Source organism: Pelodiscus sinensis, chromosome 2, assembly GCF_052426305.1.
Source record: "Pelodiscus sinensis isolate ZL-2025 chromosome 2, ASM5242630v1, whole genome shotgun sequence".
Taxonomy (NCBI): Eukaryota; Metazoa; Chordata; order Testudines; family Trionychidae; genus Pelodiscus; species Pelodiscus sinensis.
In genome coordinates, this window is record NC_143053.1 from 228,863,774 (window position 1) to 229,007,338 (window position 143,565).

Here is a 143,565-nt window from a genome sequence, read left to right on the forward strand (position 1 = left end):
CAAGCAGCTGCTGCACGCACTTCACGCAGCTACACGCCAACTGCGGAAATGGTTCGGCCCTAGGCCCTCCCCGGCTGCCGGAAGGAATGGTTTGCTCCTGAGCGCAAGAGCGTCGTAGGAAGAGGCTGGTGTGCGCGCGTGAGACACACAGGTTGCTAAGGTTGTTTGGTTGCTGTGGGGGAGTAACGGGGGCTGGCCGGGCAGGAAGGACCGGAGTATGACCCGGAAGCGGTATGCCGCGCCGTCCGTTTCCGGCACAGTTCTAGTTGGCTTAGTCGTTGCCGGCCGCAAGAGGCGGCCATTTTCCAGGGGAGTGGAGCCGCTGAGCGCTGCTTCTCCTGGCGGCCGCGGCCAGAAGAAGTGAGCGGTGAAGGCCGCCGGGCGCGTAGGTCGCCGCTCCCAGCGCGGGAAGAGGGGGAGTCGCCGGCGCCGCCCTCGCAGAGGGGAGGATGTTTTCCTTCTCTACCACCGTGCAGCCCCAGGTGAGAGTGCTGGCGCGCTGCGAGGGAGCTGGGGGCGCCCCGTCGAGTACTATTGCGAGGGAATTCCGGGTCGGCCGGGCAGCTCCCGTGTGTTGTGTGGGAGCCGCGGAGCTGAGCGACTCGGAACCAGAAGATCTTCCGGGGGCGCGAGTGGAGCGGGGTGGGTTGTAACTTGCCACAGAGGCCAGTCGCGGCTGGGGGCAGGGATTCAGAGAGGTTGATCTGAGAAGAGCCCTCTTCTCACTCGAGTCTGCCCACCCTACCTGGTGGCTCGACTAAGGCGTTACTTTCTCAGCTGACGAAGGAAATCGAGGCCCTTCCGGGGCTCTGTCACTTCATGTATCACTAGTGGGAGTTATGAGGTGTATAATATTCTAGCTCAGTGATTCGTGTGCTATCTTGGAAAAGTTGTAGCCAAATCTCTGCTTGGTTACAAGCTTTTGAGCAATCTCAGGCATGTCAGTTTCTCTGCACCTCTATTTTCCTATCTGTAAAATGGGGGTGTTAGCATTGCCCTGCCTTACATGGATGTTGTATATTAAAAATTGTGAGGTGCTTAAATGCCCCAATCACTGTGGCAATATAAATAGCTAAAAGAGAGACCTAGATAATGCACATAGTCATTCTTGAGTGGAGGTAGGTTTTGACTACACTTAAGCTTCTGATAAGTATGTAACTTACTGCCTTTTGCTTTCCAAATTCAGATTCAGAATAATGCAGTCTACATATGTCTTGCCCCTTAGCATACCTTATTCCCTTCTTGATTAGGCCCAATTATTTACCCTGGTTAGATGCACGGATGTTACACTTGACTATTGGTTATTTTTCTTGTGTAGGGTACAATATAGATTATTAATGTAGTTATATAATTTCCTTCAGTCTTTATAAGGAAGAAGTACTTTTATAAGAAATGCTAAGAACATAACATAAGAATGGCCATACTGGGTTAGATCAAAGATCCATGTAGCACAGTATCTTCTTAAAGTGGCCAATGCCAGGTGCCCCAGAGGGAAAGAACATAATAGGTAATCCTCAAGTGATCCCTCCTCTGTCACCCATTCCCAGCTTCTGACTAACCGATCATTCCTAACCTTCCTGGTCAATAGCCATTGATGGACCTATCCTCCGTGAATTTATCTAGTTCTTTTTTGAACTCTGTTTATGTTCTGGTCTTTACAACATCTTCTGGCAAGGAATTCCACAGGTTGATTCTACATTATGTGGTGAAATACTTCCTTTTGTTTGTTTTTAAACCTGTTACGTATTAATTTCATTTGGTGACCCGCTAGATCTTGTGTTATCGGAACAAGTAAATAACTTATTTTTCCCACACTAGTCATGATTTTATAAATATCTATCATATCCTAATAACCAGTAATACTGGCTTGATTATTTGTCCATCTTACATAGAGCATAAGAGTAGAGATTTTAACATAAACCAAACAGAAAATGTCAGTTGTGTTAAAAGTACACCATACTAGGAATGTAAGTAGCTAGTCGACTATCTGATAAAGAAATGCTTATTGGATAGTCGACTCGACCAGTCGCTTCCCACCCCTTGCTGCCTCTATCAGAGAGGCAGCAAGGGGAAGGAGCAGGAGCTGGTGCTGGCCAGTAAACCCAGCACGGTCTCTGCAGGGGGCACAGGAGGCAGAGGCACAGCAGGAAATGGCACCAGTTCCCACTGCAGGTACTTCTGCTTTTGAAATGTACAAGAGCCCCAGAATCGCTTCTATGAACAGCAGCAAGGGGGGGGGGGGACAGGAGCTAGTTCTGGGGGGATTCGGCTTAAAAACCATTTCCCTACAGCACCATCTCCGAGGTGCAGCCTGCCTTCTCTGCTGCCTTAATCAGAGGCAGTGGGGGGATAGGGAATGCTACTGTGAAGCAGCCCGTGTCTGCAGCGTCCTAACAGAGAGTTGGACCCTCCAGTGGATAGGGGCTGTTGCTGCCAAACAGCCCCTGTTCTTGGTGGCCAGGGCTAGCCATGGACAGGGGCTGCTGCCTGAGAAGCCCCTGCCCGCAGCCAGCCCTGGCCGCCACGAACAGGGGCTGCTCCGGCACCAGTCCCTGTCTACAGTGGAGAGGGGCTGTTGGATTCAGCATGAGCAAGGACCGAGCATCCCCGGCTCACGTTGATCACTGCGCTTCTGCATTTTAAAGTTTTACTACATTTAAAATGCAGAGCCTCAAGCATGGGTGGCTGTGGAGCTGGCACGAGCCAGGACTGCTCAATTGGGGCTTAATTCAGCTCCTCTGGAGCTATCCCTGCTGCGGCTCTGCAGAGGTGCTTATCCACTAATCGTATACAGGCAGTCCCCGGGTTACGTGGATCCGACTTACGTCGGATCCCTACATACGAACAGGGCTTTTCTCGCTGCGGAGGACACGGGCGGCGGGACCGCCCAGACGTGCCGCGGTCCCACCACCCGCATTCTCTGCGGCGAGAAAAGCCGCTCCGCATCTCCCTGGTCTGCTGGGGGGGGGGGGGGGGGCCCAGCAGACCAGGGAGATGTGGAGCAAAGCCGTGGAGGATGCGGGTGGCGGGACCGCGGCGCGTCTCGGCGGTCCCGCCGCCCGCATCCTCCGCGGTGAGAAAAGCCTGGTCTGCTGGGGGGGGGGGAGGGTGCACTAGCTGCACCCCCTCTCCCCCCCCCCCCCCAGAAGACCAGGGAGACGTGGGCGGCGGGACCGCCGAGACGCGCCGCGGTACCGCCGCCTGCGTCCTCCGCTCCCCCATCCCAGCAGACCAGGCTTTTCTCGCCGACGCCTGGGGTAGAGCAGCTCGGCGCTACTGGACCAACCTGGTAGTACCTCAGCTGCTCTGCCTCGGGCTTCCTGTAGTCAGCCGCTGGTCAGTTTCAACAGTGGCTGTATCTGGATGCCAGTTCCAACTTACATACAAATTCAACTTAAGAACAAACCTACAGTCCCTATCTTGTACGTAACCCGGGGACTGCCTGTAGTCGATAGAAATTGTATCAACTATACAATTATCCAAATAATTGCATTTTAACATCCTTAACACCATACTGATACTTCTCTAGTAGCCTGTTTGGTTTCTTCAGGATTTAAAATATTCTTCCCCCAAATGTGTTGTTTAACTGGCCTGAGATTTTACCAGTATCCTCTCTCATAGCCTTTACTTTGCTGATTTTAGGTATACTAGTTTCCAGTTTTAACGATCCTGAGAGCTATCAAAGCATCACTTGATAGAGCTCACCTTTGTGGGAAAACACTAACTAAAAAGATTAGATTAGAGCAGTGCAATATAAAGAAATAAAACTTTACATTTAAAATATTTCAAGTGCATCTGGAAAAATGTTGAACATGCATGATTCTGGCCAAATTTCTGCAGAAAAAACAAATGGGAAGGGAGTCGTCATTATATAGTTCATCAGTTTTATACAGATTACAGTAATGCTTTTAAACCAGTCAGTTGATACACAGTTGTATTGCACAGATTTAGTCCACTTACAAGCAAGCTGCCTAAGCAGGATCTCTTGGACAAATAATATCTGAAAGAGAAATTGAAGGTATAGAACAGGGGTGGCCAACCCATTTAAGAAAGAGAGCTGAAACAGCAGTGGAAAAAATGTGAAGAGCCACACTAGAATTGTCAAGCGCTCCCCCCCCCCCCCCAAAAAAAAAAATAAAGGGGAGAGAGAGGCTGCCCCTTTAAGGAGCAAGCTTAGGCTTTTTGGCCATATCAGGCGCCCATTGATGGCCACCATTTTGAATTGCCGACCAGTGAGCACAGGGAAGCCGGGGGGTGGGGGTGGCGCGCAGGAGCAGCTTTGTGAGCTGCACTTTTGGGGAGGAAGAGCTGCGGGTTTGCCACGGCTGGTATAGAACCTTAGTGTAATCTAAAACTCTAGTGAATTTTGAGATAAATGCCTATATTTGTTAAGCAATGTTGAATTTTCTCTATGCAAATAAAATATTTAAATTAGGGCTGTCAAGCGATTACAAAAAATTAATTTTGCGATTAATCACATTTCCTGCCCCTTTGAAACGCTGCGGCAGCATTTCAAAGGGGCAGCACTGCAGGAGCCCAGGATCAGTTGGAGTCCAAGGAGGCACTTCAAAGGGGCAGCACAGCATTAATGCTTGCAATTAACGTGTTAAAAAATTAACGTGTTAATCCTGCCTTGTGTTAATCGCAGGCGTTAATGCACATCAATTGACAGCCCTAATTTAGATTATCTTCCATGACACACACATCACTGTTTTTATCCTCCATATATTGTATTTGAAGAGTAATACATAGTGGCAAACTGTTGTGCTCTGGGATTCATCCAAATCCTGATTTAATAGACCTCTGTTCTAGAGCAGTGGTTCTTGGAGTGGTCCACAGACCACTAGTGGTCTGCCATTGTCTTACAGGTGAGCTGCAGGGCTTGGAGCTCACCCCCACCCTGCAGTAGGGAGCCTTCTCTGATGCTGCAGTCCTGCTCTCCCATCCCCTGCATTGTTGGAGCGCCAATGCTGGCTTCCCACTGCAGAGGCTGTGGGGGAGCCCCAAGCCTCATGGGCCAGATTGAAATGTTTTAGAATACTCAAAGAACTGATAGAGGAGATATCTGAGGCTTTAGCTGTCATCTTTGAAAAGTGATGGAAGTCGGGAGAGATTGCAGAAGACTGGAAAAGGGCAAATATAGTGTCCATCCATAAAAAGGGAAATAAGAACAACCCAGGAAACTACAGACCAATCAGCTTAACTTCTGTGTCAGGGAAGATAATGGAGCAAGTAAGGAATTCATCTGCAAACATCTGGAAGATAAATAAGGTGATATGTAACAGCCAGCATGGATTTATAAAGAACAAATCATGTCAAACCAATCTGATAGCTTTCTTTCATAGGATAATAAGTCTTGTGGAAAAGGGAGGAGCCGTGGATGTGGTATACCTACACTTTAGTAAAGCATTTGATATGGTTTTGCATGACTTCCTTATCAATAAACTAGGGAAAATACAACTTAGATGGGGCTACTATAAGTTGGGTGCATAACTGGCTGGATAATAGTTCTCATAGAGTAGTTATTAAGGGTTCACAGTAATGCTGGAAGAGATTTGGTCATAAGTACGAACGGTCATAAGTCGACTGTTCATAACTTGCAAACTGGCTGTATCTTTGCACTGTTGCTATATGAAAGACTTTCAAACAGGAAATTGACTATGGACAGAATGAAATTTACTTTATACCAAGCAGTGTTTAATGAAACTGAAGAATATTTTTTCTCCACTCTTTTAGTTACACTAATCTTAATTGGTATAGTAATACTGGAAAAAATCAGAAGTATTATTTTTAAACTGGCAGTTGCTTCTTCATCTGACAATCTACTGTGAGCTACTTATTTCCTGGGGCACTGTCACCTGTGTATGGCAGCAGTTGGCCTATTCTATCCCAGTTCTTTTAACCATGCTCTGCAGTCATATTTAACTGTGAGGGCACAGCATGGATCCTCAGGTAGGGTGGGACCAATAATGGATTAGGCCACTGAGACTATTCTAGCTTAGGAACAGAGATACCTATGTGTATATTAGTCCCAGTAATCAATGCCATTAATTGGTTGTGCCTTGCCTAGGTATCATACTGGCGGACTATGCACATTTACAAGAAACCACATAACAATTCTGAACAACCAAGTTCGTAGTAGGGATACATCAAACATCGAATGTACAAACTATCACATTTTGGCTGTGCTCTGTGACCATAAGTGGTGAGGTACAATCGTCTAGATTAGTCTCAAAGTGTGTTCCAAAAATAATGAAGTTAAAGAATTTAACAGCATACGTTAAATTACAGTAGGTCTTCAGGGAAACTGATTTGTGCAGCTGAAAACCAAAAAAGCTTTGCAATTGCTCTCACTTCATTGGGGGCAGAATTAGACAGAATCTTGCAAAATTAGATCTTTAAGAAAGAGGATTGTGTGCCTTACTAGGAGATGTTTTCACTTTCCTGTGTCATCTTTATGGTGTTTTCTAAATCCAAGACTTCTAAATATACAAGTATATACAAGTAGATTTAAAATGAGTTTCTAAAGAGATACCTACTCTAATTAGGGATATTAAGTAGTGGTTAATAAGCTAACTGAGTAGTTAGGAATTTCCATTGAATACTTGATTAGTCGATAAGGAGGATAGCTCCCTGGGGTGGCACAAGCTGGGACTGAGCAGGAGGGACTCAGTGCGAGCTGGGACAGCTGATTCCCGGCTCGCATCCAGTCCCCTGCTGCACTTGAGCCTTTTAAATGTATTAAATGTATTAATGTATTCCAGCTCTTAATACATTTAAAAGGCTAAAACACATCGAGGCGAGGGGCACACTACATGAACGGGACAGCTGATGCCCGGCTGTGCACCATCCTTTTAAATGTATTAAGCGCCAATAGTCTCTTAATACATTTAAAAGACAGAGCCGCAGCAGGTTAGTTCCTGGGCCAGAAGCTAACCCTGCTGCAGCTCCCCTGCTTATCAGCTAGTCAATGGAAAATCCATTGACTAGTCCATTAGTTGATTAAGCTAAATTTGACATCCCTATCCTATATACCCATTGAGCAAAGTTCAAAAAGCATTATAAGAACTTAACTTGGAAGGCAGTGCAGAAGACTATATAATTTTATACAGTATCTGTGATTAGGATATTTTTAGATATTTGAGAGACATGAATTTTCTCTTCAGTATTTAATTTTGTGGCATTACTTTAAATTAATGTGATTACATTAATCTTTAATTTCTGCCAGGTTACAGTTCCTCTGAGTCACCTCATCAATGCCTTCCATTCACCAAAAACCTCAGCTACTTCTGTCAGTACAGCATCTATTCAGCCTCTACAGAGGGATACAGCCCCAGAACATGATGTTCAAAGCAGTGAGGTAATAAGAATTTTGGAAAGACTAAGGATTATATGTATATTTAAATAAGGCCTGATGATGTATCATTTAAAATATTGTAAGATTTGCTATCTTACAGCTAGTGTGATATGTTTGATGTAAATATTCTGTGGATTCCATGTATTAGAATAAGAGACCATACTTTAAAGAAATTATTTTTAAATGCCACCATGTTTTTGTATAATGAAAAATGTGTAGTTTATTTTTATATATGGCCATTGAGGTTATGCTTATTACTGTTCTAGCTAGGTGCTGTAATTAGAAGTAGGGACTTAACTTGATAACTGTTTGAATGGTTAACCAATAAGCTTGGGCTTACTGATTACCATGAATAGTTATATGCAGGCTCCCGCCCAACTCCTGGGAAGCCAGATACCGCTTTGTGCTGCTAGCTCTGTAGCAGAGCCAGCAGCACGTAGTGGCAGTTGGCTCCCTTGGAGTAGCACAGGAGCAAGCTAAGGATGTAAAAGACTAGTCGACTATCTGATAAGCATTTACTTATTGGATAGTATTTTGACTAGTTGATATCTCCCCTCTCCCCCTCTTTGCTGCTTCTATGGATCAGCTGTGCAGCGGCTGCCCCTTTAAAATGCTGCCTGTGCGCCTTTCAAAGGAGCAGCCGTGTAGCCTGGGGTCAGCTGATCAGCTGTGTGGCAGCTTCCCCCTTGAAACTGCCTCCTCTGCCCGTTTTAAAGGGGAACTGGGGACTCCCCAGCTGACCCCGGTTCTGCGCAGCACTTCCCAGGAACCCAGGGTCAGCTGGGGACTCCCCAACTGATCCTAGGTTCAGGAGAAATGCCATGGGGAGCCTGGGGTCAGCTGGGGAGTCCCCAGTTGACCCCGGGCTCCTAGCGGCGTGCTGTGTAACATGGAGCCCGGGGTCAGCAGGGGACTGAGTCCTCCACTGTTCCTGGTCTCCATGGCTTTGAAACACACAAGAACTCCTGCTGGAGACTCTTGTGCATTTCAAAGCAGGCACTCTGCGTGCAGCCAGGAGTCAGCAGGACTTCCCGCTGGCCTCGGGCTGTACACAGAGTTCCACATTCCTCCTTCAAAATGTACAAGAGCCCAATCAGAGGCTCTTGTACATTTCAAAGGATGAATGCGGAAGTGCCTATTAACTAGTCAATTAACCACATTTTAACATCCTTAGAGCAGGTCTGGGAACCATATGTGTCAGGAGCCGACTTGAAAGCCGGCTTCAGGTGCACAACAGCTCCTGGGGAGCTGGCTGCTACGTTGTGCTGTTGCCTATGATACAGAGGCAGCAGTGCAGGATGGCAGTTGGCTGCCTGGGAACGGGACTGCAGGCAGGAGCCAGTGTGCTTTAAGAGCTGGCTTAAAAGCTGGCTTCCAGCATGCACGGGTCCTGGGAGCTGGCTGCTGTGCTGTGGGAGTATATAACCACTGAAATTTCCAGTAGTTACATGGTTACCCAGTTACCTGCTTTTTTAACGTCCCTAAAAGCAGACAAATTTTAATAAGTGATCAGCATTTAAAAAATGTGAAATGGATAAACATTCTTATCTGGAACCTCCTTCCTGTTCTTGTCCACTGTGCTTTCTCTCTTCTCTATTAAGTCATTATAACACTTTCTGTGATGCCTGCAAACCTCTAGTCCTCTCTTCAAAGTAATATTGACAAAATCTAGAATAAGAACATAGAATCAGCAATACAGATATCACAAAGGGTAAAACTCTGAAAAGTGGCAAAGTCTCATTGTTCATAACATCTTGTCCATGTACCATAGTATAAATTTAGGACTATGTACATTGTACAATGCCCATCATCAGGGCTCGACAAACAATGTAATCTACTCACCTGGAAGAGCCAGCGCAGAGTGATCTGCGCATGCACAGAATGCAGAACTGCGCGGCTGGCGAGCAGGGCCCACCGCCGTTTGGCGAGCCTTGCCCATCATGGTGCCCACTTATGTCAGTAGGAAGCTTGTAAGGAAACAATGTAATCTGAATGGAGTAACTAAACATTGACTTGTTTATCTTTTGTTCGATGCATCGTTCCCATCTGTCACTCAGATATCTACTCTTTTTTAATCCCACTCTTATTTTTGTCCCTTTTCTCTTCTTTCTTCCTCCTCTGTTTCTTTCCTGCTTTCCCTCTTGTGAGTTTCCTGTGTTCTCTACATTCATTTCCTTGCAGCAACTCCTACTTCTCCATGTAATGGGTTTCAGTCCTGCTCCCTTTCTGCTTACTAAAACTATCAATGATTAAATAGTTAACATGAACACTAAAATAGGCTTTAGAGTTGATGGCCCAATTGAAAGAGAAAGAGTTCTTACTACTTTAAAAATCTGATAGTTGAAGCTCTACCGTTTCTTAGCAGAGGTTTTTTTCCTGGGTGATCTGATGTTGCTAAATATTTGATTACTTCTGTTATTGCTTTACAGCCTGTGCTGAATCTGAGAGACCTGGGATTTTCTGACTTGAAAGCTAGCCAGCTCGATGAACTAATGAACAGGTTGCTTCCTGGCTATTCTACAGAAAACAAAATCTCTTCTCAGTGGCATACATCCTATATCTCTGCACAGTCCTTCTTTGAAAATAAACATGGTATGTTTCGAGGTGATATGTGTGACGGCGCGTTGGGGTCCCCCGTCTCCTGCACCCCAAAATGGCACAAACAGACTGCACCAGCCGGTGGAATAGAGGAAGTTTATTGCCTCTCTAGGATACAGCACAGATGTAATCTGGTCACAGAGCTGGGCTAGGATGCCTCAGGCCCCCTTGAGATGGGGGAGACTGGGCCCCTAAACTCCAGCCCCTTTCCCTAGGCTGTCTCCTCCATGCTCCCAGACAGCCAGCAACTAACTAACTCTCTTCCAGCCCTGCCCCCCAGCCAGGGCAGCATTCCACCTTCCTTTGTTCCTCTCCATGGGGGGTGTCTGGCCACTGGTTTGCATAGTGACTCATCCTGTTTTGCTGGGTCGTGGTACCCACGGCAGCCAGTGGGGGTTACCCCAGAGCCAGCAGCATAGAAACCAGCCAGGTACCCCCACTACGTCACAATATGCCAATATTATCACCCCCCAAAAAATAAAAACAGGATTAGTGAAACCTATCACACTTAAATTTTCAATTTGAAACAATAGCTAATTATTTTATACAATTCCTTACATTGTGGTTTGAAACAAACTGTTGGAGTTGCCCATTAGAAGAGAACAATAAGAATATCTGTATCATATTTGCTGTACAGACCATTTGTAGAGTTTTCTTTTGAATTTGTTGTACATTTTGTAGTGTATTTCCAGTCATACTCAGTGTTCCAATCAGATTGTGAGACTTAGTATCCGATTTTATGAACTTGATACTGATGGAAATACAGCCCTCTTATCTGATGCCTGGTCTGAGCTGCTAGTTTGTTACCAGTTATTTTCTCCTTCCAGTCACGAATCTAAGTGTAACTACCAGTGTATCTGTCTTTGAATTTGATGTCAGTCTAGATCAGGGATGGGCAATAATTTTTAATGTGGGGGGGGACACACTCCCAAGATCTTGGCAAGTGGTCAAGGGCCATACTTATTTGGAGGGAGTATGGGGTTCTTGGACAGAGGTTGGGTACAGAAGGGAGCTAGGGTAGGAGCCTGGGGTGCAGGAGAGGATTCTGGCTGGGTGAGGGGCTCTAGGTGGGAGTTGTGACCTAGGAGAAGGGGGTGCAGATGGTTTGGGTGGTGGCCTAGGACAGGTACTTGAGGAAAGGGGGTGAGATGCCAGAGAGGGGATCTGGCTGGGAAGCACTTATTTAGGTGGCTCCCAGCCAGGAGTCCTGCAGGAACTTGAGGCAGTCTGTTTGCTATAGGCCCAGGCTGGTCAGTGAGGGAAGGGGAGGCGAGGGAGGGAGGGAAGTTTCACATGTTGCCCCTGACCCCAGCAATGTTTCTGTGTTCCTGTTGGTTAGAAATTGCCAATGAGAGCAGAGATTTTGTTGGGGGCGGGGCAGGTTGCAGAGCCTCTCTTCTTTGTTCCCAGTGTCCAGAGCAGCCAGCTTCTTAAAGCATGAGCTGTTCTGTGCATTAGGATTCTGACAAGGTGGCTGTGGGCCGGATTCATGGCTTGGCAGGTTGGATCCGGCCCACTAGCCACTTCTTGCCCACGTCTGGTCTAGATAAAGGCCCTCCCTTTTAGTCTGAAGGACTTTTCAGCATTTAAAATATAGCAGATAAGGATTTAAAAGGTTTTTTAAAAGTAACAGTATAACTGTTAAAAAACCCGAGTGATTACAGCTCGCAGTGCAGCTGGCTCTGGGAGCTGGCCAATATTTAATTCATTTAAATATTTTTTCTGTAATGCCTACAAACCTGTAGCCCTGTCTTCAAAGTAATGTTATCAAAAATGGAAATCATGCTTATGATGTTGGACTGTTTTTTCTAGGCTTCATGGATGTATTTAGTGCTTTGCGCTCCTCTTACTTGTATAGACAACATCCTAGTCCCCTCCAGAGTTTGTGCTCAGACCTTCAGCGCTGGCCAGGTAAGAATCAAGGAATTGTACTTGTTTTTAACTTATATAATGTGTTTTTCCTCTGGGAAATTCTACAGTAAAGGGGGTATTCAGCACATTTTGGCAGACTTACTGGAATTTAGTTCTTTGCATTTTAAAAAGTCATCTTAAGTGCCCTACAGTCTTGAAAGATTTTGGGCTAGTAAATCTGAAGAGATCTGTAGGCAATCAACATGGTTTCTTGGTAATGTCAGTAAGTTATCATTAGTAGATCTTGCTTTAAGGTGTGAAATTAAGTGAGGTTGGTGAAGGAGTATGTTTGTCCCTTCATCTTTTGAGTCAAATAAGTAAATTCAATCTGACATCCGTACTAGTGAGCTTTAAAGTGAGAATAGCATCACTCTCCTTTGATTTTATATAAGATTGTTGTCCATTTTAATATGCATGTGGAGGGGATTCAGAAGAACTTCAGTACTAAATGGGAAACTTGAGATGCAAGAGTTTTTGTTGAAGTGAGTTTAATAATTTAAAGGCTCAAATGAAACCTTAAGACTAATTGAAATCACTGGTGTTTTACTCTTGTCACCTAGCATTTTTTAGTATAGTTGCCTATATATATTATTGTATAAATATTAATAAAGTGTCATTTATAAGACACTTTGGAGAAATAAGATGGAGGAAGACTCTACAAAAATTATGAAATCTTGATTTGATAAACCTTATTCCTTCTCTTCTCTAAGGAAACATACAGTAATTCCTCATTTAACACATGCCCACTTAACATGTTTTCATGATAGCACGATTTCTTTTTTAGGGAACTTTTTTTTTGAATTACATGACTGTCGTCCCCGGAATAACACGATTTCCCCAGCCGGCCTGTTGCCAGCAGCTGCACAGGGCTTCCCCCACCTCCCTGCAAAGCAGCGGAAGGTTTGCTGCTGGCCGCGCTGTTCCCCGGCGACCCTCCTTTGTCAGACACAGCGCGGGTCCCGGCAGACCAGTCACAGGGGCATACTCCCAACCCAATCTCCCTCCCCTTCCACAGAGCCAAACACCTCCCCTCTCTGCTGTAACCCAGTCTCCTTTCTCCCCCAACCTTATGTCCTGGTCCCAGCAGACACCACCACTTGAAAAGCAACCCCCACCTTTTCTGTTACTTTCAATGGGAAAATTGACCCCGCATAACACATTTTCACTTAACATGATAATTTTCTGAAACATATCTATAGTGTTAAATGAGGAATTACTGTATTAAAGGAAAGTGCGTTTGTTTAAGTTTTCATACAGTCTCGGGGTTTTAAGACTTTGAAATCAAGAGCAAGACGTCTGCAGTCAACATCTGAACGATTTGCAGAAACAGAAAATGTATCCCCTTCATTTGTAAAGGCAAGTAAAAAGAGCTACATTTTGAGGTCATGATTACTGTGAAGAAATTTAATACTTAAGTCATGACACTACATTACTGAATAATCAATAATGTTCTCAATTTTTGATCGGAGAATCTTCTTAGATCTTAAATTAAAGGGATTCTACCTGAAAGGATTCTATTTCCCCCTCCTTAATCCTGCACCCAGGAGTTGATTTATTTATTGCTGTTATTAGGATTCCAAAATCACTAATTCTTGTAAAGATATAAGGTGGAAAACCTAAAAGAGTACATTTTTAATTTTAAAAAATCATTCTTCTAACTTACTTTTGTAAGTTATTTCAAAAGTAATTTTGGAGACCAGTGAAGCACTTATAAACAGAACTTCAGTGAGTGGTTTAACTTCTAACATGACTGCTATTTTAAGAATAGCTGCTTTGGTGACTGATGTTCTTTTAATGTTGTAGCATATTGATATGAACCGGAGGTAGCTTTGACCCAGAAAGACAACTTGCAGAAATCTAATGCAGTAAATCCAATGACCTAGATCTTGGAGTAGCCAGAAAATGTTATTGGAATAGCTATTCGGTCATGTATGCCCTATACAATAGAACCTCAGTTACAAATACGAGAGTTACAAAATGACAGGTCAACCTCATTTGGAATGAGAAGTATACAGTCAGGCAGCAGACTCACACAAAACAAAACAAAAGTATCCCTCCTCCCCACAATGCTGTGTTAAATGTAAACTGCTGAAACAACAAAGAAAGGAAAATAGATTTGGCAAGGTATGGAAACTTTGCTTGTTTCATTTTTCTTCTGCATAGTTAAGTTTCAAAGCTGTGTTGCTAATGTTCAATTGTAAACTTTTGAAAGAAGAACAATAACCTTTTTCACAGTAACATTCCCAAGATGTTTGTAACTTTGAGGTTCTATTTTATAACATTGTATACACTGAAAACAATATTACTAGTGTTCGGACAGTTTCTTCCTGAAAAACTTACAGATAGGTCAGGAACCCAATTCACTATTATTCTTGCTCGGCATAAAAATTGGTTCGATATAAAAATGAATACGAAGTAATATGAGTATGCAATGTATGTTTAGGGACTCCTTTTGAGAGACAGAGGATCTGATGTTGAAAGCTTAGAAAAGCTAATGAAAACAAAAAATGTACCTGAAGCTCATCAAGATGCATTTAAAACTGGTTTTGCTGAGGGCTTTTTGAAAGCACAGGCTCTTACGCAAAGAACAAATGGTAAGTTGCTTTAACTTAATACCATCACATTTTGTTGTTTGGAAAGTAGTTTATTTCATCATCTTTAAAATATTTTTGTTTCTTTTACAGATTCCTTAAGACGAACACGTCTTTTTCTCCTTGTGTTATTACTGCTTGGTATTTATGGCTTGTCAAAAACCCCATTTTTATCTGGTAAAGGCTCCTTTTCTGATACTGGTTTGTTAACTTTTCATTCCTTTTAACCTTTCACTTTATTCACTTTCTTTTTATGCAACCTGAACATTAAGTAGAATGTGTATTGTAGTTGTGACTATTTAAAGGTAAAGTTTCACAATATCAAAGAAATTTAGGTAATACAGGCAACCCCTGACTTACGACTGCCCGACTCACGATCCCCCACATTTACAACCATTTTTTTCATGCAAGATAGCTCCTAAAAAACCCCCAATATATGTAGCAGCTCGCATTTACTAGGGCGTATGACAGACTCTACGCATCATGGAAATGCCAAAACAGGAAATGCACAAGGTCAGTCAGACTTGCCAGTCTGCAGCTGCTGCTTGAACTGCATCTCTACCACATCAGTCTTCACTTTTTAGTTATTTTTGTGCATTATTTGAACTATTTAGTTTAGTTTTTCTCCATTTCCGTAGTCAATTTTGGTATTTTTAGGATATGAAATGGGTTTCCAGGAATAGAAACACCATTTATAACATTACGCCTATGGGAAATAAGTGTTCGACTTACTACGGCTCGACTTATGACTGTTCTCCAGGAACTAATTAGGTTGTAAATGCAGGGGTTGCCTGTATTACCCAGGGTACAGTATGGACCAACAAACAGCTGTGTAAGTGCAGGGGTCGCCTGTATTTATTGCTTTTGCACTTACCGTGTGAAAAGGTAATAGTGCAAATTTGTGAAATAATTGTTTTTCTTATTATGATACTTTGTCAGTTCTTGGCTTTCTTGATTTAAAAACTATTGAAAATAAGGGTGCAGGAAGGAGAATTAACCAGATTGTTTACAGAACGAGTAAATGTGACCCAGAATTTAAGTAATCTGTTCTCATTCAGGTCAGTAGTGAGAAAAGGACTTCTTACCATTTGGTGGCTCTCATGTCATCTCACCTAGAGTCTAGTGATCAGGAGCTTATATGTCCAAAAGCACCCTCAAATTTACACTTGTTGGCTATCTCATATGAATAGCCAAAGGCTGAATATGTTGATATTGGACTACAGTTCTATGCTTAAGGGTGGTCCTCTGGGACATAGGTGAGATTGTTGAGGCACTGTGGAGAAGTCTGTACAGCCGTGGTCACCAACAGGTCGATCGCGAGCTACTGGTCGATCTCGAGGCCTCGACCAGTAGCTCGTGAGGCGTCCTGTCCGCCTTGCCCCCATTTCCCTCCGACCCCCCAGAAGCCCCACTACTTACCTCAAGAGGTAGTGTCAGATTTAGAAGTCCCGCGGCTTAGCGCCACTTCTGGCAATGCCAGAAGTGCGCTAGCTGCTCTGCCGGAAGTGAGGAGGCGCGCAGAGGGTTTCCGGCAGGCGCGGGGGGTTGGCCCTGGGGCAGGTTTTTCGCGCGGGGCTTTCCTGCACGGGGGTGGGGCGGCGGTGCTGGCTGCGGGGCAGGCGCATGCGCGGCTTCCCTGCGTGGGTGGGAGGGTTGGCTCCCTGGGCAGGCGCGCGCGCAGGGCTTCCCTTCGGGGGGGGGGGGGCTGCCCCTGGGCAGGCACGCGCACGCGCGGGGCTTCCCTGTGTGCGGGGGGGGCGGGAGTAGGGGTTGGCCTCGGGGCATGCGCTGGTTTCCCTGGGGTGGGGGTGGGAGTATGCTGGGAGAAGGGAGATGCAGGGGACTCTCTGCGTCCACTGGCACCCCACTCCCCAGCCCCCACTCCCGAGTCACAGAATGCTGTCCCCACTAGCACCCTGTCCTCTACCCTCCCCGTTCCCTCTCCCCTGCCCCCAGCCGCAGTACTCTGTCCCCACAAAATGTATAATTATAAATGCTTCATTTTAGATTTAAATAGCATGAATACAAAACAGACCATTTATTTCATAACTATAATCACGTGATTTTAATTGTATGTATCGCATAATTTAAAAATAAACTGTTGATCAGAGTGTGTAAGTGAGGGCTGGGGATAGCAAGTGATGGACAGGAGAATAGAGAGGGCGGGGCTTCAAGGAAGGGGCGGGGGGGTAGATCTTCGCCTGTTCTGAGATTTAAAAAGTGATCTTGGGTGTAAAAAGGTTGGAGACCACTGCTGTACAGTTATCCGTGTGTCTGTGTGTTTGATCCAAAATATAATTGGTTAATCTCTCATATTGAATTCACTTCATATAGCTAGTAAATATATGTGGGGAAAAAACTAAACCTTAATTGGTCTACAAAATGAATCTATTAAAATATTCTATCTGGACACTTGAAAATTGAAACATTGCTTTTAATAAAAGTTATATGGATGACACAACACAACAAAGACAGATTAAATGCATATCCATTAAAATATATGTAGTCTTGATATTAAATGGCATCTTGTAAACATAAACTGAAACACTCCCCACTTCTGATTTGCCTGTAGTACGCTTTCGGACAACGTCTGGGCTAGATGCAGCAGTCGATCCTATTCAGATGAAAAATGTCACCTTTGAACACGTTAAAGGAGTAAGTTCAAAAAATTAGCTTTGCGTGGATTACTTGTTACCAAACTGAAAACATGAAAATCTATGGTTTATAGAATAATAAAATTGTTTTGCACTGAGGATAAATGATAAACCTAGAAAAGCAAGGAATTGAAGACCAGCATGGCATTTTTAAATTGTCCTATAGTTAGTAGAAAGTCAACAAGGTTTTAGAGGCCTAAGTAGCTGCCAACTGATTTTTGTTTTCTATAGGCAGAGTGATTGAGGGGAGGAGGCAGTCCATGAAATGTGTTCTATCTTCCTGGTACAAAGTAGCCAAGCATAAGTATACGATGAGTGACAGGTCTGCACCCACAAGCTATAAGAGTGCTTAAGTGACACGCAGTCACTACCCAAAGCTACTGCTAAGAAGTCAGAATCGGAATGCATTTGTTTCTGATTTCCCTAACGACTTAATAGGAAGCATTTTCAATGGCTCATTATTTACCTGTGCTAGAAATTCCTATTGCATCTCTACTGCAAAAGTAATTTTTGATAGTCTCATTAGAGAGAACTTTGGCATTGTCTTCAGTAATACTTTGCTTTGTCATGGGATATGGTGGTTTTAATTTTTTGTATGGTAAGAACATTATAAAATATTTAACTTGCTTCTTGAAGCATTGACTACACTCCATTTAATGCATTTTTCCGATCCATTGTTTTGCTTCATTTTTATGTGAGCTGTTGCTGCAATCTGAACATACCTGCTCAGTGCCTAGCATAGATTACTTCCACAATTTTTGTCCACAGTTATGTGTAACTGTATCAAAATAACTGCAGTCGTTTATAACTATCACATTTCCTTGCATATTTTAATGTGTAGGTGGAAGAAGCTAAGCAGGAATTGCAGGAAGTTGTAGAATTCTTGAAAAACCCTCAGAAATTTACTGTCCTAGGAGGCAAACTTCCAAAAGGTCAGAACTTCATCTAAAATATATAATATTTTAAGAATGTTACTTCAGTAGTAAAAATTGGAACTTAACATGGGTAGATGTGTTTTGTCTGTCACTTGTAACTCTGAAATTTTTTTTGATCATATCAGACATTTGTGCTCATTGAGGCGTAAATCTGTAGTATGTTTTATAGCTTACTAGAAGGAAGACTTATTCAGCATTGCCTGGGAGTATTGGGGATCTTGCTGTCCTGCTGCCAGCTTCTGTCTGGGGCACAGGCCTCTCACCCACTTCTGCCTGGGCCAAAAGCCTCATCTACATGCCTCTGTCGCCAGAGGCACGTAGTCTAGACGTAGCCATATACTGATGAATGACCGGGGGGAGGGACGGGCGGGAAGAGCCGCAAAAGCGCCAGCTCTTGTGAGCAGCCAGAGGCATATAGATGTCGTCAGAGGCATATAGATGAGGCTACCAGGCATAGGAAAATGAAGCGGCGATTTAAATAATCGCCGCTTCAAACAGCTGATCAGCTGTTTGTCGGCTCAGCGCTGTAGTCTGGACACGCGGGTGTCGACATCAAAGGCATTTGTCGACCACCCAGGTATGCCTCTTGGGATGAGGTTTACCTGGGTGGTCGACAGATGCCTTTGATGTCGACACCCGTGCGTCCAGACTACAGCGCTGAGCCGACAAACAGCTGATCAGCTGTTTGTCGGCTCAGCGCGGCAGCCATGTAAATTTAAACGAAGCAGCGATTATTTAAATCGCCGCTTCATTTTCCTATGCCTGGTAGCCTCATCTACATGCCTCTGTCGCCAGAGGCATGTAGTCTAGACGTAGCCTATGTCTCCTCCGTGCTTGCTGCTCCCCTGTGGTTATTTGTGAGTCTAACTGTCCCTGCTAATATACCCTCTCACTTTCCATGTGATGTGAAACAGATACATTCCATCCACATCCCATTGTCCTGGCACAACCAAATCCTGGCCTTTCTTTAATTTATGCTAAGAGGAAGCTGCATATCAAATCTGATGGGCCTAGCTCTTACTGTTTAGGAGGAGTTCTTGAACAAATGGGCTCACAGATGGACAGACACACAGATGTACAAACTCTAAAATATATTGTAGAAAAATCCACCTGAGTTAATACAAGAAACTTAATATGTTTAAAAAAGAGGCAATGTTTATGCTATTCTAACTTCAAAAGGTCTCTGCCACATTTACTGAAACTCCCCCAGAACTCTTATATTTTCTCTCAGTCCAAATTTGGGAAACAAGAAATTTGGTGAGGTTAGGCTGTCTGATTTAAAAAAAAAAAAAAAAAAAAAGTTCAGAAAATGAGTGGGCTAGAATGGAATGGTTCTTTACATCTTAAAATCTAGTCTTTTACAAAATTGAACAGTTGTTGAAAATGGCTGGCTTCTTGTTCATGACAACAGAAAATGTTTTAGACTGGACACAGTGGTTACCACCATTTCCGTAAGTACGATTAATACTTGATGGAACTTGTCTAGAGTTAGACTACTACTAAATCTTAATGCTATAAAATGGTCTTGCCATGTCTGTGCTACCACTCAAACTGTTTTCAGTAACAGTTTAGGAGGACTTATAACTGAAACCCACTTGCAACTATGGTTCAATTGTCTAATGTACATTGTCCTTCAGTTTATGGAATTTTTCTCTCTTACACAGAGCAAGACTCTGTTTAGGTCAAATTATTTTCATCTAACTTTTGAAATGGTTATAATTATACATTTTAAACAATTATATTTGTTTTTCTCTTTAATTCTTTTAGACAGGCTTTGAATCATCTGTGAAGTTTAAATGAGTCATCAGTGTTTCCTCTGTTTTCCATTCTTGATCAGAATAAATTTTCTTCTGTTCACCAATGTGAAAGTGATATGCAACACATCATCTTCTTATTGGTGCACATAACAAAATTCATGTGGTGTGAGTGGGGCCAAGGAGTCTGGGGCAGTGTGTTGGAGGGTACTCAGTGTTGGGTGCTGGAGTGGGAGGGCTCTGTCTAGGGGAGTGAGCTCTAGGATGGAGGTCTCAGCTGGGCAGAGGGTTGGGGTGCAAGGGTTCTGACTGGGGCTCTGGGGTGGAGTTGGGGACGAGGGATTTGGGGTGCAGGAGGAGGTACAAACTCTGGGCTGGGAGTATGGGCTTTGGGGTGGAGCTGGGATGAGGGCTTTGGAGTGCAGGAGGGGGCTCAAAGCTGGGGGGAGGGCTCAAAATGGGGTAGGGGGTTAGGGCTTGGGCTTATCAGGGCAGCTTCCTGTTGGGGTCAGCAGGGAGTGGCACAACTCTGCCCATTGCAGCAGTTTTGTGCTGGGGCCAGCAGGGAGGGGTTCCTGTTCACCGGCTCTGGCAGCTTCAGGGCTTGGGAGAAGAGCTCTTTTCCCCATTGCAGCCCTGTCCCCTTTATGGGGCTTATTGGGAAGCTGTGTGGCTGCATACCCTAGAGGGAACTCAGTCTCATTGATGCACACTACTTTATAGAGAGCATATCATTGATTATCTAACTATATATTTTAGAAATGTGATTCTGTCTGTCCATCTGTGTGTGAGCTTGTTTGTTCAAGAGCTTCTGCTAAACGGTAAGAGGTAGGGCCACCAAATTTGGTGTGAAGCCTCCTCTTACCATAACTACAAGCAAAGTCAGGGTTTGCTTATACCAGAACAACGGGATGTGCACGGAATGTGGGTTTTTTTTCCTTATAAAACAGAAGGGGAGTAATATGATAGTAGGGACAGTATACTCACACATGACCTGGGCAACAAGCAGAGAGATAGGAATGATCACAGGGAGGGCAGCAAGCACCCAGTGAGCAGCTGCTGGCTGGTAGAACCTACGACTCCAGCCAGCTCTGGGGAGCACCACCGCAACCTTGGGATTGCCCCGGACCAGCAGGTGGCCTGCACGACTCTCCTCCTCGGACCCATGCTGGCTCCTGCAACCTCCTGGAGGCCAGGGTGTGTGCCTCTCCCTTCCCAGGACAGCCCTGGGAGGAAGCAAGTGACCATAGTGCACCTGAAGAGAAGCTGGAGGGTAGGGTGCACAGTCCCCTCCCTGCCCGCCCAGAGCTGGCTTCCGGGAGAAACTGGCGGGTAGGATGTGCTTATTTCCTTCTCCCTCTGCCCCAAGCTGGCTCTGGGAGAAGCTGGCAGACAGGGTGCACAGCCCTAGGGAGAAGCCAGCAGCCACTCCACCCTCCATCCCTTCCTTGACCTTGCCTTCCTTTCAACCCCTTGTCCAGACGCCTGCAATCTCTATCTCCTGCCCTGAGTCCCTCTGTACCTCCTCAACCCTGTCTCCCACACTGCCCCACATCCCGTTAATAATTTAACCAATCACAGTACCATGATATTAACCTAGATTGTTATAAACTGGGTATATTCCCACATGTAAGGAAAGGAAGCACTGTTGAAGGAATCTAACATAGCTATTTAGAAAAAATTGGAATTATCAAAAAGTTGACATTGGTAGAATTTCAGTAATAGTAGTGTATATGGTAGTATCTAGATTTTATTTGGCAATATGCTTCTTTTAAAATTTAAGGATCTGTTGTTTCCATGCTTCAAATATGGATCAAATAATAAACCTCATCTGTAAATCTAAGTCCTGCTATGCTGCAATTATGTCAAAATCTTGGTTGAGCAGTGTTTGAAATTGAATAGTAAGATATCATTGAAGCTAGTTGTAAAGTTTTTATAAAAACTTGGAAGGTAAGAGTTACCATATGGCAGAGTTTTGTTTATGGTAATATGCATCTTTCTTCTGTCAGGTATTTTGTTAGTTGGACCACCTGGTACAGGCAAGACCCTTCTTGCCCGAGCTGTGGCTGGTGAAGCCGATGTTCCATTCTATTATGCATCTGGGTCAGAGTTTGATGAAATGTTCGTTGGTGTTGGAGCCAGTCGAATCCGAAATCTGTTCAGTAAGTTAATTTTTGAGTTGAGTTGTTTTCTGTTCCATTAACACTTAAAGTTGACTGTTTGCTAGTGCTATTTAAAAGTGTCAGGAGTACATACGTTAATTGCATTAAATACTGTCTGCTGAAAAGTAGCAGTGTCTAATGGCAAGAAATATACTTCCACTCTGGGCCAGTTTTCCAAAACTAGCAGGATTCGTGAGTGGCCACTAACTAGAAGAACTCCTATCTTTAATTGTCAACATTAATTTATACTATTTCCACCACATTGAATAACTTATCAAAACGTATTTCCACATCTCAGCCTTTCATAGACAAAGGGATACTGTCCACTTAAAATCATAAGTGTTGTCTAGAATATCATTTAGCTGTTGTCACAAGTAGGTCCCAGCATTACTAAACATGACTAGGGCTCCATATCTGTCACAGATTTTGTCACTTTCTGCAACAGTCAGTATGGATGATCATTGGTCCAGCCAAGCGGATGGCCCCTGGGGGTGCCTCTTTCCCCCAGCAGCGATGCCTACACCTATTAGGGATATTAGAGTTTAAATGGTTAACCAATAAGCTGATGCTTATCTGTTTCTGTTACCATTTAAGCTCGGCTAAGGAGCATGGGTGGGAAGCCTGCAGGGCTGGAGTCTGCAGAATTTCCACTGGTTACAGAGTTAATATTTTTTGGACATTTTTTTACTTAGTCATGGGTATTTTTTGTAAAAATCATGGACCAGGTCATGGGGTGTGAATTTTTGTTTATTGCCCATGACCTGTCCGTGACTTTTGCAAAAAATACCCATGACTAAGTATAATACTTAGTAATGAGTAAGGAAGAACTTTTTTTAGTTACTTATAATGTTTTATTTATATTCAAACAAAATGTCAGTCTTCACTTTTGAAAAAACCATGAGGAGTCCTATTGCACCTTAAAGACTAACAGATTTATTTGGGCATACGCTTTGATGGGTAAAAAACACTTTTTTTTTTTTTTTTTCAGATGGATGGAGTGGAATAGGGAGTTACTTAACAAGTGTAAGATCAGTGTTAACAAGGCCAATTTAGCCAGCTCTGATGGGGCTCACTCCTAGCAGTTGATGGGGAGTGTTGAATACCTAGAGAGAGAAAATTGCCTTTATAGTAAGAACCATTCGGAATTATTATTCAGTCTTATTTTGATCATGTTAAATTTGCAACTCAGCAGCTCTGCTGTTTCTCTTTGCAGTCTGATTTGAAGTTTTTGGTGTTTTTTGTAGAAAGATGGTTACTTTTAAATCCATTATTGAGTGTCCAGGGAGGTTAAATTGTTTCCTAGTGGTTTTTGTGCATTGCCTTCTTTGGTCTGATTTGTGTCCATTTATCCTTTGACACAGAGGATTGGTTGGCTTGGCCAATATACATTGCTGGCACATGACATATATTACATTTGTAGATGTGTGACTAGATGAACACCTGCTGGTGCGGTTAGGTCCAGTGATGGTGTTGCTTCTATAGATATGTAGAGTTGGCAACAGGGCTTGTTGCAGGGATAGGTTCTGAGGTTAGTGTTTTTGTGGTGTGGTGTGGTGTGGTGTGGTGGCTTCTGATGACTCCTGCTTTATTTTTGCAGATATTAATTTAACACAGCTACCCCTCTGAGACTAGTCTTCATGTTGACACTTTCCTTATATTTTGTATTACCTTCCTTTTTCTTTTCTCCCTAAAATGAAAGTGCTGTGGTGCAGGTTATGTCTTCCTAAAGGTGTACACAATGCTTAGCACACTGTGGATACTATTGTGCTATAATAAACAATAATTTGACACGAGTTTGTGTGTAGCCAGTTTAATTGTTTTCACAGTATAGTAATGTTCTCCTTTTTGTAACTTACAAAGCAAGAGAAAAAACATGTAGTTTTACCATTTTCTCCACTTTTTAAACAAAGTAGTAAGCAGCTCAGGCACAAGTATAGTATTTGAAATTAAATTCTTTCTTTAACCATTGTGTCTTTAAAAAAGTGAGTAAAATGTGCATAATGGAGAGAGCACTGAACTGGGGCTCAAAAGAGCTAGTTTCTTTTCCCGGCTCTGTCACTGGCCTGCTGGATGATCTTGGTTGAGTCACTTGACCTCTCAGCCCCAGTTTTCCAGTCAGTAAAATGGGGAGAATGAGCCTTCCTTCCCTTGTAAAGTGCTTTGAGATTTGTTGTTGGAAAAATGCTGTGTAAGAGGAAAGTGGCATTACATTTATTAAATTAAGCAGATGTCAACTTGATTGTCCCTTTCGTTACAAAATGTAATTGAAGGTAGAATCTATTTATATACTATTTAATATCTGAATAATCAATTTAATTTAGTTTAATATATTTTTGTCTATCATGAGAGTGGGCTAATTTTGGGAAAATACAAGGCTTTATAAAATTTAAGTTTAATAGAAATGTTCCTCTGTGGTGATTGCCTCAGAGACTAAAAATGAACGGTTGACTTAAGGTGTGCCCTTTTTTCATCTCCATATGTCTGTAGAATTGAAGTAAATATTTTGATAGGCAATATTTTATGGGATTCTTTATTTCTCTCGCTCATCATCAAATTAAGGTCAATACAGTTAATATCTCAACATCCCCTTTCTTATTCACAACAACAGCCTCTGAAAGTGAATTTTATAGAGGCACTAGGAAAATTGGTAAGGCCAAATATTGACTTTTTGCCTTGACAGTTGTCACTTTATTGTAATCACTTTCTGATCTGTAGATGCAAGTTTTCCTGAACAGATGGTATTTAAAAGGAAAATCTAATCTAAAATGCTTAGTACACGTGCACCTGTTTGTGGTCTGAATATTAGATTAGTGGGGAATTTTCTAAGGCAACTATTGCTTTTGAGTGGACAGTATTAATTAATACCTATAATTTTGAAGGTGAAACTTTTGTTATGAGAGCTGTATTATACCTTAAGTTCCTTGATCTTGACAATGTTTTCTGTGTTAATGGGTCACAATTTTATATCTATTTATTAGAATTGTTCATTACTTGATATTTGTGTAAATATGTAACCACTTGAGCACTGGCTCCCACCTGCCACCTCCCCTGCTGCCTTTGAGAGTTGGGGAGGGGCAGACAGGTCTGCAGAGCTGGAATGTGCTGAGAGCTGGCTCTCCACGCATTACAATTGCCTCACTGCCTGATACAGAAGCACCAAGGGGGGAGGTGTGTGTAGTTGATAGGATTAACCAATAACCCCAGGCTTAATCGTGTAGTCAACTACATGTTGACATCCCAACTACTACTTATACTGGAAAAATGCATTTGATATCAAATATGAATTTGTTAATCTGTGTTGATGTGTTTCCCCCAAAGATATTGGTTCATTGACTGAAATAAGTGTAATTCTGGTCACAGTTGGCAAAAATTAAGAATCCTAAAACAGTGGAATAATAGAATAGAAATAATAGAATCCTAAAATAATAGGGAAAAAGTTGGATATAGTTTTTAGATATGGAATACTTTGATTTCAAATGTTCTTAAGCTTGTTTTATTTGGTAGGGGAAGCAAAAGCAAATGCTCCCTGTGTTATATTTATTGATGAGTTGGATTCTGTTGGTGGGAAGAGAATTGAATCTCCAATGCATCCTTACTCAAGACAGACTATCAATCAACTTCTTGCTGAAATGGATGGGTAAATATTTTTTCGTTCTTTTTTGATAAGCCAACCTTTTCTATCTAGATAGTTTTAAAATATAGACTGAGATATTGCTTCTCTTAAAGTTGAGATTCGAGACTCTTCAAAATTGAGACTCAGTTAAAAGTTAGATAATTTAAATAATACATATCAATTTTATCAACTCTTTATGCCATCAGGAATAGTAGAGCAGTGATTCTGATGGAAAAAAATGAGGGGCCAGGTTGAAGTAGCAACATAAATGAAATTGCACTTACTTTGGGAGGAAGGAGCTGGATGGAAGGTGTGCTATCTTTAAAATGAAAAAAGAATTAGAGAGAAGGTAGGGGAATTAAGGAGGAGGGGAATAAATCTGAATTGGAGCATTAGCTGGTTTAGTGCCTGTAGAGCACCAACAGAATTTAAAATTACTAGTGAAAGCTTTAGGGGAACTAGTGAGGGAAATGCTACTTTCCCTTTTCAGGGATGAATACTTCCTTCCCCTGTAGCCCCAGGATATACAGGATGTCTCCGCTATAAGTCATCCCAGTATACATCCATTCTGCACTAAAGTTATTGATGCTTGTAGAAACTGATGTGTTATAAGTCCTCCCATTTCTCTGCTCTTAAGTCATGCTCAAAAAACTCCAGTTTGTGCAAATGGGAGTCAGCTGTGGGGGCAAAAAATCCACGCTTTAAGTTGTTTCCCTGTTAAGTCCAAGTTTTTTGCACTTATAGCAAGGACAGCTTATAGTGGCTTAGTAAGTGCCAGAAAGGCTATGTTCATCAGCTTTGCTTAACTTTGTCTTGTTCCTCTGATTCAAACAGATGCATTTGGAAGGTGTTTTCATTGGGATACAGACCTTGAGAAGCAGAACAGTATTTATAGGGTTTAAACCAAATAAAATCCAGGGTGGATTGATTTAAATCCAGACAATTTACATTATTGATTTAAATCACATCTTATATCACCAAGATAAAAAAAATCATTTGATTTAAATCAAGTTTTCCATGGATACCTTTACACATATTTCTTAAAAAATGGTGCAAATCTGATCACTAAACCATGTTAATTTACAACTCAGCACAGCTTTTTACACTATCTAGGAGGGCATACTTTGTGTAATTTTTTTAGATAGCTTGATTAATTTAGAAAATAGTACACAATACTCTACTTGTGATAACCTGCAGATGCAGCAGCAGTACATTAGGAAAGAGAACTAAATCACATACACACAAACACAATAGCACTTATATTTTATCAGCTCTATTGTAGCTATTACATAAATGTTTCATATTTACAATTGCAGTAGTCTGCTGAGTTGCTGGCAGATGGTTGTCATTTTTTTGTAATTTTCAAATTTTATTAAATCTAACAGATAAGTCCTTAGAACACTAAATGTATGGTGTTATTAAAACTTATACAACTAGCTCTCATCTTTCCCACTCTGATTGTCACTTTGATTCAGAGACTAAAACAGAAATAGAAGTTTTCCTGCTTTTTCAACTCTTAGTTGATTTCTTAGCTTTGAGTGAATAATATCCAATAGGGATGTAAGCGACTAGTTGACTATCTGTTAAGCATTTGCTTATTCGATAGTCAACTAGTGATTCGACTACTTGCTTTCCCCCACCTTGCTGTTTCTATCAGAGAGAGGCAGCAAGGGAGGAAGGAGCAGAATCCGGTGCTGGGGGGAGCCGGTTTAAAAGCCAGTTCCCCCCCAGCACTGTTTCCGTGGGGCAAAGGGGCAGGAGTGCAATGGGGAACTGGCAGTGCTTCCGCCTTTGAAATGTAGCAAGAGCAGGGCTCTTGTACATTTCACAAACAGAAGCACTGCGGAGAGCTGGGGACTCAATCTCCTGCTGGCCCCATGCTCCTGGTGGCGCTTAAATTAAATTCATGGGGATTGCCTATCTCCTAGAACTGGAAGGGACCTTGAAAGGTCATCGAGTCCAGTCCCCTGTCTTCACAGCAGGACCAAGTACCATCCCTGACAAATTTTTGCCCAAATCCCTAAATGGCCTCTGCAAGGATTGAACTCACAACCCTGGGTTTAGCAGGCCAATGCTCAAACCATTGAGTTATCCCTCCCTCCCAGTGCTCTTATATATTTCAAAAGCAAGGAGAACGGGACCAGTGCGGAATCCTTGAGTCCCCCGCTATCCGCGCTCTTTGCTGCACTTCCGCCGTTGAAATGTAGCAAGAGTCGACAGGGCTCTTGCTACAATTCAAAGGCGGAGACCCCCTTATCGACTATGCACATTACATCGAATGTGCATTGAATAGTCTATGCACATTACATCGACTATTTTATTACTTGATTAATCTACATTTAACATCCTTGAAACCAAACAATGAAAATATTCTCTGTGCCTGCAGAGGACGCTACTGTTGTGTAAAGTTAGCAACTGAAGGAACAGTTTCAAGGTGCTTTGCTAATGATTTTCCCCAATTCAAGGAAGTGACTTTGTTCACAACATCATCAGTAAATGTACTGATTTAAAGTTTCACTCCAGCTCTGAGTTTTATTATGACTGGCATAACTGAGCAGTGATTTTGAGATGCCCATCCCATGGGTGCAGCAGCATCTTCAGAAGTTAGGCGTCTACCTTTATATCTAGGGTTGGTAATGCCTGCAAGAAAATGAGATGGAGTTAGTGCTTGGTCCAAATTTGCTAGCTTATTGCCTGTAGTTTACGTTCTGGTGAGGTATTTCTTCCATCAATATCTCTTGAAGTGCCTTCCAAATTTTGAGAGCATTAGCAATGCAGCAGCAATTTCTTCTTTGAATGACGTCCCCATAGGTGCTCCACTCCGGTGCGGATTTGAAGGTTTGGTCAAGAACCAGAAAGACATCTCCATTGCTGTCACACCACCAACCAGACAGCTACAGTTCAACCACCGCCTCCAGCCCTTTTTACACTAATGGGTACAAAGCTACACACTGATCCATCCCAAGCTGCATGGCATCCCAAGCTGCATGGCATACCTGCATGGCATACCCTCAACATCCACAGAGCACTCGTGTTCTACATAGATCGAACAAAATTATGGAGCATATCCCCCAGACTCTTCTTATCCTTTGCCGAGCATTTCAGTGGCCAAGCAGTCTCCTGCCAGAGGATTTCTAAGTGGATCTCATCATGTATCCCCACATATTACATCATTCATAACAAACAACCACCAGGCACTATCACTGTCCACTCAACCCAGGCCATGGCCTCAATTACTGCCTTTCTAAAAAATGTACCTCAGAAGGACATTTGCAAAGCAGCCACCTGGTCATCTGACCACACATTTGCAAAACACTATACGCTTACCTTGGCCATTACTTCATCTATGGCAGTTGGACAAGCGGTCTTATCTTCAGTGGCAGGGCTCCAACCCTGCCTCCACAACTCGACTACTGCTTTGTAGTCACCCAGAGTTTAGCACCTATGAAGAAATGAGAGTTACTCACCCTGTGCAGTAAGGGGGGTTCTTTGAAATGTGTGTTCCTGTGGGTGCTCCACTACCCTCCCTCCCTCCTCCAGCTTTGAAGCCTTTTGGCCTACTGGTAAGGGTAGAGAAGGAACGGAGCGGGCGGCGCTATGTACGCACCTAACAGACACCAGTGGCACGAGGAGGCACCAGAGCTCATGCACGGCGGGGTACTGCTGGAATAATCTCCAGTCGCTGGCATGAGGACGCACTAGTGCCCAGAGTGGAGCACTCACGGGGACAAACATCTCGAAGAACACACATCGCTGAAATGTAAGGTTATGGATATATTGGTATCTATATTCAGTATATTGGACATATCCTTTATATTTTTTTCATCTGGTGTTGGATACTTTGGATGAGATACTTCCATCTGTTTTATCATAAGTCTCTTATGCTTAAATGGGATCCTGAAACAAAATTCAGACATGATTTTGAATAGTTATTCTTCTCAGTTCTTCTCACTCTATTATTCAGTTTCATTTACATTTTTTTCAGCAATATTGCAAATTCAATTTCAAATTACTAAAAAGGCTAAGACCTAGTGCACTTAAAGTGCACTTAATTTTGGAGTAAGCCACATTGAACTCATTGGCACATCTGTTTTTTGAGAAAACAAGTGTAGGATGGAGTTCCCTTGGAAAAGCTGAGTTATGCTGAAGTAAAATAGGGAATAAACATGGCATCATCATTATTGTTTGTGGCCATGATGTTCCAAAATAAGGGGCATGTGTTATGTAATATAAAAACAAAAAAATGACACCCATTGGCAATTGACAACTCTAGAGTTCTCTTACTGCAGCTTTCTATACTGTATACTTGGGTGGTAGTGTCTAAATCTAGTAACTAATCAAAAAAACCCATAAGGATTAATGAAGACTTTTTTTCTAGCAATATCCAACATAGCAAATAACTTGAGTTGATTTGTTAAATCACACTTATACTAAAGGCATAGAGAGAGTCTTGAAGAATGATGCATTACAAATTTAATTATTTGAGTTAATCTCTGTTCGTCTTCTACATCCACATCTTCATCCTCAATTTTCTCTCAATAAGCAGTTTTACTTATGATGTTTCATTCTTGCAACTTGGCCCTACATCATCTTCATACAGTGCTTACACCTGACAGGTTTTCCTTTTTTACTCAGTGAAGGAATCTCTTTAAAATATTCCCAGATAGAATCTCTTAACACCCAGAAGCTGTGACAGTTTTTCTGTGGCAAAAGTGGGGAAAATAGGAAGCTGTATGTGCACTGAATAATGTTGTGCCTTTTTCTTTCCAATCTATTTCACTGTTCATTTATATTCTGCCTCCAGCCTTTCTTATATATTGTGTCTCTGTCTTAAAGACTGTCTTAATTAACTCCTCTTCCTTGCGTGACCCAGCTCCACCACTACATAAGCACAAAACAACAGTCCTATCCATTCTATGTCTGTCTTTTTATATGTGACTTTTATCTGCTGAGAAACAGAAATTGAAAGTCCAGAACTTGCAAGAAGCAAGAACTGTTAGATTGGATACATAGAGCCATTGAGTCATCTTTGTGAGTCTGTAATTGTAGGTTTTGCATGTTTATGATGAGATTTTATGTTTTATCAATTAAACATATTAAAATCTGTTTTTTTTAATAATGGATTTTTGTATTCAGTTGATTTTTGTATTCAATTGTTACAATCTAAATTCACCCCATCCCTCTTAACAAAGATTTTACCCTGAAAAGTGCTTACTTATCTGCATATTGTCCTTAAGGATAAGCTATAAAAGTTGTTTACCTACTTGGCCTAGGGAACTTGGCTTCTTCTTGTCACTTTGGCAAGCACTGCAGGTTTGGAATGTTCCTTCATCATTCTTCATGTAATAGTGCTTAACTCATGGTCAGTATGAAAATGCACCTGATAAAGAGGACAATCCTTCATTGTTCTTTTTTAGTGACATTTCATGATGCTTAGGGTCTAACTTTGTAAACTTACATCCTTTTACATATTTTTTAAAGCTTTAAGCCTAACGAAGGAGTAATCATTATTGGTGCCACAAACTTCCCTGAAGCATTAGATAAGTAAGTATAAAGTTTACATACCAGTTTCACAAATATGAATTAAAACTCCAATTCTGTAGTGTCGGGGCCTGTCTAACTAGATGCAATTATGATGATCTTCAGATTTTGAAAATGGTGTTAGTTATTTTTCCATCAAAAACTGTAGAAGCTGGCATTTTTAACATTTAAAGGCCACTGATTTAGAGGAAATCGGTAATATTAAGGGTTTTAGCGTGTACTAGTAAGGGTTGTAAAAATGAGATTGCCAAACAACCACCACTTTGCAATCTGCCATGATGCATTGACAACTTGGTAAAGAGTCACACTGTAGTTGCATATACGTTTTTAGCAGTAATTCTATATATCAAAAATATGACTGCATCTCTTTGATAGATGGAGAAATTGATTTCTGCAAAAGTTAACCAGCAACACAATTAAATCAGCTTTGTACGTGGTGTACAGATCGGTAGAGAGAGAAATGTGTTTCTAAGAGTCTTCACAAAATATCCATGTTAAGAAAATTAGATACGTTTGCTGTAACACTGTTCTTCAGATGTTAAAGCATACTTATTTACCATGTTTCTTTTTTCCTTAGTGCTCTAATACGTCCTGGTCGCTTTGACATGCAAGTTACAGTTCCAAGGCCAGACGTGAGAGGTCGAACAGAAATTCTGAAATGGTACCTTAATAAAATAAAGTATGATCAGGGTAAGTATAAACATTTAGCTGCGTGGGCTGGCATCTTTTGCAATCAGACTCTTGGTCCATCTAGTCCATTATGTCAGCAGTACTGACCTGAACCAGAGGTTTATCTAAATTTAGAGGCATGAGGAAAGTCTCAGGGGTAGCCGTGTTGATCTGTATCTGCAAACACAAAAAGGAATCATGTGGCACCATAGAGACAAACAGACATTAGGACATAAGCTTTGTGGGAAAAACCCACTTCATCAGATGAAGAGGCATGAGAGTTTGCCTTCTAAATCTTGTCTATTTTAATAATTACTATTGTTACCATGCATTCTCATTCATATAAATGACTAAGCCCTTTTGATGTTGTTTTGATAAACAGGAAACAATTCAAGGAGATAAGTGGTATCAATATCTATTCTTTTTTCATACAGCTATTGATCCAGAAATAATTGCACGAGGTACAGTAGGATTTTCTGGAGCAGAGCTAGAAAATCTTGTGAACCAAGCTGCATTAAAGGCAGCTGTTGATGGGAAAGATATGGTATCCATGAAGGAATTGGAATTCTCAAAGGACAAAATTCTCATGGGTAGGATTTTATGTATGCAAAATTAACCTTTTTAAGTGTATAGTGTTTTGTATTTGAGTGGGTTTATTGCATTTTGTTATCATTTTCAACTACCTGCTTCTCAATTAGATAGATGTTTTTAGGTGAGTGCCTACCAGCTATAGTGATGGGCACATTTGAAAGACCTGAGAGAGGGCTTTCAAATGCAAGGCTAAAAGATGTTCTAATAATGTAATATATCAAGTACAGTAATGATAGCTACAGGCTGAACCTCTGTTGTCCAGGACTCTCTGGTCCAGTAACATCCGTGGTCCTTCAGCAGCTGGGAGCTCAACTGGCAGGGAGCATGGAGGGCCAGTGCCCTGGCGGCAGGGAATCCAGCCAGTGGCTGGAAGTCCAAGGAGGGCTGGGTGGGGAGCCCCGGTGGCCGGGAGCAGAGCTCTGCTGCCCAGGGGCTGGGTGAGGAGCCCCACTGGTTTGGGGTACAGAACCACTGATGGCTGGAGCGGGTGGCAGCTGGGAGTCTGGAGCCCCACCAATGGGCCGGGGACAGTGCATTGGCTCGGTTGGTGACCAGGAGGGGAGTCCCAGGAGAGCCCAAGGTCTGACCTTCTCTGGTCCAGCAAACTCTCTCCTTAGGGATCACTCGGGTCTTGAGGTAGTGGACCAGGGATGTCCAACCTGTAGTTATGTCAAAGCTTGTAATAGTTGCCATGGTAGTTCTATACAAATTTTGTTAGCAGTGTCTGTAGTGTGCTACATTGGGAAATCTAGAGTCTTGTCATAAAGACTGCTGGCTTTTAGGGACAGTTAGTTGAATCGTATCCAACATGCTTGGCATTTCAAAACCTCTGAAGCTAGGAAGTTAGGAAGAAATTAACATATTTCCAACCTTTCACAAATTGTAATAACCTTTCACAAATTGAAATGGTTTCCAAAGTGTACAATGACACTGGCTGTTGTTTATTCAGAAAGATTATACAAAAATACAGTTATGAGAATTTTTCAATTGAGATACAGCATGCTGTTGTACAGATTTCAGTCAGAACCTCAGTCCTGTCACAAGAGCCTTCTGCTGTTCATTCCAACTTCGGGTAGGACCCATGTCGCCCAGAGAATTTGCAGTATGTTAACAGCAGTCTCAAACAGGTTCTTTTAAATTTGTTAAAATTGTAAGTTTCATGTAGTAAGAATTGTCTTAGTGCCTATATGGTAATAAACCTGCTGTTAGCACTTTAAAGATAAATGGGAGGCAGAGGATCAATTAAAGGAGATGTGCTTCTTCCTTGTAAAGAAAGGAGATAAATTATCAGAACTGTGGAGCAAATTTTGGTCTGAGTTTTATATAGTGAGATAAAACTTAGATGCCTGAGGTGCATATTATTCTGAAAACATTTTCTGATCCATTTATACTTTGTAGATTGAGTGAGATTTTTAAAAGCAATTGGGGTAGCCTTGCATTACTCCCATTAAAGTTAATTAGACTTCAGTAGAAGCAGAGTTTGGCCAATGCTGAGTCTTTCAGAAAATCCCTACTAGTAACAAATATACTGACAATAATTTGATTCTTATTTCACTATAATTCTTTATTAATCTTTTCCTTTTCATGTGTTTTAAGGACCTGAACGTAGAAGTGTAGAAATTGATGATAAAAACAAGACAATCACTGCATATCATGAATCTGGACATGCTATCATTGCATATTATACGAAAGATGCAATGCCGATCAACAAAGCTACAATCATGCCCCGAGGACCAACACTTGGACATGTGAGGCTTTTTAAAAATAAGTAACCTGTATAGAATTTACCTTTTTGCATTGTCAAGGAATTTCCCAACAACACTGTGACATAACAGGCATGTCATGATGTTGTAAAATTACTGTAATAAACTAATATACATATGATATAAAAACAAGCTATTTAAAGAGAAAAAATCTTCTGAATTGCTTTTTCCACTTTTTCTTTTTCCTACAGCTGGGTTAGAGAAAAAGAGAAACTTCTCCTTAGATTCAAACTTGCTAGCCATGAATAACAGTTCAAACAACCAGGGAGGAAATATTATGTTTTAATGTGATTCTGAGCTAATACTGGTCTGTTTCTCTTCTAAAGCAACCAGAAAATCTCAGAGCTTAAAAACAGAGCTGCCTTCTGTAGAAACTTTCTTGGAAAAACATTGGTTGATACAAAGATATTTTGTCTAAAATCACTTGCTCGCTCCTTTTAGGACAGACCTTGCTCCTTCAGCATTTCTGTCCTGTCCTTTGAATTCTAAACTGGGCTATAGTTGAACAGAAAGGGATGTGTTCCGTATTCTGTATATTTGTCTTTTAATAGCCAACCAAACTAGCATAACATATCGATCCAGAAGCATATTGGCCATTGTCCAAACTGGTAGAGAACAAGATGGGGTGTCAATTGGTGTCTGCTATAGGCCACCAAATCAGTTTATGGAACAAGACAACCACTTCCTTATGCACCTATTTGTAATAAGCAAGGAAAAAAAGTTGAGATTGGGGAACTTCAATTTGAGTGACATACACTGGTGGTCCGTTGTATGCTGCTAGTCCTAAATCATATTCAAGTGTTGCAGCCAGCAGGTCGGAATTCTGTATTAGGATAAGGTGTAACAGCAACTGACAAGAGAAGTAAAAATTAATGGTAGTTTAGGTAAAAGTGATCATGATTTCAATTATGTTGTTATGTTTGTAATGGGAAAGCAAAATAAAGTCCAGTAAAAAATAAATACGCATGCACACATGTATGCATGCGGGCCAGTTTCACAAAGCTGAAAACAATTATGAGCCCAATCACTTGAAAGGAAGAATTTAATTGGAAAAATGTGAGTGATAATTGGGAATAATTTAAGAACACCTTACTATATGTCCAAAAAGCCCCAATTGAAGAAGACTGGACTAGTTAGAAGACTGACCTGGTTGAAGAGGGAAGTGAAAGCAGCTGTAAAAACAAAATAAAGAACAGGTAAGTTGCCAGTAATGAATATAAATCAGAACTTAAGAATTAAAATTAATAAGTGGCACAAGGAGAAATCTATGACCACAGTTATGGACCGTAAGGATTTTCAGATATGTTGGGGTATGTCTACACTGCAAAGTTAATTCGAACTAACAGCCGTTAGTTCGAATTAACTTTAATAGGGGCTACACATACAAACCACTAGTTCGAATTTAACTCAAACTAGCGGAGCGCTTAATTCGAACGAGGTAAATCTCATTCTACGAGGATTAACGCCTAGTTCGAATTAAGTAGTTCGAATTAAGGCCTGCCTCTCTCCCCCATCTTACCCAGTGGCCTGGCTGTTCTGTCAGCAGCCCTGCCTGAACCCTTACTACTTTTGCCTCTGTAGCCTGCATCCAGGTCTGGATCTGCAACTAGGAGAGACAGGGTCGGGCTTTCAACACCCCACTATTAAAAATGTTCTAGTGCCATTGGTGTTAAACCTATTGGGGAATGGGTGGTCCAGATCATGGCCCCCACAGCCCAACCTGTAGCTACTTCTCTGCTCTTTCAGACATTTTCAATCTGCCTAAAAATCGTCCGTTTTTTAGCAATAATGAAGTGATACTATGAGTCTGGCAATCAAAAACACAAAAAAATGAAGTCAAGGCAAAAAGACAATTTGTCATCCTTATTATAAAAATCTTGAAGTATTGAACAGAGGACATTCATCAAAAAGTATGGACGAGGAAACATCTCAATTATCTGATCATTTGCCGAGTTGAGGATACCGCAACAACTGCAAAAGTTTAACAAGTGGGCTCTGAAGTGGCAATGGAACCATAAAACACTGGTAATTTTATCGAAGTAAGGGAAGAAACCTACCCTCAAGACATTGCATGATAGTGAAAATCTATTTCATTGGAAGTGATAGACTTTTTCTTAGTAAATAAACTGAAAAACATAGGTAATATTGAAAATTAAGAGAAAAGTCTGAGGTTGGGGGCCGAAAGCAATTTAGAGGTCTTCATGAGTCCCATTTTCTGAGGATGAAGAAAAATGGGACCACAGAAATGAGAAATTGGTTGTTTTTTGGAAACCACCAAGGCAGTTTGCTGTCATGTTTGCAAATTATTCCCTGACCATAGTAAAGGAAATAAAACATTTGTCAACGGGCACTTGAATTGGAGAAATATTGCAAGAGATAATGCTAATCATGAGACTTCCAAAGCTCATATGAATGCTATGTGTAAATATGATGAAATATGTAAATTATCTGGAAGAATTGATTCTGCCTTATTGTCTCAGTTTAAGGGATGTTCTTATTGGAGGAAAGTGTTGAGATGTGTTGTTGCCACGGTGAAACTGCTGTCGTCTTTGGGACTACCTCTAACAGGATGTGCTGAGTCATCAGTGTCAAATCAAAAAGTTAATTTTTAAACCTGCCTTGAATATCTTAGTGAATTTGATGATTTTTCTCAATGAATGTGGCTCAGGGAAAATCAACTTTTTAATGCACCCAGACCGTCAATGAATTAATTAGTATAATGGCAAAGCAGCTCAGAAACCAATTCACTGGTGAAGTAAAAGATGCCAGTATTATTCCATAATGGTTGATTCAATACCTGATGTGGAGTCATGTAGATCAATTAACATTTCAATATATGTGACCGGCCGCAATGATGAAGTTGTAGAGCGATTTCTTTTTGTCCCACTAAAATCCCACACTTCTGAATGTCTAGAGACAACTTGTTTGGAAACCATTGCAAATTTATGATTGGACATCAACAATTGTCATACGCAGAGCTTTGATAATACTGCAAATATGGCCGGAAAATATTCAGGTCTACAGGCAAAACTTAATACAAATGCTTCCTCTTTATTCATACGATTTTCCAGTCATTCCTTAAATTTAATATACAACGCTAGAGCTGCATCTTGTGAGGGAGTAAACTTTTTTTTTTTACTTTGTTCAAAACACGTATGGGTTTGTTTTGTTTTGTTTTTGCATATTGGTGGAGTATGTTACAATCACATTTGGAGCAGGCAAATGGAATATATTTGACAGTCAAAACATTTGTAACACTAGGTGGTCTGCTCGTGTAGATGCTTTTTTGACTTTGAACATGAAATATGGTGCTTTAAAGAGAACTTTTAGATATAGCCACATCAAGTTCTGGAAAACCACATTCAAAAACTGAAGCAAAATCCTTAGCAAAAAAGTTCAAAAAGTATGATATTGCTGTTTTTACTATTTTCTGGAACTTCAAAGAATTAATGCCATCAGCAAATCACTGCAAAAAGTTGATACGCATTTATTGAATGCTGCACAATTGTTAGCCTCAGTTACAGGTTCTGTCATAGAAGTTGGAAATGACTGTAAGTCTGTAGCAGCAGAAGTGCTAACATGAACAGAAAATATAGGTTTTACTGGTATATCTGATGAGAAGCATAAAAACCCACGAATTTATTTTTCGATGCAACTAGAGCAATGAAATCAATTAAAAATGGAATGAGAAGATCATCATTGAGACTGTCAGCGTTATTTGTGACACAATAATAGTGCAATTGCAGAGTAGAGGTGAATCTCTAAAGAAAAGCGTTGATTTATTTTGCATGTTTTTTGACAGAAGTATGGATGAAGATGCTAAAAGTCACTACCGTAAGAAATTAAGTGAATTCTACCAAGAGGACCTAGACAGAAATCTTTTTGAAGATGCAGTGAAACATTTAATTCATTTTATCAAAAATGATGAGGTCTGTGCTTTGAGATCACCAGTTGATTTGTATAGACTTGTACATGACGGTTTGCAGTCAACCTTTCCAAATGTAGAAAACAATTTGAAAATATTTTAAACAATATCTGTTAGAAATGCTTCTGGTGAATGTTCTTTTTCTGTATTGAAAGGAATTGAAAATTATTTGTGAAATATGTCAGCAAGATTTGACAAGTTCAGCAATATTGACAATTGACAGTTTCTTCAGTGGAAGATTACTTTTATTTTTCCATTCATGCATCATGGTGCATTTTAGTTTTACATATTTTTCACATTAGCTTAATGCAAATAAAAGCCTTCATCTAGATCAGAAGTTCTCAAACTATGTGCTGGGAACTCCATTCATGTGGACTGTGTGTGGTTGTGGGTTTTTTTTTTTTTTTTTTTTTTTTTTAAATAAAGCGCTCTTATCCAAAGCATATTACAATAGTTAGCTAATGGTACAAACAATATTTGGAAAGATCATTAAGTGATCCACTGAGACCCTCAGCAATTTTCAAGTTGTCTGTGAGGGGAGAAAAAAGTTAGACTACAAAAACAATCAAGGTACCTCACTTTATTTTCACTTACTTCTGATTACTTATAATATAGGAGGAGGATGAAGAAAAAAGAATGAGAGCGGGAAGAGTGAATGCTCTTTCTTTGTTGGCTTCCCAGGGGGCCCTCCCAAAATGAAGATGAGCACAGGGCCTCACGAACTCTGAATTTCAATGTTGTAACTGTTGGGCTCCTGACAAGGACCCCAGTTTGAGAAACCCTTCTCTCTCTCCCACTCCCCCTTAAAATAACTAGGTGGCCCCCCAACTCCATTACTCCTTTTTGGGACAAGGACCCCAGTTTGAGAAACCCTTCTCTCTCCCCTGAAATCTGTATAGTATACGGCAATGCTTCTCAAACTTCTTTGCACTGCGATCCCCTTCTGACAACAAAAAATTACTATATGACCCCAGAAAACCTAAGTCCTGCTGCCTTATGTTTGGGGACCAATGTTGAAGCCCAAGGATCCCAGGAAGTCTTAACACAGCCCCATTAAAATGTATTCTGACACTCAGTTTGAGAACCGATAGGGTAAAAGTACACCGAAGACCAGATTTCAGTGGGGTGACCAGATTTTATGATTATTGATGGGTTTTTTTATGTCCATGAATTACATAGTACAATAATAATAATAATGCAGAAGGGTGTGTGTGTGTGTGTGTGTGTGTGTGTGTGTGTGTGTGTGTGTGTGTGTGTGTGTGTGTGTGTGTGTGTGTAAGTAAAAATAGGTTATATTGTCTCCTCATATGGTGATAACTTTCTTCCATTCCACTAACATCTTAGAAGTTACTGAAGTTATTTTCAGATCATCAGGTACAGATAATGTTGCATTATAGTTTTTTTAAATAGTTGGCATGAGGAAGTGGTTGGACCATTAATGTTGATTTTTCAATAAGTCTTGGAATACTGAGATGGTTCCAGAAAACTGAAATAAAGTTAATATAACCATTTTTTTAAAAGGGCAAATGGAATGAGGTGGGTAATTATGGGTGTCTCCGCTTTATGGTGATCTTGGGCAAGATTATGGAGTAGATGATGCAGGACTCAATTACATTACCCTCCCTTAAGGAAGAATTAATGTAAATAGATTGTCAATCTAATTTGATATTTTTGATGAGATTACTAGTTCTGACAATAAAGGTTATAGTATTGATGCAACAGCCTTAGACTTTTTAAGCATTTGATTTTGGTATTGCATGACATTTTGATTTTAAAAAACTTAGACTGATGTAAAATCAACATGGCACACATTAAATTGATTTAAAAGTTGGCCAACCGATAAGTCTCAAAATGGGGTGGAGTCATTGAGCAGATGTTCCCAATGGGATCATGCCAGTTCTTGTATCTCTACTGTTTATTGTTTTTTATTAGTGATATGGAAAAAATATAAAGCTTGCAGATAACTCAGTCTGGGGGAATGGTAAATGTTGAAATGGAGAGGTAACTGAATCGTTTGGGTGTAAGCAAATAGTATGAGTTTTAGTATGTCTAATGTATACATTTGGGAAAAAAGAAGGTAGGCCATACATATAGGATGAAAGATTCCATGTTGGGAAGCAGACAATCTGAAAGATTTTTTTTCATGTGGTGAATAATTAGCTAAACATGAGATTCCAGTGTGATGCTGAAGCCAAAAGAAATAATGTGATCCTGGGATGCATAAATGGGTGGACTCTTAAGTAGAAGTAGAGAGGTTATTTCAGCAGAGCAACCACTGCTGAAATCTGTCCAGTTCTGGTGCCCATAATTTAAGAAGGGTGTTGGTAAATCCGAGAGACTAGCCATGAGAATTACAGCATTAGAAGACATACCTTCTGGTGATGGGTTCAAAGAGGTCCGTGTATTTAGTTTAACAGAGAAGATTAATGGGTAACTTGATAACAGTGTGTAAGGGGAACAGGTATTTAACAATGGCTCTTCAGTCTAGTGTCAAAGTCCAGTGGCTGGAAGGTGAGGAACAGTGAGGAATTATCCTCACTAACAATTTTTAAATCAAGGTTGAATATTCTTAAGCAATGCTGTAGGAGTGTGAGAATTATTATGGAAGTTTTATGGCCTATGTTATACAGGTGGTCAGAGTAGATGATCACAATGGTTCCTTCTGGCCTGGGAATCTATGGGTGCATCTACATAGCATCCGAAACACGAAATAAGCTATGCAATTTGCACTACACAGATTGCGTAGCTTATTTAGAGTCTCTTTCGAAGTAGCTTATTTCATCATTTGGTACACTCTACACAGCACCAAATTCCGAAATAAAGTGCTATATATATATATATATGCACTAAAGGTTCCCTAGTATGCTTTAAGATACTGCAGTTTGAAACAGGATTATGTTAAACTGTACTAAGGAAGATTAGAAAGAGATTACGCATTACTCTATATACTAATGAGCCCTGAAAACCCTTGATTTATGGACATCTATATAAAACTTAAATTGCTAAAAATAACCCTGAAAAATAAAATTAATAATAATAAAAAATAGAAGTGTGAACACTGCTGCATTTGATGTTCCATTTTATTCTAATCTAACTAATTCTACATTTTGTAGGTATCTTTGCTACCAGAAAATGACAGGTGGAGTGAAACTAGGTCCCAGCTGCTTGCACAGATGGACGTTAGTATGGGAGGGAGAGTAGCAGAAGAACTCATATTTGGAAGTGATCACATCACTACAGGTCAATTGAGATGCATGGTTAAAGAATCTTCTATCCATGGATATTAAGTTTTTATGTAAACTTCAAGTTAGCTGACTAACTTACATTTTGTTTTTAATATCTAGGTGCTTCCAGTGACTTTGACAATGCTACTAAAATAGCAAAGATGATGGTGACTAGATTTGGAATGAGTGAGAAGGTAAGATCATATTAGTTTTAATAGACCTACAGAATCATAGCAATTTCAGTGATTCCACACCTTTTATGTGCACACAGCTGTCAAAGATCAAGCTGTACAGAGATCAAGAAATGTTGTTGACTAGTGATAACCTAGTGATTTGGCTAATTTGAAATATATGCTGTCTTGTAATCTTCATACAATTGATTTTCTTTTTGAGTTCTGTACACTTGACACATCAACTTATTGCTTATGCTTGCTCAAAGATTTTTTTCTATTGCAAAAATTAATGTTCTAAAAAAATTGAAGATAATCTTAAGGATTCATTCTTTGGAAGCAAATCTCAGCTGACGTGGAAAGGGGATGGAGAGAAATGAGTTTTGCAGATTTTTAGACACACAGTATTATATGGGAGATTTTGAAAAAACAAACATTTCAGAGCATAAGAACATAAGAATGGCCAATGCCAGGTGCCCAAGAGGGAATAACCAAACAGGTAATGATCAAGCCATCTCTCTCCTGCTATCCTTCTCCATCCTCTGACAAACAGAGGCTAGGGACACCATCCTGGATAATACCATTAATGGACTTAACCTCTATGAATTTATCTAGTTCTCTTTTAAACCCTGTTATAGTCCTAGCCTTCACAGCCCCCTCAGGCAAGGAGTTCCAACTGGCTGACTGACTGCGCTGTGTTAAGAACTTTCTTTTATTTGTTTTAAACCTGCTGTCCATTAATTTCATTTGGTGGCCCCTAGTTCTTATATTATGGGAACAAGTGAGTAACTTTTCCTTAATCACTTTCTCCACACCACTCACGATTTTATATACCTCTATCATATCCCCCCTTAGTCTTCTCTTTTCAAGCTGAAAAGTCCTAGTCTCTTCTCTCCTCATATGGGACCCATTCCAAACTCCTAATCATTTTAGTTGCCACACTCTGAACCTTTTCTAATGTCAGTATATCTTTTTTGAGATGAGACCACCATATCTGTACGCAGTATTCAGTATGTGGGCATACCATGGATTTATATAAGGGCAATAAGATAGTCTCTATCCCTTGTTTAATGATTCCTAACATCCTGTTTGCTTTTTTAACTGCCGCTACACACTGCATAGATGTCTTCAGAGAACTATCCATGATAACTCGAAGACCTCTTTCCTGATTAGTTGTAGTTAAATTAGCCCCCATCGTATTGTATGAATAGTTGGGGTTATTTTTTCCAATGTGCATTACTTTACATTTATTCACATTACATTTCATTTGCCACTTTGTTGCCCAATCACTTAGTTTGGTGAGATCTTTTTGAAGTTCCTCACAATCTGCTTTGATCTTAACTTATCTTCAGCAGTTTAGTATGGTCTACAAACTTTGCCACCTCACTGTTTACCACTTTCTCCAAATTATTTATTAATAAGTTGAACAGGATTGGTCCCAGGACTGATGCTTGGGGAACACCATTACTGACCCCTCTCCATTCTCAAAATTTACCATTTATTCCTACCCTTTGTTTCCTGTCTTCTAACCAGTTCTCAGTCCATAAAAGGCTCTTCCTTCTTATCCTATGACAACTTAATTTATGTAAGAGCCTTTGGTGAAGGACCGTGTCGAAGACTTTCTGGAAATCCTAAGTACACTGTATCTACTGGATTCTCCTTGTCCATGTGTTTGTTGATACCTTCAAAGAACTCTAATAGATTAGTAAGACATGATTTCCCTTTACAGAAACCATTTTGACTTTTGCCCAACAAATTATGTTCTTCTATGAGTCTGACAATGTTATTCTTTACTATTGTTTCAAGTAATTTTCCCAGTAATGACATTAGACTTACCGGTCTGTAATTGCCAGGATCGCCGCTAGAGCCCTCTTTAAATATTGGCGTTACATTAGCTATCTTCAAGTCATTGGGTACAGAAGCTGATTTAAAGGATAGGTTACAAACCATAGTTAATAGTTCTGCAATTTCACATTTGAGTTCTTTCTCAACTCTTGGGTGAATGCCATCTGGTGCCAGAGACTTATTACTATTAAGTTTATCAATTAATTCCAAAACCACCTCTAATGACACTTCAATCTGTGACAATTCCTCAGATTTCTCACCTACAAAAAACAGGTCAAGTATGGGAATCTCCCCAATATCCTCAGCTCTGAAGACTGGAGTAAAGAATTCATTTAGTTTCTCCATAATTACTTTATTGTCTTAAGTGCTCCTTTTGTACCTCAATCATCCAGGGTCCCCACTGGTTGTTTAACAGGCTTCCTCCTTCTGATGTACTGAAAAAATGTTTGATTACCTTTTGAGTTTGAGACTAGCTGTTCTTCACATTCCTTTTTGGCTTATTACATTTTTACACTTAATTTGGCAGTGTTTATGCTCCTTTCTATTTACCTCACTAGGATTTGATTTCCACTCTTTAAAAGATGCCTTTTTATCTATCATTGCTTCTTTTACTTGGTTGTTAAGCCACGGGGCTGTTTTTTAGTTCTTTTACTGTGTTTTTAAATTTGGGGTATACATTTAAATTAAATTTCAAAGGGTTCTTTGTATTTACCTTATGAAAATATAGCCCTGCAGTGGTGTTATAGTTTGTTTTGGCTTGTGACTCTTTGCCATATTTATTACTATAGATGTATGTATTATCTAGCAGTTTTGTTTGCTGATCTGTATGGTAGATAAGCAAGTGGGTGATGCATCTCTCTCATACAAAAATAGCAAGAGTATCAGTGTTTTATACAAATGATTTTTCTTGTCTTGTTGTTCTTTCTTTAGCTTGGTGTCATGACGTACTCAGATACAGCAAAACTCAGTCCGGAAACCCAGTCTGCAATTGAACAGGAAATAAGAACGCTTCTAAGGGTAAGATTTGTTGCCTGTTATTGTTCAGCCCATCTCTTAAATAGGATAAGTAAAGATAATGAATTACTGATTATAGTGGTTTCTTTGCAATACACAGTATTGTGTTTGACCTTGTGGATGGAAATGTTCTTAAAAATGCAGCCAAGTCCAATTTAAATAAAATCCAGTCTTTTCAGATTTAATCCATTTGAGGAGTGAGCTTTGTATTTAGTCAGTCTAAACAGTGTGGCATAGACAGGGTAGATTTTGATATCCAAGTATACTGGATGCATTCCACGTTAATACACACCTCTGTCTTCAGAGTGATACAATGCTTTAACTGAGTACCTTCAAATTAATTAATGGGGAAGTTCTACTAAATACCTTCTAGTTATCTTTATTAGAATAGATTGTGATTTTGTGTTATTTTCACACTATCTTATAACATTCACTCAAGTAATTTAATAGAATTCTTTTCAGTCTGTGACTTCCAGACCAGAGTTCTAGTTTAGAGTATCTACTACCATTTTTTCAAATTTTTACTACTTGGTGAGCATTTGAGGGAGGCTTGGTGGTTAAATTATGAATATAAGTGATTATTCTAACTCTTAATAGCACTAGTATAATTGAGATTCAGATCTATTATATTTAAAATAGTATATGGGGATTTTCAGAATACATATTATGTAGGGATGTTAGCAAATAGTAGACTGTATGACTAACTGATTCGCCTAGGCTTGGTTGATCTTGTCGACTACACACATTCCCCTCTCCCTTCTTCCCCTGGCTCCCCTCCTCCCCCCCTCCGCCGACTGGCTGCCTCTGAATGAGAAACAGCAAGGGAGAGGGTAGGAGCAGGAGCCGGTGCTGGGGGGAGCGGGCATAAGAGTCATCTTAAAAGCCTCTGAGGCAGCAGCATAGGAGGATGGGGAGGCTGCCGTGATGAGCCTGGGAGGCCAAGCATTCTCTCTCTACAGGGAAGCTCTCCCCTTTCCCCGTTAATGAATGGGGAAGGTGCCATCCCACGCTGCTGCCACTTTATCGGAGGCAGCAGCGTGCGGCAGTAGGTAGCTGGTCTGTGTGGGGAGCTGACTTTTAAACTGGCTCCCCTCAAGGACCAGCTCCCACCTGGCAACCCTCACTGCTGCCTTTCAGGGGGCTCCCCAGAAGTGGGGCCAGAGTGCACTGGCTGCTGGCCCCATACCCAGGGACTATCAAGTAGTCATGTAACTGATAAAAATTCATGCAGTTACTCAACTATTCAGTTATCTGATCTCTAACGTCTATAGTATTAGTATGATAGTCTTGCTATATTTTTCTAATCCTCTATTTTCAATGGCTAATCATTTAGAATTTTTGTGAGTAATTAAAAAATTGTCTAAAAGTAAATTGAGGTTGTTTAAAAGGTATATTAAAGTAAAAGAAAAATCAATGAACAGAAAAAAAACTTTAGATTGTAACTTCTTTGGGGCTTGGGCACATTTTGAAAGAGACAACTACATTTGTAATTGTATTGTATAAGTATTTTAAAAAGTTAAACCCCTTTATTGTGCTCTGATAACTCTCAGTGCTTCATTTTAAAACTTGATATGTATAGTAGTAATCTTGGAGGAATCTTAGTCATTTGGTTTCCAAATTTACTAAAAACACAATGTAATTGCAAAATGTAGGTCTGCCAGGTTGCTTCGTAATCCTACACATAGACACTGGTTTTGTAAAGACTTAACATAGGTGTAAAATTATATACACGAGAGAACCATTGGAGTCTGTGGGATTCTAATCATAAGCATAAAATACTGCAAGTGCTCAAGTTTTTGCACAATCAAAGCTGTACTTCAGAGTGAACTGAAAGGACATTTCTCACAGGTGTTGTGCACCCTTTCTTAGCAATGTATTTGAACTGAAGGAGGAAAACAAAATGTACTTGTATCATTTTCTTAATTTTTTCTGTTCTGAATTTTTTTAAATTTCTTTTTATATTAGGACTCATATGAACGAGCAAAGAACATCTTGAAGATCCATGCAAAAGAACACAAGAATTTAGCAGAAGCTTTATTGACATATGAGACTTTGGATGCCAAAGAAATCCAGATAGTTCTAGAGGGGAAAAAACTAGAAGTGAGATAACAACTTCCTTTATGGAGTCTAGCTGATAATTTGAAGAATGTACATCTAGCAATGCAATTGTCTGAGTGCAGCATAGCTTTTTTCCCCAATGTGTGTATATTATTAATGACATTTCTTAGTGTTATGCATTGTCTTGACCTTCTGTTACAATTGTCTAATTTTTGTCTTTGTTCAGAAAGAAAGACAAGAAATAAACTAAGTTCTCACAGGGAAAAAAATCAAATACAGAAACTCAGGGTTGAACCCACCTTGTTTGGAGACCTCAGTCAAATGTTAAAATTGGAAGAAGAAAAAGTGAACTCTCGACCGTGTTCAAGCATATTTTCCTTGATTATGCTGCTGTGGATTTGAAGTGGTGCCACCTTAATATGTACAGTATAAAATTTGTAGAAACTGAGTCCTTAACTGCTAACGTTACCGAACTAGTGATTTTATGTTTACTAATAAAGTACAGTTTAAAAAACCACTGTTCCTGCTCCAGAAATACAACAAACTCAGCTGTTAAATGGATGGATACACAATGCATCCCTAGTACAAGAAATTATGGGGGTCCCTACATAGATGAACTGTTAATTGAGAATTCATTGCTCTTAAGATATACACATGTATATTAGTGACTCAACATTTTCAACAGATTACTTGGGCAATGATGGGATACACCTGTTTAAAATACTTTGGACCATGCTATAAAAAGTAGTGTTCATGTTGACAAAACTATGCCAGGGATGGGAAACAGAAATGCCGGGCTGTTCACACCTGGTGTACTGCTGACAAGGTTATCTTACAAACTTCATAAAGGCAATACATGAGTGTGATTTAATAGCTATGCTTTTAAACTGTTGGAGATATTATTGAATTAGTTTTTACTAATTGTGTATGGGCTTTTTGATAAACACATAAAAGATTTCTTCCAAGAGGAGACTAAGTGTTACTCAACGAAAAGAGTACTTCAGAAGCAAGAGGCTTATTTAAAAAAAAATCGTTACTTGTTCCGTAAACAGTGAGACTTTTTGCTTGAAATTCTACAAATTTTAATTCATATAAATACACTCAGACATTTTAGTGCCAGAAGAAAGTCTAAAAGATACTGCTAGCAACAAGGTTACAATCAAGCACAAATTCTTGCAAGCAGCATCTTGCTCCAGCCAGGTCCAAGGAATAATTTTTAGGAAAATTAACACTTGCCGAATAGAAGTGTATCTCTGTACAATTATAAAAAAATTATACATTAGACACTTTTCTGTCCAAGAGAAAAGGCTTTTATTAGAATACTAACATTTAAGGTTAAATAGGGGTAAAAAATAGTGCCAATAAACATGAAAAGCACTGAAATAAGTTGGTAACTAATGTAAAATTAACATTAACACAGAATTTTATTGTAAGTAGAACATTGGGCTTGATCAGTTATTTTTATTAGAAAATGCATTTTCCTTTCCTTTCAAAGCCAGTGCTGCAATACCACTTATTTCTATTTTCTATGTTGCTTTCATTCAGTCAGCATAATACCATGGCATCCCTAATGCCGTATGGAGGAACCTGAAGACATTTACTCTAAAAAGTATATCAAGCTATTAGAGAGATAGGTTACAGATGTATATGCATTTTAAGAACGTGTTCAGAAACATGCAAAAATGACGTGGTCGGCATCCTTTTTTGGAATAATAAAGGTTCATATTATGCACTTTGCTTTTTTTCATTTATTCTTTCACTGTATATTGCTCTAAAGTGTAATATTTCCCACTTATGTAAATCGAGGTATATAAAACATGCTTAAATTTGTAAATAAATGTAACCATTATGGCAAACTTGTACTTTCTTCAGTTATACAATTAAAAAGTGCTTTTTTCTGAAACACTCAAACTTTAATTCCTTACATTGTTACTTTTAGTAATGAGTTGACGTAGAGGGACATTTCTTTTTGTTTGGTGAATTATATGAATTGTTTAAAAAACAATTTTGTGGGTTTATATGATCAAAAGTTACTATTTGGTAAATTCTCCCATTTTAAATCCCTTTTACAAAAGCCCATGTTGTATTAAGCTGTATTAATGAAGTATGGATGAACATGGTTTCCTCTGAAATCTCAAATGCTACTCCATGCACTCACGAGAGAAAATTTGAAAACTGATGGTCATTCTGTCTTTTTAATAACACTGTAAAAAATCCGAGATACTCAAATGTTCTTGTTTTATTTCATTTGTAACAACTGAGTTCCTGTTTTGTGTGTGTGATATTTGTAGTTTGTCTCAGTAATTTAGTTCCTGGGGGAGGAGAGGAGAAATGATCTGTCCATGTACTGATGAATCTTGGAGAAACATGGAGAAACCTGTTTCACAGTGTAGTATTTGTGATTGTGGAAAACTCACACAGTATTGAAAGCACTTAATTGTTAAAAAAGAACAGATTGGGTAGAAGGGTGCCTTTATTACAGGTACTTGTTCTGTCTTGGACTGCCCCAACCCGGGTTGCGAGTGAGTAACAAATCCCAATCACACCTTTTTATCTTAGTATGTGTATATATAGCTAATTTACTAATGTGAAATCCATATAATGCATAATCATAACCATGTGATGAATTATACCTGTTCCTATTTACTGTTTACAGCTTTTTAGTTGATGTAAGCAGCTTTCACATTAGGAAACTCCTGCAATCAGCAACTTACAAGGGGGAAAGAATATGTGACCCTCATTTACTTCAGAACAAATGAGAACAGATAAGCGGGTAAGGAGGATAGCATGGTTATATTATGAGTACAGCTGTAGCTTTTCTATCCTGAGCAAGCAGAGAAGGAGGAATCAAAACAAGTCTGTAACTCCATATTAGCAGGGTCTGCCTACACGGTTCCTCATTCCCATGGTCACATTTACCAAAAGCCCTTATTTAACCCGTATGCCAACATGAGGGCTCTCCTCCATTTTTCAGTTTTACTCTCTCTGTAAAAACTTGTGTTGGTGGTGGTTGAACCTCCAGACAAAGAAGGTGGGGGAGGCAGAAATGATGGGACGTTTTGTCCATTTTTAAGAGTTTGGACACCTACAGCAGGGCTTAAATACAGGACTGTCCCTTTAAAAATAGGATATCGAGTTATTCTGGCTCTCACTCGTTTCTGCTTCCTACTTTAGGTGCTCACACTTCCCTATCACACTGAGCGGGAAAGGAATCCAGGAGACTGGATCACATGTCAGATTTTACTTCAATATGACAGTACCAAAGTTTATAGTCAAAGAAAAAGTTTAATAAAACCCATAGATGTAAGTTCTACTGAACAAGAGAAAAAAGACAGGTCTGGTTAAACAAAACACACCACCTACGCTCTAAAATTTAATTTAGCAAATTATAATCTGCATATATAGCCCCCCAAGTCAGAGGATTCAACATTCACAGAATTAGAGGGTGCTCTCTCCTTTGTTCCCTGGGTTGGATAGCTAGAATGTCTTTTTGCTCGCTTTATATTTTCCAGAGTCCATGGTCTGTGTCTCAATAGTCAGGAATACTCTTTCAGAGAGCAGACTCATACCTGTGTAGTGACACGTTTCTCCCACAGCTTGCTAGCTTCTATGCTTTCCTTTACCAAAGGCGGGCTTGATTTTTCAACTGCCTCCAAAATATATTTTAAGGACTTAACCCCAGCAGAAGAATATAACTGTTGATATACAACCCACACATTTATCACACAATGATATGCCTGACCTACACACTACAATTTTAGATAGAACACCACATAAGATACCGTTTAGATATATATTATGGCTATGGTGTACTGGGAGTAGTGAGTGTGTCTGGCCCGATATGAGTTATAATATAGTGTGCCCTCTGCTACTAGGTATACTGCCAGGACAGACAGGTCTCCACAGTATGGTTAATAGTTTGTGTTTGCCCTCTAATATTAATGCATTGTTAGTATTCATCCATAGCCTCCCAAATTCACAGAAACAACACATCCTCTCTCAAGGGTCATGGTCTTTCAGGAGACATCCACCCAAATACCCATGTGTTGTAGCCTGATCTAAAGATTCCTAGTTATCACTTTGACAAGTTCTTGTGCAAAGTTCAGGCCCAGTCAGATTATTATTACAATAATATTATAATGGAAGCCCCAACCTATCTTTTATGGAGCAGGTTCCCCATAATGTGCTGCACAGCATGGTCTCAAAAAGAGCATTCCCTTGTGAGTGGACTCAACTGTCACAGGGACCAGTGATGACCTCTCCCCAGCCTCTTTCAACCTAACACAGAACATCACTTAGCCTACAACTTTAGCTCTACATCCTGAAAGAGGGATTTTTCCCAACATTTGGCCCTGTGTAGACAGGCCAAATGTCAGAGTAGCCTCTTTTGGAAGAAAAGTGGGAAAAATATGCAAATTGTGGTTTGTGATTTGCGTATCTTTTTCAGACTTTTCTTTGTGGTGTAGATAAACTGACATTTTCTACAATGCTTATGTAAGTCTATAGATCAATGTTGTGAAACATTCAACATGGTCTTTTTGGTTGATATGCTGTATTTTAAATTGTATATACATTTATGGACAATCTGGATTTATTTTACCTTCCTCATGTAGCTGTTCCATTTTTTTGGGGGGGGAGGGGTAAACTATCACGGTATTATTCTGAAATATTCAGGAACTGATGTCACGATTTTGAGAACCTGGACTGAAATTGGAGTAGAGGTAGTCACTGTTTGGTTTTTCCATTCCAATATCATTACGTAGTCTAATATCATTGGCTCCTTCACTACAAGTCTGGTTTTCATAACACCCAACATTCTGTGTGTTACTAAAGGCGTTCCTAATTTCTCCTGTTATTTTTTTAATTTACTCTTTTGTTTGATCTGCTACAAATGTCAACAAATGTTAAAAATACTGGAATAAAAACAAGACCATGAAGAGCTCCAAAGAAGATAACGAGAAACATAATCTTAAAAAATGTTCTGAAGATGTAAGCTTTTGATGCAGCTAGTGCAAGTACTCCTAATACAGTGGAGATAGCACCTTGTATCACAGGGTAACCAAGAAGATGCAGTGCATCAACTGCCTTCTCATTCGCAGTTGACTTTTCACTTGAAACAAATGCATTGGATATATGAGCAGAAAAATCTACTGAAAACCCTATGCAAATGACAAGGTTGATCATAGATATGGAATCAAGATTAACATCCCAATATGCCATGAAACCAGCAACACCAACAATAACAGAAGCAATAGCAAAAGTTACCCACAAGGAGCACAGCGGATTGGGAATAAGCAGCAAGGAAACACACAACATAACTCCAGCAGCAATTCCAATATTCTGAATGGTGTTAGGCACTATTACAATATACTGATCATAGTATATAAATGCTGGGTGATATACCATTAATGGCATCTCACAGTTTTTGGCTATGTCTCTTAATTGGTTTAAAAGGTTTTTCTCATCAACTGCAGTAGTAACATTGACTGTTTGAATGAAGAAGCGTGAGGCTGCTATTTCCCGATAGCTAATATCAATGTCCCATTCAAACTCTGGAAATAATGTAAATAGTCGAGATAAATTACCCATGAAAAAAGCCTTACTATCTATATTCAGGGAATTATTTCTAGCAGCATTTTCATACGCTCTTAGCCATGACTCTGAGAGACTCTTGTCCACATAGGAGTTATTTTCTAAAGACTGCATACAATTCTCAATGTCATTACGAACGGATGCATTCCAATAAAGTACCTTTTTTGTGATGATGACCATAACCCTGGGCCCGTACTCTGAGAAATATTTATTTTCCCAGTCATAGTACTGAATGACATAAGAATCATCACTAGCCAGATTGCGCAGGTCTATACCTTCTTTCATTTTAGTACATCCATAAATACTACTTGCCAGGAACGCTCCATACAGCAAAACCACAAACATTTTGGTCCAGGTCTTTGTAAGGAAAGGACCATAATATTTTCTAAAGAATTTGTTCACTGGATGTTCGCCACCTGTCCCAGAAGATTTATCAGAAAAGCCTCCTACACAGCACATGTTATACAAGCGAGAGCGATTAGGCTGAACAGTGTCCTTCACTTTTGTGCAAATTAGCCAGTGTCTGTTGCCTTCTTCCCTTTTCCCATTTAAAGCAAGAACAGCTCCTAAGAATGTGATGTTGTATACATAGCAGAAAATGAAAGCAGTTCCTGTGTAGAGACAAAAGGACTTCACAGACTGAAAGGAAGTCATGATCCCTATGTAGAAGGCTAAAACATCAGTGAGCGTGGTGATTGTGATAGACACTGCTGCCTCTGCATACGTTTCAGCCATTCTCTTTTCAACTTTGTTTTTAGTATTTGTCAGTTGCCAGCAGGAGACCATAATAAACATGTCATCAACACCAACCCCTACAAAAGGGAAAGGGTTAATAGCTTATTGTACAGACCATCCACCTTAGTTTCTAATAGAAAATTGCAAAATGCTAATTAAGAAAGTGAAGTCAGTAAATGCAATGAAGAAAGCTGAGCAATAAGCACTGTATTGACAAGAAGTGAAGTTAGAAAATAAACATGCCTCTCCACATCCACATATGACCTAATGTATTATATTTCCCCACGTGCCTTGCCTTTAGGTGAGATTTCTCTCTCAGCAAATTTTTCTGAAAGAGGAGCATGACTGAGACAATAAGATATATCCCTCATTCATGCTATGGAAAATACAGAACAGCATTCAGGAGCATGGATCCACTTCCAATCTCACAATGAACTGAATGGCTTTCTTGTGCTGTATCTTCCTCTATGACCAGAGAGAACTGAGTCCTCATTTTGGACATTTTGCACAGCTGACCACCAAAATGGGTGAACCCCGTGAAAATGATCCATTTACTCAGTGGTCTTATCTTTTAATTGTGCTGATTCCTGATTCATGCCATGCAAAAATGGTCTTTTGGCTGGCACATTTTGCATTTCACTTTTTCATCATGCCCTTTTTTCCCCTAACTTACCCAGTATAAGAAATGGTGCATTTGCTACAGTCACAACAAATGGGACCCCACAGAACAGCAACAGTCCAAAGCTGCTTAGCACAGCTAACCCCGAAGACAGCACTCCAAATGCCGCAACCCACACCATATTTCGTACACAGTCAATCCTGTAAAATCAAGCAAAAAGCATCTTATTTAGCTTTTCCATGCCATGTAATAGCATTCAAAATCCTTCTAATATAATCAATTATAAGTATCACGTTTTATGACACTAACTTTGAAATCACGATTCTCATTAATATTTTCCTAAGAGCATCAGGAACAAACATTTTAAAATCTCACCATGTGCCAAATCGGTCCTCAATTTAACCTGCACAATCATGATGTGGTTGCATGAGTTGAACTGATAGCAGAATTGTTGTACCTCTCTCTTCTACTATTGCACAACAATGGGTAAAAGGCCAAAGTATTACGAAGCCACCTACTGAGATACAAAGATTGTCAAACTATTGCTGATTATGTAAATCTCAACCAGATCCTCTTCTTTCAGCTTTCTTTGCCTCTTTGCCTAGAAATGTGGAATCCTTTCTCCTACTTCTCTTTCCTTCTATCTTGCAAGGATAATAAGGAAAAAAGAGAAGAAAGAAAAAAGAAATGAAGAGAAGCAAGAAATCTCAGGGCTCTGATTTACTCTGGAGGGAAAGAGTGAAAGGCTCTGAGCTCTGCCACTTAGTTCCTGCCTTTTGAAGGGACAGGAAGGCTCATCTGGGGTAGTGGTTCAATTGGACATTTTGTCTCCCACTTCTGAGGTAGTTGCCAGGATGTCTAGTCTTTGAATCTCTTGTGCGTATACAGCGCTGCAATAGCTTCTCTACACCCGCTCCAGAGAGTCCAGGGGTCTCCCAGCTGGTTCTAATGCTGGTGAGTCCATATTTGATGAACATTATAAGGAGCCAATAACTTTTTATTGCCCTATTGTTTAACACATTGCTTGGAAAAGACAACTGTGCAGGTAATGTTGGGAATGTATGTCAGTTTGGTGTGAAATATTTTTTTGAATACCATAACTGGAAGGCATCTTGAGAGGTTATCAAGTCCAAGGTCCTATGCCCATGGCAGGACCAAGCACCATCTAGAATGTTCATCCCTGATAGATGTTGTCTAACCTGCTCTTAAATATCTCCAGCGATTCCACAATCTCCCTAGGTTACTTATTCCAGTGTTTAACCACCCTGACAGTTAGGAAGTTTTTCCTATTGTCCAACATTTTAGTGCAGGGGATGGCAACCTACGGTCGCGAAGCAAACATCACCCACTAGGCTAGGGTTCCCAGATGGTTTCAACAAATATATCAGATACACTTGACATTACATCACAATCTATACTACATCTTATTTAGAAAATACCGGACATTTATATTTTCTCATTTTCTTTCCCGAACAGAAAGCTCAAATACTGGACTGTCTGGTTTTGAACCAGACACCTGGCAACCCTACACTAGGCAGCCAGCTATGGCTCTTTTGAAGTTCGAGTCCAGCACTCTCTTGCTCCCCCCACAGCAGGGAGCCTGCACTGGTGCTGCAGCAGGCCTGGACAAAGCAATCCAGCCTGCAGATGCAGCAGGGAGGCTCAGGTAGACTCCCCTGCTTACCCCACCTCTCCCCCCCCCCCCCAAAAAAAAGCAGCTGCGGGGCCCTTTGTTTTTCCCAAATTGTGAGCCAGGGAGGAAGGGGGGAGTGGTGCCTCATGGCTGCTCCTGCCCTCAGCACAATACTGTTGGCTGTTTCTGGCCAATGGGAGCTGCCTGTTTCAAGAACAGGTAGTTGGCAAAACACCAATCCTCCCTCCCCTCAGGCTCTTAGTCACTGAGCACATGGCCATGCAGTTTGGGCGGGGAGGGGAAGGGGCAGGCTCCTGCTGGAGAAATGGGTGAGCTGCTGGCCTGAAGTGTTACTGGTAAGTGTCTCGGTCACAGCCTGCCTTTCGCACCCCAGCCTCTCCCTCCCCCCAGCTCTCTGCCACCTCACTTCTACCCCACATAACCCAAACCCTCTGCCCCCCCCAGCACATCCATTCTCCCTCTCACACACTGCGCCCCAATCTCCTGCCCCAGATCACAGTCCCCTCCTGCCTTAGGTCATAACACAAGCCCCTGCACTGTTATCCCCTGCTCTAGTTCACTACCCAAACTCTTGTACTGTAATCCCCTGCCCTAGATCACAACTGCACCCCAATCCTGTGCCTCAGATCAGAACTGCCTCCTTCACCCAAACTCAGTTCTTCACTCCTGCCATAATGAAAGACAATGTTGAAACCTTTTGTGTTGGACATAACATTTCACTTTATTTAAAAATGTAAGCCTGGCCAACAAGGCCCCAATTGGGGCCCAACCCCCATACAGCCACAGCATCACTCCTGCACTCCCTTGTATACCAATCCTGAGACCATCATACAACTGAACCCCCTGCCCTGAGTCCCTCATACCCCAGATCTCCAGTCCCCCGCCATAACATTCCTGCACCCCACACATATCCCAAGCTTGTGCCCTGAGCCTGTCATACGCCGAAACCCCCTGCCCTGAGCCCCTCAAACCCCAACCCAAACTCCTGACCCCACACAGCACCAGCCCCCTTCCATAAGATTGAGAGAAGAGAGCTTGAATACGTGCATGAAGCTGGATTTGATCAGTTAAGATATAAACTTCAAAGAAATATGAGAAAAGATGCAGCAGCAACCAAGTTCCATTAAATAATTTGTGTGTGTTTTGTTTATGCTATTATTAATCTTTATGTCAATTATCAATAATATTAAGTTGTATATCTTCAGTCATGCAAATGGCCATTCGAGTATGGTTCTTTGTTGACCACTTGTTCTGAATTTTCATGTAGTTTGGCTCTTTGGTTTGAAAAAGTCGCCAACCCCTGTTTTAGTGCATCTTAGTCCTTCCTAAATGAAAACACGGCTTGGTCTGGCAAGATCCTCAGAGCTATCATTCACTGCTGATGCCAACAGGAGTAAAAAGGACTCATAATTCCTTTATTTGATGCCCATCAAGGTAGTAACTAGGCATTGTGCAAGAGTTGCTGTTTGTCTCTCAGAATTCCTCTTTAGCAGCTACTATAAAAATTTCCTGCTGGTCAAAAAAGGAGCACATCACAAGATTCTGATGCAAAAGGAAGGTTACCACAAGGAAGAGCAATGCCCAGGGATGTTCACTAGGAATGAAACTAATTATTTATAAATGAATCAAAAACTGGCTAATTGACTAGCTTCAAATTAGTACTCATCATCCAGCAGGTGGGGTCCCACTGCGAACAACTCTTGGTTGTGCACTATTTATGAATGGCATGGAAGGAAACGTAAGACTAAGATTCTACATGGTTACTTTTAGTAAAAGTCACTATAGATCATGGGCAAAAAACAAAAATTCAAGGTAGCCCGAGACCTGTCACTTACTTTTGCTAAAGTGACAAAATGGGGCAGGAGGGGAGAGCCCACTGCTGCTGCGGGTCTGGGATTTCCCAGCTGCCTATGGTGGCTTGTAGATCGAGGATCCCACCTATGTCAGCTGGGAGCTGCTAGGGTCCACCCCTCTGCTCCCATGAATGGGAACTACAGGGGTCAACCCACACTATCTGGGAGCTGTGGGGTGATCCTCCTGCTGTGGTGGCTAGGATTCCTCTCTTCCCCCACTGCCCGTAATGCTTGTAGGCATTTACTTGTGGATAATGCTTGATATGTGGGGTCCCTTGCATTCATGGTGGCTGAGAGCTCCAAACTCCCTCCTGCCACTTGTGGTGGCTGGGAGCTGTGGGGTACCTCTGCTTTTTGGAGGCTGGGAGTTGCAGAGGGAGAGCTCACCCTGCTGGCTAACAGCTCCAGCCCTGCTGCCTTGGTCTGAAGCTAAACCATTACAAAAGGTCTCTAAGAGTCACAGATTCCATGACTTCTGTGACATCTGTGACATAAACTTTGCCTTAATTATCACTAATAAAGTTTACCGATAACACAAAGACTGGGGAATGGTATATAATGAAACGTATGGTGTCCCTAGCCTCTGTCAGAGGCTGGGAATGGGTGACGGGAAAGGGATTGCTTGAAGATTCCCTGTTCTGTGCACTCCCTGTGGAGCATCTCGCACTGGCCACTGTCAGCAGACAGGATCTTTGGTCTGATCCAGCATGGCTGTTCTTATGAACAGTTGATTGGTACAGAGATCTGGATCTGTTGGTAAGCTGGGTGCAAGTAAATAATGTGTTTTAATACACCAAAAGTTAAGGTTAAAGGTATAAAGTCAAAACCAAAAGTAAAGTTACACATCTAGGAACAAAGCCTGCAGCCCATCCTTACAGGATGTGGGACTCTACTCAAGGAAGCAGTGACTATGGAAATTACTTTGGGTCATGGTGGACAATAAGCTGAACATGAGCTGCCAATGCAATGTTTTGGCCAATAACAGTAGTGGACTTCTAGGATGTACAAATGGGATTATCAAGTAGAAGTGGGGAGGTTTTATTACCTCAATATTTGGCACTGGCGTGATTGCTGTTAGAATATTCTGTCGAGTTCTGGGGTCCACAGTTCAGGAAGGATGCTGATAAACTGGGAAGAATTCAGAGAACATCCACAAGAATGATTAAAGGATTGGGAAACGTGTTATAGAAACAGGCCGAAAGGCTGAGGTGTGAACTGATTGGTATGTCGTATGTACAAACTCAGGGAACAAAAAGATGATAATGGTCTCTCTGTATTAGCAGAGAAAGGTATAACAAGATTCAATGGCTGGAAGTTGAAACTAGACAAATTCTCAGTAGAAATAAGGCACACATTTTTAACAGTGAAGGTAATTAAGCATTGGAACAACATACCAGGGCTGTGATGGATTCCTTAACAGTGGTAATTTTAAAATAAGGAAGGATGTTTTCTAAAGGACATGCTCTATGCAAACAGGAATTGATGCAGGGAAGTTCTGTGGATTATTATATAGAAAATCAGGCTAGACAATCCCAAGGGTTCCTTCTGGCCTTGTAATTCAATCTATTATTTGACTTTACTGAGAAAAGAGATAAGAATTACAACATAATTCTTAAAAAGACTGATGAACATTCAGTTAAAAAAAGAACAGATTTTACATAAATGGGCATGCTCTGACCAGGGAGAAAGCATGGAAATCTTCCTGAGGGCCGTATATGACTAAACGAGAACTGTGACTTCGGTGTCACGAAGGAAGAACACGTAAGAAATCATTTAGCAGTTTGCATTTTAGACCAGAAGCTTTCACAAATATAGTTAATGTCTATCTCTGGAACAAATTTTTCAAGTGTCATTAAATGTTAACCTAGGAAAAATAAAAATCATTCAGCAAAAGAGTGGTAGAAGTGCAAGTAGTAGTAAAGGAATGATTTCCATTGGGTGCATCTACATTGCACCGTGGTCTAAATAAGGGTATGTCTACACTACAAAGTTAATTCGAACTAACAGCCATTAGTTCGAATTAACTTTCATAGGCGCTACACAGGCAAACCGCTAGTTCAAACTTAATTCGAACTAAAGGAGCGCTTAATACGAACTAGGTAAACCTCATTCTACGAGGACTAACGCCTAGTTCGAATTAAATAGTTCGAATTAAGGGCTGTGTAGCCACTTAATTCGAACTAGTGGGAGGCTAGCCCTCCCCAGCTTGCCCTGGTGGCCACACTGGGCACACCCAGGGAAACTCGTCTGCCCCCCTCCCGGCCCCAGACCCCTTAAAGGGGCAAGGTCTGGCTACGGTGCCCATGCCAGGTGCAAGCCTGCCAGCACCCAGCCAGCAGACCCAGCACCTGGCATGGCACGAGCCAGCCACCCGCTGCCACCCAGCCCTCCGACTCTTCCTGGGACCAGGCTGGCGGCTCCCAGGAGCCTGCCCGGGGCCGCAAGAGGCGGGCGCCCACCTGGTCTAATGCAGACATCGTGGACCTCATCGAGGTTTGGGGGAAAGCCTCCAATGTCCACGACCTCCGCACTAGGCACAGGAAAGTGGCAGTCTAGGGCAGGATAGCTGCTAGCCTGGCCACCCAGGAGTAGGTTTGCATGAAAATCAAGGTGGTCGAGTGAGACCCCGACTCTGAGACCTGAGCTTAGAACATAAAAACATAAGAATGGCCATACTGGGTCAGACCAAAGGTCCATCTAGCCCAGTAGCCTGTCTGCCGACAGTGGCCAACACTAGGTACCCTGGAGGGGATGGACCAAAGACAATGACCAAGCCATTTGTCTTGTGCCATCCATCTCCAGCCTTCCACAAACAGAGACTAAGGACACCATTTCTACCCCCTGGCTAATACCACTCCATGGACCCAACCTCCATGACTTTATCTCACTTCTCTTTAAACTCTGTTCTAGTTCTAGCCTTCACAGCCTCCTGCAGCAAGGAGTTCCACAGGCTGACTATTTGCTTTGTGAAGAACTTTCTGTTATTAGTTTGAAACCTGCTACCCATGCATTTCATTTGGTGTTCTCTAGTACTTCTATTATGGGAACTAATGAAGAACTTTTCCCCCTCTCCACACCACTCATGCTTTATAGACCTCTATCATATCCCCCCTCAGTCTCCTCTTCTCTAAGCTGAAAAGTCCCAGTCTCTTTAGCCTCCCTTCATATGGGACCTGTTGCAACCCCCTGATCATTTTAGTTTCCCTTTTCTGAACCTTTTCCAAGGCCAAAATGTTGTACTTAAAAGAAGTACTCGGGATCTTTTTCAGGGGGGATAAGGCAACATGCCACATTTATTGATCACACATAGAATAATCAACACTTATCATATGCATATTATATATATATACATATATAAGTCACTCATGCACTCACACACACACACACACAAGCACACTCTGTCTTGCTGTTGTTACCAACAAGTTGCTCCCCTTAACTGCACTGGCCAGGTGAGTTAGATGGGGGAGGGGTGGAGCCGGGCTTTTGCTGATCCGGATCGATGCTCTGATGGTGATAAGACGAAACCCGGGGTCCTCTGCAAGACACCTCACTTTTATAGCATCCCTCTCATATGCAAATATATCCCAGATTCAAACTCTGGGTCTGTGTCCCTTGGTCCCTTTGTGCTGCAGAGAGGGTGTTTTCCAGAGAAGGTGCCTGCTTCTAATCCCCAAGGCAGTCAATATGTCTGCTCTTCTGTCTTCAGCCCACTTGACACCTTGGGTCTGGTTTCCACCCCCTCTTTAACTGGTGTAGCTGTCTGGAGGTGCTTGGCTCCCAAGTCTTACTCATTCACACCTCATTCATTCAACAGGGCAATTGATTACAGAGTGGGGGAAAGAGAGTGGGGGGAAAATCTCATTCTTCTAAAAGCTTTCTATATAGGGTTCTAATACAAAGTTACAAGGTTATATGATTTAGGTGTTACAAGGTTATATGGATTAATACAAGGTTATATATTTTTTTTTAGTTTGGAAAAAAGAAGATTAAGGGGGGACATGATAGCGGTTTTCAAATATCTAAAAGGGTGTCACAAGGAGGAAGGAGAAAATTTGTTCCTCTTGGTTTCTGAGGACAGGACAAGGAGTAATGGGCTTAAAGTGCAGCAGGGGAGGTTTAGATTGGACATTAGGAAAAAATTCCTAACTGTCAGGGTGGTCAAATATTGGAATAAATTGCCAAGGGAGGTGGTGGAATCTCCCTCTCTGGAGATATTTAAGAACAGGTTAGATAGACATCTGTCAGGGATGGTGTAGGTGGAGCTTGGTCCTGCCTTGAGGGTGGGGGGCTGGACTCGATGACCTCTTGAGGTCCCTTCCAGTCCTATTATTCTATGATTCTATGATATGGAGAGGCACAATGTCAAGTCATATGAAGCAATATATAATACATAGATTTATCTACAAAAATATCTTTTCTGGGGTGAGGAGATCACATCTGTACACAGTACTGAAGATATGGCGTACCGTAGTTTGATACTTCCCCTCCTCCTTCTTCCCCTGGCTTCCCACTTCCAGCTCCCTCCTCCCAGGTTTCCTCCTCCCCTCTCCCACCCTCTCTCTTCCCTCTCCCACCTCCTTTTCCCAGTCTCCCCGAGTTTTGTTCAATAAAGAGAGTTTCTATTTTTGAGCACGTGTCCTTTATTTTGTACATCAGAAAGGGGTAAGTGGAAGGAGGTAAGGGTGGAATGGGGTACGAACCCCCGATGGGGAGGCCTGGGGTGGCTCTGCGGGATTCTCGGGGTGGAAGCTCTCCTGCAGCCCCCTGATTGACCCCCCCCGGATGGCAGCCTGCCGCAAGTGCAGCCGGGCTGATGGCCGAGTGCTGTAATGTGCCAAGTGTGGGCATTTAGGGCACTCCAAGCCAGGTCTGCTTTGCTGTCCCTCATCGAGTTAGACAAGCAAGCGTGGAACCCCTGAGAACTGTCTGTTCGGGGTGGGGGTTGGGTCCCTTTAAGCACAGCCCTCGGCTAGCCTGAGACAGCAGCTCCACACGCTAAGTCCTAATCTGATGCCCTGCCAGCACTGCTTCAGGCCATCCTTAACCTCGGTTCAGAGTCCACTCAATGTGGACATGCTAGTTCGAATTAGCAAAATGCTAATTCGAACCAGTTTTTAGGTCTAGATGCACTAGTTCGAATTAACTAATTCAAATTAAGTTAGTTCAAATTAGTGCTGTAGTGTAGACATACCCTAAGCTAGGCAATTTGAGGTATGCAAATTGCATATCTTATTTCGAAATAGCGTATTTCTAAATAACCTGCTATTCCAAAATGTCCCTTACTCCTCATGGGCTACGTCTACACTGGCATGATTTTCCGGAAATGCTTTTAACGCAAAAGTTTTCCGTTAAAAGCATTTTTGGAAAAGCGCTTCTAGATTGGCAGGACACTTTTCCGGAAAAGCACTTTTTCCGGAAAAGTGTCCGGGGCCAATCTAGACGCGCTTTTCTGCAAAAAAGCCCCGACTGTCATTTTTGCGATTGGGGCTTTTTTTGCGGAAAACACTACTGGCTGTCTACACTGGCCCTTTTCCGGAACAGTTTTCCGGAAAAAGACTTTTGCCCGAACAAGAGCAGCATAGTTTGTCTGGAAAAGCACTGTTGATTTTACATTAGATCTTCAGTGCTTTTCCGGAAATTCAAACGGACAGTGTAGACAGCTGGCAAGCTTTTCCGGAAAAGCGTCTGATTTTCCAGAATAACTTGCCATTGTAGACACAGCCATGGAGTGAGGTTTACAGAGATGTCGGAATCGCGAACCCCTTATATTTAGAAATAACAGGCTTGCTGTTAAGACGCGGGATAGCTATTTCAGGATACCGAAATAGCACCACAGTATAGATGAAGCAATAGCAAAAAGAGAAGAACCATTTAAATTCTTTGACTTGACCTGTAGTAAATGTCACAATAGAACACTGAACAGACGTTGCCAGCCCACGCAGTAGAAGCACGTAGAAAAAGTGATAACATGGGAACATGGTCATGGAAACAAAGAGATCAAAGAAATATCCCAAGGAAGGATGAGTACATATTTTCTGGGATCTGTATTCCAAGAAGCATTCATGTGCAGGCTTGGATTTCAACATTTAAATATTATTGTTAAATTTAATATTGATTTAGGAGCAGAAACAATCTTGATTTGTAAAGAGACCGTTAAAAAGCCAAGCCTTACTCCAAAGTTGAACCAGCAGAAAGTAGAGTGCTCAATAGCCCAGGGTGAAAAATAAGTTAGTGGGTCAGTTCAGAGTGTGCACTAACTACAAGATCAGGAGCATATGTTTGATCTGTTCTCTCATTAGTGGATTTACCCGTCACAGACCAAACCATAATCTGTGGAGAGAGGTCTCAGAAAATGCTAAGAATATCAGTGTGGTGGCCCAACATAGAGCAGGACATAAAATACAAGGTGGAATCATGTTAGTCATTCAGAAAAACACTATTAGCTGTTGTCATCAGGACCTTACATAGTTGAGACTGTTCAAGGTACTCATTAAGAAGTAAGAGGGGCATCCTTAGCTGATTCCAAACTCAAGTGAGGTGTTAAGTGATTGCAAAAATAGTACTCACACCACAGCTCTAGTGCAGGAAAAATGTCATAATCCTATTGTGTTGGAATCTATTCTGCTGACATTTAATAATTCAAGTAAATCAACCGGGAAAAACCCTTAAATGTAGAAAATGACAAAATCTGGATAAGTAGTGAACTTAGTGACTCATCTGAATCTTTAATTTCTTCTTAAATATTAATTTCCGTTAAAGATTGTTTATACAGAAAAAGTGAGTTTGTGCTGATGTCTCGCATGTGAAGACAAGTGTGTCATTTCCTTGAAGTTTTGTAAGAGACAAAGCAGGATAGGGCAAGAAAGGGTCCTGGGCAGAAGCTCTGCAGTGAAGGAAAGAGAGAGAGGCACTATAGGCTGTAGCTTTAGCACTAATACTGTTTTCTTTATTCTAATAAAATTCCTTCTTCAGTGTTAAAGAAAGTGACTGTTTCTTTGACTCTATTATTATCACATAAGACATCCAGGGAGTGTATTTTATTCAATAAGAAATGGCAAGGCCTCAGATATATTGAAGACTAATGCTGATAAATAAGTTGCATTTTTTTGTGATTGTACATTTGAGGAGTATAAATGGACATGGAGTATTCCTTTTGTGCTTTCAAAAGGCCTGATCACATGGTAGATTTCTGCAATGTGTATCTGTTCCAAAAATTTTCAAATAAAAAAGGCTATGCTAAAAAAAACTTTTTTATTCATTTAGGGTATGTCTACACTACAGTGCTAGTTCGAACTAACTTAGTTCGAATTAGTTAATTCGAACTAAGCTAATTCCAACTAACGCATCTAGAACTAAAAACTAGTTCGAATTAGCGTTTTGCTAATTCGAACTAGCGCGTCCACACTGATTGGACGCAGGGGGGCATTTAAGGGCAGCTGAAACCGGTTCTGGCAGGGCATCAGGTCAGTAGTTGCTTTGTGTGGCTGCTGTCTGAGGCTTTATGAGGCTCGAGCTTAAAGGGACCCCCCCTGGACAGCCGGTTCTCAGCTTTTCCTGCTTGCTTGCCAACCTCGCCGAGGGACAGCAAAGTGTTGGTCTCTGTGCCCATCTGTGTCGGTGCTTCCCTTCGGGGGGGCCGCCGCAGGTGGCAACATGGAGCCACGGCTCGCCCTGCACCTTCTGGTGCACGTTCTGGACTTGCTGCTGCAAGCCTGCCAGCAATGGCTCGAGGCTGCCTGGCACCACCTGGTGAACGTCAGCCCCCTGCCTCTCCGCCTGGCTGCCCTGGGGGCCGTGGAGGAGCCGCGGCGGCGCCCCGGCACTGGCGTACCCCGCCGCGTCTGGCGTCTGGACACCAGCACTGACTGGTGGGACCGCATCGTCCTGGAGCGCTGGGAGGACCGACAGTGGACCCAGAACTTCAGGATGAGGAGGGACACCTTCCCGGAGCTCTGCGAGTGGCTTGCCCCTGCCCTGCAAAGAAGGGACACTCGCATGAGACCCGCCATCCCCCTCCAGAAGCAGGTGGCCATCGCCCTCTGGAAGCTCTCCACGCCGGACAGCTACCGATCAGTCGGGAACCAGTTCGGTGTGGGGAGATCCACCGTCGGAGCGGTGCTCATGCAGGTATGGCACTCGTCGGCCACCGAGCCGGGGCAGAGGGGGGCTGCAAGGAGGGGATGGGCCGCGCCAGGGACAAAGGGGGGGCGGGAGGAGGCAAAAGCTCCCCGCACTGGAGGGGTCGGGCTGTCCCGGCCGTACTACACGCTGCCAGAGGGGTTGCTTCCGGGAGTGGGGCGCGGGGCACTGCCAGGGCACGCACGCTCCCAGCCACCCGGGCGCTCCACTGATTGGCGCTTTGCTGTGTCTCTCTCCGCAGGTGGTCAAGGCCATCAACCGGGTGCTGCTCCGCAGGGTGGTCCGCCTCGCCGACTCGGACGCCGTCATCCGGGGATTCGGCGCCCTCGGCTTCCCCAACTGCGGGGGTGCTATCGACGGGACACACATCCCCATTCGTGCCCCAGAACACCAGGCGTCCCGGTATGTCAACAGAAAGGGTTACTTCTCCGTGATCCTGCAGGCCGTGTGTGACCACCGGGGACAGTTCACGGACATTAATGTGGGCTGGTCCGGCAAAGCACACGACGCCCGGGTGTACCGCAACTCCTCCGTGTGCCAGCGGCTGCAGGACGGGACCTTCTTCCCCGACCGCCACATCAGGGTCGGGGACGTGGACATGCCCGTGTGCCTGGTGGGGGATGCCGCCTACCCACTGCAGCCCTGGCTCATGAAGCCCTACACGGGGTACCTCAATCCCTCCCGCCAGGCCTTCAATGCCAGGCTGACCAGGGCCCGCATCATGGTGGAGGGGGCCTTCGGGTGACTGAAAGCCCGCTTTCGATGCCTCCTCCCCCGTCTGGACCTGGCCGAGCACAACATCCCTCCTGTGGTGGCGGCATGTTGTGTGCTCCACAATTTGTGTGAGCGAAAGGGGGAGGCTTTCCTTCCAGCCTGGATGGCTGAGGCTGACCGCATGGCTGGACACTACGGTCAGCCCCGCACCACCGCCATCCGGGAAGCCCAGCGGGGGGCTGACCTCTCCCTGCATGCCCCACTGGGGCCTTCTTCCACCCTACCCTCCTTCCCCTTTCCCCTCCCTATCTACTGTACAATAAAGACACCTGTTTTTGAAACAAAAACGTCTGTTTATTGAACATAACTGGGTGCGGGAAGGGAGGAATGAGGGTGCGAGAGGGGAGGGGGAAACCTGGGACGAGGGAGCTGGAAGGGGAGGGAAGGGAGGAAGGGAAAGGAAAGCTCAGGGGTGGGAGTCCGGCTGCCTCTCCCGTCTCGCCACACTGCGGGTCCGGGGGCATCGGTGGGAAATGGTTGTGGGGGGGGGGGGCAGGAGGGACAGGGGGTGTGGAGGAAGCAGGAGCGGAAGCAGGAGCGGGAGCAGGGGGAGCAAGAGGGGGAGCAGGGGGAGGAGGAAATGGGAAGCGGTCCAGCAGGCTCTGGAGGTGGCCTTGCAGAGCACGGCCCTGCTCCTCCAGGGCCTCCAGACTCCTCCGGCGCAGCTTGAGGTCCTCCTGGACCCAGTGGTCCTGGAGACGGAGCTGTCGATCCAGGAACCGGAGGTGCCGTCTCTGGTAGTCCTCCTGGTTCCTGGCTGTCCTGCTTGCCCGGGCGCGGGCGGCTGCTGCAGGCGGGATGGTGCGCCCTGCAGGCCCAGGTGCTGCGGCTGTGGTGCAAGAAGACCAGCGGTCAATTACCCCAGGGGCCCAGGTGTGTGAAACCCAGCTCCCCTCTGCAAGGCCAGGGCCCCTGCAGGATCCCCAGCTGCTGCTCCGTGGTGGGCAAGGCCCAGGCGCACGGTTCCGGGGCTCCCTCTCGCCCCAGCCCCCCGTACACATAAGGGGAACACGAGGGTACTCACAGGTGGACACCTCCCCGGCCTCAGACGACGCAGGCGAGCGGCTCTGTGGCGTGCCTTGGGGGTCCCGGGCCCTGGGCAGGCTGGCGGCAGGCTCCTGGCTCTCAGAGCCCTCTTCCTCCTCCTCCGTGTCCAGGAGCGGTCCCTCTGCTCCGGGGTCAATCACGTCCCGGGGGGCAGGGACAGCATGAGCCCCCAGGATGCGGTCCAGGGCATGGAAGTGGGGGCAGGCCTCCAGGTCGGCCCCTGGCAGGTAGGCCCGGGAGTAGGACTGCCGCAAGTCCTTTATTTTGCAGCGCACCTGCTCCCGGCTGCGCTGGTGGCCCCTGGCGGCCAGGCTGGCAGCCATGTGGCCGTAGACGGCCGCGTTCCGGTGGCTAGTGCGGAGATCGTGGACATTGGAGGCTTTCCCCCAAACCTCGATGAGGTCCACGATCTCCGCACTTGACCAGGCGGGCGCCCGCCTTTTGCGCTCCCGGGCAGGGTCCTGGGAGCCGCCAGGCTTGTCCTGGGGAGCAGTAGAGGGCTGGGAGCCTTCGAATGGCTGGCTCATAGTGTGGCAGGTGCAGGCTGTGCAGGCACGGGTGCTTGCAGCCTTGCAACTGGCACAAAGTGTGTAGCCAGCCCGTGGCCCTTTAAGGGCTCCGGGGCCGGGAGGGGGGCAATAGAGTTTCCCTGGTGTTGGCCAGAGTGGCCACCAGGGAAACCTGGGAAGCCTTAGCCTCCCACTAGTTCGAATTAAGGGTCTACACAGCCCTTAATTCGAACTAGCTAGTTCAAACTAGGCTTAATCCTCGTAAAATGAGGTTTACCTAGTTCGAACTAAGCGCTCCGTTAGTTCGAATTAAGTTCGAACTAACGGAGCGCTAGTGTAGCGCCTAGGAAAGTTAGTTCGAACTAACGGACATTAGTTCGAACTAACTTTGCAGTGTAGACATACCCTTAGATACAAGATATAATGAATTTTTTTGTTGTAAAACATTAAGTATTTAACTAGTGTAAATACACCAAAGTCAATTAGGGTAAACACATTAGTTCTATGATAGTTTCTAGAGCCTGAAATGGAAGTTATGAATTGGGGACAGAGGCCTAATAGTCCTAATTGTCTCTGATTATTAATCTGTTTAAGATAAGATTGCTTTTTTTAAAGGTTGTACAGATAGTTATTATCGTATAGAATTAAATTTGGTTAAGAAAATAATATATGTTCTTTATGATTTTAGGCTGACAATGAAAAGGCCCCAGTCCACAAATAAAAGGCTTTTGGAATGATTAGTCAGAAGACTGGAATGTAATAGGGGAAGCATGTATGGTTACAAACGTAACTATAAAATAAAGAGAGATAATACCAAGAGGAAAAAAAACCCTAAGGTATCTTAAAAGAAAAAACACAAATCTTTTCATTGTTCCTCTTATCTTAATTTAAAGCAAGGTAAGAATTTGATTGTGCCAGAACAATGGGATGTGCCTAGAATTCAATTGTTTCTCATAAAATGAAAAGGGAGGAGTCTGGAATGACCACAGTGGAGGCAGCCAACTCCTAAGCAAGAAGCTGCTGGCCAACAGCTCCTGACACCCTGGCCTGGCTTGGGAAGCAGCTGCCAGCCGCTGCGCAGCCTCCACAGCCTTTGGGCTTGCCCCGGGGCTTCCTCCATCCCAGTTCGGTCCTGGGGAGCATTAGTAGGAGGCCTGTGCAGACCCCTCCTCTGCTCCTGCACTGGGAGTGCTGTCAGGCAGCCTCCGTGTCTTCCCCCCACTTATTCAGCCCCTGGTGCTGTGCTGCTGCGGATGGTTGATGTTCTCTGTAGCTCCAGCCCTAGCATTGCTGTGGGGCCCCAGCTAAGCTGCTGGCCCTCCTGCTATTAGGCTCCTGAGCTCTCTGGTCCTGCTGAACCATGAATGCTGCCAGACCAGAGAGTGCCTGCACACCTTTTACCTTGAACATTTCTTAAATAATTGTCTTTGTTTCAAAATGTTTTCTTCAAGGATAACATAATGAAATGTTGATCTTATATGGAAGAAAACTACAACCGGATGCATAGGTGCAGGAAGGGAAGCTTTTCACCTTGGAACCTGGTCATTTTTGTCACCGTGAACTGGCTTAAATCCATATTTTCAGGCTGTCCAGCAATGTAGCAGGAGTAACTAGACATAGGAAATGTTACCTGCACACCATTGGTGGAGGATGGGATCAGCTGCAAGGAGGTTTATAAATTGCCCCCTATTTATTTTCCACCTTCATTTTTTTGCTCCATTTTGTGTCAGTGTGGAAACTTTGGCACCATAGAAAGTAGGAATATGATAGTGTAAATGTGTAAATGCCACACAGGAAGCCAGCTTTTAGGATAGCTCCCCAGAAGCACTGGCTCCCATGGAGCCGCCACCCCTACTATCCGCACTGGGGACAGATAACAGAGGCAGCAACATGGTGGAGGACGGGGGAGGTGGTTGTGCAGGAGCTGCTTCCTCCCTTGCATGTAAACGTGTAACTGCTGACGTTTTAAGCGGTTATACATTTACCTGAATAAACGATTTTTAACATTCCTATTAGAAAGTACTCATAGTTTACACACCTATCATGGATACTTACACACCTGCTGTGATAGTGAAGGCCCTGTATACTCTGTGGCTGTGTCTACATTGGCACCCTTTTCCGGAAAAGAGATGCTAATGAAACCAGTCAGAAATGCAAAAGCCCCAGGGATTTAAATTTTCCCCGCGGCATTTGCATGAACATGGCTGCCGCTTTTTTCCGGCTCGGGGCTTTGCCGGAAAAAAGCGCCAGTCTAGACAGGGATCTTGCGGAAAATAAACCCTTTTCCGGAAGATCTCTTATTCCTACTTAAAATCAGGAATTTGAAAAAAGACAAAGAAATCTGTTTGGCATATTTTAAAATTTAGTATTAGAGCAGTGTTTCTCAAAGTGGTCTGCGGACCTACTCTGGAAAAGCTACTACCAGGCCACTCAGGTTTATTTACTTACTAGCTCCGCAGCCACAGAGCTTCATGGCTCCCATTGGCTGCAGTTGGCTGTTTGTAGCGAAAGGGAGCGGTGAGGCTCTGTGGCTGCGGAGCAGTAAGTAAACAAACCTGAGTGGCCTGGTTGCAGCTTTCTCAGAGTGGGTTCACGTTCATAGGCCACTTTGAGAAACACTGTATTGGAGGGAACTTGTGACTGCTTGGCTAATGTAATCGGGTTTTTTTTCTAACGCAGATACAGGTCGTTAGCCATATATAATTTACTAAAACATAAAACATCTGTACAGGCAGTCCCCGACTTCCGGGGCGAGAAAGCCCCGTTCGTAAGCTGCTCCGGTGCCCCTGGTCTGCTGGAGACCGTCTCCAGCAGACCAGGGGCACCGGGCGGGTTCCCGCGCTTCTGAGGCTTTGCCAGAGCAAAGCCTCAGAGGCGCGGGGAACCGCCGCTGCTGCCGCTTCAATCTGGGTGCCTGTGGTCTGCTGGGAACCGTCCCCAGCAGACCACAGGCTCCCGGACTGAAGCCGCAGCCGTGGGGGGGTCCCTCGCCTCTGAGGCTTTGCCAGAGCAAAGCCTCAGAGGCTCTGCTCCCCGTGTCCCTGGTCTGCTGGGGAGGGGAGGGGCAGCTAGTGTGCTCCCCCCCCCCCCAGCAGATCAGGCTTTTGTTTTGGACTCTGGGGCAGAGCAGCTGGGGCGCTGCCGATTGGTCCTGCAGCGCCCGCTCTGGGCACTACTGGACCAACCCGGCAGCACCCCAGCTGCTCTGCCCCAGGTCCTGATTCAGCCGCTGCTGGTCAGTTTCAGCAGCGGCTGAATCAGGACGCCTGGGGCAGAGCAGATGGGGTGCTGCTAGATTGGTCCAGTAGCACCCAGGAGCGGCGCTACTGGAGCAACCCAGCAGCACCCCAGCTGCTCTGCCCCAGGCGTCCCCAAGTCAGCTTCTGCTGAAACTGACCAGCGCTGACTTCAGGAAGCCCCAGGCAGAGTTGCTCTGCCCCGGGCTTCCTGGAATCAGCTGCTGATCAGTTTCAGCAGCAGCTGACTTGGGGACGCCTGGGGTTCTTAAGTTGATTCTGTATGTAAGTCAGAACTGGCGGTCAGTTTCAGCAGTGTCTGAATCTGGACGCCAGTGCCGACTTACATACAGTTTCAACTTAAGAACAAACCTACAGTCCCTATCTTGTACGTAACCCGGGGACTGCCTGTATAACTCTAAGATCTTTCCTGTAGGAAGGGTTAGACTAGATGACCCTTGACATAACTTCTAACAGTTAGATTCTATATATGCTTTGATTCTTTTCAACAAAATAGGAAATATATAAAAGATATTGAAGAGTGTAAGTACAAATGAAAACAGAAGAAAAAATCTTACCTTAAACAAGACATAATGGAAAAGGTTATAGTTATAAAGTATGTTATGGAAAACAGGGAGATCACATCTTTAATATTGCCTTCAAACTCTTTCTGTCTGGATATTGAGGTAAAGTAAGCCACCTGTAAAGAAAAAAATATAGCAGGTTAAATAACATTTTCTTTAGCCTTTTACTTTATAAATATAATTAAAATAAAAATATTATGGGTCTAGGATACACACTGTTATTTTAGGCTCTTTCATTGTAATATTTTAATTATTATTTTAGCTATAATGATCTACAGTAAGCCACAGCTAAAATAACATATTCAGAATACAAAGAAATTAGCCCACAGGTAAGAATTAATTAAAATTAAGCATACGGCCCAAGAGAATATGAATGAACCTAAGGAGAGCATTTGGTTAAAACATAGTGGCTATGTCTAGACTGGCATGATTTTCTGGAAATGCTTTTAACGGAAAAATTTTCCGTTAAAAGCATTTTTGGAATAGAGCGTCTAGATTGGCACGGACACTTTTCCACAAAAGCACTTTTTGCGGAAAAGCGTCCGTAGCCAATCTAGACGCCCTTTTCTGCAAAAAAGCCCCGATTGCCATTTTCGCGATCACGGCTTTTTTGCGCAAAACAAATCTCAGCTGTCTACACTGGCCCTTTTGCGCAAAAGTTTTGTGCAAAAGAGACTTTTGCCCAAACCGGAGCAGCATAATATTTCTGCAAAAAGCACTGATTTCAGACAGTAGGAAGTCAGTGTTCTTGCGGAAATTCAAGAGGCCAGTGTAGACATCTGGCAAGTTTTTCCGCAAAAGCAGCTGCTTTTGTGGAAAAACTGGCCAGTCTAGACATAGCCTCTGGGACTACGCCTGCAGTCTATATTCAGGCAAAATTCCCATTGAGTCAGTGGTTGTTTTAATTTCCGGCTTTACACTCATTAGAAAGAAAAGAGCGATATAAAGCCTGTAAAATTTTCCATTTTGTTTCTCACAATGTGCAGGGAGATATTGTTCTGGGTCCAGTGGAACATCCTTGAACATACTGAAATGTAGAGAAGTATTAGGGGGCACAAGGAATGCAGGATCAGGTTAGCAGATGTAATGGTCGTTTCTTAGGTTATGTCTTTGTTAGCTTCTTAAGGATAAAAAATATGACTGGACTGAGCTCTTCCTCACAGATAGGACAGGTCACAAGGGTCCATCCTCACAGCGTTCCAGAGCTGGGGCTCCAGCCCCAGCCAAAATCTCTGCCTAGGGATAGAGTAGTCAAATAGTTGACTACCCGATAAACCTAGGCTACTCACATTTCTCCTCCCCCCCACCTTGCTGCCTCTGTTACATTTCGATTAATCAGCTAATTGAATCATTGATGGAATTTCCATCGACTACTCAATTAGTTGATAAAGGTAGGGAGGGTCCCAACTCCTGTGCCTCTGCCTTTTAAAAGTAAAAAGAGCTGCCTGCCTCTTACTACATTTAAAAGACAGAGACACAGCAGGGAATCCAGTGTAAGCAGGGACTGCTGTATTAGAGGCAGCAAGAGGATGAACAGAGCTGGCCTTACCATGAGACAAACTGAGGCAGCTGCCTCGGGTGCCAGACTGTGTGTGGGGGGGGGGGATGCCGCTAGGACCCAGAGTGTAGAAAATTGTGTCTGCTGCTGGTGCATATGTATTCTCTCTGCTCTAGATGCACAGAGATGGTGCAGTGCTGTGCTGGAGGAAGGAGGGCACAAGAAACATAACAGACAGGCAGGAGAAAAGGTGGAATGGGGGCGTTATTTGAGCTCCCCACCTCAGGTGCCAAAATGTTGTGGGCCGGCCCTGGGGTGGAAGCAGGAGTCGGTGCTGGGGGGAGCCAGCTTAAAAGCCGGTTCCCTCAGCACTGTCTCCGCAGTGCATGATAGGGGTGAGAGGAGGCAGAGGCATGGAGTGGAACCTGGCGTCAGTAGGGACAGCTTCAGTCTCCAATTGCCCCAGGTCCTGACTGCTACAGTTCTGCCTTTTAAATGTAGTAAGAGCCTTCCTACATTTAAAAGACAGAGGCACAGCAATCGCACTGAAGCTGTCCCCACTCACGCCATGCTGCACCATATTGCACCTCTGCCTTTTAAATGTAGACATTTAATAGGCAAAGGCACAGCAATCAGGACCCAGAGCTTTCCCACTGTGCCTCTCCCCCTTATTGACTACTTGATTAGCTGATTAACAGAAATTTAACACCCCTACCTCTGCTATGGCAATAGTTCATTCACAGTTCCATGCTGGACTGAATCAACTGGCTTTTAGAAACAACAGTTCAGGTTGTGCCTGCTCCACTGTTCCAAGGGCCTTATCCTGCCAGCTAAGCACACTCAGTTTCTCTGGCCTCAGTGAGAACTGAAGCTGCTTAGCATGTTTCAGGAGAAAGCCTTAAATGACAGGATTGAGAGAAGAAGGCAGCATCTCTCCTCACCAAGAACCTCACAATGTCAGGAGCCTGATCCTACATTTCTTGAAGTTTTTCGGAAAAACTCCCTTCAACTTCAGTAGGAGTCATAAGTATTGGAACTAGAGATGCTAGGGAAACTACTGCATCTGCTGGCTTGAAATGGCTTCCATCATACACAGCACCCCTATTATACAAATTGTTCCAGCACCTCAAGTGTTAAGTACGTTAGGTCTAGGTCGGGGTGGGTAATAAGTGGCCTGTGTAGGGCTGGCCTTAGGGAAAATGGCACCCTGGGCGAACTTGTATGTTGGCACCCATGTGGCATAGTGCCCCCCCATTTCCCTTCGCCCCTTACGCTCCCCAGCCTCTGCCCCCCTCTTGTACTCCTTTTGCCATTAATCCAGGGATGGGCAATAATTTTCACAGAAGGCCTCTTCATTAATTTTGGTACGTGGTCTTGGGCCGGCTCCAGGCACCTCCAGAAGGGACAAGGCCTCAGGCGGAAGGGGTAAAGCTGGAGGCTACAAAGGGAGAGAAAGAGAATTTGAGTAAAAGAGACATTCTGTGTGTGAGAGACAGACTTTGTGACACAGACTGAGTGTGTGTGGCACAGAGATAGACAAGTGTGTGTTTCAGTGTGTAGTGACAGTGACTCTGTGTGTGTGGCACAGAGACAGTATGGTACAGACTGGATATGTGTGTGACAGTGACGCAGAGTCCATGTGCCAGCAGTCTGAGACAAGCCAAGTGCTTTCTGTTTAAGACAGGGAAAGCTGTCATGTTCTGTTGTCTCCACTCCCCTCTCCCTGTGTGTGAGAGAGGCAGAGAGACAGAAAGCAGGAACACTGAAATCTTAGAAACAGTGCACTGTCTTTTAAGACGGGCATTTCTCTGAATCATAGGGATGTCATTGACTAGTCGAATTAATGCTTTTTGGATAGTGGACACATTAGTCCACTAGTCGCTTTCCCCCTCTTGCTGCCTCTATCAGAAAGAGGCAGCAAGGGAGAGAGAAAAAAAGATGGGGGGTGTTTCAAAGTGGCAGCGCTGTGTGGAGCCCGGGGCCAGACCCTGGGTTTCACACGCTGCCACCTTGAAACGCCGTGTGCAGTCCAGGGCTGGCATTTCAAAGCAGCAGCACCATGTAGAGCCCAGAGTCTAACTCTCTGAAATGCCATGCACATCCTGGAGTCCCCAGCTAGCCCAGGGCTGCACGTGGTGTTACAAAAAGCAGTGACAGGTGGAACCTAGGGTCAGCTGAGGAATCCCCTGCTGACCCCGGGCTCCATGCAGCACTGCCCCTTTGAAACACCCTGTCTGACACAGGGCTCCCCTGGCAGTTCAAACCAGCAGCACTGCATGGAACCAGGGGTGTATTGGGAGTAGTTGCTTACATCCCTATTATGTACAGACAAGCAGGTAAACAAAACAGCCAGGGAGCAACTGGGTAGCCACCCTGGAGCAGCTGGGCAGCTATGTGGCCTTGATTCCACTCCTAGGGTTTCCAGGTGTGTGATTTTGAGCCGGACAACCCAGTATTTGTGCTTTCTGTCAGGGAAACAAATTGATAAAATACCATACATATACATATCCAGTATTTTCTAATTAAATAATTGGTGGTGGCTGGAGTCTGCAGGAGAGGCCCGGGAAGCATCATCTCCCCCAGCCCAGGTACCCCAGCTCTGTAAGGCGGAGGCAGAGAACGCCATGCTCTCGTCTCCCTGCCGCTCCCGGGCCTGAGACCCCGCAGTCAAGCCCACTGCCACAGGACACCACCTGCCTCTCCGCACTGCTCAGGCTGTTCCTGCCGCGCGAGTCTAGTGGGCCTCCAGCGAGGCAACCATTAGAACCAGCAGCCTCCCCCTCGGCTTCTCAGTCCCTCCCTGCTCCACACACGCCCCACTCGCAGCCGAGAAGCCGCAGAGCCAGGCTGGCAGGGCTCTGCTCTCCTCCCTGCCCCCTCTCTCCCGGCCCCCCGCTGCTGGGGACCTGGCAGGTCTGGGATGCCTGGTTACTAAGGCAACCTCCAGGCCTGGCTGCAGCTACCACAAGGCTGCACTGACTGTCCCACAGCAAGAGAGTGAGGGGGGCTCCCTTCTTCCCCCAGGTAGGTACCTCCTGCCCACAGGAGGGGGAGGCAGACACCTAGCTGGGGGAAGGCGCTGAGAGGATCCCTGCCTGAAATCCCAGCCCTCCGAGGAGGATTCCCTGGGATTGTCCTCAATACACTTCCCATATCGTGTATATTTTTGGTAGACAATTTTGTATCAAGTGTGTCCAGTAGTTTTGTTGAAACCATCCACAACCCGACCCCACAGCAGTTGGGCAGCTACAGGGCCCTGGCTCCGCTCCCATCCCTGGAGCACCCAGGCACAGGCGCTGCAGCCTCAGCCTTGCTGGTTGACTGGAGCATGGGCAGGATCACCCAGTGTTTCAGGAAGGCGATGTCTTCCCTTGCCCAGTACCCAAGACCCCTGTCCCTACCCCAGAGGCGGCCGGACGCTGTACCTGGGTAGAGGTGAGATTTAAAGCCTTCAGCTCATTCGGGATGCGCTCGAGGAAGTTTTCCAGCCACCGCAAACTGCTCTTTTGATCTGCGGCATCATCTTCTCTCAGGTAATAAACCAGCCTCAGCGCTTTGGCCGCCTGCACGTGGGAGCCGCCCGGCCCGGGAGCCACCTGAACGCCTCCCAAGAAGGTGCCCATGAAAAAGCGGCTCTGGAACATGGGGTACGTGAGGCTGGGGAGGAGGCTCTCGATCTGTTCCGGGCTGCCACGCACTGCAGACAGGAGCGGGTTGGGGCTGCTGCAGGACCCGTGGCTCCGGGCGCACAGGTCCGGGTAGGAGAGCCGGCGGGCTGAGCTCTCGGGAACAGCGAGCCCCTGCACTGCCTTGTCCAGCCGCAGGAGCTCCTCGAAGGCTCCCGCCGTCAGGATGTTGCTAGAGGTGGAGACCGCGATAAGGGCGGCGAAGGCGCCCTCTGTGAGCAGCCTCTGGCCGGAGAAGCGCTCGGAGTCGCTGGTCGGGAAATGCCCCGTGGCCACGAGCCTCTCGCCCTTGGCGGGCCCCTGGAGCGGCGTGAACTGCCCCTCGATGTCGTTGTCTCGCCTCTGCGGCAGGAAGGCGAAGCCGGCGCCCAGGCCGCCCGAGAGCAGCAGCGGGAGCAGCAGGAAGGGCCACGGGTGGGCGCCGATCAGTTCCCCGAGCCGCCTGAAACTGCGGCCGAGAAACAGGGCGAAGTTGTCAGGCGCCGGGGTGGCGGGGCCGGGGTCTGGTTCCCAAGCTGAGCTCCCGGCCGTGGCCCCCTCCTGCTCTGGCCCCATCTCCCTGCTCTGCCCGGCGAACGAGCGTTGCCCGCTGTGGAACCGGACATTAAATAACGGTAAAGAAATCCCGGCGCTCGACGCGGGCGGCGGTTGGCGGGGAGCGGGCCCGGCTACTAGAGTGGCCAGGACTGTGTTTAGGCGGCCTGGCGGGGCTTTTTTGCTCAACAAAAATGTTCCCGCTCGTTTGGTTTTGTTTTTTGTTCAACAAAAGTCTGGCTGGTGTCTCTGGACTGCTATGGACAGTGCTGCTGCGGTAGTCCCGCCTTTCCAGTTTTCCTCATTAGATGACTGCCTAAGCTGGGTAGGATTTGTGCCATAAAGAAGTTCCCTTGAATAACCATTAATAATGATTTATCCACACGGTCTGGTGATTTCTGGAAATATACTTCCTCCTGATCTTGCTGATAACATTGTATTGGACTGTTCCCTTCCTGCTAAATATAGTTTTGATGCATTTGATGGATGGTCTGCCAAAAAGCCTTATCTGTTTGGAAATGAACAATCACCCCTTTGAGCACTTCCATCCATCTGAACTGTGCTGTGTGTCCCCTATGGGCAAGAGAGAAACTCTCTTTCATACTTTTGGTTCTAAGCATTGAGAGAACTGTCGAAGCAAAAACACGCTCCTCTCTGTTTAGGCGGCAAACAACTGATTGCTTTACTGATCAGTAATGCAAAGTGAGCCAGCAAAGTCGGGCCCAGTAAAGCTGCTAATACAATCAATCCTAGTATCTTTATACCCTTAGCCAAACAGTCTGACGTCAGGGCATCCAATTACAGAAATCCTCAATTAAATTTGGAAAAACAAAGCCTTATCAACAAGATGACGGACAGGTACGAGGGAGTACATCTCCTGTCCCAACCAGCCCAATTAACACATACCAATAGCCCATCCTGTAGGCGTCTTCTCACGGGGTGACAGAAAGTTCACTCTGGTCTACGTGCTTGAGAGAAAAGCTGAAATGGTTTCTGATATACAAGATGGCTTCTAGCTAAATATGAAAATGGTTTCTACAGAACCTTCTGCAAATACAGCTAAGGCCAGGCCCATAACTAGCAAAGCAAAGGCTTTTAGTCTTTCCTGGTGAGGCAGTAAAGATTTAAATGGTACTGCAAAGATCGTTTTCATGTCTCAGCCTTTTGAATGTGTCACCCCTCTCATCACTTTGAACATAAGATAATTGCCTTCACTCTCAGGAGCCTTCACAGCCTGTCTGTGAAGGCAAAAGCCAGCTGCTCTCCAGCAAGAATTGGCCGTGCCACGCTTGAGCCAGTTGGGGTGCTCCAATCTGTTGCAGGCTGATTTTAAGCCCAGAGAGGAATAGCATGATAAGATAGTATAATAGAATCACAGAACACTAGAACAGGAAGGGATTTCAAGAGATCACCCAATCCAGTCTCCTGCCCTTACAGCAGGACCAGGGATCTATAACACTGCTCTACAGCCAAAATGCTTCTGAAATAAATGTAGTCAAACTTTTTTAATTCTGGGTCACTGAGCTCCACGAGGCGTACTGCTAGTTCGGATTAGGAAGCCTAATCCGAACTAGCTAGTTCGTGCCGCGTGTAGCCGCGCGGCACGCGGTCCGAACTAGCCGGTATTTAAAAATGGCGCCGGCCGGCTTTATGCAAATGAAGCCCGGGAAATTCAAATCCTGGGCTTCATTTGCAACTCCGTATGACTACATTACCCCCCCTAGTTTGAGCTAGGGAGGTAGTGTAGACATACCCTGATAGATGTGTATTCAACCTGCTCTTAAAGCTCTCCAGTGATGGAGATTCTAAAACCTCCCTAGGCAACTTATTCCAGTGTTTAATCACCCTGACAGTTAGAAAGTTTTTCCTAATGTCCAACCTAAACCTCCTTTGCTGCTAGAGTTGCCAGGTATCTGGTTTTGAACTGGACAGTCCAGTATTTGAGCTTTCTGTTTGGGAAACAAATTGAGAAAATATAAATGAGACGCTATAAATGTCCGGTATTTTCTAAATAAGATGTAATGTAGATTGTGATGTAATGTCAAGTGTGTCCGATATTTTTGTTGAAACCATCTGGCAACTCTACTTGCTGCAATGTAAGCCCATTGCTTCTTGTCCTATCATCAGAGGCCAAGGAGAACAATTTTTCTCCCCCCTCCATGTAAAACCCTTTTAGATACAGGCAGTCCCCGGGTTACGTACAAGATAGGGACTGTAGGTTTGTTCTTAAGTTGAATTTGTATGTAAGTCGGAACTGGTACATATTGTAGGGGAAACTAGCCAAACATTTCTCCAGAGCTCAATTTTATTCTCCCACATCTCACTTCCCTCAGTCCTTTATTCTCAAGCTGAGGTGTCTGCTGAGAAAAGCCGCTCTGTGTCTCCCTCATCTGCTGGGGAGGAGGGCGCTAGCTTCGCGTCTCCTTGGTCTGCTGGGGGGAAGCAGCTAGTGCGGGGTTGCCTCAACTCGTTTGTAAGTAGGGATCTGATGTAAGTTGGATCCATGTAACCCGGGGACTGCCTGTACTTGAAAACTGGTCCCCTCTCAGACTTCTCATTTCTAAACTAAACAAGCCCAATTCTTTTAGTCTTCCCTCATAGCTCATGTTTTCTAGACCTTTCATCATTTTTCTTCTTGGACCTTCTCCAGTTTTTCCACATCTTTCTTGAAATGTGGTGCCCAGAACTGGACACAATAGTCCAACTGAGGCCTAATCAGTGCAGAGGAGAGAGGAGGAATGACTTCTTGTGTCTTGCTCACAATACTCGTGTTAATGCATCCCAAAATCATGTTTAGTTTGACTTCCTGAATATTGCAAGTCATAGAACCTTGCCCACTTACTCCTCTAATAGTCCTATAATCTCTGTCTGAGTTACTGAAGTCTTCAAATCATGATTTAATTCAATTGCAGAGCATCCACCATTTATACTACTTTAAACAGCAAATGACCCAGGCACCATTATTTCAGAGAAAAGTAACCCTTCTCCCAGGAGTGAAAGTAAAGCAGTGAGCTCTGGTGCACCGCTCTGGCAAAAGCTCCAGCAAGAATTGGCTGTGCTGCTTGAGCCAATTGGGGTGTTCTAATCTGTTGCAGGCTGTGGTGTTTACAGCAGCCAGGTGAGGCAGGCAGCAGGTTAAAAGGGCTGGTACACCAGCAGCCATGGAAACAATGTGCTCTACCCTTTGCGTAAAACTTGCCTGCCCTCCAACTGGATGGAGTGGTGGCATGCCCCATCTGACTGCGGCAACTTGACCCAAGCCCCACTCCTGCTGCAGTCGGAATGAGCAGAGTTGGCGAACCTGGCTGGGCCCCTGGCTAGCTGACATGGCCTTGACCATGGCCTGGCCCCCATCTGGCCATGATGGCCAGGCCCTATTTCTGATCCCGGGATAGACTCTGCAGCCCGGCCCCATCCGCAGCAGGAGGGGCTGGCAGTGGCCCCCAGCTGGGCTCATCAACCTGGCCCTGGCCCCAATCCTGCACAAAGCCCTTGTGGCCCAGCTCCCATCTAGCCTCAGTAGTGCTCTCCTACAGCTCCAAGTTGTGCTTATGGAAGAGTCAGAAAACAGGAGCATCAGGGCAGGTACACCAGCTAGGTAAGGTAACCCAACCCCAGGCCCCCCCGCCTTGACTCCAGTACCCCCACACTCCAACCCTCTGTCCTGAGCCTCTCATATACTTCAACCCTGATTCCTGCATGCGCGCGCACACACACACACGCACACACACATCCCCAGTCTCCTGCCCTGACTCCTGCATCCATCTCCACCCTGTATCCTGTGCCCTCTACTCCACCCCACACTTAAATTTCTTATGGGTACTCTCATATTGCAAATTCTGTCCCCCCCAACCCCTGTCCTGAGCCTCCAGGCAGGAGGGCTGTGATTGGACAATAGAATCATAGAATCATAGACATGTACAGCTGCAAAGGATCTTGAGAAATCATCAGATCCAGCCCCTGCACTGAAGCACAACTAAGTAAACCTTTATCATCTATGGCAGGTGTTTTCCAACCTGTTCTTAAAAGCCTCCCTTAGAAGCCTATTCCAGAGTTTAATGCTGCTTAGAGTTAGAAAGATTTTCCTAATATCTGAGGGTACGTCTACACTAGCCCCCTATATCAATCTAGGGAGGCTAATGAGGACGACCGGAATTGCAAATCAAGCCTGTAAACCTCCTTGCAGGAGGCATAAGGGATCTGTTGAAAAAGGCTTTCTTTCTTGACATATCCCCCTCTAGACTACCGCTTTTTGCTGACAAAGTGCTGAGTCGGCAAAACACAGTGGCCATTTTAATGCAAATTAGGCACGGGATATATTTAAATCCCTGCCTCATTTGCAATGTCGACCTGCCTAATCATACCCTTTGATAGTACCCTTTGATGGTAAACTACCCTAGACATACCCTTTGATAGTAAACTATTAATAACTGTTTCTGGATTTCACTTTTTCAACCAGTCTCAGCCATATTAGTCTGTATCAGTAGAAACAATGAGGGGTCCTGTAGCACCTTAGGGTATGTCTACTCAGTAGGGCAGAAGTCAAATTAAGATATGCAACTTCAGCTGTGTCAATTACTTAGTTGAAGTCGAAATAGCTTGATTTGGCTTTTGGCGCTGTCTACATAGTAGGAAGCCAAAGAGGGAGGAGTGGTTGCATTGGGATAGGTGATGCTGGGGGTCCCTGGCTCTGGGGGAGAGGTGGTTGCATTTTTAAAAAGGTACTTTGTAACAAAAGAAAAAACTTAAAAAGAATAGTCTAGTAGCACTTTAAAGACTAAAAAAACACATAGATGGTATGAGCTTTTGTGGGCAAAACCCACTTCCATCCATGAAGGTTCATGATACCATCTACGTGTTTTGATAGTCTTTAAAGTGCTACTAGACTATTTGTTGTTTTTTAAGTTTTTCCTGTTACAGACTAACTCTGAAAAAAGGTTGAGAAACACTGCTCTGTGCCATTCCTTTTGGCCTCCCTGTTTCCTTTCTCCTTTGGCGAGTTGGGCAGGCAGGAGTTTTGGTAAAAATGTATCAGACATGTGCACACAGTGCCCGCTCTACCTCAGCTGGTGCTGGATAATCAGAGCTTCAATGCTAAAGGAGTTGGCATTACCGAGGTGATAGATTCCCCCCCACGTTTTGTTGTAGATTTTCCAAAGAAAATGCTGGTGTTTTCTATATGTCACCCACCTCTCCCAGTCATAGCAGAGGCTTGGGATTAACATGGCTTTCTCAACTAAAAGTCTTATACATGTGTAGATGTTGTGATTGTGAACAGCTGGCGAGGCAGTCTGTAAAAAGCAAGGCTGGCCTTGAATCTTGACAAATATGGCTTCAGTTGAATGGTTTGTGTGAAATTTTAAAGAGCAGCTCAGAGACACCTCTCTCCTTTACTTAAGGATAGACTCTCACGGCAGCCTGAAGAAAAAAGTCTTCACTGCAGACAGAAAGCCACGCTTGCATTGTATCCTCAGCCTTAGGCTATTTATTGCTTCAAATGCCTTCAAGAAAGTAAAGGTGATTCTCATGTTGTGTGTTAGTTTTATTTACAAGTTTTTCTGAGTGTTAAGTTAATCTCTTACATTCATGACTCCCATGTAGTTTATCAGTGTGCGATAGTATGAAAAACAATTAGGTTAATTAGGTAAATAACTAGGCAGTTAGGAAGCATTACAGATTGTGTACAATAAATTTAATACACTCAAAATCTTTTTTTACCTTTTATTAATTAAAGCAATGAGCTACTTGTTTGCTATAACAGTGGTATATGCTTGATTGAAATGTAGTGATGAAATTCATAATTAGGTTGTATAACATTTATTGCTCTTGTGTTTTATAAAAGTTACATATTTTAAGAATTTGACATATTTTATGTAAAAGACATGAACCTAATGAGAACAGGATATGAACAAATTAGAGAAAAAATTATTTAACAGAATGTAAACCACAAAAACTTTATAATTTATATTTGTCTGTAGTTAGTAAAATAAGTAATGCATTTAAGAATAAATATCCTAAGAAGTGGATTATTTACAGTGGTATAGTGAGGAGGGTGCGGGGGGGGGGGGTGGGAATTGCCCCCAAATGTGATACTTGTGGGGCGACAATTTAGTCCCCCAGCACTCCCCCTGTCATTCCTCTGCTTGCCTGCTCCGCCTCTGCCCTCTGCTGCCGGATGGAGCTGCCTCCTCCCGCCTCTCTGCCCCCAGCCCAACCCTCCTCCACCTCTGCTGGAGGGTTAGTGTGTACGGGTCCCAGCCCCAAACTGGAGGGGGAAGGATAAGATGCGGTAAAAGTTCCCCTCCCCTTACTGGGTTAGGCTCAGCTGAGCTGCAGGTTTGGGGCCTTGCCACATAGCAGCAGCAGTGTAGGGGCACAAATTTACCTTCGCCTCTGGGCACATAACACCCTCACTATGCCTCTGGTGAGGTTGAACAAACTAGGGCCATTCAGTCATCTTTGTGAGTCTGTAATTGTAGGTGTTGCATGTTTGTGATGTGATTTAATGTTTTATCAATTAAATAAATTAAAATCAGTTTTATTTTAAAAAAATATTTTTGTATTCAATTGATACAATCTAAATTCACCCCACCCCCTCTGAACAAAAATTTTACCCTGAAAAGTGCTTACTTATCTGCATATTGTCCTCAAGTATAAGCTATAAAAGTTGTTTTCCTATGGTCAGGGGAACTTGGCTTCTTCTTGTCACGTTGGCAAGCAATGCAGGTTTGGAATGTACCTTCATCTGTCTTCATGTAATAGTGCTTAACTATGGTCAGTATAAAAATGCATCTGATAAAGAGGACAATCCTTCATTTTTTTTTAAAGTGACATTTCCTTTTACATTTTTTTTAAAGCTTTAAGCCTAACGAAGGAGTAATCATTATTGGTGCAACAGACTTCCCTGAAGTATTAAATAAATAAGTATAAAGTTTACATACCAGTTTCACAAATATGTATTAAAACTCCAATTCTGTAGTGTTGGGGCCTGTCTAACTAGATGCATTTATTATGATCTTCAGATTTTGAAAATGGCGTTAAAGTTATTTTTCCATCAAAAACTGTAGAAGCTGTCCCATTTTTAACATTTAAAGGCCACTGATTTAGAGGAAATCGGTAATATTAAGGGTTCTAGCGTGTTCTAGTAAGGGTTGTAAAAATGTGAGCACCAAACATCCACCACTTTGAAATCTGCCATGATGCATTGACAACTTAGTAAAGAGTCACCCCATAGTTGCATATACATTTTTAGCAGTAATTCTATATATCAAAAATATGACTGCATCTCTTTGATAGATGGAGAAATTGATTTCTGCAAAAGTTAACCAGCAACACACATTTATATCAGCTTTGCCCGTGGTGTACAGATAGGTAGAGAGAGAAATGTGTTTCTAAGAGACTTCACAAAATATCCATGTTAAGAAAATTAGATACGTTTGCTGTAACACTCTGTTAGTAACACTGTTTTTCAGATGTTAAAGCATACTTATTTACCATGTTTCTTTTTTCCTTAGTGCTCTAATACATCCTAGCCGCTTTGACATGAAAGTTACGGTTCCAAGGCAAGACGTGAGAGGTCGAACAGAAATTCTGAAATGGTACCTTAATAAAATAAAGTATGATCAGGGTAAGTATAAATATTTAGATGCATGGGCTGGCATCTTTTGCAGTGAGGCTCTTGGTCCATCTACAAAAGCGACGAGGAGTCCTGTGGCACCTTATGGACTAATGATAGAAATGTAGCCATGTTAGTCTGGTGTAGCTGAAACAAAATACAGGACTATGTAGCACTTTAAAAACTAACAAGATGGTTTATTAGATGATGAGCTTTTGTGGGCCAGACCCACTTCCTCAGATCAAATAGTGGAAGAAAATAGTTACAACCATATATACCAAAGGATACAATTTAAAAAAATGAACACATATGAAAAGGACAAATCACATTTCAGAACAGAAGGGGGATGTGTGTGTGTGTGTGTGGGGGGGGAAGGTAGATGTCTGTGAGCTAATGGTATTAGAGGTGATAATTGGGGAAGCTATCTTTGTAATGGATAAGGTAGTTGGTGTCTTTGTTGAGCCCCCCACGGTGAGTGTCAAATTTTAGCATGAATGACAGTTCGGAGGATTCCCTTTCAAGTGCAGATTTGAAAGTCTTCTGGAGTAGGATGCAGGTGATTAGGTCGTTGAGACAGTGTCCTTTATGGTTGAAATGGCAAGAAACTGTTTTTTCTTTGTGATCCTGTCTAATATCTGTTTTGTGGGCATTGATCCTTTGGTGAAGTGTCTGAGACGTTTGTCCAATGTACATAGCAGACGGACACTTTCGGCACATGATAGCATAAATTATATTTCTGGATGCGCAGGAATATGTATTCTTGATCTTATAACTCACTTGGTTAGGCCCAATAATGGTATCAGCAGAGTGAATATGTGGACAAAGCTGGCAACGGGGTTTGTTGCAAGGGAAAGTACCAGGGTTGGTATTAGTGTGGTATGTCCTGTGGTTGTTGGTAAGAATCATCTTGAGGTTAGGTGGTTGTCTATAGGAGACTATGGGTCTGTCTCCCAGAGCTTCTTGGAGTTTAGTATCCTGTTCCAGTATAGGCTGTAATTTATTGATAATGTGTTGGACAGTTGGGGGCTGTAGGTTTTGACAAGTGGTGTTCTATTGTTGGTTTTCTTGGGTCTGTCTTGTAGTAGACGGTTTCTAGGTATTCGTTTGGCTCTTTCAATTTGCTTTTTTATTTCTCTGGATGGGTAGTTGAGGTTTATAAATGCTTGGTAGAGATCCTGAAGTTTCTGGTCTCTGTCAGTGGGATTAGAGCAGATGCGGTTGTATCGAAGGGCTTGGCTATAGATGATGGATCGTATGGTGTGTGCTGGATGGGAGCTGGAAGCATGTAGGTAACTGTATGAGTCAGTGGGTTTTCTGTAGAGGGTGGTGTCTAATTTTCCATTGTTGATTTGTACTGTGGTGTCCAGGAAATGGATCTCTCGTGTGGAATGGTCCAGGCTGAGGTTAATGGTGGGGTGTAGGTTGTTGAAATCTCTGTGGAATGTCTCCAGTGTTTCTAGGCCATGCGTCCAGATCATAAAGATGTCATCGATGTAGCGTAAGTAGAGAAGAGGTAAAAGGGGACGGGAGTTGAGGAAACGTTGTTCTATGTCATTCATGCTAAACTGTCATTCATGCTAAAATTCAACACTCACCGTGGGGGGCTCAACAAAGACACCAACTACCTTACCCATTACAAAGATAGCCTCCCCAATTATCACCTCTAATACCATTAGCTCACAGACATCTACCTTTCCCCATCTCTAATATAATTAACTCACAGACATTTACCTTCCTCCCCCCCCCCCCGCATCCCCCTTCTGTTCTGAAATGTGATTTGTCCTTTTCATATGTGTTCATTTTTTTTAATTGTATCCTTTGGTATATATGGTTACATATATTTTCTTCCACTATTTGATCTGAGGAAGTGGGTTTGGCCCACGAAAGCTCATCATCTAATAAACCATCTTGTTAGTCTTTAAAGTGCTACATAGTCCTGTGTTTCTTATGGACTAACAGATTTATTGGAGCATAAGCTTTTGTGGGCAAAGACCCACATCTGATGAAGTGGGTCTTTGCCCACGAAAGCTTATGCTCCAATAAATCTGTCTATAAAGTGCCACAGGACTCATCACTTTTGCAGATTCAGACTAACACGGCTCCCCCTCTGATACTTGATCCATCTAATCCATTGTGTCAGCAGTAGTGACCTGAACCAAACGTTTATCTAAATCTAGAGGAATGAGACAAGTCTCAGAGGGGGAGCCTTGTTGGTCTGTATCTGCAAAAACAACAATGAGTCCTGTGGCACCTAAGGGTACGTCTACACTACAGCGCTAGTTCGAACTAACTTAGTTCGAATTAGTTAATTCGAACTAAGCTAGTTCGAACTAACGCGTCTAGAACTAAAAACTAGTTCGAACTAGCGTTTTGCTAGTTCGAACTAGCAAGTCCACATTGAGTAGACTCTGTACAGGGCTTAAGGATGGCCGGAAGCAGTGCCGGCAGGGCATAAAAGGAGGACTTAGAGCATGGAGATGCTGTCTCAGGCTAGCCGAGGGCTGCGCTTAAAGGGTCCCGACCCCCATCCCGGACACACAGTTCTAAGGGGTGCCCCGCTTGCAAAGAAGTTCTGGCTTGGAGTGCCCTGAGTGCCCACACTGGGCACATCACACCACTCGGCCATCAGCCCAGCTGCACTTGCCGCAGGCTGCCATCTGGGGAGAGGGAGTAATTGGGGGGCTGCAGGAGAACTTCCACCCCCAGAAGCCCGCAGAGCCACCCCAGTCCTCCCCATCGGGGGCTCGTACCCCATTCCTCCCTCACCTCCTTCCACTTACCCTTCCTTAGCCCCCCTTCTTATTGATGTACAAAATAAAGATAACGTTTCTTCCAACATTGACTCTGTCTTTATTGAAAAAAAACTGGGGGAGACTGGGAAAAGGAGGTGGGAGAGGGGAAGAGAAAGGCTGGGAGAGGGGAGGGCAACTAACATGATCAGGGGTTGGGAACAGGTCCCAGATGAAGAGAGGCTACAGAGACTGGGACTGTTCAGCTTAGAAAAGAGGAGACGGAGGGGGGACAGGATAGAGGTCTCTAAAAGCAGGGGTTGGGTGGAGAGGGTGCATTCAGAAAAGTTCTTCCTGAGTTCCCATAAAGAAGGACTAGAGGACACCAAAGGAAAGGAATGGGTAGCAGGCTTGAAACTAGTAAGAGAAAGTTGTTGTTCTTGACAAAGCAAAGAGTTAACCTGTGGAACTCCTTGCTGCAGGAGGCTGTGAAGGCTACAACTAGAACAGAGTTTAAAGGGAAGTGAGATCAAGTCATGGAGGTTGGGTCCATGGAGTCCTATTAGCCAGAGGGTAGGAGTGGTGTCCCTGCCCAAAGTTTGTGGAAGGCTGGAGAGGGATGGCACGAGACAAATGGCTTGGTCATTGTCTTCGGTCCATCCCCTCCAGGGTCCCTAGGGTTGGCCGCTGTCGGCAGACAGGCTACTGGGCTAGATGGACCTTTGGTCTGACCCAGGACGGCCATTGTAAGCTCAGGGCTCAGTGTCGGGGGTCTCAGTGGACCCCCTTGATTTTCATGCACACCTGGTCCTGGGTGGCCAGGCTGGCAGCTCTCCTGCCCTAGACGGCCACTTTCCTGTGCCTAGTGCGGAGATCGTGGACAAGGTCCACGATGTCCGCACTAGCCCAGGAAGGTGCCCGCCTCTTGCGGTCCAGGGCAAGCTCCCGGGAGCCGCCAGCCTGGTCCCGGCAAGAGGGGGTGGGCTGGGGGGCATCGGGTGGGTGGCTCTGTGCCGTGCCAGGTGCAGGGTCTGCTAGCTGGGTGCTGGCAGGCTTGCACCTGGCACGGGCACCGTAGCCAGCCCGTGCCCCTTTAAGGGGTCCGGGGCCGGGAGGGGGGCATAGAGTTTCCCTGGTGTTGGCCAGAGTGGCCACCAGGGAAACCTGGGGAGGGCTAGCCTCCCACTAGTTCGAACTAAAGGGCTACACAGCCCTTAGTTCGAACTAGCTAGTTCGAACTAGGCGTTAGTCCTCGTAAAATGAGGTTTACCTAGTTCGAACTAAGCGCTCCGCTAGTTCGATTCAAATTCGAACTAGCGGAGCGCTAGTGTAGCACCTATTAAAGTTAGTTCGAACTAACGTCCGTTAGTTCGAACTAACTTTGTAGTGTAGACATACCCTTAGAGACTAACAGATTTATTAGGACATAAGCTTTGTGGAAAAAAACCTACTTCATCAGATGAAGTGGCATGAGAGTTTATATGCCTTCTAAATCTTGTCTATTTTAATAATTACTATTATAACCATGCATTCTCATTGATATATGTGAATAACCCCTTTTGATGATATTTAGATAAACAGGAAACAATTCAAGGAGATAAGTAGTATCAATATCTATTCTTTTTTCATACAGCTATTGATCCAGAAATAATTGTATGAGGTACAATAGGATTTTCTGGAGCAAGCTGCATTTCCGGAAGCTGTTGATGGGAAAGATATGGTAACCATGAAGGAACTGGAATTCACAAAGGACAAAATTCTCATGGGTAGGATTTTATCTATGCAAAATTAACCTTTTTAAGAGAATAGTGTTTTGTATTTGAGTGGGTTTATTGCATTTTGTTATCATTTTCAACTACCTGCTTCTCAAATAGAAGTTTTTAGGTGAGTGCCTACCAGCTGTAGAGATGGATACATAAGAAAGACCCGAGAGGTGCTTTCAAATGCAAAGCTAAATGATATTCTATTAATGTAAAAGTCTCAAGTACAGTAATGATAGCTACAGGCTGAACCTCTAGGACTCTCTGGTCCAGCAACATCTGTGGTCCTTCAGCAGCTGGGAGCTCAATTGGCAGGCAGCAAGGAGGGCCAGTGCCCTGGGGGCAGGGAACCCAGCCAGTGGCTGGAAGTCTGAGGAGGGCTGGGGGGGAAGCCCCAGTGGCCAGGAGCAGAGCTCTGCTGGCCAGGGGCCGGGTGAGGAGCCTCACTGGTTGGGGGTATGGAACCACCAATGGCTGCAGCGGGTGGCAGCTGGGAGGGGAGCCCCACCAATGGGCCAGGGACAGTGCATTGGCTCGGCTGATGACCAGGAGGGGAGTCCCAGGAGAGCCCAAGGTCTGACCTTCTCTGGTCCAGCAAACTCTCTCCTTGGTGGTTGCTCAGGTCTTGAGGTAGTGGACCAGGAGGTCCAACCTGTAGTTATGTCAGAGCTTGTAATAGTTGCCATGGTAGTTCTATATAAATTTTCTTACCAGTATCTGTAGTGTGCTACATTGGGAAATCTAGAGTCTTGCCAAGTTAATTAAATCGTATCCAACATTCTTTGTGTTTCAAAAGCTCAGAATCCGGGAGGTTAGGAAGAAATTAACATATTTCCAACCAATTGTAATAATCTTTCACAAATTGAAATGGTTCCAAAGATATACAATGACACTGGCTGTTGTTTACTCAGACAGATTGTACCAAAATACAGTTATGAGAATTTTTGGATGGAAGTAAAGCATGCTGTTGTACAGATTTCAGTCAGAACCTCAGTCCTGTCATAAGAGAAGTTGTTCAGTCCTGTTGTTCATTCCAACTTTGGGTAGAACCCATGTGGCCCAGAGAATTAGCAGTATGTTAACAGCTGTTTAAAACAGAATGGTTTAAATTTGTAAATATTGCAAGTTTCATGTAGCAAGAATTGTTTCAGTGCCTGTATGGTAATGAGCCTGCTGTTAGCACTTTAAAAATAAATGGGAGGCAGAGGATCAATTAAAGGAGATGTGCTTCTTCCTTGTAAAGAAAGGAGATGAATTATCAGAACTATGGAACAAGTTTTGGTCTGAGTTTTATATAGTGAGATAAAACTTAGATGCCTGAGGTGCATATTATTCTGAAAACATTTTCTGATCCATTTATACTTGGTAGATTGAGTGAAATTTTTAAAAGCAATTGGGGGTAGCCTTGCATTACTCCCATTAAAGTTAATTGGACTTAAGTAGAAGCAGAGTTTGGTCAATGCTGAGTCTTTAGGAAAATCCCTCCTACTAAAAAATCTACCGACAATAGTTTGATTCTTATGTCACTATAATTCTTAATGTTGGTCCCTTATGTGTGTTTGTGTAAATGTTTTGATAGTGAAAACTTGTTAAATGATAGTTAATTTTATGTACTGTTATGCAGCTTTATTAATCTTTTCCTTTTCATGTGTTTTCCTCCTTACAGGAGGAATAATGGTAGTTCAAATTAGGAGCTTTAATTCGAACTACCTAGTCTGTGTCACATGTAGCTGCAGGCAGGCAGTTCGAACTACTGGGCATTTAAAAATGGCGGCACCCAGGAACGTGCAAATAAAGCCCGGAATATTTTAATCCTGGGCTTCATTTTCAAGTTTGAATGCCTACATTAGCCACTCTAGTTCGAACTAGGGTGGCAGTGTAGACATACCATAATAGATTACAGAAACCATGTTGACTTTTGCCCAACAAATTGGCTGTGTCTACATTGGCACCCTTTTCCGGAAAAGGGATGCTAATGAGACCTGTCGGAATTGCAAATTCCGCGGGGGATTTAAATATCCCCTGCAGCATTTGCATGAACATGGCTGCCGCTTTTTTCCGGCTCGGGGTTTTGCTGGAGAAAAGCGCCAGTCTAGACGGGATCTTGCGGAAAATAAGCCCTTTTCTGGAAGATCCCTTATTGAAAGTAGGAATAAGGGATCTTCGCCATTTTTAAAAGCCGGCTAGTGCGAACCCCGTGCCGCGCGGCTACACGCGGCACGGGCTAGATAGTTTGAACTATGTAGCCTCGTTCCACGAGGAGTACAGATAGTTCGGAATGGCTACGTAGTTTGAACTATCTAGCCCGTGCTGCGTGTAGCCGCGCGGCACGGGGTTCGCACTAGCCGGCTTTTAAAAATGGCGGAGCCGGCTTTATGCTAATGAAGCCCGGGAAATTCAAATCCCGGGCTTCATTAGCAAGTTCGGTATGCATACATTACCCCGCTAGTTCGAACTAGCGGGGGAGTGTAGACATACCCTATGGGCTTTTTGATAAACATGTAAAAGATTTCTTCCAAGAGAAGACTTAGGGTATGTCTACACTACAGCGCTATTTCGAATTAACTTATTAGCTAATTCAAAAGAACGCATCTAGACCCAAAAACTAATTCGAAATAGCGTTTTGCTATTTCGAAATAGCGCATCCACACTGATTGGACGCTGGATCGCATTTAAGGGCAGCTGAAACTGGTTCCAGCAGGGCATCAGGTCAGTAGTAGCTTTGTGTGGCTGCTGGCTGAGGCTATCTGAAGCTCGTGCTTAAAGGGACCCCCCTGGACAGCCGGTTCTCAGCTTTCCTGCTTGCTTGCCTACCTCACCGAGGGATAGCAAAGCATTTTCCTCTCTGCCTGCTTTGGTCACTCTCCTTTGGGACACTGCAGCACTCGGCACCATGGAGCCAGAGCTGCCCCTGGGCATTCTGGTGCTCATGTTGGACGCCTTGCTGCAAGCCTGGCAGCAATTGCTGGAGGCTGCCTGGCACCTTCTGCTGGAGGCCAGCCCCCTGGCCCTCCCTCTGCCCCTCCTGGGAGCCCTGGAGGAGCAGCGTGCCCTGTCGTGTATAGACACTAGCAGCGATTAGTGGGACCGCATCGTCCTGGAGCACTGGGGAGACCAACAGTGGACCCAGAACTTCAGGATGAAGAAGGACACCTTCCTGGAGCTCTGCGAGTAGCTCGCCCGTGCTCTGCAGCGACGGGACACATGCATGAGGCCCACCATTCCCCTCCACAAGCAGGTGGCCATCGCCCTCTGGAAGCCCTCCACACCGGATAGCTACCAATCCATCGGGAACCAGTTCGGCATGGGGAGATCCACTGTTGGAGCGGTGCTCCTGCAGGTACGGCACTCGCTGGCCACTGGGCCAGGACAGGGGGGCTGCAAGGAGGACGTGGGTTACCCCAGGGAAAACGGGGGGAGGTGGTGTAAGTGCCCTCCCCAGGAGGGGTCGGTCCATCCTGGCCGCGCTACAGACCGCCCACAGTGGCCAGGATTGCAGTGGGGGTTGTTCCTGGGAGTGGGGCACGGGGCAGTGTCAGGGAAAGAACACTCCCAGCCAAATGGGCACCTCAGAGACCCTCGGTTTTGTGTGCTTCTCTGCAGGTGGTGAAGGCCATCCACAGGGTGCTGCTCCGCAGGGTTGTCCACCTCACCAACCTGGATGTGGTCATCCAGGGGTTCGGCGCCCTTGGCTTCCCCAACTGCTGGGGGGCGGGGGAATCAATGGGACGCACATCCCCATTCGTGCCCTGGACCACCAGGCCTCCCTCTACATAAACAGGAAGGGATACTTCTTTGTGATCCTGCAGGCCGTGTCTGACCACCGGGGCCAGTTCACGGACATCAATGTGGGCTGGTCCGGCAAGGTATACGACGCATGGGTGTACTGCAACTCCTCTGTGTGCCAGAGGCTGCACGCCGGGACTTTCTTCCCCAACCACCACATCAGGGTCAGGGATGTGGACATGCCAGTGTGCCTGCTTGGGGATGCGGCCTACCCCCTACAGCCTTGGCTCATGAAGCCCTACACAGGACACCTCAGCCCCTCCTGGCAGGCCTTCAGTGCCAAGTGTGGCAGGGCCTGCATCATGGTCGAGGGGGCCTTCGGCCAACTGAAAGCATGATTTAGGTACCTCCTCACCCGCCTCAACCTCTCCCAGCACAATATTCCGCACGTGGTGGCAGCATGCTATGTGCTCCACAATTTGTGTGAGAGGAAGGGGGAAGCTTTCCTGCCAGGCTGGGTGGCAGAGGCTGACCACCTGGCTGGCCAGTATGCACAGCCCCACACGGCTGCCAGCCGGGAGGCCCTTCGGGGGGCTGTCCGCATCCGGGAAGCCCTGCAGGAGAGCTTCCAGGCGGATGAGGACTGACGTCCCCCTGGCATGCCCCACTGGGGCCTGGGGCCTTACATTTCTCCCCCACCTCCTTCTCCTTTCCCCTCCCTAACCCCCCATCCTGATCTACAATAAAAACACCTGTGTTGCCACAAAAAAATGTCTTTTATTTCACATAACTGGGGTGGGGGGAGGGTAGGGATGAGGGTGGGAGAGGGAACGGGGGAAACCTGGGAGGAGGGAGCTGGAAGAGGGAGGCAAGGGAAGGAAGGAGGAGGGGAAGCTCAGGGTTGGGGGTCTTGCTGGCTCTCCCGTCTCGCAGCACTGCGGGTGCGTCGGGGGGGAGTGGGTGTGGAGGGTGAGGGAGGAGGGATGGGGGGGTGCGGATTAAGCGGGAGAGGGAGCAGGGGTGGGAGGAGGAGCAATAGGTGGGGCGGCCACAGGGGCTGGAGCAGCAGGAGGCAGCAATCGGTCCACCAGGGCCTGCAGGTGCTTGCAGAGGGCACGGCCCTGCTCATGGAGCTCCCTCAAGCTCTCCCGCTGCAGCTGCAGGTCTTCTTGCACCCACCACTCCTGGTTGTGGACCTGCCGTCCCTGCAACCGCAGCTGCTGCCTCTGGAACTCCTCCAGTTTGCAAGTGCGCCTGCTGGCCCGGGTTCGGGTGGAGGGTCCAGGTGGGGTGGTACATCCTGCACTCGCAGGTGCTGCGGCTGTGGTGAAACAAGAGAAGTGGCTGGTTCTCCTTGGGGACTCCAGTGGGTGAAACCCAGCCCCCCTCTGCAAGGCGAGTATAGCAGGTCTCCGCGCCATCACGTCCTGCTATCCCCGGGAGTGTGAGCTGGCTCAGGACTGCAGCCCAGCCTCTGTGCTGCCTATAGTGTGGTGTGTGTGGGTCAGGGGGGGAGATGTGCCCTGCCTCTTTGTAGAGGGGGCGTCTGGAGGGAGGGCAGTATCTCTCCCCAGGGTAAGATCCCTGGGTTCCCCCTCCCCCCTTCGCCCCACATAAGGGGACCGTGATGTCACTCACATGTGGAGACCTCCCCGGCCTTGGATGAGGCTGCTGACGGTCTCTCTGGGATGGCTCGGGGTTCCTGGGTGCAGGGCAGGCTCCTGGCTGCCGTCATCCTCCTCCTCCTCTTCCCCTGTGTCAGGGGCAGGGCTTTCTGTCCCGGGGTCGATGATGACCAGGGGGGCACGGACTGTCTGACCCCCCAGGATGCAGTCCAGGGCCTCATAGTAGGGGTAGGCCTCCGGGTCAGCCCCTGGTTGGGAGGCCTTGGAATAGGCCTGCGGCAGCTCCTTGATTTTGCTGCGCACCTGCTCCTGGCTGCGTATGTGGCCTCTGGTGGCCAGGCTGGCAGACATGCAGCTGTAGACGGCCACAGTGCAGCGCCTAGTGCAGAGATCGTGGGCATTGGAGGCCTCCCCCCAAATCTCAATGAGGCCCACGATCTCCGCACTTGACCAGAAAGGCGCCTGCCTTTTGTGGCTGCTGGCAGGCTCCTAGGAGCCGCCAGCCTGGTCCTGGGGAGTGGTGGAGGGCTAGGTGGCAGGGGGTGGCTGGCTCATGGTGTGCCGGGTGCATGGTCTGCTGGCTGTGTGCTGGCAGGCTAGCAACTGGCACAGGCGCTGTGGCCAGAGTCTGCCCCTTTAAGGGCTACGGGGCTGGGGGGAAGCAGACAAGTTTTCCTGGTTTGGCCCAAAGTGGCCACCAGGGGGAACTGGGAAGGGCTGGAGGCCCCCTAATTCGAAATAAGTGTCTACACAGCACTTATTTCGAATTATCTATTTCAAATTAGGTGTTATTCCTCATAGAATGAGGTTTACCTAATTCGAAATAAGGGCTCTGCTATTTAGAATTTATTTCAAAATAGTGGTTTGTATGTGTAGACGCTATTACAGTTAATTCGAAATGTCTGTTATTTTGAATTAACTCTGTAGTGTAGACATACCCTGTTACCCAACAAAAAGAATACATCAGAAGCAAGAGGCCTGTTTAAAAAAAAATGTTACCTGTTCCATAAAAAGTAAGTCTTTTTGCTTAAAATTCTACAACTTTGAATCCATATAAATACTCTCAGGCTGTGTCTACACTGGCGCAATCTTGCGCCAAAGTGGCCGCTCTTGCACAAAAACTTGCTGCCTGTCTATACTGGTTGTGTGTTCTTGCACAAGTAAACTGACGTTCTACTGTATAAAATCAGGGCTTCTTGCGCAAGAATTCTGATGCTCCCGCTCAGGAATAAGCCCTCTTGTGCAACTGTTCTTGCGCAAAAGGCCAGTGTAGACAGGCAACATGAATTTATTGTGCAAGAAGGCCCTATGGTTAAAATGACCGTCAGAGCTTTCTTGCACAAGAGAGCGTCTACACTGCCATGGATGCTCTTGCACAAAAGCACATCTCTTGTGCAAAAGCACATGCCAGTGTAGACGCTCTCTTCTGAAAGAGTTTTTGCACAAGAACTCTTCCGCAAAAGAGTTCTTGCGCAAGACGCTGCCAGTGTAGACGTAGCCTCAGACACTCTAGAGCCAGAAGAAAGTCTAAAAGATACTGCTAACAACAAGGTTACAGTCAAGCAAAAATTCTTGCAAGCAGCATTACAGATGCATCTTGCTCCAGCCAGGTCCAAGGAATAATTTTTAAGAAAATTAACACTTGATTATTAGAAGTGATCTCTGTACAATTATAAAAAAATTATACACTAGGCACTTTTCTGTCTGAGAGAAAAGGCTTTTATTAGAAAACAAACATTCAAGGTTAAATAGTGGGAGAAAAATAGTGCCAATAAACGTGAAAAACACTGAAATAAGTTGGATTGATCAGTTTTTTATTAGGGAATGCATTTTCCTTTCCTTTCAAAGCCAGTACTGCAATACCACTTATTTCTATTTTCTATGTTGCTTTCATTTACTCAGCATAATACCATGACATCCCTATTGCACTATGGAAGAATCTGAAGGCATTTACTCTAAAAAGCATACCAAAGCTATTAGGCTGATAGGTTACAGATGTATATGTATTTTAAGAATGTGTTCAAAACATGTAAAAATAGCATGCTTGGCATTCCTTTTTGAATAATAAAGGTTCATTTTATTATGCACTTTTCTTTATTTCATTTTTTCCTTCACTGTCTATTGCTATAAAGTATAACATTAGTTTCCCTTGTTTGTAAATCAAGGTATATAAAACATGCTTAAATTTGTAAATAAATTTAACCATTATGGCAAACTTGTACTTTCTTCAGATATACAATTAGAAAACTTTTTTTTTCTGAAACACTGAAACTTTATTTCCTTAAATTGTTACTTTTAGTAATGAGTTGACTTAGAGGGACATTTATTGTTGTTTGGTGAATGTTATGAATTGTTTTTAAAAAAAACATTTTGAATAAATCCATTTTGTGGGTTTATTTGATCAAACGTTACTATTTGGTAAATTCTCCCATTTTAAATCCCTTTTACAAAAGCCCATATTGTATTAAGATGTATTAATGAAGGATGGATGAACATGGTTTCCTCTGGAGTCTCAAATGTTATTCCATGCACTTATGGGAGAAAATTTGAAAACTGATGGTCATTCTGTCTTTTTAATAACACTGTAAAGAATCCGAGATACTCAAATGTTCTTATTTTATTTCATTTGTAACAACTGAGTTTCTGTTTTGTGTGTGTGATATTTGTAGGCTTTGTCTCAGTAATTTAGTTCCTGGGGTGGGGGTAGAGAGAAGGGAGAGGAGAAATGGTCTGTCCATGTACTGATGAATCTTGGAGAAACATGGAGAAACCTATTTCACAGTGTAGTATTTGTGATTGTGGAAAACTCACACAGTATTGAAAGTGCTTAATCGTTAGAAAAGAACAGATGGGGTAGAAGAGTGCCTTTATTATAAGTACTAGTTCTGTCTTGAACACCCCTCCCCAACCTGGGATGCGAGTGAGCAACAAATTAATACCAAGCACACCTTTTTATCTTAGTATGTAAATACATTTATCAATTAAATCATTCTTTAATCCCTAAGGGTATGTCTACACTGCCACCCTAGTTCGAACTAGGGTGGTTAATGTAGGCATTTAAAGTTGCAAATGAAGCCCGGGATTTAAATATCCCAGGCTTCATTTGCATCTTGCTTGGCGCCGCCATTTTTAAATCCCCGTTAGTGCGGACTCTGTGCCCGCGGCTACATGCGGCATGGAGTAGGTAATTCGAATTAGGCTCTCTAATTCGAACTACCAGTATACCTCGTTCCATGAGGAGTAACGGTAGTTCAAATTAGAGAGCCTAATTCGAACTACCTACTCCATGCCGCGTGTAGCCGTGGGCACGGAGTCCGCACTAACGGGGATTTAAAAATGGCGGCGCCCGGCAAGATGTAAATGAAGCCCAGGATATTTAAATCCCGGGCTTTATTTGCAACTTCGTATGCCTACATTAGCCACCCTAGTTCGAACTAAGGTGGCAGTATAGACATACCTTAATTTAGTAATGTGAAACTCATATAATGCATAATCATAACCATGTGATGAATTATACCTGCCCCTATTTAATGTTTACAGCTGTTTAGTTGATGTAAGCAGTTTTCACGTTACGAAACTCCTTGAATCAGCAACTTACAAGAGGGAAAGAATGTGTGACCCTGATAGGGTTGCCAGGTGTCCTGTATTCACCTGGACAGTCCAGTATTTTTGCCCCCTGTCCGGTAAAAAAATTCAGAATACCGGACACCTAAAATGTCCGTTATTTTCTGATTTTTTTCCCCAGCCAGGAGATGAAAATGCTGGGCACTTGGAAACCCTACAAACCCTCAGCGCCCGGCCTCCCGGAAACCCCTCTGGCTCCCAACCCCCCGACCCTAGCCCCCATACTTACCTGGTTCCACAAGGCTGCCGGCAAAAAATGGCTGTTGACCAAGGGGAAGCAATACTGGGTCTTAGTGCTCAACTGCTCCCCTGTTCCTATTCCTGCACTTAATCTTAAAGGGGACATGCTGTTTTATTTTAATTTTTTTTGCTCAACAACTTTGGTCCCCACCCACCCCTTTCCCCCCCCCCCTTCAACAGAATTTTTTCCCTTTTTTTGGGGGTGGGGGGGTTAGGTATTTTTGTTTCAACCATCTGGCAACCCTAGACCCTAAATGTGTACGTCACAGCAAATGAGAACAGATAAGGGGATAAGGAGGATAGCATGGTTAATAGATTATTCATGAAAAGTTACATCTTGAGTACAGCTGTAGCTTTTCTATCGTGAGCAAGCAGAGAAGGAGGAATCAAAACAAGTCTTTAAATCAATATTAGCAGGGTCTGCCTCCACCGTGCTCCATTACCATGGTCACATTAAGAAGAAGTTACTCACCTTTGTGCAGTAACGATGGTTCTTAGAGGTGTTTCCCCATGGGTGCTCCACGTCTGGTGTCGGGCTCGTCCCGGCGCCGCGAATCGGAGGCTTCACATAGCTGTATTTGGCCGGACCGCGCATGCACGAGTGCTCAAGGCCATTCGCGCCTTTTCCTCTCCGCGCACGGTCCAGCCCCTGCTCCAGTTCCTCTCACCATCTCATCTGAAACGAGAGAAACAGACGAGATTCCGTAGTGGGGAGGAGGGTGGGTCATGGAGCATCCACGGGGACACACCTCGAAGAACCATCGTTACTGCACGAAGGTGAGTAACTTCTTCTTCTTCGGGTAGTCCCTGTGGGTGCTCCACGTCTGGTGACTCCTGAGCAGTGGTCCGAGCTAAGATTGGGCTACGGAATCACGGTTGTGGCAGCATTGGAGTACTGCCGAGGCTACAGCGGAATCTGAAGCAGAGTGTTGCAGAATTGTGTAATGTTTCATGAAGGTGACGTTTGACAACCAAGTAGCTGCTCGACAGATGTCTCGCATAGGGACTCATTTCAGGAAGGCTGTTGAGGTAGCAACTGCGTCACTGGAGTGCGCTCTAGGCTGTGATGGGAGCGACTTGTTACAGATATTATAACAGGTGGCAATGCAAGCGACAATCAACTTCGAAATGCACTGTACAGAGAGTGGACGACCTCTAAATTGATCTGCGATAGATATGAAGAGACGGTCCATCTTTCGGATATCACGAGTTCTATCAATATAAAATGCAAGGGCTCGGTGAGCATCCAGCGTGTGCAGAAGAGCCTCATGCGGCGAGGTATGTGGTTTCGGGCAGAAAGAAGGTAAGACGATCGGTTCATTAATGTGGAAGTTCGTGCAGACCTTTGGCAGGAAGGCTGGGTATGACATCACTGTCACAGAGTCCCTATTAAAGATAGTATCTGGGGGAGATGCCATAAGGGCTGCCATCTCACTTACTCTGTGTGCAGATGTTATAGCAAGAAGAAAGACGACTTTGGTCGTAAGCAGCTGAAGGGATCTAGTAGCGAGAGGCTCAAAAGGTGGACGTGTCAAAGCATCTAGCACGAGGTCAAGATTCCACACCGGAGGTGGGGATCTACGTGGAAGGTTAAGATGAATGAGATCTTTGAGAAACTTTTTCGTAGTGGGGAGGGCAAATACAGACCGGCCATCGACTGTGTGGTGGAATGCCATGATTGCTGCTAGGTGGACCTTAAGTGACGGTATCGAGATACCTGTCATGTGTAGGTGCAATATGTAGTAGAGTACGAAATGCAATGGTGAGCCAGAGAGATCTACGGCATTGGAGCTGCACCATTGTGTAAACCAAGACCATTTTGCGAGGTATGTTTTCCTCGTGGAGTCTTTTCTACTATGCAACAGAACGCGTTTCACTTGGTCCAAACAAAAACTCTCGGATGTGCTGAACCATCTAGCATCCACGCAGTCAGGTGCAGGGTGAATAACTTCGGGTGATGTACAGATCCGTTCTTTTGCGTTAGGAGGTCCGGGAAGAGAGGTTGTTGGTAAGGTGTTCGAATGGACAGTTGCAAGAGCGTGGAGTACCAGGCCTGTCGGGGCCAAGCTGGCGCTATCAGCAGGACCTGGGCTCTGTCCATGACGATTTTCTCCAATACTCTTGGAATTAGAGCCACTGGGGGAAATGCATACAGTAGCAACCTCCCCCAGTGGAAAAGGAACACATCCCCCAGGGAGTGGATGCTTTGCACTTCGTGTTGGTAGAAGTAGCTAAAAGATCTATGGCGGGTCGACCCCAGCGGTGGAAAATAGATTGAAGCATGTCCGTGTGGATCTCCCATTCGCGGTCGTGTGGGAAGTATCTGCTCAGCGAGTCTGCGATAGCATTGCTCACTCCTGGCAGGTATGATGTTATGATGGTAATGTCATTGCGGTTGTACCAGGTCCATAGTCGGACTGCCTCTGCGCAGAGAGAGTGGGATCTGGCCCTGCCTGTTGACATAATACATTGCAGCGATGTTGTCTGTAAGGAGCCTGGTGACCGTGCCTTGTATGTGAGGTTTGAAGTGTCTGCAGGTGTGGAATATCGCTCTGAGCTCAAGTAAGTTGACGTGGAGCATCATTTCTGTTTTGGACCACCGACCTTGGATCGTAGACGTACCCGTGTACGCTCCCCAATCGGTGAGTGATGCATCTGTCGTTATCTGCTTTGAGGGCTGGGCTTGGTGAAAGGGGACACCCGCCAACATGTTCCTGGGTTCGGTCCACCAGCGCAAGGAATTCCGAACATGGGTAGGCAACACCACACGCTTTTGAATGCTGTGTTTGGTGGGGTTGTATACTGAGCCCAGCCAGTGCTGGAGACAACGAAAATGTGCGTGGTGGACCTCCACCATGGTGGTCGCCATATGACCCAAAAGCTGAAGGTGAGTACGCATGGGAAGTGTCGGAGAAAGCGATACCGTGTGGACCAGGTCGCATATGACTTGGAAGCGGTCTGCAGATAGGTACACTCACACTGAGAGTGAGTCAAGGCGAGCTTCTATGAACGTGAGAGTCTGGGTCGGCTCTAGACGTGACTTTTCCGTATATACAATTAAGCCGAGGGAGTTGAAGAGATTCCTCGTTACTGTGAGCATGTTAAAAGTTTCCGACCGAGTGCGGCCCTTGAGCAAACAATCGTCCAAGTAGGGGAAGATTGAAACCCCTATTCTGCGAAGATGTGCAGCAACTACTGCCAGGGTTTTGGAGAATGCCCTGGGAGCAGAAACCAGACCGAAAGGCAGCACTCTGTATTGGTAGTGCTCCTGCCCAACTACAAAATGCAGAAAGCATCTGTGTGCTATGTGTATCGAAATATGGAAATATGCATCCTGCAAATCGAGGACTCCAAACCGATCTTCTTTGCTCAGTGATGGTATGGATTTTGCTTAGCGTGATCATCTTGAAACGTTGCTTCTTGATGTATTGATTTAAATGTCTCAAATCAAGAATTGGTCTCCACCCTCCGAATTTCTTGGGGACGAAGAAGTATCGAGAGTAAAAGCCACTGCCCCTGAATCTTGTGGGCACTCTTTCTATAGCTCCAATGGCAAGAAGATGACAAACCTCCAGCTGGAGCTGAGTCTCGTGGGATGGGTCCCTGAAGAGGGACAGGGTGGGTGGGGTAGTGGAGGCATGAAGATGAAGGGTATGGTGAGGCCTGACTTTATTACTTCCAAGACCCATCAGTCTAAGGAGATGTTGAGCCAGTGGTGGTATTATGGCCTCAGGCGATGGTGGAAGAGAAGGATGTTGGTGGATTTTTGTACCGTGAGCACTGAAGATGTGATCGTGTCCTCGACACAGGAGTCAAATTTGCTGCTTGGAACTAGCCTGAGCTGGCGCACGGTTGACTGCTGGTGCTTACGCTGCGGACGCTGCCTAAATTGAGGTTGGTTGGGAACATGCTGCTGTTGTTTCTGGAACGTGTAGTCATACCTCCTTTGAAAGGTATAGTAGTGTCTACATTTAAAGGGAGGGGTATACATTCCCAGTGTCCGCAAAGTGGTGTGTGAGTCCTTACTGGAATGTAGAACGTCATCTGTTGAGGTGGCAAATAATCTCTTATGATCGAATGGGAGGTCTTTGACTTTATTCTGGAGCTCCTTAGGTGCTCCAGATACCATCAGCCAGGAAGCCCTGCGCATGGCGATACCTGTTGCCATAACACATGCTGCTGTATCCGCGACATCGAGGGTGATCTGGAGTGATGTTCGACAGGCGGTGTATCCCTCCTGGACTATCGCTTTCAACAGAGGTCTCTTAGCCTCAGAGAGGTGCTGCATCAGTTCGGGCAATTTAGCATAACTGTCAAAATTATGATTCGAGAGAAGAGCGACATAATTTGCGATCCTGAGCATTAGGGTTGATGATGAATACATCTTGCGCCCAAATAGATCAAGTTTTCTAGTGTCTTTATCTGGGAGTGAGCTTCTAAACTGAGATGTCTTGTTTTTATGGTGTACTGCATCCACTATTAAAGAGTTGGGTTGAGGATGATTGAAAAGAAAATCCATATCTTTTGATGGGACACAATATTTTTTATCTGCTCTTTTGCTAGGAGGCGGGATCAAAGAGGGAGTCTGCCAGATCTCGTGTGCCACGTCCATAATTGCCTTGTTAATTGGAAGTGCAATCCTGCGTCGTTGCTGGGGGTGCAAATTTTTCAACAACTTATGCTGCTTTACCTGTGCCTCAGACAGCTGGACCTCCTGGCTTTATGCCACATGTTTTAAAAAGTCCTGGAATTCTTTGAGATCATCTGGTGGCGAGGTGTCACCTGAGGTCACAGCATCATCTGGTGAAAGAAATGATGAATGCACATTAGCCGACACATCTGTCTCTGTGTCTGAAATCTGTCCCTCTTTGGGGTCCGAATGGCAACGCTGCGGATCTGGACTCCTTGGAGGGGATGGTAGATGAATAGGTGATCGCGCCCTCAGCTCAATATGCTGAGAAGCCGGGCTAACAGAGCGGCAGGAGCACGGTGATCTCCGATGGGAGCGGGAGTGACTGTGATGAGCTGACACATAGTAGTAGGGTCTGTCATAATGAATGTAGTGACGATCTGAGCACCCCGGAGACAAGTGTCGAGAAGATATGACAGTAGCGTGCCTGATGTAATATGCACAGTGAGGCGAACGTGTAGGGGAGTGCGGATATCAGGAAGGAGAACGCGGTCGAGAATGCCTTAATTATGCGCAGCTAGATTCCCTATGGGTATGTCTACACTAGAAAGTTAGTTCGAACTAACGGACGTTAGTTCGAACTAACTTTCCTATGCGCTACACTAGCGCTCCGTTAGTTCGAACTTAATTCGAACTAACGGAGCGCTTAGTTCGAACTAGGTAAACCTCATTTTACGAGGACTAACGCCTAGTTCGAACTAGCTAGTTCGAACTAAGGGCTGTGTAGCCCTTTAGTTCGAACTAGTGGGAGGCTAAGGCTTCCCAGGTTTCCCTGGTGGCCACTCTGGCCAACACCAGGGAAACTCTATTGCCCCCCTCCCGGCCCCGGAGCCCTTAAAGGGCCACGGGCTGGCTACTCACTTTGTGCCAGTTGCAAGGCTGCCAGCACCCGTGCCTGCACAGCCTGCACCTGCCACAGGATGAGCCAGCCATCCGAGGGCTCCCAGCCCTCCACTGCTCCCCACGACCAGCCTGGCGGCTCCCGGGAGCCTGCCCGGGGGCGCAAAAGGCGGGCGCCCGCCTGGTCAAGTGCGGAGATCGTGGACCTCATCGAGGTTTGGGGGGAAGCCTCAAATGTCCACGATCTCCGCACTAGCCACCGGAACGCGGCCGTCTATGGACGCATGGCTGCCAGCCTGGCCGCCAGGGGCCACCAGCGCAGCCGGGAGCAGGTGCGCTGCAAGATTAAAGACTTGCGGCAGTCCTACTCCCGGGCCTGCCTGCCAGGGGCTGACCCGGAGGCCTGCCCCCACTTCCATGCCCTGGACCGCATCCTGGGGCCTCATGCCGTCCCTGCCCCCCGGGACGTGATTGACCCCGGGGCAGAGGGACCGCTCCTGGACACCGAGGAGGAGGAAGAGGGCTCTGAGAGCCAGGAGCCTGCTGCCAGCCTTCCCAGGACCCGGGACCCCCGAGGCACCCCACAGAGCCGCTCGCCTGCATCATCAGAGGCCGGGGAGGCATCCACCTGTGAGTACCCTCGTGTTCCCCTTATGTGTACGGGGGGCTGGGGCAAGAGGGAGCCCCGGGACCGTGCGCCTGGGCCTTGCCCACTACGGAGCAGCAGCTGGGGATCCTGCAGGGGCCCTGGCCTTGCAGAGGGGAGCTGGGTTTCACACACCTGGGCCCCTGGGGTCATTGACCGCTGGTCTTCTTGCACCACAGCTGCAGCACCGGGGACTGCAGGGCGCACCACACCGCCTGCAGCAGCCGCCCGCGCCCGGGCAAGCAGGACAGCCAGGAACCAGGAGGACTACCAGAGGCGGCATCTCCGGTTCCTGGACCGACAGCTCCGTCTCCAGGACCACTGGGTCCAGGAGGACCTCAGGCTGCGCCAGAGGAGTCTGGAGGCCCTGGAGGAGCAGGGCCGTGCCCTGCGAGGCCACCTCCAGAGCCTGCTAGACCGCTTTCCATTTCCTCCTCCCCCTGCTCCCCCTCTTGCTCCCCCTCTTGCTCCCCCTGCTCCCCCTCTTGCTCCCCCTCTTGCTCCCCCTGCTCCCCCTCTTGCTCCCCCTCTTGCTCCCCCTGCTCCCCCTGCTCCTCCTGCTTCCGCTCCTGCTTCCGCTCCTGCTTCCTCCACACCCCCTGTCCTCTCTGCCCCCCCCTCCACAACCATTCCCCACCGACGCCCCCGGACCCGCAGTGTGGCGAGACGGGAGAGGCACCCAGACTCCCACCCCTGAGCTTTCCTTTCCCTTCCTCCCTTCCCTCCCCTCCCCTTCCAGCTCCCTCGTCCCAGGTTTCCCCCTCCCTTCTCCCACCTTCATTCCTCCCTCCCCCACCCCAGTTCTCTGAAATAAACAGACGTTTTTGTTTGAAAAACAGGTGTCTTTATTGTACAGTAGATAGGGAGGGGAAAGGGGAAGGGGGGGGGTAGGGTGGAAGAAGGCCCCGGTGGGGCATGCAGGGAGAGGTCAGTCCTCCTCCTCCTCCACCTGGAAGCTCTCCCGCAGGGCTTCCCGGATCCGGATGGCCCCCCGCTGGGCTTCCCGGACGGCGGCGGTGCGGGGCTGACCGTAGTGTCCAGCCATGCGGTCAGCCTCAGCCATCCAGGCTGGCAAGAAAGCCTCCCCCTTCCGCTCACACAAATTGTGGAGCACACAACATGCCGCCACCACGGGAGGGATGTTGTGCTCGGCCAGGTCCAGACGGGTGAGGAGGCATCGAAAGCGGGCTTTCAGTCGCCCGAAGGCCCCCTCCACCACGATGCGGGCCCTGCTCAGCCTGTTATTGAAGGCCTGGCGGGAGGGATTGAGGTGTCCCGTGTAGGGCTTCATGAGCCAGGGCTGCAGTGGGTAGGCGGCATCCCCCACCAGGCAGACGGGCATGTCCACGTCCCCGACCCTGATGTGGCGGTCGGGGAAGAAGGTCCCGTCCTGCAGCCGCTGGCACACGGAGGAGTTCCGGTACACCCGGGCGTCGTGTGCTTTGCCGGACCAGCCCACATTTATGTCCGTCAACTGTCCCCGGTGGTCACATACGGCCTGCAGGATGACGGAGAAGTACCCCTTGCGGTTCACGTACCGGGACGCCTGGTGTTCCGGGGCACGGATGGGGATGTGCGTCCCGTCGATGGCCCCCCCGCAGTTGGGGAAGCCGAGGGCGCCGAATCCCCGGATGACGGCATCCGGGTCGGCGAGGCGGACCACCCTGCGGAGCAGCACCCGGTTGATGGTCTTGACCACCTGCGGAGAGAGACACAGCAAAGCGTCAATCAGTGGGGCGCCCGGGTGGCTGGGAGCGTGCGTGCCCTGGCAGTGCCCCGCGCCCCACTCCCGGAAGCAACCCCCCTGGCGGCGTGTAGCACGGCCGGGACAGCCCGACCCCTCCGGTGCGGGGCGCTTTCGCCTCCTCCCACCCCCCCCTTTGTCCCTGGGGCGGCCCATCCCCTCCTCGCAGCCCCCCTGCCCCCTGGCTCGGTGGCCGACGAGCGCCGTACCTGCATGAGCACTGCTCCGACAGTGGATCTCCCCACGCCGAACTGGTTCCCGACGGATCGGTAGCTGTCCGGCGTGGAGAGCTTCCAGAGGGCGATGGCCACCCGCTTCTGGAGGGGGATGGCGGGCCTCATGCGAGTGTCCCTTCTTTGCAGGGCAGGGGCGAGCCACTCGCAGAGCTCCAGGAAGGTGTCCCTCCTCATCCTAAAGTTCTGGGTCCACTGTCGGTCGTCCCAGCGCTCCAGGACGATGCGGTCCCACCAGTCGCTGCTGGTGTCCAGACGCCAGATGCGGCGGGGCACGCCGGTGCCGGGGCGCCGCCGCGGCTCCTCCACGGCCCCCAGGGCGGCCAGGCGGAGAGGCAGGGGGCTGACGTTCCCCAGGTGGTGCCAGGCAGCCTCGAGCCATTGCTGGCAGGCTTGCAGCAGCAAGTCCAGAACGTGCACCAGAAGGTGCAGGGCGAGCCGTGGCTCCATGTTGCCACCTGCGGCGGCCCCCCCGAAGGGAAGCACCGACACAGACGGGCACAGAGACCGACGCTTTGCTGTCCCTCGGCGAGGTTGGCAAGCAAGCAGGAAAAGCTGAGAACCGGCTGTCCAGGGGGGGTCCCTTTAAGCACGAGCCTCAGACAGCCTCAGACAGCAGCCACACAAAGCAACTGCTGACCTGATGCCCTGCCAGAACCGGTTTCAGCTGCCCTTAAATGCCCCCCTGCGTCCAATCAGTGTGGACGCGCTAGTTCGAACTAGCAAAACGCTAGTTCGAACTAGTTTTTAGTTCTAGATGCGCTAGTTCGAACTAGCTTAGTTCGAATTAACTAATTCGAACTAAGTTAGTTCGAACTAGCGCTGTAGTGTAGACGTACCCTAAGATAGTGATAATAAGGTGATAGACTTCTGTGGGCACGAGCTCCTTGATCCCTGGTGAGGTCAGGTGCAGGGGAATGGTGCTGCAGGGATGGCCCAGGCAAAGCTATTGGGAAAAGTCAGAGGAGAAGCAGCGTGACTGCGAGACTTGGAAGTTGCCTTCCTAGGTGCTGAAGTAGGCAGCTCTGCTGACGGAGCAGCAGCCTGCGGAGCAGGGAGAGCTGCTGATCCCAGCTGGAGCCCTGTCCCTGCCGGTGCCAGTGCTGAGGACAGCTCCTGAGCTGGGAGGGGGGGAGCTGCAGCTGTGTGGGGTGAGGAGAGCGGCACCGAGGCTGCCGGTGCCGGCAGGGCAGAATCTTTAAGGCAGTGCTCCGGTGCCGTGGGAGGCCGGGAGCATGGTGCAGTGCTGGCTGGCTTCTTACAGCCTGAAACAGGCGCCGTTCTGGTAGAGGAGCCGGACATGCCCGGCTTGTCTCCTGCGCTTACCCGCTTCTGTGGAACAACAGGCAGGGACCTGGATGGAGAGGGTTTCTCCGTCATGGGAGGGCTACCCTTTGGGGAGGGAGCTTGTCTCCTCCCTACATCAAAGACAGCATTAGTGGAGCCGGCGTCCTGAGGCATGAGTGCCTTATGAGATAAAATCATTTTCGGCCGTCTCTCGTGGTCCTTGCGGGCTCTGGTGGTCAAATTAGCACAGTGGGTGCATTTTTGGGGCAAGTGCGTCTCCCCAAGGCACCTAATACAGGAGGCATGGCCGTCAGAGATCGGCATTGCCTCATGGCATAGCGAACACTTTTTAAAACTGGGGGAGCCCAGCATTTTTGCCGTTTGGGTGCTTACGCTGGTAACCGCTTGCCGTTTGTTTTATATCCTCGTTTTGCTTCTTTCTTTTTTCAGTTTTACTCTCTTTCTAAAAAACTTGTGTTGGTGGTGATTGAACCTCCAGACAAGGAAAGTGGGGGAGGCAGAAATTATGGGACATTTTGTCCAATTTTAAGAGTCTGGACACCTGCAAGAGGGCTTAAATACAGGACTGTCCCTTTAAAAACAGGATGTCTGGTCATTCTGGCTCTCGCTCATTTCTGCTTCCCACCTCAGGTGCTCACACTTCCCTATCACACTGAGGGGGAAAAGGAATCCAGGAGACTGGATCACATGTCAGATTTTACTTCAATATGACAGTACCAAAGTTTATAGTCAAAGAAAAAGTTTAATAATAAAAACCATAGATGTAAGTGCTACTGAACAAGAGAAAAAAGACAGGTTTGGTTAAATCAAAACAAAACACACCACCTATGCTCTAAAATTTAATTTAGCAAATTATAATCTTTGCATATATAGCTCCCCAAACTAGAGGATTCAACATCCACAGAATTAGAGGGTACATGTTCCCTGTGTTGGATAGCTAGAATGTCTTTTTGCTCCCTTTATATTTTCCAAAGTCCATGGTCTGTGTCTCAATAGTCAGGAATACTCTTTCAGAGAGCAGACTCATGTCCGTGTGGTGACACATGTTTCTCCCACAGCTTGTTAGCTTCTATGCTTTCCTTTACCAAAGACGGGCTTGATTTTTTTTTATATTTTAAGGACATAACTCCAGCAGAAGAATGAGAGGGTATGTCTACACTACTCTGCTAGTTCGAACTAGCGGGGTAATGTATGCATACCGAACTTGCTAATGAAGCCCGGGATTTGAATTTCCCAGGCTTCATTAGCATAAAGCCAACTCCGCCATTTTTAAAAGCTGGCTAGTGCGAACCCCGTGCCGCGCGGCTACACGCGGCACGGGCTAGATAGTTCGGAATGGCTACGTAGTTCGAACTATCTGTACTCCTCGTGGAACGAGGCTACGTAGTTCAAACTATCTAGCTCGTGCCGCGTGTAGCCGCGCGGCACGGGGTTCGCACTAGCCAGCTTTTAAAAATGGCGGAGCCAGCTTTATGCTAATGAAGCCCGGGAAATTCAAATCCCGGGCTTCATTAGCAAGTTCTGTATGCATACATTACCCTGCTAGTTCGAACTAGCGGGGTAGTGTAGACATACCCTAACTGTTGATATACAACCCACACATTTATCACACAATGATATTCCTGACCTGCACATCACAATTTTATATACAACACCTCATAAAATACCATTTGGATACATATTACGGGGTAGTGAGTGTGTCTGGCCTAATATGAGTTATAGTATAGTGTTCCCTTTGCCACTGGGCATTACGGGGCTTTTTAGGATCATCACTTCATACTCAATCTGCCAGGACAGACAGATCTCCACAGTATGGTTAGAAGTTTGTGTCTGCCCTCTATTAATGCATTGTTCATATTTATCCATAGCCTCCCAAATATCACAGAAACAATAAATCCTCTCTCAAGAGTCATGGTCTTTCAGGAGACATCCATCCAAATACCCATGTGTTGTAGCCTGATCTAACGATTTCTAGTTATCACTTTGACAAGTTCTTGTGCCAAGATCAGGCCCAGTCAGATTATTATTACTATCAGTCTGTGTTTGGGAACTCAAACGTGCACAAGTGTAACACACACAATAGAAATGCTTGTTTACTTACAAATAAATAATTTATAAATACATTTAGCAAAGCCACTCGCACTCAATACTCAGCAAGGCATATAGAGATAACATAAAAAATACATCTGAACATCCGTGCTCACACCATTCCTCGCAGAATGACCAAAAATGTTAGCTATTATCTTCCTCATCAACATCACCTTCCTCCTCTGCACTAGTGACCAGTATTTTGGCGCCACCCAAGATCTACATCTCTACATCTGCTGTTCTGGAATGCCACTTAAATAAAACATTACACTAAGGTTATCACGTCTAATGCATGCTCAATAGGGATTTCCCCCTTCTTCCTTATTTGTATTTCCTCTCCTTACCAACATTAAGGTGTCCTTTTTCTATAGCTTAGCATATTAATAATTTCATCCCATTATCATATATGTCAATTCCTTGCCATTGCACTGTTGTGGTTGGATGTTCTGTCCAAAACCCTTCTGAAGCTGGTGTCAGTTCATGTTCTGTGGTTGGCTGATACCATTATGGACAAAACTCCCCCTTACATCCTACTTTCAGTCTCTGTAACTTCTCGGTTACCTGTTTTTATCCATGCCAAAGTTCATAGGCCTCAAGCCTTTTGCGATGTTCTTTGAGGTCTGGACACGCTTTTGTGCAAGAAGCTTTTGCGCAAGAACTCTTCTGCAAAAGCCTTCTTGTGCAAAAACCCTGCAGTGTAGACTAAGCCATAATGTGCAAATTCTCAGGTATATGTGGAGGAAGCACAGGCCTGCCAAAGTGGGAGTCGGAGGGGAAAGGAGGGGGAGGAGAGAGAGCAGTTACTCCAGGGTAGGAGCAGTGGCTGCTGGAACTCTTGACCCTTTAAAATTGCCACTGGAATACAGTGCAGCACCCCAGGGCAGTTCTGAGGGCTGGCTAGGGGGAAGGAGCCCCAGTGTAGTATATTCCAGGCAGTGCTGAGAGCTGGCAGCCCCATCCCACCCCTTCTACTTGAGTTCCTACCCCTTCTGGGATCACAAAGTTACCCCCCCCCACACACTTTGCCCAGGGGCCCGGCAAGTCTGTTGGCCTCCCAGGAGGAAGTAAATACTGCCGGGATAGAGACTGTAACAAAACCAGAGCAACCAACTCACTCCCAGTCTCCTTTGCTTTCTTCCACAGCAACACTTTCTGTGGCTCAAGGGAGGGAAGTGGGCAGTTACCACCCATGAATACCATCACCACAAAACTCAGACTGCATTGTGCCCTCATGGGAGGATGGATCTTCCTATCACAATTAGATGTGTCTGGCCAGTTTGGCTCTGAAGACCCCCACCCCAAGACTTCCCTTGAAGAACTGACAAGAGACAGTCTTTTCTCTTAAGCTTCTATGAAGAGATTTTGCAAACCTTAAAAGGAATAAAAAAGAAATATTCAACATGGATAAATAGGCAGCTGGCACACGTCAGGGAAAATCTGCCCTGGGCACATGTAGCAGCACTTGCACAGCATGGAGCAAATTGTGCTCTTCGTGGATTGAGGCACACCCTGATGGACATGGAAGGTTAATCTGGGATACTTGCAGAGCCCCAACCCATCTTTTATGGAGTGGCTTCCCTGGAATCTGCTGCACAGCATGGTCTCAACAAGAGCATTCCCTTGTGGAGAGTGGACTCAAATGTTGCAGGGACTAGTGATGACATCTCTCCAGCCTCTCTCAACCTAACACAGAACACCACTTAGCCTACAATTTCAGCTCTACATGTTGCACCCACAGAACAGGATAACAGTATGTAGACCTTTAATTTGTTACAATCTCTCTTGTAGGCAGGTCGAATGAATTGGCTCTGCAGTTGCAAAAAAGATCCTGCATTCTTCCTTTGATGTCATTCCTTGGGAGGGTTTCAGTTGCCTTATCGTCTTCCAGGGGGTGCAGAACACCAGTTATCTGTTTGGTGTGAGACCAACAGTTGCTCTGCTGTGTCCAAGGAACGAGTCTGCTTTTCCGAAAAAACATTAGGAAAAGCAGATGCGTTTTTTCAGCATCCCTTTAAACCTGGTTCTACAAAAAAGAAAGGATGTTCCGAAAGAGGGATTTTTCCTGATATTTGGCCCTGTGTAGACGGGCCAAATGTCAGAGTAGCCTCTTTTGGAAGAAAAATGGAAAAAGATATGCAAATCATAGTTTGCGATTTGCGTATTTTTTTCACACTTTTCTTTGTGGTGTAGATAAAGCCTCGGTGTTAAACCTTAACAGTACAACATTGACATTTTCTACAACGATAATATAAATCTGCAGATTAATGTTGTGAAATGTTCAACATTGGTTGGTTGATATGCTGTATTTTAAATTTTATGTACGTTTATGGACAATCTGGATTTATTTTACCATCCTCATGAAGCTGTTCCATTTGCTTTTTGTAAAGTATTACTGCATTATTCTGAAAGAGGCAAGAACTGATGTCACAATTTTGAGAAACTGGACTGAAATTGGAGTAGAGGTAGTCACTGTTTGGTTTTTCCATTCCAATACCATTACGCAGTCTAATATCATTGGCTTCTTCACTACCAGTCTGGTTTTCATAACACCCAACATTTTGTGTGTTACTAAAGGAGTTCCTAATTTCTTCTGTTGTTTTTAAATTTACTCTTTTGTTTGATTTGCCACAAATTTCAACAAATGTTAAAAATACTGGAATAAAAACCAGACCATGAAGAGCTCCAAAGAAGATAACGAGAAACATAATCTTAAAAAATGTTCTGAAGATGTAAGCTTTTGATGCAGCTAGTGCAAGTACTCCTAATACAGTGGAGATAGCACCTTGTATCACAGGGTAACCAAGAAGATTCAGTGCATCAACTGCCTTCTCATTTGCAGTTGACTTTTCACTTGAAACAAATGCATTGGATATATGAGCAGAAAAATCTACTGAAAATCCTATGCAAATGACAAGGTTGATCATAGATATGGAATCAAGATTAACATCCCAATATGTCATGAAACCAGCAACGCCAACAATAACAGAAGCAATAGCAAAAGTTACCCACAAGGAGCACAGCGGATTGGGAATAAGCAGCAAGGAAACACACAACATAACTCCAGCAGCAATTCCAATATTCTGAATGGTGTTTGGCACTATTACAATATACTGATCATAGTATATAAATGCTGGGTGATATACCATTAATGGCATCTCACAGTTTTTGGCTGTGTCTCTTAATTGGTTTAAAAGGTTTTTCTCATCAACTGCAGTAGTAACATTGACGGTTTGAATGAAGAAACGTGAGGCTGCTATTTCCCGATAGCTAATATCAATGTCCCATTCAAACTCTGGAAATAATGTAAATAGTCGAGATAAATTACCCATGGAAAAAGCCTTACTATCTATATTCAGGGAATAATTTCTAGCAACATTTTCATACGCTCTTAGCCATGACTCTGAGAGTCTCCTGTCCACATAGGAGTTATTTTCTAAAGACTGCATACAATTCTCAATGTCATTACGAACGGATGCATTCCAATAAAGTACCTTTTTTGTGATGATGACCATAACCCTTGGCCCGTACTCTGAGAAATATTTATTTTCCCAGTCATAGTACTGAATGACATAAGAATCATCACTAGCCAGATTGCGCAGGTCTATACCTTCTTTCATCTGAGTACATCCATAAATACTACTTGCCAGAAACGCTCCATACAGCAAAACCACAAACATTTTGGTCCAGGTCCTTGTAAGGAAAGGACCATAATATTTTCTAAAGAATTTGTTCACTGGATGTTCGCCACCTGTCCCAGAAGACTTATCAGAAAAGCCTCCTACACAGCACATGTTGTACAAGTGGGAGCGATTAGGCTGAACAGTGTCCTTCACTTTTGTGCAAATTAGCCAGTGTCTGTTGCCTTCTTCCCTTTTTCCATTTAAAGCAATTACAGCTCCTAAGAATGTGATGTTGTATACATGGCAGAAAATGAAAGCAGTTCCTGTGTAGAGACAAAAGGACTTCACAGACCGAAAGGAAGTCATGATCCCTATGTAGAAGGCTAAAACATCAGTGAGTGTGGTGATTGTGATAGACACTGCTGCCTCTGCATACATTTCAGCCATTCGCTTTTCAACTTTGTTTTTAGCGTTCGTCAGTTGCCAGCAGGAGACCATAATGAACATGTCATCAACACCAACCCCTACAAAAGGGAAAAGGTGAATAGCTTATTGTACAGACCATCCACCTTAGTTTCTAATAGAAAATTGCAAAATGCTAAATAAGAAAGTGAAGTCAGTAAATGCAATGAAGAAAGCTGAGTAATAAGCACTGAATTGACAAGAAGTGAAGTTAGAAAATAAACATGCCTCCCCCACATCCACATATGACCTAATGTATTATATTTCCCCACGTGCCTTGCCTTTAGGTGAGATTTCTCTCTCAGCAAATTTTTCTGAAAGAGGAGCATGACTGAGACAATAAGATATATCCCTCATTCATGCTATGGAAAATACAGAACATCATTCAGGAGCATGGATTCACTTCCAGTCTCACAATGAACTGAATGGCTTTCTTGTGCTGTATCTTCCTCTATGATCAGAGAGAACTGAGTCCTCATTTTGGACATTTTGTACAGCTGACCACCAAAATGGGTGAACACCATGAAAATGATTAATTTACTCAGTGGTCTTATCTTTTAATTCTGCTGATTCCTGATTCATGCCATGTAAAAATGGTCTCTTGTCTGGCACATTTTCCATTACACTTTTTCATCATGCCCTTTTTTCCCTCAGCTTACCCAGTATAAGAAATGGTGCATTTGCTACAGTCACAACAAATGGGACCCCACAGAACAGCAACAGTCCAAAGCTGCTTAGCACAGCTAACCCCGAAGACAGCACTCCAAATGCCGCAATCCACACTATATTTCGTACACAGTCAATTCTGGAAAATCATGCAAAAAGTATCTTCTTTAGCTTTTCCATGCAATGCAATAGCATTCAAAATCCTTCTAATATAATCAATTATAAGTATCACATTTTATGACAATAACTTTGAAATCATGATTCTCATTAATACTTTCCTAAGACAATCAGGAACAAACATTTTAAAATCTCACCATGTGCCAAATCGGTCCTCAATTTAACCTGCACAATTATGGTGTGGTTGCATGAGTTTAACTGATAGCAGCATTGTTGTACCTCTCTCTTCTACTATTGTACAACAATGGATAAAAGGCCAAAGTATTATGAAGCCACCTACTGAGAGACAAAGATTGTCAAACTCTGTGCTTATTATGTAAACCTCAACCAGATCCTCTTCTTTCAGTTTCCTTTGTCTCTTTGCCTAGAAATATGGAATCCTTTTTCCTACTTCTCTTTCCTTCTACCTCTCTCTCACTATCTTGCAAGGATAATAAGGAAAAAAGAGAAGAAAGAAAAAAGAAATGAAGAGAAGCAAGAAATCTCAGGGCTCTGATTTACTCTGGAGGGAAAGAGTGAAAGGCTCTGAGCTCTGCTACCTAGTCCTTCCAAAAAGTCTTCATATATTCCATATGATATAGTGAGAGAAGTTGATTAATAATGGTCATAAATAAGAGGAAAAGAAATTGCCAAGCTTCCACAAGCCTTGGTAAGCACAAGGACTGGTAAAAGAAGAAGGAGCACATCACAAGATTCTGATGCAAAAGGAAGGTTACCACAAGGAAGAGCAATGCCCAGGGATGTTCACTAGGAATTAAACTAACTATTTATAAATGAATCAAAAACTGGCTAATTGACTAGCTTCAAATGGGTACTCATTTAATTATGGAGATTGCCTAACTCCTAGAACTGGAAGGGACCTTGAAAGGTCATCAAGCCCAATCCCCTGCCTTCACAGCAGGACCAAATACCATCCCTGATGAATTTTCACCCCAAACAGCCTCCACAAGGATTGAACTCACAACCCTAGGCTTAGCAGGCCAATGCTCAAACCACCGAGCTATCCCTCCCCCCTTGTCATCCAGCACATGGGGTCCCACTGTGAACAACTCTTGGTTGTGCACTATTTATGAATGGCATGAAAAGAAACGTAAGGCTAAGATTCTACATGGTTATTTTTAGTAAAAGTCACTATAGATCATGGGCAAAAAACAAAAATTCAAGGTAGCCCAAGACCTGTCACTTACTTTTGCTAAAGTGACAAAATGGGGCAGGAGGGGAGAGCCCACTGCTGCTGAGGGTCTGGGATTTCCCAGCTGCCTATGGTGGCTTGTAGATCGAGGATCCCACCTATGTCAGCTGGGTGCTGCTAGGGTCCACCCCTCTGCGCCCATGAATGGGAACTACAAGGGTCAACCCACACTATCTACATTATCTGGGAGCTGTGGGGTGGTCCTCCTGCTATGGTGGTAGGATTCCTCTCTTCCCTCACTGCCCGTAATGCTTGGGAGATGTGGGGTCCCTTGCATCCATGGTGGCTGAGAGCTCTAAACTCCTTCCTGCCACTTGTGGTGGCTGGGAGCTGTGGGGTACCTCTGCTTCTTGGAGGCTGGGAGTTGCAGAGGGAGAGCTCACCTTGCTGGCTAACAGCTCCAGCCCTGCTGCCTTGGTCTGAAGTGAAAACTGTTACAAAAGGTCTCTAAGAGTCACAGATTCCATGACTTCTGTGACATCTGTGACATAAACTTTGCCTTAATTATCACTAATAAAGTTTACTGATAACACAAAGACTGGGGAATGGTATATAATGAAACGAATGGTGTCCCTAGCCTCTGTCAGAGGCTGGGAATGGGTGACGGGAAAGGGATTGCTTGAAGATTCCCTGTTCTGTGCACTCCCTGTGGAGCATCTCACACTGGCCACTGTCAAGCAGACAGGATACTAGGCTAGATGGACCTTTGGTCTGATCCAGCATGGCTGTTCTTATGAACAGTTGATTGGTACAGAGATCTGGATCTGTTGGTAAGCTGGGTGAAAGTAAATAATATGTGTTTTAATACACCAAAAGTTAAGGTTAAATGTGTAAAGTCAAAACCAAAAGTAAAGTTACACATCTAGGAACAAAGCCTGCAGCCCATCCTTACAGGATGTGGGACTCTACTCAAGAAAGCAGTGACTATGGAAATTACTTTGGGTCATGGTGGACAATAAGCTGAACATGAGCTGCCAGTGCAATGTTTTGGCCAACAACAGTAGTGGACTTCTTGGATGTATAAATGGGAATATCAAGTAGAAGAGGGGAGGTTTTATTACCTCTATATTTGGCACTGGTGTGATTGCTGTTAGAATATTCTGTCCAGTTCTGGGGTCCACAGTTCAGGAAGGACATTGATAAACTGGGAAGAATTCAGAGAACATTCACAAGAATGATTAAAGGATTGGGAAATATGTCTTATAGAAACAGGCTGAAAGAGCTCAATCTTTGCAGCTTTACAAAGAGCATGGCTGAGGTGTGAACTGATTGGTATGTCGTATGTACAAACTCAGGGAACAAAAAGATGATAATGGTCTCTTTGTATTAGCAGAGAAAGGTATAACAAGATTCAATGGCTGGAAGTTGAAACTGGACAAATTCTCATTAGAAATAAGGCACACATTTTTAACAGTGAAGGTAATTAAGCATTGGAACAACATACCAGGGCTGTGATGGATTCCTTAACGGTGGTAATTTTAAAATAAGGAAGGATGTTTTCTAAAGGACATGCTCTATGCAAACAGGAATTGATGCAGGGAAGTTCTGTGGATTATTATATAGAAAATCAGGCTAGACAATCCCAAGGGTTCCTTCTGGCCTTGTAATTCAATCTATTATTTGACTTTACTGAGGAAAGAGATAAGAATTACAACATAATTCTTAAAAAGACTGATGAACATTCAGTTAAAAAAAGAATAGATTTTACATAAATGGGCATGCTCTGACCAGGGAGAAAGCATGGAAATCTTCCTGAGGGCCGTATATGAATAAACGAGAATTGTGACTTCAGTGTCACGAAGGAAGAACACGTAAGAAATCATTTAGCAGTTTGCATTTTATACCAGAAGCTTTCATAAATATAGTTAATGTCTATCTCTGGAATAAATTTTTCAAGTGTCATTAAATGTTAACCTAGCAAAAATAAAAATCACTCAGCAAAAGAGTGGTAGAAGTGCAAGTAGTAGTAAAGGAATGATTCCCATTGGGTGCATCTACATTGCACCGTGGTCTAAAAAAGCTAGGCAATTTGAGGTATGCAAATTGCATATCTTATTTTGAAATAGCTTATTTCTAAATAACCCGCTATTCCAAAATGTCCCTTACTCCTCATGGAGTGAGGTTTACAGAGATGTCGGAATCGCAAGCCCGTTATATTTAGAAATAACAGGCTTGCTGTTAAGACGCGGGATAGCTATTTCAGGATACCGAAATAGCACCACAGTATAGATGTAGCAATAGCAAAAAGAGAAGAACCATTTAAATTCTTTGACTTGACCTATAGTAAATGTCACAAGAGAACACTGAACAGACGTTGCCAGCCCACGCAGTAGAAGCACGTAGAAAAAGTGATAACATTGGAACATGGTCATGGAAACAAAGAGATCAAGGAAATATCCCAAGGAAGGATGAGTACATATTTTCTGGGATCTCTATTCCAAGAAGCATTCATGTGCAGGCTTGGATTTCAACAATTAAATATTAGTGTTAAATTTAATATTGATTTAGGAGCAGAAACAATCTTGATTTGTAAAGAGACCATTAAAAAGCCAAGCCCTACTCCAAAGTTGAACCAGCAGAAAGTAGAGTGCTCAATAGCCCACGATGAAAAATAAGTTAGTGGGTCAGTTCAGAGTGTGCACTAACTACAAGATCAGGAGCATATGTTTGATCTGTTCTCTCAATTGTGGATTTACCCCTCACAGACCAAACCATAATCTGTGGAGAGAGGTCTCAGAAAATGCTAAGAATATCAGTGTGGTGGCCCAACATAGAGTAGGACATAAAATACAAGGTGGAATCATGTTAGTCATTCAGAAAAACACTATTAGCTGTTGTCATCAGGACCTTACATAGTTGAGACTGTTCAAGGTACTCATTAAGAAGTAAGAGGGGCATCCTTAGCTGATTCCAAACTCAAGTGAGGTGTTAAGTGATTGCAAAAATAGTACTCACACCACAGCTCTAGTGCAGGAAAAATGTCCTAATCCTATTGTGTTGGAATCTATTCTGCTGAAATTTAATAATTCAAGTAAATCAACCGGGAAAAACCCTTAACGGTAGAAAATGGCAAAATCTGGATAAGTAGTAAACTTAGTGACTCATCTGAATCTTTAATTTCTTCTTAAATATTAATTTCCGTTAAAGATTGTTTATACAGAAAAAGTGAGTTTGTGCTGATGTCTCGCATGTGAAGACAAGTGTGTCATTTCCTTGAAGTTTTGTAAGAGACAAAGCAGGATAGGGCAAGAAAGGGTCCTGGGAAGAAGCTCTGCAGTGAAGAAAAGAGAGAGAGGCACTATAGGCTGTAGCTTTAGCACTAATACTGTTTTTTTTATTCTAATAAAATTCCTTCTTCAGTGTTAAAGAAAGTGACTGTTTCTTTGACTCTTTATTATTATCACATAAAACATCCAGGGAGTGTATTTTATTCAATAAGAAATGGTAAGGCCTCAGATATATTGAAGACTATTGCTGATAAATAAGTTGCATTTTTTTGTGATGGTATATTTGAGGAGTATAAATGGGCATGGATTATTCCTTTTGTGCTTTCAAAAGGCCTGATCACATGGTAGATTTCTGTAATGTGTATCGGTTCCAAACATTTTCAAATAAAAAAGGCTATGCTAAAAAAAAACGTTTTATCCATTTAGATACAAGATATAATGAAGAAAAATATTTTTTTGTTGTAAAATATTAAGTATTTAACTAGTGTAAATACACCAAAGTCAATTAGGGTAAACACACTAGTTCTATGATAGTTTCTAGAGCCTGAAATGGAAGTTATGAATTGGGGACAGAGTCCTAATTGTCTCTGATTATTAATCTGACTGTTTAAGATAACATTGCTTTTTTTAAAAGGTTGTACAGATAGTTATTATCGTATAGAATTAAATTTGGTTACGAAAATAATATATGTTCTTTATGATTTTAGGCTGACAATGAAAAGGCCCCAGTCCAGAAATAAAAGGCTTTTGGAATGATTAGTCAGAAGACTGGAATGTAATAGGGTTTTTTCCTCTTGGTATTATCTCTCTTTATTTTATCCTTACGTTTGTAACCATACATGCTTCCCTTAAGGTATCTTAAAAGAAAAAACACAAATCTTTTCATTGTTCCTCTTATCTTAATTTAAAGCAAGATAAGGATTTGATTGTGCCAAAACAATGGGATGTGCCTAGAATTCAATTGTTTCTCATAAAAAGAAAAGGGAGGAGTCTGGAATGACCACAGTGGAGGCAGTCAACACCTAAGCAAGAAGCTGCTGGCCAACAGCTCCTGACACCTTGGCCTGGCTTGGGGAGCAGCTGCCAGCCGCTGCACAGCCTCCACAGCCTTTGGGCTTGCCCCGGGGCTTCCTCCATCCCGGTTTGGTCCTGGGGAGCATCATTAGGAGGCCTGTGCAGACCCCTCCTCTGTTCCTGCACTGGGAGCACTGTCAGGCAGCCTCCGTGTCTTCCCCCCACTTATTCAGCCCCTGGTGCTGTGCTGCTGCGGGTGGTTGAAGTTCTCTGTAGCTCCAGCCCTAGCATTGCTGTGGGGCCCCATCTGAGCTGCTGGCCCTCCTGCTATTAGGCTCCTGAGCTCTCTGGTTCTGCTGAACCATGAATGCTGCCAGACCAGAGAGTGCCTGCACACCTTTTACCTTGAACATTTCTTAAATAATTGTCTTTGTTTCAAAATGTTTTATTCAAGGATAACATAATGTAATGTTGATCTTATATGGAAGAAAACTACAACCGGATGCATAGGTGCAGGAAGGGAAGCTATTCACCTTGGAACCTGGTCATTTTTGTCACCGTGAACTGGCTTAAATCCATATTTTCAGACTGTCCAGCAATGTAGCAGGAGTAACTAGACATAGGAAATGTTACCTGCACACTGTTACCTGCACACCAGTGGTGGAGGATGGGATAAGCTGCAAGGAGGTTTATAAATTGCCCCCTATTTATTTTCCACCTTCATTTTTTTGCTCCATTTTGTGTCAGTGTGGAAACTTTGGCACCATAGAAAGTAGGAATATGATAGTGTAAATGCCACACGGGAAGACAGCTTTTAGGTCAGTTCCCCGGAAGCACTGGCTCCCATGGAGCCGCCACCCCTACTATCCGCACTGGGGACAGATAACAGAGGCAGCAACATGGTGGCGGACAGGGGAGGTGGTTGTGCAGGAGCTGCTTCCTCCCTTGCATGTAAACGTGTAACTGCTGACGTTTTAAGCGGTTATACATTTACCTGAATAAACACTTTTTAATATTCCTATTATAAAGTACTCATAGTCTACACACCTGACATGGATACTTACACACCTGCAGTGACGGTGAAGGCGCTATATACTCTGTATGTGCTACTGTAGGATTGGTCCCTCTATTTGCTAAATTACTTCAGTAATAATGCATTCCTACAAAGCCTTACTCGCTATTAACACAAGTATGATTTTAAGAATCACCAACCATTTTTGTATAAATATTCCACTGCATATTTCAACTATTTGTAGTGTCTTTATTAGATTAACACCTCAAGACCCCAATCAAGAACCAGGGCCTCATTGTTCTAGGCAAGAGGATCCTTTTCCCAAAGCACTAATTATGGACTTTTCTTTTTTTAGTTGGCTTAATCTGTTTAAGTTGGTATTTGTTTGGGTTTGGCAGCTCTGAAATGTGGATTTAAATAGATGACAAAAGGAATTTACAGAATTTGAAAAAAGACACAAAGAAATCTGTTTGGCATATTTTAAAATTTAGTATTAGAGCAGTTTTTCTCAAAGTAGTCTGCGGACCTACTCTGGAAAAGCTACTCCCAGGCCACTCAGGTTTGTTTACTTACTAGCTCCGCAGCCATAGAGCTTCATGGCTCCCATTGGCTGCAGTTCACTGTTTGTAGCGAAAAGGAGCCGTGAGGCTCTGTGGCTGCGGAGCAGTAAGTAAACAAACCTGAGTGGCCTGGTTGTAGCTTTCTCAGAGTGGGTTCACGTTCATAGGCCACTTTGAGAAACACTGTATTGGAGGGAACTTGTGACTGCTTGGCTAATGTAATCGGGTTTTTTTTCTAATGCAGATACCGGTCTGTCGCCATATATAATTTACTAAAACATAAAACATCTGTATAACGCTAAGATCTTACCTGTAAGGAGGGTTAGACTAGATGACCCTTGAGATAACTTCTAACCGTTAGATTCTATATATGCCTTGATTCTTTTCAACACAATAGGAAATATATAAAAGATATTGAAGAGTGTAAGCACAAATGAAAACAGAAGAAAAAATCTTACCTTAAACAAGACATAATGGAAAAGATTATAGTTATAAAGTATGTTATGGAAAACAGGGAGATCACATCTTTAATATTGCCTTCAAACTCTTTCTGTCTGGATAATGAGGTAAAGTAAGCCACCTATAAAGAAAAAAATATAGCAGGTTAAATAACATTTTCTTTAGCCTTTTCCTTTATAAATATAATAAAAATACAAATATGATGGGTCTAGGATTCACATTGTTCTTTTAGGCACTTTCATTGTAATATTTTAATTATTATTTTAGCTATAATGATCTACAGTAAGCCACAGCTAAAATAACATATTCAGAATAGAAAGAAATTAGCCCACAGGTAAGAATTAATTAAAATTAAACATACGGCCCAAGAGAATATGAATGAACCTAAGGAGAGCATTTGGTTAAAACATAGTGGCTATGTCTAGACTGGCATGATTTTCCGGAAGTGCTTTTAACGGAAAAGTTTTCCGTTAAAAGCATTTTTGGAAAAGAGTGTCTAGTTTGGCACAGAAGCTTTTCCCCAAAAGCACTTTTTGTGGAAAAGTGTCCGTGGCCAATCTAGATGCCCTTTTCCGCAAAAAAGCCCCGATCGCGATTTTCGCGATCGGCGCTTTTTTGCGCAAAACAAATCTCAGCTATCTACACTGGCCCTTTTGCGCAAAAGTTTTGCGCAAAAGGGACTTTTGCCTGAAAGGGAGCAGCATAGTACTTCCGCAAAAAGCACTGATTTCAGGCACTAGGAAGTCAGTGTTCTTGCAGAAATTCAAGTGGCCAGTGTAGACAGCTGGCAAGTTTTTCCACAAGTTTTTCTGGCTAGTCTAGACACAGCCTCTGGGACTAGGCCTGCAGTCTATATTCAGGCAAAATTCCCATTGAGTCAGTGGTTGTTTTAATCTCCGCCTTTACACTCATCAGAAAGAAAAGAGCGATATAAAACCTGTAAAATTTTCCATTTTGTTTCTCACGATGTGCAGGGAGATATTGTTCTGGGCCCAATGGAACATTCTTGAACATTACTGAAATGTAGAGAAGTATTAGGATGCACAAGGAATGCAGGATCAGGTTAGCAGATGTAATGGTAGCTTCTTAGGCTATGTCTTTGTTAGCTTCTTAAGGATAAAAAGTATTACTGGACTAAGTTCTTCCTCACAGATAGAACAGGTCACAAGGGTCCATCCTCACAGGGTCCCAGAGCTGGGGCTCCGGCCCCAGCCCAAATCTCTGCCTAGGGATGTAAAAGAGTAGTCAAATAGTCAATTACCCGATAAGCCTAAGCTACTCGCATTTCTCCTCCCCCCCACCTTGCTGCCTCTGTTACATTTTGATTAATCAGCTAATTGAATCGTTGATGGAATTTCCATCGACTACTCAATTAGTTGATAAAGGTAGGGAGGGTCCTGACTGCTGTGCCTCTGCCTTTTAAAAGTAAAAAGAGCTGCTTGCCTCTTACTACATTTAAAAGGCAGAGGCACAGCAGGGAATCCAGTGTAAGCAGGGACTGCTGTATTAGAGGCAGCAAGAGGGTGGAACAGGGCTGGCCTTACCATGAGTCAAACTGAGGCAGCTGCCTCGGGTGCCAGACTGTGGGGAGGGATGCCACTAGGACCCAGAGTGTAGAAAATTGTGTCTGCTGCTGGTGCATATGTATTCTCTCTGCTCTAGATGCACAGAGATGGTGGAGTCTGTGCTGGAGGAAGGAGGGCACAAGAAACATAACAGGCAGGCAGGAGAAAAGGCGGAATGCGGGCGTCATTTGAGCTCCCCGCCTCAGGTGCCAAAATGTTGTGGGCTATCCCTGGGGTGGAAGTAGGAGTCGGTGCTGGGGGGGAGCCAGCTTAAAAGCCGGTTCCCTCAGCACTGTCTCCGCAGTGCATGATAGGGGTGAGAGGAGGCAGAGGCATGGAGTGGAACCCGGCGTGAGTAGGGACAGCTTCAGTCCCCACTTGCCCCAGGTCCTGACTGCTACAGTTCTGCCTTTTAAATGTAGTAAGAGCCTTCCTACATTTAAAAGACAGAGGCACAGAAATCGCACTGAAGCTGTCCCCACTCACGCCATGCTGCACCATATTGCTGCTCTGCCTTTTAAATGTAGACATTTAATAGGCAGAGGCACAGCACTCAGGACCCAGAGCTTTCCCACTGTGCCTCTCCCCCTTATTGACTACTTGATTAGCTGATTAATAGAAATTTAACACTCCTACCTCTACTATGGCAATAGTTCATTCACAGTACCATGCTGGACTGAATCAACTGGCTTTTAGAAACAACAGTTCAGGTTGTGCCTGCTCCACTGTTCCAAGGGCCTTATCCTGCCAGCTAAGCACACTCAGTTTCTCTGGCCTCAGTGAGAACTGAAGCTGCTTAGCATGTTTCAGGAGAAAGCCTTAAATGACAGGATTGAGAGAAAAAGGCAGCATCTCTCCTCACCAAGAACCTCACAGTGTCAGGAGCCTGATCCTACATTTCTTGAAGTTTTTCGGAAAAACTCCCTTCAACTTCAGTAGGAGTCATAAGTATTGGAACTAGAGATGCTAGGGACACTACTGCATCTGCTGGCTTGAAATGGTTTCCATCATACACAGGATTTTACAATTTTGTTCAATGGCCTCTCAGCACCCCTATTATACAAATTGTTCCAGCACCCCAAGTGTTAAGTACGTTAGGTCTAGGTCGGGGTGGGTAATAAGTGGCCTGTGTAGGGCTGGCCTTAGAGAAAATGGCACCCTGGGCGAACTTGTATGTTAGCACCCATGTGGCATACTGCCCCCCATTTCCCTTCAGCTCTTAAGCTCCCTAGCCTCTGCCCCCCTCTTGTACTCCTTTTGCCATTAATCCAGGGATGGGCAATAATTTTCACAGAAGGCCTCTTCATAAATTTTGGTACATGGTCTTGGGCCGGCTCCAGGCACCTCCAGAAGGGACAAGGCCTCAGGCAGAAGGGGTAAAGCTGGAGGCTACAAAGGGACAGAAAGAGAATTTGAGTAAAAGAGACATTCTGTGTGTGAGAGACAGACTTTGTGACACAGACTGAGTGTGTGTGGCACAGAAATGGGCAAGTGTGTGTTTCAGTGTGTAGTGACAGTGACTCTGTGTGTGTGGCACAGAGACAGTATGGTACAGACTGGATATGTGTGTGACAGTGACACAGAGTCCATGTGCCAGCAGTCTGAGAGAAGCCAAGTGCTTTCTGTTTAAGACAGGGAAAGCTGTCATGTTCTTTTGTCTCCACTCCCCCTCTCCCTGTGTGTGAGAGCGGCAGAGAGACAGAAAGCAGGAACACTGAAATCTTAGAAACAGTGCACTGTCTTTTAAGATGGGCATTTCTCTGAATCATAGGGATGTCATTGACTAGTCGAATTAATGCTTTTTGGATAGTGGACACATTAGTCGACTAGTCGCTTTCCCCCCCTTGCTGCCTCTATCAGAAAGAGGCAGCAAAGGAGAGAGAAAAAAAGATGGGGGGTGTTTCAAAGCGGCAGCGCTGCGTGGAGCCCGGGGCCAGACCCTGGGTTTCACACGCTGCCACCTTGAAACGCCGTGTGCAGTCCAGGGCTGGCATTTCAAAGCAGCAGCACCATGTAGAGCCCAGAGTCTAACTCTCTGAAATGCCATGCACATCCTGGAGTCCCCAGCTAGCCCAGGGCTGCACGTGGTGTTACAAAAAGCAGTGACAGGTGGAACCTAGGGTCAGCTGAGGAATCCCCTGCTGACCCCGGGCTCCATGCAGCACTGCCCCTTTGAAACACCCTGTGGAGTCTGACACAGGGCTCTCCTGGCAGTTCAAACCAGCAGCACCGCATGGAACCAGGGGTGTATTGGAAGTAGTTGCTTACATCCCTAGTACGTACAGACAAGCAGGTAAACAAAACAGCCAGGGAGCAACTGGGTAGCCACCCTGGAGCAGCTGGGCAGCTATGTGGCCTTGATTCCACTCCTAGGGTTTCCAGGTGTGTGATTTTGAGCCGGACAACCCAGTATTTGCGCTTTCTGTCAGGGAAACAAATTGAGAAAATACCCTACATATACATATCCAGTATTTTCTAATTAAATAATTAGTGGTGGCTGGAGTCTGCAGGAGAGGCCCGGGAAGCATCATCTCCCCCAGCCCGGGTACCCCAGCTTTGTAAGGCGGAGGCAGAGAACGCCACGCTCTCGTCTCCCTGCCGCTCCCGGGCCTGAGACCCCGCTGTCAAGGCCACTGCTGCAGGACACCACCTGCCTCTCCGCACTTCCCAGGCTGCTCCTGCCGGGCGAGTCTAGTAGGCCTCCAGCGAGGCAACCATTAGAACCAGCAGCCTCCCCCTCGGCTTCTCAGTCCCTCCCTGCTCCATACACGCCGCGCTCGCAGCCGAGAACCTGCAGAGCCTGGCTGGCAGGGCTCTGCTCTTCCCCCCCCCCCCCCCCCCCCCGCAGGTCTGGGATGCGTGGTTACTAAGGCAACCTCCAGGCCTGGCTGCAGCTACCAGAAGTCTGCACTGTCTGTCCCACAGCAAGAGAGTGAGGGGGGCTCCCTTCTTCCCCCAGGTAGGTACCTCCTGCCCACAGGAGGGGGAGGCAGACACCTAGCTGGGGGAAGGCGCTGAGAGGATCCCTGCCTGAAATCCCAGCCCTCCGAGGAGGATTCCCTGGGATTGTCCTCAATACACTTCCCATATCGTGTATATTTTTGGTAGACAATTTTGTATCAAGTGTGTCCAGTAGTTTTGTTGAAACCATCCACAACCCGACCCCACAGCAGTTGGGCAGCTACAGGGCCCTGGCTCCGCTCCCATCCCTGGAGCACCCAGGCACAGGCGCTGCAGCCTCAGCCTTGCTGGTTGACTGGAGCATGGGCAGGATCACCCAGTGTTTCAGGAAGGCGATGTCTTCCCTTGCCCAGTACCCAAGACCCCTGTCCCTACCCCAGAGGCGGCCGGACGCTGTACCTGGGTAGAGGTGAGATTTAAAGCCTTCAGCTCATTCGGGATGCGCTCGAGGAAGTTTTCCAGCCACCGCAAACTGCTCTTTTGATCTGCGGCATCATCTTCTCTCAGGTAATAAACCAGCCTCAGCGCTTTGGCCGCCTGCACGTGGGAGCCGCCCGCCCCGGGAGCCACCTGAACGCCTCCCAAGAAGGTGCCCATGAAAAAGCGGCTCTGGAACATGGGGTACGTGAGGCTGGGGAGGAGGCTCTCGATCTGTTCCGGGCTGCCACGCACTGCAGACAGGAGCGGGTTGGGGCTGCTGCAGGACCCGTGGCTCCGGGCGCACAGGTCCGGGTAGGAGAGCCGGCGGGCTGAGCTCTCGGGAACAGCGAGCCCCTGCACTGCCTTGTCCAGCCGCAGGAGCTCCTCGAAGGCTCCCGCCGTCAGGATGTTGCCAGAGGTGGAGACCGCGATAAGGGCGGCGAAGGCGCCCTCTGTGAGCAGCCTCTGGCCGGAGAAGCGCTCGGAGTCGCTGGTCGGGAAATGCCCCGTGGCCACGAGCCTCTCGCCCTTGGCGGGCCCCTGGAGCGGCGTGAACTGCCCCTCGATGTCGTTGTCTCGCCTCTGCGGCAGGAAGGCGAAGCCGGCGCCCAGGCCGCCCGAGAGCAGCAGCGGGAGCAGCAGGAAGGGCCACGGGTGGGCGCCGATCAGTTCCCCGAGCCGCCTGAAACTGCGGCCGAGAAACAGGGCGAAGTTGTCAGGCGCCGGGGTGTCGGGGCCGGGGTCTGGTTCCCAAGCTGAGCTCCCGGCCGTGGCCCGCCTCTGCTCTGGGCTCCCCGCCGTGGCACCCTGCTGCTCTGGCCCCATCTCCCTGCTCTGCTCGCCCTCAACTCCGCTGCCTAAAGCCGCGGCCTGGGAGAGGGAAGAACTGGATCTCAGCCCCCTACTTCCATGGCCCTGCACGTCTAAGGGCCTGATGCCTGGGAGGAAAGGAAACGTGACATGTAAGACTGGGATGGTGTCGCTGTGGACTGTTATAGATAGTGCTGATGCGGTAGCTCCCCCCCCCCCTTCCAGTTTTTCTCATTAGATGATTGACTACCCTGTGTTGGGCTTGTGTCATAAGGAAGTTCCTTTGAATAACCATAAATAATTATTTACCCACACGGTCTGGTGATTTCTGGCAATATACTTCCTCGTGATCTTGATGATAACATTATATTGGACTGTTCCCTTCCCACTTAGAGAACTACTAAATATAACTCATTACTATTATCAAAGTTTGATGGATGGTCTGCCAAGAAGCCTTATCTGGTTGTAAATGAACAATTACCCTTTTGAGCACTTCCATCCATCTGAACTGTGCTGTGTGTCCCCTATGAACAAGAGAGAAACTCTCTTATAAATTTGGTTCTAAGCATTGAGAAAACCTTCTGCAATATAACTAAGGCCAGGCCCATAAGCAAAGCAAAGGCTTTTAGTCTTTCTTGGTGAGGCAGTAAAGGTTTAAATGCTACTGCAAAGATCATTGTCATGGCTCAACCTTTTGAATGTGTCAGTCCTCTCTGTTCACCACCACTTTGAACATAAGATAATTGCTTTCACTTTCAGGACCCTTCACAGCCTGTCTGTGAAGGCAAAAGCCAGCTGCTCTCCAGCAAGAATTGGCTGTGCTGCTTGAGCCAGTTGGGTCGTAGCCTCAGTCTGGGTCCGGCCATTTGGCTGCAGCGGCCTGGCTCAGCTCTGATCCTGGGGTATCAGGACGGGGTGGTGGCAGGCCCCCTCTGACTGCAGCAACCTGACCTTGGCCCCACTCCTGCTGTGGTCGGAATCAGAAGAATTGGCAAACCTGGCCCGGCCCCCAGCTAGCTGACGTGGCCTTGACTGTGGCTTAGCCCCATCTGGCCATGATGGCCAGGCCCCATTTCTGATCCTGGGATAGGCTCTGCAGCCCATTCCCATCTGCAGCAGGAGGGCTGGCAGTGGCCCCCAATTGGCCTCATCAACCTGGCCCTGGCCCCAATCCTGCACAAAGCCCCTGTGGCCCAGCTCCCATCTAGCCTCAGCAGTGCTCTCCTACCGCTCCAAGTTGTGCTTATGGCAGAGTCAGAAAACAGGAGCATCAGGGCAGGTACACCAGCTAGGTAAGGTAACCCAACCCCAGGCCCCCCTGCCTTGACTCCTTACCCCCACACCCTAACCCTCTGTCCTGAGCCATATACCTCAACTCTGATTCCTGCACACACATGCCCCACATCCCCAGCCTCCTGCCCTGACTCCTGCATCCATCCCCACCCTGTATCCTGTGCCCCCCACTCCACCCCACACTTAAATTTCCTATGGGTACTCTCATATTGCAAATTCTGCCCCCCAGCTACTGCTCTGAGCCTCCAGGCAGGAGGGCTGTGATAGGACAATACAGGCAGTCCCCGACTTACGCGGATCCGACTTATGTCGGATCCGCACTTACGAACGGGGCTTTCTCGCCCCGGAGCTCGCAGGCAGCAATCCGCCACCTCAACCTCCAGGGCGAGAAAAGCTGCTCCCGGTGCCCCTGGTCTGCTGGAGACGGTCCCCAGCAGACCAGGGGCACCGGGAGCGAAGCTGCAGCCGCGGCGGGTCCCGCGCCTCTGAGGCTCTGCCAGAGCAAAGCCTCAGAAGTGCGGGAACCCGCCGCCGCTGCCTCAGAGGCGCGGCACCCCGCTGCCGCTGCGGCTTTGCTCCCCGTGTCCCTGGTCTGCTGGGGGGGGGGCGCAGCTAGTGTGCCCTGCCCCAGCAGACCAGGCTTTTGTTGTGGACCCTGGGGCAGAGCAGCTGGGGCGGTACCGGTTGGTCCTGCAGCGCCGCTCTGGGCACTTCTGGACCAACCCGGCAGCACCCCAGCTGCTCTGCCCCAGGCATCCTGATTCAGCCGCTGCTGGTCAGTTTCAGCAGCGGCTGAATCAGGACGCCTGGGGCAGAGCAGCTGGGGTGCTGCTGGGTTGGTCCAGTAGCGCCGAGGCGAGTAAATTGCAACCCGGAAAAGCTGGGTTTGGGCGATCTGCGTATGTGCAGATCGCTGGACAGCGCGGCTGGTGAGCGGGGCTCACCGCAGTTCGGCGAGCCCTGGTAATCACAACTTACATGTGAGATAGTGTCCATTGAATGTGGACGCTATCTTTTGAAAAAGTAGATGGCTTTTTCGATGCACTTTTGCAGTGTGGACACTCTCTTTTGGAAGAAGATTTTTTGAAAGATCTCTTCCGGAAAAGCTTCTTCTGAAAGAAGCCTGCAGTCTAGATGTAGTCTGAATGTTTCAGAAAGACCAAGAGAAAAGAATTCTTTGTCATAACTCAGAGCCTTCTTCTCTAGGTCCGTCTGTGCTTGGTTTTTGCAGTTCTCCCTTCTACACACTTTATGACCTTCAAGAACTCAAGGATCTGAATGTGGAGGAAGTTTAGAGTTATTTTAAATCAAAGTTGCAGGAACTATTTGTAGCCTACATTCCATGCCAGAAGGGGAAATTTATGGGAAAGTGGTGCAGGATGAGGAAGCTAAACGCCTACAAGGAATAGAAAATGGGGTAATCAGCAAGGTGACCTTTCTTGGAATGCAGGCTTCAAATAGTTCCTACAACTTAAACTTAAAATAATTCCAAGTTACCTCCAGATTCAGATTCCTTGAGTTCTTTATTCCTCTTCCCTAAATAAGTCCCTTAATATTTTTTTAAGTTTGCCCTTTTGAAATTAAAGACTCCAGTTGCAGATCTAATTTTGTTTATATTTTCATTTAGTTTAAATTGAATTGTCTCTTGATTACTTGAGCCAAGTTTGTCCCGTACAACTTGTTCTTCTCTGAAGTCTTCACTGCTCATCAATACCAAATTTAAAATGGCATAGCTTCTTGAAGGTTCAGCAATTATTTGGTGAAGAAATCTGTCAGCTATCATGTTAAGGAAAATTTGCCTCCTACAACTAATAGTAGCAATTATCCTCCGATTTAAATCTGGGGAGTTAAAGTCTTCCATAATTACACAATTTAATTGAAAACATTAAACATCCATACCCAGGTTGGATCCTGTGGGTCTGTAGCACACCCCAAGCTCTAACTCAGGGGAACCTTTGGAATTTTTATTCTCCAAAGTGATTTTGACTCAAACAGTAATAGAGAGGTAGCCAGTTTAGTCTGATCTTGCTAAAACAAAAGGAAAAACTATGTAGCACTTTAAAGACTAACAAGATGGTTTAATAGGTGATGAGCTTTCATGGCCCATAAAAGCTCATCACCTATTAAACCATCTTGTTAGTCTTTAAAGTGCTACATAGTTTTTCCTTTTGACTCAAACAGACTTTGTTTTATCCATTCTGACACTTCTAATTTCTTTATAGTCTACCTCATCATTAACATACTGATTCTACCACCTTTGCCTTTATCTCTCTCTCCTGAACAGCACATACACTTTAATACCTGCATTTCAGTCATGGATACTAATTTACCATGTTTCTGTTATCTGTAGAATATCTGATTTCACTTTCTGCACCAGTAGTTCTATTTTTTCATTTTGTTACCTAAGCTCCTTGCATTGGAATACGGACATTTTAGTTATTTCTGCTGGGCTTCATCAAGATTCCTCATCCAATAGATCAAGTCATTGCACTGCCAATATCACCTAAATGGCTGTTAGCTTCATTGATATTGGCACTAGAGCTATCTTAGCCATAGAGTGAATCAGGATGGCCATTCCAGTCCCCGTGCTTTTGGGGGCCCCTCAGCGGCCACCCCAATTTCCCTCTGGACTAGGAATGTAATATTGTAGTTGACTAACCGATAAGCAAAAGCTTATAGATTAATGCTATAGACCACATGCATTTCCCCCCTACCTCCTGACAGTAAATTTTTTAGCAGGCTGGCCAGCAGCCCAGCTCAGTCCTGGCTTGCATTGGGTCCAGGACCTACTCTGCTGCAGCTCTGCATTTAAAGTGTATTAGGAACCAGGCAGGCAGGCAGCCTAGCTCAGTTCTGGCTCATGCCAGATCTGAGAGCTCAGACACCCCCTGGACAGGCAGCTAGTCCGCGAGGGGAGCTGGTTTTAAACTGGCTCCCCTCATGGGCCAGCTCCTGCCTGGCATCCCACACTGCTATCTCTGATAGGCAGCAGTGCAGAGTCATAGAGGGCTCTTCGGGAGTGGGTCTGGAGTGCACTGGCTGCCGGCCCTGCCCACACGGACTACAGAATAGTCGAGTAACTGATAAGAATTCACAAAGTTAATCGACTATTCAGTTAACCGATATTTAACATCCCTACTCTGGATATGAGGAACTGGGGGATTACGGGGCCTTGGTGTGTCAGTGCCAGGAAGGGTCACCTCCCCACCCACATGGGTAGCAGAAGCTGGAGCTTGGTGATGGGAGCTGGAGTAGCCCAGCAGCCTGCTGTGCCCCACATTGCTGCCCTCCCAGCCTGCTGCGCTTGGCTTCTTTGCAGGCACTGGGAACTAGAGTGCCCGGGTGAGCAGGCTCCCAGGATACTTTAGCTCCCATCACCCACATGATGAATGGGGAGAGGTGACTCCTGCTGCTGTCATTGTGCCAGGACCCCATAATTAATTGGGCCATGTTGCTCCGGGGAGGAGGTGAGGTGGAATGGAGCATGTATGGGGTTTGAGGGAGCAGTGGGCTTAAACCGGGGGAGGGGAGGCACCTGAGATAGAGGAGTAGCGGAGGACACTGCATGTGAAGCACTGAGGCTACATCTACACTAGGATTTCTGCCGGAAGAGGCAATGCAAAAGAAGCACAGATTAGCATTTTCTCGTGCTTCATTTGCATGTTCTCTTCCAAACCATTTTTGCGCAAGGAATTTTTTGCGCAAAAGCCAGCAGTGTGGATGTTTCTTTTTTTGCAGAAAACACCCCTTTTGCACAAACTGCTGGCTTTTGTGCAAAAACTCTGCGGAAAAACAGCTTGGAAGAGAATATGGAAATGAAGTGCGAGAAAATGCTAATCTGCGCTTCATTTGCATTGCCTCTTTGGCAAAAGTCAAAGTATAGACGTAACCTGAGGGGGTTGCCCCAGGATCTGCACCCTTCCCTTGGGATGATACTGATTGGCACTGTCCCCACACTATCTGTTTATCTGTCATACCCTATGCACAAACCAACTCCCACCTCTTCTTTGCCAGTCTTTGTCACTAAGTCCTTAGTTTAGATTAACTGTTACACCTCATTGCAGGAGGAGTAACAGTTAATCCGAACTAAGAAATTTGTTCGGATTAACTTCTGACTGCTGCGTATAGCCGCAGGCAGTCAGTTCGAACTAAGGGGATTTAAAAATGGCGCCCGCCCGGGAACATGCAAATGAAGCCCGGGATATTTAAATCCCGGGCTTCATTTGCAAGTTCGAATGCTTACATTAGCCACCCTAGTTCGAACTAGGGGACTAATGTAGAGATACTCATAGGGGTGGTTCCTAGTGTGTTTGTGGGGTGGAGAACAGAGGGGTGACTTGGGGACCTCCCAAGAACTCAGGCACCCCCTTTGATTATGTTTTGTGTGTTTGTTTGTCTCCTTCTGCAAGTGGTGAGGGCAAAAACACTGTCCTGCTGTGCAGGGTCATCTGGCTGGGAGACCTGGACCCCATTGTGGCTGGATTTGCCACCCTGGGCTTCCTCAACTGCAGCGGGGTGATAGATGGAACCTACATCCCATTCACGCCCCAGAACACCCTGCCATCCAGTATATCAACCGCAAGGAATATTTTTCGATGGTCCTGCATGCCCTTATGTCGACCACCATGGACAGTTCAGTTCAGTTACATTTTCGTCGGCTGATCGGAGAGGGCATATGACTGCCGTGTCTTCCGCAACTCCAGCCTCTACCAGAAGCTGGAGACTGGCACTTATCTTCCCTGAGTGCAATGTCAGGGCCAGGGATGTGGAGATGCCACTGTGCATCATGGGGGACACAGCCTACCTCCTCATACTGTGACTCATGAAGCCATCACTGGCACCGGGACCCAAGCAGGGATTGTTTCAATGTCTGTGTATATACTACCTATGTCTGTTGGCATTAATCCATCTTTCTGAGAAGTGGTAGCTATATTGACAGAAGAATTTTTCCTTCCACCTAACGCTGTCTAGATGGGCACATAAGTTGACTTAACAACACTGTTTGGGGGGTGAGGATTTTCCACATCCCTGACAGATGTGGTTAACCCAACCTAATTTCCCAGCATAGCGCAGGTCTTATACTTAGCTCTTTGTTTTATAATTAGTTATTAGAAGTAGGGATTGCTTTTTGTTGTACATCACCTAGCACAGTGGGGTCTTCGTCAATGACTTGTGCATACTACATGCAATACATATATGAATAGAAGAGGTCCTTCCTTAGCATATTATATAACAAGGAGTGCTCAAATGAAAAAGTGATGGGCATAGTATAAGAATTTGAGTATAGCTGAACAGAATGTGCTTTATTTCTGAAAATGTTGACAAAGATTCAAGGGAAGAAAAAAGCCAAATCAAATGAGAGAGTGAGTGAGAGGACATGCACTTACAATAAAGATATATAACATTTGTGCACCTAAAAGCCATTGACTTCAAAGGCTGCACTCGTGTCATTCTCAGCATAACCAAAAATCCTTCATAAAATACTTTAAAAAACAGTGTCAGTGGTGTGATATATTTTGGGTTATTTACAAAGTAGCTTTTCTAAACTATATATAGTGTAGAACGTTAGGTTGCCAGATCAAATAAAGTCAACATCCCCAACCATAAAATGATTGTTTGTCCAACTTTTACTGAAACAGTCCCATTTTTGTCATATACTGTCTTCATTTTTCATTTAATCAATAAATAGATTTGGAGGGGTTATATCTTTCTTAGCTACAAAAATATTTTCCAAGATGTGTTTATCTACTGAGTAGAATTGTCTCTATATTTAACAGAGAGGAACAATTCCATGAAATGAATGTTGAGCGTAATGAATGAACTTGCAATGAAGAGAAAAGTTGATTGACTCATCAAAGCTGTTCTTTTTCTCAAGGTAAATGCTGATGTTTCATGATAAATCCTCCACTTCAAGATACAGGTTGAACCTCTGTTAACTGGGACTCCCTGGTCTGGCAACTGGACCATGGATGTTCCAGGACCAGAGAGTCCTGGTGGAAGGGTGGCGGTGGGCTCCCTGTAGCTAGGTTGCCTGGCGCGACACAGCTGGGCTGCTAGGTACATACCAATGGGGCTGCCTGGTGGGGCCAGGAGCTTGGCGCGCCACAGTGGGTCTGCCCAGTGCATCCATGAGCCTGGCTCACCACAGTGGGGTTGCTCAATGCATCCAGGAGCCCGGTGCGCAGGAAGCTGGGCTGCCCAGATTAGCAGGGAAGGGTTAGGGACTGGCAGGGCAACAAGGCTGGCAGGGGAGGGGGATGGCCTGTAGCCAGACAGAATCCCCCCTTTTCTCTTCCCCCCCTCCTCCCTCTGACATCCTTGGGAGAGAGAAATCCTTGAGAGTGAAACTCTGTCTTCAAAGGCTCCAGGGCTTCCAGAGGTGCTGGAATAACAATGGCCCTGGATGCTAGACAGGAACCAGATAACAGCGATAATTGGGCCAGCAGGCGGTCGGGGGCCTTGGGCTACCTTTGGCTGGTACCAGTATTGATACGTCTACACACACCATCCCAGAAGAGGAATCTGCTGCCCCATCAGAAAAAGGATGTCTGGCCCTAATTATTTAGATACCTCCATTTCACAGGTGCAAATTAAGCTTTGGACCCCCTGTGGGAATGGGCGTCACAAAGACGTTCCAACGTAATTGGCATTTTAATGACAACGGAAGCATCTACGTGACCACAGGGGTATAAAGTAGGGCCCTGTGCCTCACTAATTGGAGATCCACCCATATACCTACTGGTCAGGTGGTCTTGGACCCCCCCAAGACTTCAGGGATGCCTTCATCTCGTATTGACTGCTTCGCATTGGGATTGAGAGAAACGCTGGCTTCGCCAGAGTAAGGATCACAGAGGTGAGAATATACCCGCTAGGTGTCTGTTTTTGCACGCATTCAAAGCTCAGAGAACCAAAACAGTTTCATGGTACCTTTAAGTGACTTTTCATTGTAATTTCTGTCTTGTCTTTTTGTAGTGGCTGTGTTATCTGTAACACAGCAGTAACCTTTAACAGCTAAGCATGCCTTGTAACAATAAAATAGTAAGGCTGCATCTAGAATGACAAGATTGCAAAAACTTGGCAGCTGTCTACACTGGCCGCTTGAATTTGCGCAAGAGCACTGACTTTGTAATGTACAAAATCAGTGCTTCTTGTGCAAATACTTTCATGCTCCCGGTCAGGAATAAACCCTCTTGTGCAAGAATGCTAGCGCAAGAGGGCTATTGTAGACAGGCACCTTTATGTTTTGCGCAAGAAGTTTGCAGATGATACCAAACTGGGTGGGGTTGCGACTTCTTTGGAGGATAGGGACATAATTCAAAATGACCTTAGCAAGTTAGAGAAATGGTCAGAGGTAAACAGGATGAGGTTTAATAAAGAGAAATGCAAAGTGCTCCACTTAGGAAGGAACAATCAGTTCCATACATACAAGATGGGAAGCGACTGTCTAGGAAGGAGCATGGCAGAAAGGGATCTAGGGGTCATAGTGGACCACAAGTTGAATATGAGTCAACAGTGTGATGCTGTTGCAAAAAAAGCAAATATGATTCTAGGTTGTATCAACAGGTGTGTTGTAAGCAAAACTCGTGAAGTCATTCTGCCGCTCTACTCTGCACTAGTTAGGCCTCAGCTGGAGTACTATGTCCAGTTCTGGGCGCCACATTTCAAGAAAGATGTGGAGAAATTGGAAAGGGTACAGAGAAGAGCGACAAGAATGATTAAAGGTTTAGAGAACATGACCTATGAAGCCAGGCTTCATGAACTGGGCTTGTTTAGTTTGGAAAAAAGAAGATTAAGGGGGGACATGATAGCGGTTTTCAAATATCTAAAAGGGTGTCACAAGGAGGAAGGAGAAAATTTGTTCCTCTTGGTTTCTGAGGACAGGACAAGGAGTAATGGGCTTAAAGTGCAGCAGGGGAGGTTTAGATTGGACATTAGGAAAAAATTCCTAACTGTCAGGGTGGTCAAATATTGGAATAAATTGCCAAGGGAGGTGGTGGAATCTCCCTCTCTGGAGATATTTAAGAACAGGTTAGATAGACATCTGTCAGGGATGGTGTAGGTGGAGCTTGGTCCTGCCTTGAGGGCCGGGGGCTGGACTCGTTCCACGAGGCATACAGCTAGTTCGGATTAGAAGCCTAATCCGAACTAGCTAGTCCGTGCCGCGTGTAGCCGCGCGGCACGGAGTCCGAACTAGCCGGCATTTAAAAATGGCGCCGGCCGGCTTCATGCAAATGAAGCCCGGGAAATTCAAATCCCGGGCTTCATTTGCAACTGTGGATGACTACATTACCCCCGCTAGTTCGAACTAGCGGGGTAGTGTAGACATACCCTTAGTAAGCACTTGTTGCTGTTAAGTCAGCTGGTAGCTATAGGCAAGTTAGGCAAATGCCTAAGGCAGCAGATTTTGTTCAGCGACAAATGTTGGGGGGCAGCTGCACTAAATGAAAATTTTGTTGCAACCCCATGTGCTGGGCTCCATGCAACACAACTTTTGCTTTCTCAGTTTTGGCCTAGCTGCCCCTCCCTCATGACAGTGTGCAGTTGGGAAAAATTTGGCCATCTGAACTGTTGTTTCTGGCAGCAGATTCTCCGGAGTGGCCTCTGTCAATAGTGAAATAAGAACATTTTTAAAAGTGTATGTTGATCTTCTGTATTGCTATTCTGCACCTTTAAATATGTTGTAACTAAAATGCCCCAGTTTTTTAGTTTAAAAATACTAGAGGGTTGCACCACCTGTTTGCTATGCCCACCAACCCCCCTTGCGGGTTAGGCAACTCCGGCTTTCCCCCCTGCCACTGGGGAGGGCCAGGCTGCAGTTGCAATAGATCGGGCCCCTTCTCTTTCCCCTCCTGGGCCCTTTCTTTCTCCCCCCTACCCTAACCTGCCCTCTCCTGGGCGAGACTGCACCAGGCCTGGCTTTGTGGCCACGGAAGGCCAGGCTGTGGCATGCCATGCCAGGTACAGCTCGGCCCCCCCTTCTCCCATCCTGGTCACTGGGCAGGGCTGAGCTTCCTCCCCCCAGCAGCTCCGGCTCTCTTACCCCACAGGAGAGGGGACCAAGGCCAGAGCAGCCCCGGCCCTATACCCTTCTCCCCCCTCCTTTGGTCTCGCCAGGATTGGCTCTCCCCTCTGCCACCAGGGGATTGTGCTTGGCTAAAACCTGACTTCAGCAGTCCCTAGGGTTGCCTGGTGTCCGGTATTGACCTGGACAGTCTAGGATTTTCACCTCCTGTCTGCTAAAAAAATTCAGAAAATACCAGACACCTAAAATGTCTGGTATTTTCTGATTTTTTTTCCCTGCCAGGAGACAAAAATACCAGGCATCGGACACCTGGCAACCCTACACACACTCAACAACTGGGTCCGGCTTCCTTCCCCCGCTTACCTGGTTCCGCAGGGGAGCTGTCTTCTGGCTCGAAGCAGGAAAACAAGATGGCTGCTGCCAAAAAGCCTCAAAGGCATTTCTTAAAGGGGCCATAGTGTTTTTTGTTTTTTAATTTTTAAATTTTTTTTACTTAATAACTCTCGGGGCCCTTTTTTTTTCTTCTCAACAACTTTGTTCTCCTTTTTTTCTCAACAGAATTTTTTCCTGGTTTTTTTTGCAGCGGGGAGGGACCTTTGGTATTTTTGGTTAAACCATCTGGCAACCCTAGCAGTCCCAGCTCTGTCCCCATGGCTGCCAGGGAGTTGGGCCAGGCCATGGCCCTGCTGTGGCCAGGACCAGCATTCTCCCCCCGGCCATTGTGGGATGGGCTGGGCCAAAGCTGCGGCCAGGCTCTTCTCTCTCATTGAGTCAGACTCCCTTCTCCTGAGCACTAGGAAGCGGGGGCAAAGCGAGGGGGGTTGCATGGCTCACAGCTCCTGCGGCTCCCTTTGAGCATGAAAAAGTAGGACCTTGTGGCTTGCGGCTCCACGGGGGAAGGGGAGGCCACTTGGCTGAGGGCACAGGGAAGGGCTGTGAGGCGCAGAGTGACACATGACGTAACTCTGTCATCCCTCAGGAAAAGTTCTCTTAGGGTATGTCTACACTACAATGTTAGTTCGAACTAACGGACGTTAGTTCGAACTAACATTCATAGCCGCTACACTAGCGCTCCGCTAGTTCGAATTTGAATCGAACTAGCGGAGCGCTTAGTTCGAACTAGGAAAACCTCATTTTACGAGGATTAAGCCTAATTCGAACTTACTAGTTCGAATTAAGGGGTGTGTAGCCCCTTAATTCGAACTAGTGGGAGGCTAGCCCACTATGCCCCCCTCCCGGCCCCGGACCTCTTAAAGGGACACGGGCTGGCTACGGTGCCCGTGCCAGGTGCAAGCCTGCCAGCACCCAGCCAGCAGACCCTGCACCTGGCACGGCACAGAGCCACCCACCCGATGTCCCCCAGCCCACCCCCTCTTCCCGGGACCAGGCTGGCGGCTCCCGGGAGCTTGCCCTGGACCGCAAGAGGCGGGCACCTTCCTGGGCTAGTGCGGACATCGTGGACCTCGTCCACGATCTCCGCACTAGGCACAGGAAAGTGGCTGGCTAGGGCAGGAGAGCTGCCAGCCTGGACACCCAGGACCAGGTGTGCATGAAAATCAAGGGGGTCCACTGAGACCCCCGACACTGAGCCCTGAGCTTACAATGGCCATCCTGGGTCAGACCAAAGGTCCATCTAGCCCAGTAGCCTGTCTGCCAACAGCGGCCAACCCTAGGGACCCTGGAGGGGATGGACCGAAGACAATGACCAAGCCATTTGTCTCGTGCCATCCCTCTCCAGCCTTCCACAAACTTTGGGCAGGGACACCACTCCTACCCTCTGGCTAATAGGACTCCATGGACCCAACCTCCATGACTTGATCTCACTTCCCTTTAAACTCTGTTCTAGTTGTAGCCTTCACAGCCTCCTGCAGCAAGGAGTTCCACAGGTTAACTCTTTGCTTTGTCAAGAACAACAACTTTCTCTTACTAGTTTCAAGCCCGCTACCCATTCCTTTCCTTTGGTGTCCTCTAGTCCTTCTTTATGGGAACTCAGGAAGAACTTTTCTGAATGCACCCTCTCCACCCAACCCCTGCTTTTAGAGACCTCTATCCTGTCCCCGCTCCATCTCCTCTTTTCTAAGCTGAACAGTCCCAGTCTCTGTAGCCTCTCTTCATCTGGGACCTGTTCCCAACCCCTGATCATGTTAGTTGCCCTCCCCTCTCCCAGCCTTTCTCTTCCCCTCTCCCACCTCCTTTTCCCAGTCTCCCCCAGTTTTGTTCAATAAAGACAGAGTCAATGTTGGAAGAAACGTTATCTTTATTTTGTACATCAATAAGAAGGGGGGCTAGGGAAGGGTAAGTGGAAGGAGGTGAGGGAGGAATGGGGTATGAGCCCCCGATGGGGAGGACTGGGCTGGCTCTGCGGGCTTCTGGGGGTGGAAGCTCTCCTGCAGCCCCCCGATTGTCCCCTCTCCCCAGATGGCAGCCTGCGGCAAGTGCAGCCGGGCTGATGGCCGAGTGGTGTGATGTGCCCAGTGTGGGTACTCCGGGCAATCCAAGCCAGGACTGCTTTGCAAGCGGGGCACCCCTTAGAACTGTCTGTCCGGGGTGGGAGTCGGGACCCTTTAAGCGCAGCCCTCGGCTAGCCTGAGACAGCATCTCCACGCTCTAAGTCCTCATCTGATGCCCTGCTGGCACTGCTTCCGGCCATCCTTAAGCCCTGTTCAGGGTCCACTCAATGTGGACTTGCTAGTTCGAATTAGGAAAACGCTAATTCTAACTAGTTTTTAGTTCTAGACGTGTTAGTTCGAATTATCTTAGTTCGAATTAACTAATTCCACGAATTAACTAATTCCTCATTCCACGAGGAGTACAGCTAGTTCGGATTAGAAGCCTAATCTGAACTAGCTACTCCGTGCTGCGTGTAGCCGCGCGGCACGGGGTTCGAACTGCCGGCATTTAAAAATGGCGCCGGCCGGCTTTATGCAAATGAAGCCCGGGAAATTCAAATCCCGGGCTTCATTTGCAATTGCGGTATGACTACATTACCCTCCTATTTCGAATTAGGAGGGTAGTGTAGACATACCCATAGAGAGAGAGATACGGTCAGCATACTCAAACCCTTGCTCATTCCCATAAACACAAACATTTAGTTTTGTATAAGAGCTTGTCACCAGACTCTCAGTTACAGTACTACATTTGAAATTGACTGTCTCCTTTTTTGGTCTTCCTCTTTCTATATGCAACTTTCTTTTCTTCTGCATCTGTTTCCTAGTGCTTTTTCTAGAGCAGTGTTTCTCAACCAGTGGTACGAGTACTCTTAGAGGTATTTGAAAGAAGTCTGGGGGTACTTCGACACAACTGAAATTCGGAGAAAACTGAATTTTTGTTTTAAGTTTTACAGCACTTTATTATTTTTGTACTTTTTACACCCAAAAAGGTAATTGCCTGCCTGGCTACGATTAAGTTGTTTAAACAAATGTGTTGCAATGGTAGAAAAAAATTGAGTGTCTTAAAACTATAAGTACTGGGGGTACTTATAATTTTTTTTAAAGGGGTACTTTATAAAAAAAAGGTTGAGAAAAACTCTTCTTGAGAACTTTATTTTCCCTTTCCTTCTTCAACTGTTCTTACATTTCCCAGTTTGATGTCCGTCTGCTTCTCCTAATTTTAACTCATTCATACCTGCCTGCATCTCTCCCTAGTTATCTGACCTCACCCTGTCCTTTTCCCCAGCTCTCTTCCTTTTCTCTTCGTTCACCTCATGGCCTTTTTTATCCCCCAGGTTCTGTCTTCTTGTTTCCACACCTGTACCACAACAACTGTCTTTCTCTAAGCTTCTTCTACCTTTTTTCTTCAGGGCTCACTGCTCCATTTATCCTTCCTCCCCCTTTCCTTAGTTTGTTCTCTATCCTCAGGCTACGTCTAGATTGCAGGCTTCTTTCGGAAGAAGCTTTTCCTGAAAAACGTCTTTCGAAAGAGAGCATCCACACAGCAAAAGAACATTGAAAAAGTGATCTGCTTTTTCAAAAGATAGCCTCCACATTTATTGGATGCTATCTTGCATTTAAGTTGTGATTACTATGGACAGAGTGGCCATCAGGGCACCTGTGCTTTTTCCTGGAGGCCTCTTCTTTTGCAAAAAAAAAACCTCTTCCCCATCCACGCATGCCTTTTTCCGAAAGAGCTCTTTTGGAAAAAGGCTTCTTCCTTGTAGAAGGAGATTTACGCTGTAGGAAAAACCCCTGCGTTCGTTCGACTTTCTGTTGAAAGAATGCAATTGCAGTGTGGACATAAGTGTAGTTTTTCTGGAAAAATGGCTGTTTTTCCAGAAAAAGGTTGCAGTGTAGACATACCCTCATTTATCAGTTCTTTTTCTTCATTGCCCCTGTTGAAGCCCACTCCAATCCCACCAATTCTCTGCTTAATTCTTGTCTTTGTCAGAGGATGAGGTGGATGTTTAAGGGGTTTAAACTCCCAGCTATGACTGGTACTTGGTTTCTCTTCGCCAGAACATGTACCAGAGGCTATGTGTTCACTGCACACTGCTTCACTGATAACGGAGAAGCAAGTGGTGATTGCACTGAGGAAGTGCAATATAAAACTGCTATTGGTCATTTGCCAATCTTTTTGGAGTTGAAAAATACACTTCAGAGACCATTATCATGGAAGGGTGTAGGGCCATCAGTCTCCTTTCGCCATGCAGGACTGTGATTCTTGACATTGTACAGGACATAGTGGATGGACTTACAGTAGTAGGGTTCCTGAACTGTGATGAAGCTATAGACAGTAGGCAAATTCCTATTTTAATATCAGATCATGTTATCACAGAGTACATTAACAGAAAGGGCTATTTTTCGATGGTTCTGCAAGCATTGGTAGATCACTGGGGATGCTTCGTTGATACCAATGTGGGCTGATTAGGGAAGATGCATGACTTTTGCATCTTCAAGATCACAGGACCTTTCACCAAAGCTACAAGTAGAGACTTCCTTTCCCAACTGGTGGATTACCACTGGGAATATTGAAATGCCAATGGTAATCCTGGGGGACCCAACCTATCCGTTGCTCCCCTGGTTCATAAAACTATACAACTGCCATCTCCAACAGCACCAAGGAGAAAATCACTATTGTCTCAGCAGGTACAGAATGACAGTTGACTGTGCTTTTGGCAGATTGAAGGGACACTGGTGCTCTTGGCTCACAAGATTGGATTTCTGAAAAAATTCCCAGTATTTATAGCTTCTGCTGAGTGCTGCATAATATCTGTGAAGCAAAGGGAGGGAAGTGTCCACTAGGGTGAAAGTGGAGTGGCTGCCTGGTGAGTTTGAATAGCCAGAGATAAGTGCTATTAAAAGAGCTCAACATGGTTCAGGAAGGCTTTGAAAGACCACTTTCACAGTAAAACACAGTAAGGCATTGTGATGTACTGCACTCTAGCTGGTCCTATTGTTATGTGGCCT

At 45.2% G+C, this 143,565-nt stretch overlaps 3 protein-coding genes across 6 annotated transcripts; 1 reads left to right on the forward strand and 2 right to left on the reverse strand.

Annotated features, from left to right (window-relative positions):
- The first annotated feature begins 219 nt into the window (after positions 1-219).
- Positions 220-48,598, forward strand: YME1L1 (YME1 like 1 ATPase). 4 transcript variants are annotated; one of them, XM_025180792.3, is made up of 20 exons: positions 220-482; positions 7,229-7,360; positions 9,787-9,949; positions 11,768-11,866; positions 13,113-13,222; positions 14,310-14,460; positions 14,551-14,658; positions 17,030-17,112; positions 17,953-18,043; positions 21,810-21,962; positions 25,467-25,599; positions 31,057-31,119; positions 31,694-31,806; positions 32,220-32,375; positions 33,973-34,124; positions 41,178-41,304; positions 41,409-41,482; positions 44,234-44,320; positions 46,283-46,417; positions 46,602-48,598. In XM_025180792.3, the coding sequence occupies exons 1-20, from the start codon at positions 450-452 to the stop codon at positions 46,623-46,625; spliced, it is 2,187 nt and encodes a 728-aa protein (XP_025036577.1). In that variant the 5' UTR covers positions 220-449; the 3' UTR covers positions 46,626-48,598. The 4 variants fall into 4 exon arrangements, with proteins under 4 accessions (XP_025036577.1, XP_006115323.1, XP_025036578.1 ...); XM_025180793.3 differs by having other exon boundaries at positions 222-482; positions 14,551-14,634; XM_006115261.4 differs by having other exon boundaries at positions 221-482; positions 46,283-48,598.
- A 1,435-nt stretch (positions 48,599-50,033) lies between these two features.
- Positions 50,034-76,856, reverse strand: LOC102453874 (patched domain-containing protein 3). Its single transcript, XM_075922553.2, has 4 exons — positions 76,041-76,856; positions 71,112-71,233; positions 53,376-53,521; positions 50,034-52,779 (listed from the first exon to the last, which is right to left on the reverse strand). Exons 1-4 carry the CDS (start codon positions 76,854-76,856, stop codon positions 51,236-51,238), a joined length of 2,628 nt encoding a protein of 875 aa, XP_075778668.2. The 3' UTR covers positions 50,034-51,235.
- Positions 76,857-111,980: 35,124 nt separating this feature from the next.
- Positions 111,981-128,049, reverse strand: LOC102459126 (patched domain-containing protein 3-like). Its single transcript, XM_075922560.2, has 4 exons — positions 127,018-128,049; positions 122,092-122,213; positions 114,445-114,590; positions 111,981-113,847 (listed from the first exon to the last, which is right to left on the reverse strand). The coding sequence occupies exons 1-4, from the start codon at positions 127,861-127,863 to the stop codon at positions 112,028-112,030; spliced, it is 2,934 nt and encodes a 977-aa protein (XP_075778675.2). The 5' UTR covers positions 127,864-128,049; the 3' UTR covers positions 111,981-112,027.
- Between the last annotated feature and the right edge of the window lie 15,516 nt (positions 128,050-143,565).

What these genes read in the sequence shown, in the direction of transcription:
- YME1L1 (XM_025180792.3), top strand. Translation starts at nt 450, where the DNA reads ATGTTTTCCTTCTCTACCACCGTGCAGCCCCAG. An exon ending in TATCCCCTTCATTTGTAAAG is followed by an intron (nt 13,223 to 14,309) that starts GCAAGTAAAAAG and finishes ATGTATGTTTAG; the next exon opens with GGACTCCTTTTGAGAGACAG. An exon ending in CCTTTGAACACGTTAAAGGA is followed by an intron (nt 17,113 to 17,952) that starts GTAAGTTCAAAA and finishes TTTAATGTGTAG; the next exon opens with GTGGAAGAAGCTAAGCAGGA.
- LOC102453874 (XM_075922553.2), bottom strand. Translation starts at nt 76,856, where the DNA reads ATGGGGCCAGAGCAGGAGGGGGCCACGGCCGGGAGCTCAGCTTGGGAA. An exon ending in TAAATCTCACCTCTACCCAG is followed by an intron (nt 71,234 to 76,040) that starts GTACAGCGTCCG and finishes TTTTCTTTACAG; the next exon opens with GTGGCTTACTTTACCTCAAT. An exon ending in TCCATTATGTCTTGTTTAAG is followed by an intron (nt 53,522 to 71,111) that starts GTAAGATTTTTT and finishes TTGATTTTACAG; the next exon opens with GATTGACTGTGTACGAAATA.
- LOC102459126 (XM_075922560.2), bottom strand. Translation starts at nt 127,863, where the DNA reads ATGGGGCCAGAGCAGCAGGGTGCCACGGCGGGGAGCCCAGAGCAGAGG. An exon ending in TCCATTATGTCTTGTTTAAG is followed by an intron (nt 114,591 to 122,091) that starts GTAAGATTTTTT and finishes ATGATTTTCCAG; the next exon opens with AATTGACTGTGTACGAAATA. An exon ending in TGCACCATTTCTTATACTGG is followed by an intron (nt 113,848 to 114,444) that starts GTAAGCTGAGGG and finishes TCCCTTTTGTAG; the next exon opens with GGGTTGGTGTTGATGACATG.